The sequence below is a fragment of the Rutilus rutilus genome, assembly GCF_951802725.1.
Source record: "Rutilus rutilus genome assembly, chromosome: 1".
NCBI lineage: Eukaryota > Metazoa > Chordata > Actinopteri > Cypriniformes > Leuciscidae > Rutilus > Rutilus rutilus.
In genome coordinates, this window is record NC_140209.1 from 10,242,661 (window position 1) to 10,386,839 (window position 144,179).

General features: G+C 39.5%; 4 protein-coding genes and 3 long non-coding RNA genes across 10 annotated transcripts; 3 read left to right on the top strand and 4 right to left on the bottom strand.

Moving 5' to 3' along the window:
• The first annotated feature begins 5,129 nt into the window (after positions 1-5,129).
• Positions 5,130-15,911, top strand: LOC311287518 (uncharacterized protein). The gene is made up of 10 exons (XM_084404407.1): positions 5,130-5,365; positions 10,179-10,499; positions 10,589-10,948; positions 11,248-11,334; positions 14,217-14,255; positions 14,344-14,418; positions 14,725-14,753; positions 14,845-14,919; positions 15,072-15,140; positions 15,259-15,911. The coding sequence occupies exons 1-10, from the start codon at positions 5,305-5,307 to the stop codon at positions 15,307-15,309; spliced, it is 1,167 nt and encodes a 388-aa protein (XP_084260533.1). The 5' UTR covers positions 5,130-5,304; the 3' UTR covers positions 15,310-15,911.
• LOC311287664 lies at positions 15,708-80,067 on the bottom strand. The gene is made up of 3 exons (XR_014626770.1): positions 79,194-80,067; positions 16,202-16,367; positions 15,708-15,758 (listed from the first exon to the last, which is right to left on the bottom strand). It is a non-coding gene; the product is annotated as an uncharacterized lncRNA (long non-coding RNA).
• Positions 18,030-51,458, top strand: LOC311297708 (uncharacterized protein; the record flags this gene model as incomplete). The annotated part of the gene is made up of 11 exons (XM_084420124.1): positions 18,030-18,090; positions 24,503-24,826; positions 24,916-25,281; positions 46,790-47,125; positions 47,228-47,569; positions 49,740-49,805; positions 49,894-49,968; positions 50,281-50,309; positions 50,401-50,475; positions 50,625-50,693; positions 50,806-51,458. The coding sequence occupies 11 exons, from the start codon at positions 18,030-18,032 to the stop codon at positions 50,914-50,916; spliced, it is 1,854 nt and encodes a 617-aa protein (XP_084276250.1). The 3' UTR covers positions 50,917-51,458.
• On the bottom strand, positions 58,136-59,613 carry LOC311287676. Its single transcript, XR_014626773.1, has 2 exons — positions 59,479-59,613; positions 58,136-59,394 (listed from the first exon to the last, which is right to left on the bottom strand). It is a non-coding gene; the product is annotated as an uncharacterized lncRNA (long non-coding RNA).
• On the top strand, positions 61,118-98,338 carry LOC311287571 (uncharacterized protein). 4 transcript variants are annotated; one of them, XM_084404472.1, is made up of 8 exons: positions 61,164-61,243; positions 62,327-62,593; positions 65,593-65,907; positions 65,997-66,341; positions 66,648-66,734; positions 72,601-72,669; positions 72,758-72,832; positions 73,144-73,674. In XM_084404472.1, exons 2-8 carry the CDS (start codon positions 62,533-62,535, stop codon positions 73,191-73,193), a joined length of 1,002 nt encoding a protein of 333 aa, XP_084260598.1. In that variant the 5' UTR covers positions 61,164-61,243; positions 62,327-62,532; the 3' UTR covers positions 73,194-73,674. The 4 variants fall into 4 exon arrangements, with proteins under 4 accessions (XP_084260599.1, XP_084260598.1, XP_084260601.1 ...); XM_084404473.1 differs by lacking the exon at positions 62,327-62,593 and having other exon boundaries at positions 61,118-61,243; XM_084404475.1 differs by lacking the exons at positions 62,327-62,593; positions 65,593-65,907; positions 65,997-66,341; ... (2 more) ...; positions 72,758-72,832; positions 73,144-73,674 and adding exons at positions 87,180-87,494; positions 88,408-88,755; positions 89,063-89,149; ... (1 more) ...; positions 97,096-97,176; positions 97,288-98,338 and having other exon boundaries at positions 61,179-61,243.
• On the bottom strand, positions 73,466-78,257 carry LOC311287669. Its single transcript, XR_014626771.1, has 2 exons — positions 78,104-78,257; positions 73,466-77,631 (listed from the first exon to the last, which is right to left on the bottom strand). It is a non-coding gene; the product is annotated as an uncharacterized lncRNA (long non-coding RNA).
• A 28,514-nt stretch (positions 98,339-126,852) lies between the features above and the next one.
• LOC311287412 (uncharacterized protein) lies at positions 126,853-134,822 on the bottom strand. The gene is made up of 17 exons (XM_084404257.1): positions 134,770-134,822; positions 134,300-134,504; positions 134,107-134,211; positions 133,774-133,967; positions 133,525-133,666; positions 132,690-133,442; positions 132,485-132,585; positions 131,089-131,208; positions 130,955-131,002; positions 130,774-130,857; positions 130,625-130,690; positions 128,463-128,520; positions 128,155-128,205; positions 128,035-128,079; positions 127,711-127,775; positions 127,538-127,615; positions 126,853-127,459 (listed from the first exon to the last, which is right to left on the bottom strand). The coding sequence occupies exons 2-12, from the start codon at positions 134,334-134,336 to the stop codon at positions 128,518-128,520; spliced, it is 1,653 nt and encodes a 550-aa protein (XP_084260383.1). The 5' UTR covers positions 134,337-134,504; positions 134,770-134,822; the 3' UTR covers positions 126,853-127,459; positions 127,538-127,615; positions 127,711-127,775; positions 128,035-128,079; positions 128,155-128,205; positions 128,463-128,517.
• Between the last annotated feature and the right edge of the window lie 9,357 nt (positions 134,823-144,179).

A 144,179-nucleotide genomic window follows, 5' to 3' on the forward strand; every position in this document is an offset into this window, starting at 1 on the left:
GTTCACCCAAAGATGAAAATTCTGTCCATATTAATCACTTTCACCCTCTGTTCAACAAAAGCACTGCCCAGTTACAAAATTATGAAACAACAAAACTTCAAAGAACTAATTTATTTATTTATACATGTGTTTATGCATGTATATGTTAATATATCATGAGCCATGTAACACATCTTGGTGCTGTCAAGACTCCTGAGGATTTTTGTTCTGCACAATATTAGCACTGACCAGCAGGTGTCGCTGTGTGCATTCGAAACCTCGAGAAATCAACCACTTTTACACACATCAGGCTGAAGCTTCATCTCACCATAAATACCTTCAGGTTCACTTAGCTCACAGGTGTCAAACTCAGTTCCTGGAGGGCCACAGCCCTACAGAGTTTTGTTCCAACCCTGCTTCAACACACACACACACACACACACACCTGCAGTTTTCAAATAACCCTGAAGGACTTGATTAGCTGTTTAATTAGGGTTGAAGCTAAACTCTGCAGGGCTGTGGCCCTCCAGGAACTGAGTTTGACACCCCTGACTTAGCTCAACAGTTATACGGTATATTCGCATATATATATAATTTACTGTTGTAAATCACTTGCCAAATTTTTTTGAACAATGTTTGAGGTGTGTGTTTGGGCATTAAGCACACTGAGGTAGAGTTCGTGGTTCAGTGATGTTCTCACTGCGGGAAGATGATCATCTCTGTGTTACGGTCGAGACTTCAATACCTCAGGAGTGATCTGAAAAGGAAATAATTGTTTAATCTCTGGTGTTACCCGGACATTTAAATGTCGCGAGTGAGCGAGACGGAGAAAAGAGGACAGATGAGCTGGTGAGATACAGCAGGAAAAATAAAAGGTGACAATGGATGATGAAGCAGCAAGTATGCGGCATCTGATGCCGTCGCTGATCCCCCAGGCAAGTTTGAATTCAGCCATTGATTATTGATTACATATTGATTACAGCCATCTGTGACGAAGCTGAAGATATCCTGAATGTTCTTCCCCAGTCTGAGAAGGAGAAAAAAGTCATATGAGACAGTGGAAATGGCATTCACATGGCATTGTGTAAGCAAACGTAATGTGATTTTTGAACGTGCACGTTTTAACAGACGCAATCAAGAGGCAGGAGAGCGTATCGAAGCTTTCATCACTGCTGTACATGCTCTTGATCAACTTTGCAACTTGATCCTGAGCTCACACTGGAAAAAGCCGTGATTAAAGTGAGGCAAAGTGAGGCCGTGAAGAGACAGCAGCCTATCCTGGGTGGAAGTTCACGTGAGGTGCAAATATCAGGGGACGTTCATTAAGTTCAAAACCAAAATAGTCAAAACAGAAAGTGAACTGGCCAAAACAAAAGAGGCCTAGTAAAGTGGATAAAGACAGTAGATCGGCTGGGTGTGGGAAATGCAGAAATATAAAGAGACACAATTGGAGAGAGTGTCCTGCACGTGAAGGGGAATGCCCTAAATGCCACAAAAAGGGACATTTTGCAAAGCAGTGTTGGTCAGCTGGAACGGTTCATGGCATCACTCAGGATCGAGAAGAGCAGAGCATGAAAGACTTTCCTGGGAGAGGCGAGTTCAATAGAGACAAGTGAGTGGATTGAACTAGTCAGATTGAATGGTCAAAATACTGAGTTCAAGCTGGACACTGGCACAGCAGTTACTGCAATCCCAGAAAGCTTTTCAGCAGCCATTCATGGCAAACTCCAGCCACCCTGCAACAGTGTTGGGAAAGTTCACTTTCTACATGAACTAGTTCAAAGTTCAGTTCACAAATTTTAAAATGAACTAGTTCAGTTCATAGTTCATATACTCAAAATTTTGAACTAAGTTCACAGTTCCAAAAATGAACTAGTTCATAGTTCTTTTTTTCCATGTTGCTGCGAGATATTATTTTTCAAAATGATTACCACAGCCCATATCTAACCACAGACAATTATTTTATCAGTTTTAACACTGAAGATATGCGTCAGATTTTTTCCCATCTTCACCGACCTTATCATAAAACTCGTTTAAATGATCATACGACGCCTCCTTGCTGCTTTTTGTTTTGATTTGTAACGTAAGTGATAAAAAGTCGTTCATGAAAGACTCGAGGTGAAGTAATTATTTATGTTCCCTGTAAACAATTTTTGACTGCATTATAGGCCTAATGATTTCTTAATTCAGAATATGATCAAGATTGCGTAGGTGGATGTGTTCGGGGAATTTGCCAGTTAATAGTAACATTTAAAGCCCCTTAAATGAATGAAATGACTCGAAAAAAGATTTGTTCATTTTGATGAACGAGATCGAACAAGAGGTCGAACACGGGTGGCTGGTGTTGCCAGATTGGGTGTTTTTTTCCGCTACATATTAAGGTTTACGGTGGGTTTTAGGTGGGTTTTCGCCTGGAAGGCTTTATAGAAATCTGGCATCCTACTGAACGAAGTTAAACTGAGAGAGCGTGGCGTTCACAGACACCAGAATGAACGAGTTCACAGTAATGTTCATCAGGCAGTAATACGGTACGTTCAGTTCACGTTCGCCCAAAATATGAACGAGTTCATGAACTATCGTTCAATGAACGCGTTCAGGCACAACACTACCCTGCAAAGTCCTGTATGTGTCCGGTAACCAGGCCCTCGATGTTCAGGGACTATTCACACACAACGTAATGACGAACGCGGTTGCCCAGCCCTGTTTGTTTGAACCGCGAGAGGCGTCAATTGCCGTCATTATGTTGTGCGTTAAGTTCAAGTGTTACTCTTTTGTACAGTTATAACTTGGAAACTAGTTATTTTAGTCGATAAAGATTTAAATATTGATATTTTTCTAACACGAACGCATCGCTTTTTGTTTATTAACCCCCGGAGACGCGTGGAGCTCTTTAATGATGGATGGACACACTGTGTTGGACTTCCAAAAACAAATGGCCATTCACTGCCATTATGAAGCTGGAAGAGCCAGGACATTTTTTAATATAACTCTTATTGTATTCAATGTCATATACACCTAGGATGGCTTCAAGGTGAGTAAATCATGGGCTCAGTTTCATTTTTGGGTGAACTATCCCTTTCAGTTTAGTTTTGCATATCATATTTCTCCATTCCCATCCAGCAAACTGTCAGGAATGCTCAGCAACTTCAAAAGTACGTTTTTAATTAGAGCTACTGGTGGTGGTGTAATACGACATGAAAGTGTTTACGCCTCTAAAAATCAATCACTTTAATTCCCAATGCTACCCCATTCTGTACCTAAGCAACTCTTCTAACTCCATGAGTTAAGGGTCATCATGTACAGTATTAATGCACATCAGACTTACGTGACTCATGATGTTCAGGGACTATTCACACAATGTAATGACAAACGCGGTTGCCCAGCCCTGTTTATTTGAACCGCGAGAGGCGTCAACTGCCGTCATTACGTTGTGCGTCAAGTTCAAGTGTTACTCTTTTGTACACTTATAACTCGGAAACTAGTTATTTTAGTCAATAAAGTTTTAAATATTGATATTTTTCTTACACGAATGCATCGCATTCAGAAGGTGTGAACTATTGAACTCACTCAGCTTTCTCCATTCGGCCTATCGAGGCTAACTCACTAATAACTCACTAACTCAAGCTGTCTTCTCCTCACCACGGCCTAATGTGGCAGTCTTTCACGGCTTACTCGTCATTACTCACAACACTCTAAGGCAACGGTCTAACGGTTATCTCTGTTTAAAGATTATTACACCTATGTCAATGTCTGTATTTTTCAATAATATAATCTGTTTTCTTTGCCTAAACATCTTGGGTTCTTCATTCAGGGAATCCTCCAACTGGTGGGTATCGATTTCCTTTCTCAGTTATTTTGGGGTTAGGCTCCGATCCTGCCTTCATCTTCAGGCGGGATCTGAGAGTGTCTTTACGTTCGGATTACGGATGGAGCCTACGTGTGGTGGGACGTACAGAGTTTTTAATTAATTTAATGCTTTTGGGTAATGTAGTGTCCAATTATATTCCATGAGGGAGTGTATAAAAAGGGATTTGAATGCACCGTTTGTGTGTGTGTGGTCACCGCCTGGGCGTCATTGCCGGGGACTGCCCATTCCGATGTGTTTAATCCCTTCCGCTTGAGGTATGTATTTGGCTAACTAGTTAGCTCATAGATTTGTGACTTTATGTAACAGTCATTTTGTTTATAGCATTATGGCGGACGGTTTGTTGTTGGGGTTGTTGGCGGCGGCTATTCATCTGCCCCTCCCGCATTCCCATGAAAATACCACTACTGCACAACGTTCATTCATAGTTATATTGGGAGTAATTTTCTGTTTAAATTCTAACAGGAATAATCTGTTCTCGGAGACCGCGTGTTCAGTGAGGCCTGCGGGGCAACACTATTTGATGCTGCTGCTTTGTCGATCCTGGTTTCTCCTGGACAACTTGCTCGTCAGCGCGTGTGCGCTCGGTTCATGTGTTTGTGACTCCTGCTTTCCAGCAGATATTGTTTATGTGATCGCTGGGTTGCTGGTGAAGTATGGAAGTGGAGTGAATATCCACCCAGTTTTGGTGGCCAATTCTTAACCTCAGCATGGTTTGATGCATGATTCTCAGGTTTATTAATTAAATGTTTTTCTTCTGTAACTTTTATTTAAGTTTTGGTTGTTGTTTTTATTTGTTTTGTTTATTTGGAGACCATTTTGTTAATTTTGTTTCTCGTTATAGGAGCCGAGGCTTCAGGGCAGGCCGCTCATAGGCCCTCGTGTGCGGTGGTGGTATTCTGTCACGGAGTGCTGTGTGTTCATGCTTGACCTTATTGGTGTGCATGTGTGTGTGTGTGTGTGTTGTGGTGAGACCTGTGCACAGGGTGGTATAGGAGTCTTGCGCTCATTAAACTAGTTTCCCTGCCATTGGTAAGCCTCGGCCTCCTTTTCATGCGTGGTTTCTTTATTGTTTGTATGTGTAACCTGCTCCTTCAGTCTTTTAATGTTTTAAGATTATGGATTTTATTGTATTTTAAAATACAGATTTTAATGTCATGCAGGAAACTGCTAAAATAAAGAAGTGAAACTAACAGTAATTCTCTCGTGTGCAAATGTAGCCAATAAACTCTTCAGAGCAGATGTGTGTGAGACGGTGTGGTTCACAGTTTATGCACTTTCACACACACTTAAAGCAACACTTCAATGTGTCATCGTGTCACTAAACAGCAACTCTAGCAGGATTTAAATACTCATTTGATCAGAATAGAGGAAGTTACAAAACAGAGGAGGAGCTGATGATGTTTAAAGGAAGAGCTGTAACTATATATAATAAAGAGGAAGACTGACAGAAACACAAAATGGCTGATAAGTGTGATCTGTGTGTGCTGGGACTGATCATTCTCTTTTCACTTCTCACAGGTAAAGAAATCTGTATTTTCTCTAAAGACGTTTGCTTTACTGTTTTCCACTCCCTCTGTCTACCACAATGACCATCTGTAGTTCCTAAAGCAGGGCTCTCAAGTTTTGAAGACAGGCAAGTGTGACAAGGGTGCTGGACGGGTCACGGGAATGGGGTGTTTCCTTAATAATATTATTATTAGTGTTTTTGTTGTTGTTATTAATAATTGCTCAAATACCAAATACAAAGTATTTATTCAATTTCCACGCGCGTGTGTGTGTGAGAGAGAGAGAGAGAGAGAGAGAGAGAGAGAGAGAGATTATGACTGGTGTTGTTTATTGAAAGTGTTTGTTGCCTTTTTGGACTTGTTGCCTTCCACCTGCACTGTTTCCTCTAATGAATCTACCCTTTTCGCCACCTTCTCTGGGACAGCATCCTCTAACCTGGCCTTTTTAGGGGACTTTTCCTCTCAGGGCGAATGAGAGGATGCTTAATTGCTTTTTACCTGACATCTTTGAAAGACAGATGCAATGATTAATGCATCCATGGCCAGGATTTAATTATAAAATATGACATGATGTGTGACGCTCTTGTGTTCCTTCCCCCACTCCCCACTGACACCTGCTGATTGTTGACTCTGTCTGGGACCTGATCAAGGTTGACTCCATGGCAACTGCTGTGTATCGCTATGACATCCTGCGGACTGAGGCATCTAGATTAGGATGTCAGGCGTAGCGACTCTCCAGGCCTACACATACACAAACTCTTACATATACACAGATATGCAATCACCCTCCCCATCCCCCCATCCCTCGCCTTCAACGCTTTGTACCCCCAGTCTGACAGGCGGGTCTGACCAGCGCCGTAATGGCTGCAGGACCGGATGGCTGCTTGCCAATGCTGGGTTACCTCCATTCCCCACTCCCCTCCCCTGTTGCAAGTCTTGTGTGTTCATGTTGTAGAGTGTACTGATTATGTGCTAATGTTGCTGAGGTGTTTTTTACTGTTCCCAAACTGTACTCCTTACAGGAGCATAGTCTGGGGGTTGCCTTTTTTCTCCTCACCTCTCCTAATGTTATGCTGTATTTTTCTCCTCAAACGAATTTCCCCATTGTGGGATAAATAAAGGTTTTCTAATTCTAATTCTAATGATTTTAAAAGTGTCCTATAACATCGACTATGCAATACACTTTAATTGATTTAGTGCTAATAAAATGATTAAGCCTATTTGAAGAGAGAGAGATGTTTATAATGTGACAATATATCAGTCATCGTGTGATAACGAAAATATGACTAGGCCTAGACTACTTGTTCTGAGCAGGTGTTTTCAGTGAACAGGCTGTAAAACTGTTGGCTAAGTTACAGACACTCACGAAAAACTGATGCTAATTATCTGGGAAACATTCTCTAACAGCAGTCAAGTTGTCACTGTTTGTGTGTGTCAAACAAGTTGTGAATTTGTTGTAACATTAAAACAGGAGATCATCATGACTTACTCTGTGCTCAAAGTGATGCTCGGAGCTCCAGTGGTTTCCTCTGTGGGTGAACGAAACTTTGAACGAAGACGCTGTAGCAGAATCACGTTAACAATTCCAGGATGTGCTTTTTTTCATTGGTTGTTGCGTTAAATCTTACCCAGATACAATAGTGCTATTTTCTGATTGGCTATTGTGTAGCCCCTTTATTTATTTTTTGATTGGCTGATAAGTGGCAGGCTCGGCTAGGGGAGACGCACTTGATTCCTGGCTGCCGGTGTCGTGCCGAAAAGTGATGGTCCACCGAAAATTTATTGTGCCCAGTCTCTTTACGTCTACAGCTGGATCAAACCATAGACAGTATATAAACTGGACACAGCGACCCCATAGGTTTCAACGGAGAGAAGTGAAGCAGATTAGAAGCCCTCATTTCCTGATTGCCGAGCGTACTGCGCAGACTCAAACTGAGCTTGACGACGTGGATGTGACGTGAGCAGCCTGCCTGACAGTTGTAAGTTTTCTAGTAGCTGTGCCAAACGAAATCTGAACCATTCCCTTCCGAATCTTGCAGAGACGGAAAGCGTGAGTAGGATCTGTCCATGAGCTAGGAGCAGGAGCAACGTCATGACTCTCTATGGGCTTCTCCCTTGACTTTATCGGACTTTATGCCTCCACTTCCCCCCGATTGTCTGTGAGCTTTTCTTCCTGTCTCTACGGTAATTTCCAGAGAGTCGCGTGGTTATGACACAATCGTTAGCCTACTTTTACAAAAACTGCTTCTACGGGGCCATAACGTAAGATACAAGGTAATGGAGCCTTTTATACATTGTCGTGTTTCTTTAGAAATAAACCATGGGCAAATGGAGTCTTTAAACGCCTCAGATGTAAAGTTATTCGCTGTCAAAAGTGGCGCCAAAATGAATGGGAGTCAATGGGATGCTAACAGCAGGTGAAGGCTTGTTAGCCAATGGCGGCTCCCGGGGGTGGTACGGAAATCGAGCGCTCAATTACCCCCCTGGATCAAACAGACATAACGTGCAAATTACCATCAGTTTATGTCCGTGGTAATAGCAAAGGTATGTCTGTGTGATACTTTAACATTTCTTTTAACATAATAATAACAATTGTGGCCAAATAAGTGTTTGCAGTTTATAGCTTAATCAGGTATGACATTTACATGATTATAGGAAATAATAGAAGCCTGTTGTTGCCGATAGAAATGTTTGTATTTGGAAAACGGACTGTAGCCTATAATAACATGACTTACTGCTGAGCTATATATAAAATAAAAGACATGTTCTCTTTTGCAATTATCCTTATGACTCTGCATTATTTTACCTGCTGTGTACCAACCAATCCAGCCCTTTTTACCTGTTAAAATACCTTCAAATGTCGAAAACAACCCATAAGATGCAGTATTATACTTACAACAAAATGTTGAAGCCTCTACTTATTGCAATAAATAATGCAATACATTTTCGGCAGACCATCACTTTTCGGCACGACACCTGTCCCATAGTGAGATCGACACGGCGCTGCGGCATTAATAGTTTCTCCATGTGAGAAATACAATGTATGGTGGGAGTGCGTGACAAAAGACCGAAATGAGTGACTGTCACGCTCAATGCGTGACACTTGAGAGCCCTGCTAAAGGCACAGAGGGGCTGATAGTGATCACTGTAGGCCAAGATGTGTGTACTTCAGGGGTCGATGAATTGTCACACATTTAGTACTGTGGGGGAAGTTGTAATTATCTGATTGGTCAGATTGAACGTCTCACATTTGGGTTTTAGTCACATGGTCAGGGAAAGGATAAAAGAAGATTGTAACTGTTGCTCTGTCTCTTTTATTCTTTCCAAGTCCCTTTCTTGGGTCTCTCTCTCCCTCCCTCTCTCTCTCTCTCTCTCTCTCTCTCTCTGGTAACATTTACATATATGCTGGGTACAATTAATGGTATAAGTTATCATCTCATACATCTATTTTGTAACTATTTTAAGTATAACTATAACCATCTTGTCAATAAACCCTTTCAATTACAAATAATGTGTTAACTAGTTTTGATTTGGACAAGAAATGTACAGTTTTCTACCATCTTGCTGACAATGTTTCTTTAGTCATTCGGCAGTCTCGCAGGAAATCCTCCCTTACAACATTTAGTGGAATTAGTCTGGAAAGAGTTCATTTGAACATGCTCAGTTTATTCTTGCACACATTCACGTTGTGATCTCAGAGTTGTGTATTGATACACACAGATCATACTGTATTATTCCTGATACTGGACATAGTGTCACTCAAACATCTGATGATGAAGAATGATCTTCATATTAAGAGTGTGTCAGTGATTTGAACAGTTCTCTGATAAAGACTAATAGTTTATTCTGGAGATTGTGTTGTTTGCTTTAAGTGAGGGTAATGCTGTTTGTGGAGTTGTTTAATCCTCCTCTGCTGAGATCTTCAGAGATTTAATGTCTTTTATCTTCAGGTGATTTAATCTAATGCTGAGTTCACACTGCACGATTTTAGCCCCGATTTTGTTACTGTCAAAATGTGACAGTTTTTTTACAGCAGTTTTTTACAGTGTGCGCTGTAACAAATGACCACATTTTGACAGTAACATGCTGTTTTCCATTAAAACAGCAATATAACGTAGAAACAAATGCATTCTGGGAGATATTTGTCTTTTTTAAAACACACCCTATACCCTCATTCACTATTCCCTACATTAGTTCACTAATATAGTCCACTTGACTGAGTGAATAAACACAAGTGAGTTAATTCAGACACTGATGAACACCTGCTGTTAACAAGCAGAATCACTGAAGGAAAGAGGAACAAGAAGAACAGAAGAAATATGAAATCAACTGAAGATAATGACATTAAATCTGTGAAGATCTCAGCAGAGGAGGATTAAACAACTCCACAAACAGCATTACCAGCTTCACTTATTACTAACCAGACTGACTTTATTTCTGTCAGACGTCTACAGGTGTTATTATTAAAAGGTGACAGAGGTTTAGATCATTTGATGTCACCATGATGGTGATCAGTGTTTGCTTTAGTTGGGCTCTGGACCCTTGACTTTTGAACATTAGTTTTTCTTTGACTGTGATAGCTTTGTCTTTAAATACATTTGCTATTGCTAAAAATATGAAAGAAAACAGGATCAGATGACAATGGCTGTTTGTTAATGGTCACATTCAGCATTTAGTGGCACGGATCTCATTTATTGTCTAATGTATTTTATCAGCGCAGTGTTTTACAGTGTGTATTTTAGTCTTCTGCTTTTAATGCTGGTATGTTTTATGTTTTCATTTATTAACATATATCACAATGATCACTGAGATAAACTGTGTTTCAGGTATCAGTGGAGTGGAGAAGAATGTGTTCATCAGTTCTGGTGAAAATGTGCGTCTGTCCTGTAATAATGCTCTTTCTGACTGCAAATCAACTACATGGACCTACTATAACAGCTTCAGACATACAGAAGCAGTTGAACTGATTACTTTAGGGATAAAGAAGAACGACACAGAGAGACATGAGAGACTGAGTCTGGTGTCTGACTGCTCTCTGAACATCAAGAACGTCACAGGAGAAGATTATGGATCGTACACCTGCAGACAATATGTGAATGGACAGAAACAAGAAACTGATGATTATGTTTATCTGCATGTTCTTCATGGTAAGTTTATGATTATGTGGTCAATTTAAAATTCTCCCTTTAAACTCTAATGATGATTGAAGAGTCTGTGATTTATGTCTTGTGTTCAGTTTCAGTGTCTCCATCATCATCATCATCATCATCATCATCCTCATCTTCATCCTCACAGACTGAGATCAGTCCAGGCCGCTCTGTGACTCTCTCCTGTCAGTTGTATTTTTATACTTGGCTCTCCTGTGATAATCTGGTCAGTTCTGAGGGAATTGAGCTGTTGTGGGTGAATCAGGCTGGTGTTGATCTGAAGACAGACTCCAGATATCAGATATTATCACCATTAGATCAATTTCACTGTATCATCATCACTCTGACTACAACACTCCTGAATGAAGATGACAACAGAGAGTGGAGATGTCAGCTTACTCTCAGAAATCAACTCCAGACCTCAGTCAGATACACTGTCAAGTATTCAGGTGAGAAAACAGTGTTAGAAGAGCCTCATAATGTCAGTAACACTAAGGTCTATCAGTATCACTGAACCAGAACAAACTGAGGGAACAAAAGCTTCTTTGACTCTCACAGAAGAGTAACTCAAAGCATTGCTTCAAACTAATGAACTGCAGTGAAGTAACAGTCCAAAACTGGAAATAATACAGGAATTGAAACTTGACAGCAAAAATATTAACTTTTTATGTAATATGATGATCAAAGTTAAAATATGATGGTTATATTGTACAGTATTAATGATCTGAACTAACATTCATCTTCACAGCTCAAGCTGATTCAACGACAGCAGTGAATCCAGTCCACATCACACACTCCCAGGATCCCTCAACTAGAAACACACACGTTTCTAAAGGTACCTCATCACTGTCTTTCTCACATCAGTGCTTTTCAGAGCATAATGCTAGAGTTATCTTCAGTGTTAACTCATCAAAATATGACTGTCATATTCTACAGTATGATTGTCACATTGAGTTGTTGTTTTAGTTTCATTTCATGGACTTTTATGGTGTGTCCCGATTAGCGTACTTATGCATATTCTAGGACATGTTTAGTATAAACAGTGAGAGTAGTGTGTTCATATAACACTCCGGTTCTTTCACTCGATTCTCCCAGAAAGCGTCACATGAAGACGATATGTTGAGCTCATCCATGCAGCGCATTCACTGTAGATCCATGAAAAACACCAAACAGACATAAAATACTGCTCATCCACTCACAACATTATCAAAAAACATACATGTAAAAGTAAACAAAACAAATATATAAAAAAAGAGAGAAACACAAAATAAGCCGTACACTCGTAATGCTCAGCAACAAGTTTAACATGTAAAACTTCAGTTATTCATCAAGTCTGGGTGTCTTATGACCTCAATATGAAATAAACTGATTTAAATATCTTTTTTTAAATATATATTTTTTAACCCTAAAGAAAAATAGTTATCTCTGCCTACATTTAGTTTCTGTCTGACTGGAGAAAGTTTGTCCTGCAATTCACCTCAACAGAGAAAATGGCCAACTTCACTTATTTTTTACTTCTAATGATCAATTCACCTTCTTACTGTGCGTTCACACCGGACGCGAAAATGCGTCAAAATTCGCGCCTGCCGCGTCTAGTTATACGCTTGACCACTTTGTGTGCATTCGCGTGTCAAGAGCGAAATTGACGCGCGTAAAATCAAAAGTTTGAATCGAAATTTACGCGCGTCAGAGGCGAAAGTTTCGAAACCTGTTGGCGGCCATCTTTTTTTAGATGTTTATCGTGCATTAGCATTAGCATTAATCGAGAGAGTCACCGCTCGTATATGCTCTGGAGAGCAGAAACAGCAGCGTAGTGGACATCGTCGCTGTTCTCGGGTCCACCAAACCCTCCGGAGGGTTTCAGGGGTTTCACAATTTGCTCCAGGAGGTAGGTTTGGTGGACCTAACGGTGAGGACGCTGACGAGGAAAGCGTAGGCCGTATAAGCCTCGGCCTCGAGTGGTGGTCGCTGCCTGACGAGCCCGCGCTGTACAGCCCGGCGCGAGGTTCACCCTCGCCCGCACCTAATCTGTGATTTATTTTTGTTTTGATAATAAATGGAGCTGCAGCCTTCAAAAATGAAACCTGTCCTGTGATTTTTTTTTTATACACTAAATTGTGTTTGTTGTCTTTACATTAGATTAATAATGTTTCATATAATCTAGAATAGATATGGAATAAATAGCATTCAATACAAAATGAGTATCTCTCATATATTGAAATCGAGTTTTATGTTTTTATTTGCTTTATTGTGCATTTTTAGTCATATTACAAAATAATTTATTGAGGCCAAACATAAAATAACATTATAAACTGTCACTTCACCACGTGACAGCAGCATGCAAGCAGGCTCCTGATTGGTTAACGTGGCGCGAATTGACGCAGAAGTTCAGATTTTTCAACTCGGGCGGCAGACGCGAATTCGCGTCAAACGCGTGAATGCACAAATAGCACTAATAAAATCATTCGCGCGTAACGCGCTTAACGCGCCAGACGCTCAATTCGCGTCATTCGCGCGAACTTGACGCGCGAATGAGGCGAATTCGCGTCTACCGCGCCGCGCTAAACGCCTCATTCGCGCCGCAGGAATTTTTTACGCGCGTAACGCGTCTTTGCATTGACTTAACATTGAAATGACTCGCGCCTGACGCGCTAAACGCGTCCGGTGTGAACGCACCATTATACTACGCCCTAAAAGTGTGTTCTCTTTTTGGGAAGAAAATATGCATACTTTTGAGTGTGTAGCAGAAGAGTAGACAAGCTTTGGGACAAACTATCACGTCATTGCGTCTTTGACAGTTGCTCTCTGTTCATTCTGTCACAGTAAACTGACCTGTCAATCATCTTGTCACAGTTAAAATCCTCCACATTTAATTTCCTACTCTATCAGACAGAAATGAAGAATCATGTTGATCTGCAGTCGCGGGTCTTTCATGACGAGACTCTCCTCATATTAATTAATAACATTGAATAAATGTTTTTATATCAGGATATACTTTGATTCGTCCCTCAAACCTTTATCTAAACCTCTCACCGTCAGTTGCGCATATCCGCCATGTTTTGTAGGTTTTTTTTTAACACTTTTTACTCGTGTTTGTAGTTCCTCCTCCAAAGCGCAATGGGTTGTGGGTAATATTAGCCTTTATAGTGAGCACGGATCCACACTTCAAAAACAACCGGAAATAGTAGACCATCCGGAGACTTCTGACACACTCTTCAACATACTGTGCTTTGGGACACTTATTTTAATCTCACACACTGTTTAGGAAGGATAGTATGGACATTGAGACGCAGGGCAAGGCTGTGTTTACGTCCACTGTTTATGCTCATCCCTCGCTAATGTTGCACGAGTGTCCACTACTGGTGAACTCTTGAAATGAGTTTGAATGAAATGCTATAAGCTCTTGATCACATGGAATCCAATATGGAGCTGATTATAAATTATACACTTGTTTTACACACCATTATATAGGCCTGTGTGTGTGCTTGGGCTGTTGGAGAAAATATATTTAAAAAATAATCTAAATAAAAGCCTAATATCATACTATATAGAGTTGTGTGGCGTGACATACTTCATGCCGCAATGCATGCTGGGAGCCATGAGTTTTATACTATGGGTGGCTCACAGCATGCATTGCGTCATGAAGTATGTCACCATTGTCGATGGCTTTTGTCTTTGTATATAATTGTCCCCATTCATCCTTTTCTACAACACCAGGCACAGACTCTCAGGGTCATCCGACTACAAACACACCAGGTACATAATCCCAGTGTTTTGTCTTTGTCTATAATTGTCCTCAATCTGCCCTGTCCGTCTCTGACTCTGTGCTCGATCTCTTCTTCAGTCATAGTGATTTCTGTCGCTGCAGTCGCTGTTCTCCTTCTTGCTCTTCTCTGGCTGATCTGCAGAAAAAGAGCTGGTGAGTTTTCAGATTTACTCCTTTACAACAATTAAAAACAGTTCAGATGAGCAAACAAACACATCATGTTCAGACTGTAAGTATCATAGAAACATGTGGATTATATGAAATTCTCAAACAGAAGTTTATTCCTGCTGAGAAATCCTGTAATGTCAATATCACAGAGATATCAAGTCAACAATCATTTTTATTATTCATTTTAATGCTGCAACAAAATCTGATTGTTGAAAAATCTCAATGCTTAACATTGTTTTTCATGTGTGTTTGATCATAAATACTCATATTTCATGAGGCACTTGTTTTCAGATAATAAAAGAGGGACTGGCGACTCTGCGGTGAGTTCAGTAATGCAGTGATTTAGATTTGATTACTGTCTTTAAAGCTCAATAAAGTGTCATTCATGCAGTTTAACTGTTTGTTCTGAAGGTCAAAGATGAGAATGATCATAAAGGGACGTATGAGACGATCAACATGTCCATTCCTCCCGCTGCAAGAGCCAATGTGAGTCCACTAAATCATCAAACATTACGTTCACTGTCTGTTCAATAATGTGATTTACTAAAGGCTTTTGTGTTATTCTACATATTATAGTGAGAGATATGTCTGTTCTGTGTGTTAAACTTGACTCTCTGCACGTTTACATTGATGTTTAGGAGCAGACAGATGATGTGACTTATTCTGAGGTCACTTCTTCCAATACAAAGCCAGTAAAATCACTCAATGTGAGTAGATACCAGCACATGAGTTTGACTCTCAGATAAATGAAGCTCATGCTCTAATAATAATAATAATAATAATCTCTGGGGTTCAAACATTGATGGACAGAATCTGTTCTTTCAGGATCATGATGATACAGTGACTTATGCTGCCATCAGAGGAAGAGAAGATTAACCGCAGGATCAACTTTACGCCTCTGTGAACAAGAACAAGACCTTCACAAATAAACATTAATGATCCAGATCATGAGCTCATCATATCAGGAGCAGACGGGAAGATTTCATCTCTCTGGTGTTTGGAGGAATTATATATTTGTGTGTGAATGAGCAGATATTTGTTGAATGTCCTGTGAATATGAATGAGATTTATTGTGAATCATCATCTGGTCAGAGCACAGGATCTCATCTATATCATCACAGCTACAGTTAGAGACTGAAGCCCTGATGTGTTTTCATACAGGCCAGACTCAATCTAGTGTCTCACAAGCCTCTTCCATGACTGGAGTCTGTTTATCCGCTGGATTTCTGTCTGAAAACCTTCATCTTCATGCAGAAGCTCATGCTGAAATGATCCTCTTGCTTCAGCTTGTATATCAGCTGTTTCTTCTACAGAGAGACGTCCGTCTGAGAATTACATCAGTGTCTGCTCACATTATATTGTCATAAAATATCCTAAAATTTGACTTTGCAGTGTGTATATGTCCCAAAATTAAATGTCAGTTATTTCTTTCTTTTTTCATATGTGACAATAAAAGTTTTTGTCTCTTCCATTCCTGTAAAAACAGACGTAACTAAACTTGCTCTTGTTAGAAAGTTTCAAAGTTAGAATTCACGTTTTAAATGAATACTTGTATGAAGGTAAAAGAGTGGCAAAATTCGAGATCTTGTAGATTTGAATTTGAGAACAAAATATTCATATTTATAAGCTGAAATTTACCCTCATAGTTCTGATGTGAAAAGTCTGAATGTTTCGATTCACACAGACAATAAACTAGTCAGACGTTACCAACTAAGTCCAAACGTCGAGCGAAGGGTTCATTATGATGACCATTACACTGACCTCGTACCTTATGCACACCAATGATGTTGAAACGATCTGGTCATCTGCAGCTTTAAGATGGTATGAGCTTCTGGAGTCGGGATTTCATCCCAGTTATAGGAATTTCGATCTCTGTTCTGGTGACTGAGAAGAAGGCCTTAGGTTTCCATGATTTGGTTGGATGTTGCTTCTCTCTGAAAGGTACAGTGCTGGAAGTTAAGAGGGAAAAAGCTGGGATCGTTCCTCATCTCTGACCCCATGCCTAAGTCGGATATAAGCTACAGCAATCAGCTTCACTAAACGACTGAAAGTGCTCTTTTAACACGGACATTTAAAAGGACAGAAGGATGGATTTTCTGCTTCAAGTGATAGGACTAGCTGAGTGAACTTATATTTATACTGTCTTGATGTCTGTGTCGTTTTATATTAATATTCAGATATAAGTGACCAAAAAAGCCATTTTAAGGCAGTTAAAACATCCGACTGGTAAAATTTTGTGTGCTTTCCTCTATTTTAAAACCCACCAGCCGCCATTGGAAAACAGAAGTACAAAGCTATTTGAGGAATTTTTTTTTTACTTATTTTCACCAGGAGCTTCTGAATGATAACAAATATTACTTATTTCTTATTACTTATTTACTTAAAAGAAAGGGGAAAAAAAGACTCACCCAGGGGCTTCTTAATGATAACAGCACTAAACACTAGACAAGAGAGTCCATTACCACCCTCTGAGCTACAAGGAAACGCTGAACATTTCGACACCATGTTTCACAGTCTCTAGACACTTCCTCAATGTGGAATTGACTCTCTTCTGCAGCCTGTCTCTAGTGGCCAGTCGATGAACTGCAGTTTAAGTTACTTCTGTATCGGCTTCACAAGAGAGACCGGAAGGTTGCCGCCTTATACATATCTTTTTTCGGAGAGTGATTTCTATCAGGATGACTCTGAACCAGACAATGTGGAAACAGACGATTCAGAACAGGACTATGTCTTGGTCAATATTACAGAAAACAGGAGTATGTTTGACAGTAACTGCTATTTTAAGAAAAAAATATATATATATTACTGATTTTACATCTTTTTTAAAAAGAAAGAAAAATGAAAAAATAGGGGGGACCTCGGATGATAACAGCACTAAACACTAGACAAGAGAGTCCATTACCACACTCTGAGCTACAAGGAAACGCTGAACATTTGGACACCATGTTTCACTTCCTCAAATCTGCTTCACAGCTTTATCAGCGCTTTAACCTGTTCTGAGAACAGAGCTATTCTCTGAACGTGTTCAAATCATCCTGCAAAATCACCATCATCTGGAAATCACACTGAATGCTGCACTTGAAGTCCATTTCAGAGTCTTGCATATCAGAGCTTTCTCTATTCTCCTGAGTAACTCTCTCAGTTAAATGATCTATAAGAGATCGTTTGAGGTTTTGCATATGTGATAGTCCTATTTCTCTTTATTTTGCAGATTTTAAACACACATTAACACTAACATTTTACATGAAGCATTGCCTTTATCACATTTGCTGTCGATGAATAAGTGATGTTACTGCCATGATGGTGTTGTTCCAGCATCTACCAGCAGAGGGTTGATGAGATTATTCAGTCAATTCCTGACCCAATCCCAGAGGAAAACAGTGAGGATCAGGCACTCTTTAAAAAGACAAATTTCACGTTTCACACACACTTAAAGCAACACTTCACTGTGACATCGTGTCACTAAACAGCAACTCTAGCAGAATTTAAAGACTCATTTGATGAGAGGAAGTGAATAACCACAGGAGGAGCTGATGATGTTTAAAGGAAGAGCTGTAACTATATATAATGAAGAGAAAGACTGACAGAAACACAAAATGGCTGATAAGTGTGATGTGTCTGTGCTGGGACTGATCATTCTCTCTTCACTTCTCACAGGTAAAGAAATCTGTATTTTCTCTAAAGACATTGTAGGATTGAAAATAATCCAAGATATTTGAAATGAACAAAGACGTTTGCTTTACTGTTTTCCACCCCCTCTTTCACCACAATGACCATTTGTAGTTCCTAAAGGCACAGAGGGGCTGATAGTGATCACTGTAGGCCAAGATGTGTGTACTTCAGGGGTCGATGAATTGTCACACACTTAGTACCGTGGGGGAAGTTGTAATTATCTGATTGGTCAGTTTGAATGTCTCACATTTGGGTTTTAGTCACATGGTCAGGGAAAGGATAAAAGAAGATTGTAACTGTTGCTCTGTCTCTTTTATTCTCTCTCTCTCTCTCTCTGGTAACATTTTTCATATACAGTATGCTGGGTACAAATAATGGTATCAGTTATTATCATCTCATACATCTATTTTGTAGCTATTTTAAAGGTATTGTGGAGGATTTTTCCGAATTTTAGAAAAGAACCGCCCTCTCCACTTGCACATGCGCAACACTCGTCTGCTCCCGAGAGGGAACACCTATTAAACGAGCTCAGTTCTCCTCGTGCACGCTCTGTTTACAATTTGCTGTCGGCATCGCTCATACATGCTTACTTTCCAAAAGAAGATTCGCACTTTTTCCACTATGCCATGAGGGAGGAGGGGCAGGGACGCAATGATAAGACGATCGCTCGGATGAATCTCACCCATATTTATGTACAAAAAGTTTCTCCGCAAATAAGACTTCTGGTACATTTAAAAATCTGGCCACCGTAATAACTACTAACGATGCAAATTACAAAATAAATAAACTAATCTTCCCTGGAAAAGTTACAATATAGATGTACATAACTTTTACTAGCAGTGATTTTAAATGGATTTCTCCAAATAGCATGCCAAACTTTACCTGTCGAGTAGAAACTTCGCGACTGAGGCATCAGTGGGAAACCCAACCTGTGCTTTCAGCGCACGCCATCGTGTGAATGAATCTCCCCAAAACACTCTGGTCTTGTTTCTCTCTTCTGCGACCTTTCTCTTCTTGTCATACACCTTGTAGACTTTATTTCTCTTGCGACCCTCAGCCATTTTCAAAGGAATGGCTGAAACCATGCCTCACCACACATACAGCTGAAAGTGCGCATGCGCAGAAAGCGAAAACTACCTATGGATGAGCACGTATGACAGCCTTACGTAAACATCACCAGAATGATTGACAATCAGGAGGACCAATAGTCTTGATGATCCACCCGGAAAAAGAAAATCCTCCACTATACCTTTAAGTATAACTATAACCATGTTGTCAATAAACCCTTTCAATTACAAATGATTTGTTAACTAGTTTTGATTTGGTACACACCTGAACAAGCTAATCAAGGTCCTCAGGATTACTAGAAAATTACAGGCAGGTGATGGGTTGGCCCTCCAGGACCGAAGTTGCCCATCCCTGCTCTATAGCAACGCTCTCCCACATATTAATCTATTGTAACTGCGCTTATTTCCATCGTTGGTATAAGTGGCAGTGGGTGGAATAGACAAGAAATGTACAGTTTTCTACTATCTTGCTGACAATGTTTCTTTAGTCATTCGGCAGTCTTGCAGGAAATCCACCCTTACAACATTTAGTGGAATTAGTCTGGAAAGAGTTCATTTGAACATGCTCAGTTTATTCTTGCACACATTCACGTTGTGATCTCAGAGTTGTGTATTGATACACACAGATCATACTCAGGGTTTTTCCTGGCTCAAAATGAGGCGGAGGTGGTAAAATCCTAATAATGTATTTTAATAATAAGGTAATTAAAATGTATTTTGCGTAGATCATCATATAGCCTAATGTGTTTCCCACATGATTTTTGTGGCTGGAGCCTGGTAGGGTTTAGAGGGGTTTGGGGCATGCCTCTAGAGGGGTTTGGGGCATGCCTCTAGACGGGTTTTCAAATGTTCGTCATTATTTTTGTCAACGACATTTTTTCACAGACGAACACGAGACTATAAAAACAGTTTTAAATTACGACAACTATGACGAAAATGTACTGACAAAAAATAGACGAAAATGTTAGGGAGGGACGATTGGGGAAGAGATCCAGTCAGAACTGATTTGCGTGTGTGGTAGATGCGCACATTTGAATTGTAACGTGCTGATCTACCCAGCGGCACACGAGTTGGAATGCGCTTGATGCTGCATGTCTCACAAATCGTTCAAAAATGTAAACGTCTGGGAGAAAGAGAAGGGCAGACATATGGACAGATCTGAATAAGAGTGACGACGCGAAAGAGAGCTTTATTCGGTATGTTTTTCTGTGCGAACACACACACACACGCTACCCGAAGAGTGCAGCCCTGCACATAGACAGCTAAGCGCGCTGTGCGCAAAGGATTGAATTGAGCTCTCTTTCGCGTCTGAATGGACAAATACACACCATGTTGTCTAAATGTCCGTTTTTGAGAGTATTCACGTAAACACAGTCGGTTATGTCTTTACAGAACATACAGTTGAGAATATCGGATGTGCATTAGCAGTGCAATTGGATCTGCACACTCGGTCTTAAAGTGACAGTGCGTAATAAACCTAATGCCTTCTGTACACTTAAAGTCCCTGTAAAGGCAATTCTAAAAAAAAATTCTAAACACATTATAAATGTTAGAAATGTATTGCTAAAACATATTACAAAGACTGTGAACTGTGAAGTACTGAATTGTGGAGTTAGACCGTTAAACAGTTTTTCACCATTGCTGTGTTCCGGATTTTTTGGGCGGGGCTAAAACGGGGGCTCGATGACGAAGCCCCTGAGCTCCTGGACACGCCCCTACTCGATGACGCACTGGAGCCCCTGACGCTGGCCCCTCCCCTAACAATATAGCACATTCACATCAGTTTGCCGATCGCGAGTTACTATCAGTACTAGTACAGCCTACAGTTTGCTAGCTAACTATGCCTTCGTCACGGAAATGCGTACTACCTGGATGCGATCACGTACAAAACAGATCGGTGTCCTTATTTAAATTTCCGAAAAACAATCACATCAAGAAGAGGTGGATTAATTTTGTGAAGAGCCACCTTGATGGACAGCTGAGGATCACCGCCAAAACCCGCTTCTGTAGTGATCATTTTACACGGGATAGTTTTATAAACTTCCGTCGGAGACAACTGGGATTCACTGATAATCCGCTGTTACTGGTAAATGGGGCCGAACCGACTATCTCCCGTCTCGGCCTTCATCCTCCCGTCGACCACCAATGAGTGTAAGTTGCCTTGTGTGCTTATGTTATAATTATAGTAGGTAGTCCAGGCTCGAACATGTATGGCTTTGTAAGCTGCTAGGAGCATCCATTCCGTCTGTAGCGGTGACAGTTGAGTGTGGCGACAGCAGCTTTCCCGCGAGTGGGCGTGGTTTCAGCGCAGCCAGCGGACACGCCCCCAGCGTTTGAGAGCAGAGACTACTGCTCATTTTATCAAGATTTTGATAGCTTATTTTATGTACTTGCTGGCTTTTTTTATCATTCAAATTTGGCTGGGTGGCTAATAACACATTTTTCTGTGGTGTGACAAACTCAGAACACATACTTAATTTTGACTTTACAGGGACTTTAATATTGTTAAAACAACAAAATAAAAAGAGAAAAGCATTCACTGCTCTTTAATAATAGCTTTAATAAAGATTAATTATATTTAATTCATACAAATAAATATCTGCTTGAAAGAATAAACAATGATGTATGTAAGTAAAGACTGCATAATCATTAATTGAAAAAAAAGACTGTTCTACTTTAGGAGAAGTTTTTCCAGTTGAATTTTCTGATTTCCCATGGGCCCCCCCTCACTTGTTCTTGGTCCCCCCTGTGCCCCCCCCCCCCCCATTTATAAAATCCTGGAATCGCCCCTGATAATATGTTATAGGCTAAATAACAGCGCGAGCTTTGTTACCGTCAGTACGTAGGCATATATCAACTATCAATCGCCACTTACATTAAATGAAATAAAACAGAATCATACTCACATTTTCGGTGATTCCCTAGTTTTTTTTATTTTTAGATTAAAATTGTTTTAATCAGGGCATTTGACCATATGAGCTACAATTCTCTCTCACTTTTCCCTTCAAAAATACACGTGTCCCGGACACGGTCTATGGTCCCAGACAAGCGTTATTGTCGAGTCCTGATATGTTTTCCTTGATTGGTTTTCCCTGAAGAGAATTACGTTGTTGAAAACTAAAGTAGAGTGACGCACGTTCATTGCGTTTACCGTGATGAGCGTTCCGTGTCTTTATTAAACTCAACACAAAATGATTTATCTGTCATCCACCCTCGATTAATTGGAATGGGATGTTTTTATTACGTGGCCCGGCCGACCCGCGGATTATCCGCGATCCGCGCAGCACTATACCAGGGTTTTTCCTGGGTCAAAATTGGTCTTCGGCTGACCGACATGGTCATCCACACACAGCAAAGAGTACCCTAGTACCCACATGATCCGCAAGCCCAATATTGACAATAAATGTTCAATTTAAAATAAATACAAAGAAACAGTTTGTGATTTTTTTTTTTGATGATGATTTGTTATACACCGATTCAGACACTGACGGGCAGGCCAATCGCTTTAACCATATAATGAATCGGCTCAAGGAGTCATTAGGTCGCGAATCGGACTTTAGCGGACGTGTTGTGCGTGATTCCTGGCTGTTAGGACATCACGAAAGATTTGTCAACACACACACACAAAAAACACTTCAAACTGGATTGATTTATTTTTTATTTTATTTTTATTTAAACTTATGTCAGCTGCATGTGCGCAATGCTTGTCACAAGTTGTAAGAGAAGATAAGGCAACTTTTTTTTTACTACAATTCACACCCAGCACTAATTCAGCGAAAATATTCTCCGAATGCACCACGTGAAACTTGGATTCGGTCTTCCGACCTTTAGGATCAGTTGATTTTGATGCGAGGGAGAGAGCAAAGACAGAACTGAAGACGGAGAGTGCTGTGATCGTTCTCCCGTCACTCCGTCAGTAGCCTGCTTCACTCACAAAACCCAATAGGCTAGTTGCACGTGGCCGCCATGTTGGATTTCGGATCAGCGAGTGTGCGGGTAGACACTTCCGGTTTCGCATTACGCCCGGTGCAGGGAGCCGGAGAAAGCCGAAAATGATCTCTTATAGTTGTTTATAGAATCAATTATATCACTTAAAATACTACTAAGATCCATATTACTATCACACAAGACAATGTCAATTAAATGCACGGATGCATAGTCAGATTAATGAATGAAATACAACTGTTCACGAACAGAAGATTGTATTTGACTCATGCTGCATACGCAATGACAATTATGCCTACTGTAAATATAGAGTTACAACTACATTAGAGTTGTTTGCATTAAATGCTCCGTGAACATTCACATGTTTGCCCTGAGATAGGCTACAATTTATCTCCATAAATACTATTTTCTCAATTCTGTGCATATATTTTCACTTACTTGCATCAATTGCTCGATCAATATTATCATCACATATTTTACATTTACATTTTTAACTGTAGGTACCACACACAATTTATTATAGCTAGGTTTGTGTATATTTTACACGTAGTAAAATACTGTATGTGCTGCTTATAAACACCAGACAGATAATGATTTATGAAACGGATGGTCTTTACTCATCTCACTGTGCAGTAATAGAAAGCATAGAAACGCACAGGTGAAATACACTGAAAATTATATGCATTTAAAAATTTGGTCGGGTTGAAGTCATCCCTCCGGATCTTCTGCATCCACTCAGCATCAACGGGGAATGCATGAAAGCGGACTTCTCTGTTGTAACGTGACGAAACGGTACGGTACATAACGGCACACAACAGTGAAGTGCTGAGGCTGTCACACTCTGAAAGGCAAGTCAAGTTCTCATTGTGAAAAATTATAATGGTAATGGAACTCGGTCGCTGTCGTCTCTCGCTGTCAGATCACCGGAAGTTTTCACCGGAAGTACTGGCCCACACACTCAAGTTCGAACGTCAACGGTCGTCATATTGTGCACGGAGCGAATTACAGATCAAATAAGGCTTTGGCGGGACAAAAAATCGTTTTGAAAAACCCTGTATACGGTTTGAGAATGGACACAAGCGGTAACGGCACTAAATTTGACATAATTCTCTATGCAGGAAAAACCCTGATACTGTATTATTCCTGATACTGGACATAGTGTCACTCAAACATCTGATGATGAAGAATTATCTTCATATTAAGAGTGTGTCAGTGATTTGAACAGCTCTCTGATAAAGACTAATAGTTTATTCTGGAGAGTGTGTTGTTTGCTTTAAGAAAGAATAAATACTATGATTTAAAACTTCTGCTTTTTATACTGGTGTGTTTTATGTTTAATTTGTTAATATATATCATAATGATCACTGAGATATACTGTGTTTCAGGAACCAGTGGAGTGATTGAGAATGTGTTCATCAGTTCTGGTGAAAATGTCTCTCTGCCCTGTAATAATGCTCTTTCTGACTGCAAATCTAAAACTACATGGATCTACTCTAACAGCTTCAGACATTCAGCAGCAGTTGAACTGATTACTAAAGGGATAAAGAAGAAAGACACAGAGATACATGAGAGACTGAGTCTGGAGTCTGACTGCTCTCTGAACATCAAGAACGTCACAGAAGAAGATTATGGATTATACAGATGCAGACAATATGTGAATGACAGACAACAAGGATCTGATGCACGTGTTTTTCTGCATGTTCTTCATGGTAAGTTTATGATTATGTGCTCAATTTAAAATTCTCCCTTTAAACTCAGATGATGATTGAAGAGTCTGTGATTTATGTCTTGTGTTCAGTTTCAGTGTCTCCATCATCATCATCTTCATCATCATCATCATCATCATCATCTTCATCCTCACAGACTGAGATCAGTCCAGGCCGCTCTGTGACTCTCTCCTGTCAGTTGTATTTATTTACTTGGCTCTCCTGTGATGATCTGGTTCGTTCTGAGGGAGTTGAGCTGTTGTGGGTGAATCAGGCTGGTGTTGATCTGAAGACAGACTCCAGATATCAGATATCATCATTATCAGATCTATATCGCTGTATCATCATCACTCTGACTACAACACTCCTGAATGAAGATAACAACAGAGAGTGGAGATGTCAGCTTACTCTCAGAAATCAACTCGAGACCTCAGCCAGATACACTGTCAAGTATTCAGGTGAGAAAACAGTGTTAGAAGAGCCTCATAATGTCAGTAACACTAAGGTCTATCAGTATCACTGAACCAGAACAAACTGAGGGAACAAAAGCTTCTTTGACTCTCACAAAGGCGAAGCAACACTATTGTTATTGCTCATACTTATTATTTTGTATACTTTATTATTCCGCCAAAAGTTTGGCGCGTAACTTGTCCCGCACCGTTTGTCACAGACCCACGAATTAGGCGCCAAATCGTTTTTATAAGCGATCGGGGGTGCGGTGTTCGCCCCAGGGGTGAAAAAGCGGCCGAAAAAATCCCATAGACTTAACATTGTGACAAACTTTGATGTGTCATAGCTCAGAGCGAGGATTTCACAGAAATGTGTGATTTGCCACATTTGAAGAGGCTGACAGGCTCTGTAAGAACATACCTCACAATGGGGTAAAAGTTGCACCCCTGGGGGGCAGAAGCTGCCCAAATTTGCCCCATTAAACGTCCTGTGAAACACACATGCTTTTCCTACTATGGTAAATTGCATAAGGATTTTGTATTTAACATAGCTCTGGATCACAGTGTCATAGAGACAAGGGGGCGGGCTCATTTTACTCAGACGACCAATCAGTCTCTCAGGATCATTGTGAAGCTTTTAAACCACGCCCTAGCAACCATTTAGAGCACCTTAGCTACAAGTCCCATAGACTTCCATTTAAAGAGATCAAAGGGATATCTCCGGACTGAATTGTCATAGACACATGAGGGTGGTCTCGTTTGACTCGGGGCAGCAAACAGCCAGTCATGAATTACCTCAACACTTCCTAGCCCCATTGTCAAGCACCTTAGCAACCAAAATCCAAAGAGGGATATCTTTCATTCTGAATGTTACAGAGGCATGGGAGTTGTATTATATCGTTCATACTGACAAGAAGCCTTTGCAGTTCCATCAGTGGCAGCTGCCAAGCAACTCCCTAGCAACCAAATAGAGTACCTTAGCAACCAAAATCCAAAGAGGGATATCTTTCATTCTGAATGTCACAGAGGCATGGGAGTTGGTTTATATCATTCATACTGACAAACAGCCTTTGGAGTTTCATGATTGGCAGCTGCCAAGCCACTCCATAGCAACCAAACAGAGTACCCTAGCAACCATTTAGCAAAACGTATATCTCTGCATCAAAACATCGTATAGGCCTTTTCAGAATGTTTGTAAACAATAGGCGCCGAGTAACTTCCGGGTGGCAGAACGCGAGCGGCTTCCACTGACTAACTGAAGAGATCCAGCCGGCGACTGGAACAGTCACATAGTTAAAAACATTGTTGTTGATCAAAGTTGAAACGATGATGAAAACGTGTTGTGTTTGGGGTTACGCTGCCAGATATACAGCAAAAGGTGTAGGGTTTTATCGATTTCCTGTGGGTGGTTATAGCGACGTTGTGTCGTCAAAAGTAGGAAATCTTAACGATCCCGCTAAATTATGATTCATCCAACGTTTACATATCTGCTGCCAACCCTGCTTGCCCTTCAACTCTGCTTCGTGTGTTCTCAAAACGGTCCATCTACAAAATCACAGCAGAGCATTTATCTTCCGCCGGGGAAATTCAAGACTAATAATAAATTGTCTCTTTTGATGAAGAGACTGCATTGACCGTGAGACTCACGCAATTGTATGAGGCACCACGTAGGATTTAAATCAAACTTCGCTTATCAATACATACATAACACACGTGCATACACCTATACATTACTCGCATGTACATGTATACTATTGGATGTTCAAAATACATATATGAAATACATGTGCACACTAATATGAAATTCATACATATTATGTATAATGAATGCATATGAATATTGCATATAAACTTGACGCACGCATACACCTATACTCGCATACATATAGCCTACACAACTAAAGCATGCATCCGCGTTTTATTTATGCGCGAGTGTTTTATGGATGTGTATGCGCGCATCGAGTTTATATGTAGGCCTATGTGCGAGTGTTTATAGGTGTGTCTGCGTGCTGCGAGTGTATATGTATGTGCGAGACGAGTGTAGGTGTATATGCATGGAAGTTTATAGGTATTTATAGGTGTATGCGTGCGTCAAGTTTATATGTAGCCTATATGCAAGTTATTCACAAGCATTCATTATTATAGTGTGCACGAGTATTTCATATATGTATTTTGAACATCCAAAAAATGTATATGCGAGTAATTTATAATTGTATATGCACGTGTGTTATGTATGTATTGATCAGCGAAGTTTGATTTAAATCCTACGTGGCGCCTCATACAATTGTCACTTTTCACACGCTCTCACTACACATCCATTTTCTCGCGCAACTTACCTAAATATTCCTCAAACATGATATATCGACCAATCAGTGTTTTTCAACCGCGCAAAGGTCGATATAACAGCTGGAGAACCATTGTCACATAACAGTTACCTCAGGAAAGCCATTTAATGACCATGATAGGCTATATAGCACGTTATTTTGGCTGGAAAAAAAGAGCTAGAGAGTATTTTGCTAGTTATGTGTAGGCCTAAGTATATTACATATTTATTATATTTTTTACTTATATCATTAAACACAGTTGTTATTATGATGAAAAAATGCATTATATTTAATTAAATGTTTTATTTTTATTACACTTTTACTGTCAACGGTGGGCCTCCTTTCCAAGCAATTTACTAGCGTTGTCATAGGAACGCTTTTGCTTTTGCCACCCGGAAGAACGTCTGTTACTGTTGTGACGTCATGGTGAATTGTCGTATAGAGATGGGGGTTAGCTCTTTTGTTTCGGTTGGGTAAATATCACCATGGTAACTGTGTATTCACACCCTAGCAACCGTTTAGAGCCGCCCAGCAACCATATTGCAACATATAGAAGCCATATTTCAGCTCCACAACATCGTACAGACATGGTTGTTGGCTCGTATGCAATCATGCACAACACCCTAGCAACCGAGTGGTGAGTTTTGCCACTGCAAGCACCACTTCACATTTTCACATGTACTCTAATGCTCAGTTCACCTTCTTATACTACGCCCTAAAAGTATGTACTCTTTTTTTGTGAGGAAAAAGTAGATACTTTTGAGTGTGTAGCAGAAGAGTAGACAAGCTTTGGGACATACAATCACATCATATCCCAGATAGCAACATTGTTTCGGCCCAGATCCGGCCCACATCTGGCACATGTGGAAAGATGATCTGGCCCTCATGCAGTGTGGAATGATGGCACTTGGGTGGACCGCTCCTGTTTGCCAGATCCGCTCCTGTTTGCAAAATAGTAATAAGTGAAACTAGTAATGCTGTTTGTGGAGTTGTTTAAAGTCGGCATGAAACGGAAGTTGAGATTGTCATTTTTTCCTTGTTGTGACGAATATCCGAGTGAAACGGCTTCTGAAATTAGAAAAAAATGTAGGGCGGGCTTGATTTCGTCCTTCTGGAATTGATTGGATCGTTGGAGGTTGGGCGTTGCAAACAAAATGGAGGCAGATTTGAATGCCAGTTTACATTCAGTTGTGGAGGATTTCTCTCCACCGGACTCCCCACCGTTACCCTCCCATGAAGGATTTTTTATTGAGGAGCCCGGCGACGAGAACGAGGACGAGCAGCTAAATTTTCAGGCAGGAATCAGCCCATATTTATATGAGCCTCCCGCAAACCAAGATGACAGAAACGAGACAGACACCGATAGCCGCACCCTCATCGGCTCTGGCCGCACCCTTTCACCATGGCACGTGACCGAAAGAGAAGAGAGGTGGGAGGGAAGGGTTAATGTCTTCTTTTATTTTCAGTTGATTTCATCTAAGGCTGTGTCTGAAGTCAGTTGTAGTTCTTGTGTTTCTGCTGGTCTCTTTTTCTGTTCTCTTCTTTTCTTCAGTGATTCTGCTTGTTAACAGGCTTATTAAGGCTGAAGTGACTCCATATTTAATATACACAGGTTTTATGGCTCAGATAAGGTCTAGTTGTGGTTTATTTCTTTGCTCTTGGCTGACATGTGGCATTGCTATGGCCTGCTTGTGGCCCAGATCTGTCAAATCTGGCATTCCACGCTGCATGTGGGCCAGATCATCTTTCTACATGTGCCAGACGTGGGCCGGATCTGGGATTTCAAAATGTTGCTATGTGGGTTATAGCTAGCCTAATGGCTAAGATGCTAACAGACTTTTTGGAAGACACTAAACCATTTCTGTAAACGTTAAGAAAGTGTCAGGAACAGTTGTGTGTATTATTTGTGTAACTTTAGGGAATAAACTTGCCTGAAAGCCGTGAAAACAACAGTGAGACAAGAGTTTTTGCAGCTTGTCAGTTGAGTTAACGCCCCGTTTCCATGGTAACTCCTGTTTAACCCTCTGAGGTCTGAGCTGTTTTCTGGCCCTGGAGGTGTTCTGACATGCTCTGACATTTGTGCTTATTTCTGTTTCTTGTGACATTTTCATGGCTAAAGTCTGATTACACTGTATTCAGCACAAACTCTGCTACAATAATATATCAGCAGCATGTGTGTAAAATATTGTAGTTCTGAGATAATGACATTTATGCAATAAAAATAGGTTTGTGAAAATACAAAAAATAATTGTCACTGAAATAAGGTCATGAAACCCATACTGATTATTTCTTCACAAGACTTTTGAAAATTGTATCACGTAGCCTAGAATATTTGCTTCAAAACTATGTGAAAATCATCCTGACTGCTTATTCAGATAAGACAATATATTGATTTTAAATTTGTTAGACGTGTTTTGTGTGAGAAAGTTTTATGCTGGGAGGCGTGAACACATCATGAATATTTATGGCTTTTCACACCTGAGAAAGACAAAGGCCCTCCCATAATGGCCCTATTAGGAGCTATCAGGCCCTGTCATTCAGAGCAACCTTGCACAAAGAATGAGGAGATTTAAAAAATAATGGCTTTTTGATTGTTTGGTTTACTAAAGACACAGACTTGAACAGTCACACACCTTTGTGACATTCCTGAAACATACCTTTAATTTCCAAGGTTTTTGATTTTTCACTTTACCATGTTCATGTACAGAGACTCATGTGAATGTTGAAGTCAGCAGGACTCCTCAGTGGGGCATCTGGGTCCCTTAAAAAAAAAAAAAAAAAACGCTGTGAACATACTGATATCAAGAGAAACTATAGGGCTGCACGATTTGGGGAATACATTTTAGATTTTTCAGGTTAAAATTGCTTTTTAAAATGTACAAAATGCACACACACACACCCAATACTGTAAAACTCGACGTACATTCACATCACATGCAGCGGTAGAGTTATGCTAACAGGACACTGCACTTATTCGCAATCACAAAAGTTCATTATTTGCTCGTGCTTTAAAGCTTTGCCGGGTAAACATTTCATTGGCGTTTTGTTCTGACACTATGCACTTTTTCTGAGTGCGTACTGAAGCGCGCGCGCACTGTCAAACAGCGCCAAACTGGATTTTTTTGGGGTCAGACCCATCTGATAGCAATGGGGGGCCGAGACCGCGAGAGCTACATGGAGCTACATGTAAAAAATATGCACCAAACAAGCCACTTTGAAATGTTGCTGTTTTCATGAATACAAAAGTTGGGTGACCCTCACCCTAGACTAAAAAAAGTTGGATGACCCTCCCCTCAACAAAGAATAAAAAGACATGACCCTCCCCTATTTTCCTCCGGTGGTCCATTCCATAAATACCGAACGGTCCCTTACTTCAACGAAAATAAAAATAGTCATAACGAAAATAAACATTTGGAGAAAAAAAAAGAAGCTATATTGTTTGGAGCGTTTTGCTTGTCAAACGCAAACGCATTACTGAAGCATCAAGCCGCTCCAAACTATTAATTTGTTACCATATTATACATCTACGTTTGAGCAGATATCCACAAACACAGTATTTAACAGTAAACACGGTTCTAAACATTATAATATTCACCATAGTATACACTCATACTAGCCTACTTTTATCATGCTGTGTTTTATTATAGAATATAAAAACATCCTCGTGTCGGACATGTATATACATTTAGCACAGAAAGATTGCCTACCAGTCTAGTTCACATTTCAACATGTTTCTATTTATAGATACATATACATGTACGATATTAGACTTAATACATGTATGATATTAGACTTAATACATGTACGATATTAGACTTAGTTCATGTTTTACTCAAATCTCATTTCATAACATACATTTTAATCTGGCACCACCAGTTTAACATGTCTTACCTTAAAAATCTTCTCATCTTCAAATCGCTTTCTTCTAATTCTTCTGAGGTAAATCCAAGGTAAACGGCACAGCACAAACACAGTCTTCCAAACTCGATGAAAAGCAGAGGAGTAAGTTACTGAAGTTTCTGTTTCTTTGTTTTGAGGTAATGAGGGTGTTTACAGGTCTGCGTTCCTCCGCATGGATCATTTGCATGTCAATCGCTCGTGCGCGCGTGGGCGTGGTCATATTAGTTAATTAGGACGCGTTTGAGAAACAGTACATGCCGCTGCTTTTATACGGATTACTTAAACAGAGAATATTTGTTTTCTATATAATTTACATACTTTAAAAATAGAGACTCCAAACGTTGTATAGACATGCGTTTCAAGTCTGTGTGACAAACATTCACTGATTTACAGGTCATTTTCTGTCGCGTTTCAGAATGAGTTTCACATTGAGAGAGATGGCAGAACGCGCATCATGTTTATTTTACGAAAAACACAATATTTTGTTTTTATTATTAGTGTACACAAATAAAAGAAGACATTTAACAGTTTTGAATGATGTATAACATTTGCCTGTATGACAAAAATCGACAGAGTTATTTGAGTCTCTTTTACACCGATAAGAAAAAAAGCGAGCAGATCACGCCGGCGTGATTGCCGACCCCAGAGGGTTAAATGCTACTCGAATGTTCAGCGCGCACCCATTAAAACACGTCAAATTTATGCCAAATTTACATGAATATACATCTAGAATTAAAATATAAAAAATACTGATGGAGTGAATTATAAGAAAAAAAAGATAAAATGTCCTGAAACTTATTTTTTTAAGTGGATAGTATATAAATGGAATGAGAATATGAAAGCAGTATAGGCCATAATACAATAGGCTAAACATGGTGTAGAAATGAAATGTGGCCAAGTAGTATAAATATACATTGTTTCTATTTTGTATTAAAAATGTTCGTGGCCCCTTTAAGAAATCTCTCTGTTCTCGCGATACTATTCACTGGTTTTGGATGCGTGCGCACGACCAGAGACACATTTTCACAGTACAGAAGAGCTCCACGTTGTTGTGCGTGCATCGATCTGATTCACTGCCTTATTCTATCATCTTTCTTGATGTATTTGGATCACACGTGTGACGACTGAACCTCGTGGTGATTGGTAAAGGTATTCCAATTAGCTGTACCATATTTAGGTTTGTTACATCGATAGTAAAAGAAATGGACACAGCGACCCCATAGATTTCAACGGAGAAAAGTGAAGCAAATTAGAAGCACTTCTTCCTGATGGCTGAGCGTACTGTGCAGACTCAAACTGAGCTTGACGACGTAGATGTGACGTGAGCAACCTGTCTGACCGTTGTAAGTCTTCTAGTAGCTGTGCTAAGAGAAATCTGAATCATTCCTGTTGTGTTTGGAAATGATCACACTGACACAGGGAGTAGCATCAACTTATCGTCACTTTTACTTCCATCTCACTGTCTTTTCAGACCCAAGTAAGTGAACGCATACATTCGTCAGGCATAACAGAATAATTCAGCACAATCAAACTCTATGCATTACTGAACACTAACTCAATGCAGTATTAAACCCCATTGAGAGAACACAACATTTCCCCCCTCCTACAGGTTTTCAAACATGAAATGTTGACACAAAGTCCTGTAAGTGCCCCGGACGAGAACGAGTGCGAACAGGCCGGGGTGAAAGACGAGGATGAGGCTGGGCAGCCTGTGATGGGCAAGCACACATCTCAGCTGGCAGGTTGATAGGGATGTCTGGAGCCTTTGCAGGAGCTATCTGAGGTGTTGGCTGAATCGCTGGGTTGTCCTGCCAAGCTGAGGGTGTGGCTTGAGATGTGACACCTGTTGTATGTGCCGGGGCCGGTACTTTGCGGAGACGGCTTGCATGCCACCGCGTGCCGTCACTTGGGGAAGACCAATACGAAGCGAGTTTGTGGTCTCTGTGGGGCCTGTGAACCCTGACCCAATCTGCAGAATGTATTTCAGGGACCTTTGCGTGTGCTGAGAGATCGAATTTCTGCTTCATCCGCCTCTGCTGGCGTTCAACCAGTGTTAATTTTGGCAGCCATTTTTGATTTAGTCTTAGTCTTCATCTTCAGACGAAAATGCTTATTGGTTTTTTGTCACATTTTAGTCATTTTGTCTTTCATAGTTTTAGTCTAGTCTAGTTTTAGTTGACGAAAAGTCATTGCATTTTTTGTCAAATTTTAGTCAAACTGCAGTTATCGACATTAATTTTGGTAGCTATTTATATGTAGTCTTTAGACAAAAAATGTCCTTATAATTGTTCTCTCTAGTCTAGGCCAATTCAATTAAGCTTATGAGAAATTTAAATGAAGGTAACAGGCTGTATTGACATTGCACTCGTTAGCAGTAGCACTTGTGCAATTCTACATACCCCTTTTCCTTAGTTCAGTGGTTTTTAGACTCTTCCACTTACACTGCAGTCACACCTTTTCCATTAAGGGACAATATTTGCCCCCTTTAATAGATTTTTCCAGTTAATTTTTTTACCTTTATAAGTACCTTTATAAAATAAATAATGCTTTAAATTAAACAATGTTCAATAAATATGCAATGATGGTAAAAACGAAGTGATACTTTTAAATATTAAATTAAAATCTTATAGGTAAGTCACTGTAAGTCACTTATAGGTAAGTCACTGTCTATATGAGTGAGTCATTCATTCATTCAGTAACGAAGCAAGTTGCTATATTTATGAATTGGGTCATAATCTCACCATTCGCTCAAAGCCACACATTCGTTCACGAATCACCGCTGTGTGCTGCAGTCCTGCTATGGCTTTCGTTGCAAAATAGAGCAATAAGCCTACTGACAATACTGTTTTAAACATCACTTAATGTTACCCTTCTGTTTGTTGAACTGTTGTATAAAATCAATGCCACATTTGAAATTGTGTGGATATTCGGCAAACCTTATCTTGTAAAATATATCTTGCTTGTATAATATGATAAACATTAAAAACACTGGATATCAGCCTGCATTTTTATCGCAGATTTAGTCACCCAAACAGCGCAGCTCGTGGCAGAACACAAACCGACTGAATGACACTTTAATTTAAGTCGAAAATCTCAAATGAAGATCGCTCAACTCCAGCTTACTTGTCTGTTTTCAGATCATCCGCGCTTCTTCAGCAGTGTAGAGAGAGCCGCGCGCGCATGGTTGCCAGATACTATTGAAAAGACCGGGTAGAAAACGTGTTCTTTTAACAGTGAAGCTGTGACTGGGGATTTAAATAATTCAAATCTGGCAACCGTAAGCCTGAACGCTCGTAAAAACAGTCAATGTGTTGTTGTCTCCTTTATTTGACAAAAACAAGTGGTTTTGGTCAAGTAAAAAAAAAATGTAAACACATTTATAGTGTTTATAGATATAGTCACAGTTATCGTTTAAAGATGTAGGTGTCCTCTCTCATCGTCTTGTCTTAGTCAGGGAAAAAAAGGTCGTCAACGAACATTTTTCGTCATAGTTTTCGTTAACGAAATTAACACTGCGTTCAACAGAGGCCCTGACCCTTGGTAGTGGTCCCTGAGGCTGTGCTGGGCTGAGCATGTCGAGGGGAAGGTGGAGCTCACGGCCAAGCATGAGGAAAGCTGGAGAGACCTCCGTTGTAGAGTGTTGGGTGGCCCTGTAATGCAGCAGTGTGTGACGGATGGCCTGTGAGAAGGTCCATCCCTGGAACAGGTGTGCTCTGAGACTGTTTTTCAGCGACTGGTGGAAGCGTTCGACGCCACCGTTTGCTTGGGGATGATAGTATGCCATGCGGATGTGGCGAATACCCTTGTTTTTGAGGTATGAGGTGAACTCAGCCGAGATCAGCTGCGGGCCATTGTCAGTAGTGATAGTATTTGGGAGGCCCCAGCGGGAGAACAGAGAGTCCCGAAAGTTGATTATGACCAGAGAGGTCACAGAGCCGGTGGCAATGAGCTCGGGCCATTTCGAGTGCAGGTCATAGACAACCACCAGGAAGCATTGGTGATGAGGAACTCCCTGTATCTCACCACATATGTCAGCTGCAAGTGATCCCAGGGCTGTGATGGCCAAGCAAGAGGTTGTAAGGGTGGGGGGGCCTGGTGACCCGTCTTACCGCTCAAGAGACAGGCGGCACAGTCTTTCACCAGGGCCTCAATGTCTTTATCTATCCCTGGCCACCAAACCCGGTCTCTGCAGCGCTGTTTTAACTTCACAATACCCAGCTGACCCTCATGAGCCATTGCACCTGGTCCGTATCGGTGTGTGTGTGTATAGCAGGGTGGGGTGGAGTAGCGCGGGACAGTAGATCAGCCACAACGTTGTCCCTGCCAGGGGTGAACTTCAGGCCAAAGTTATACTGGCGAAGACGGTCGGACCAGCGGTGTAGCCGCAGTGGTCTGTGGCCTGTCCCAGATGTAGAAAGCAGAGCCGTCAGGGCCTGGTGATCTGTCCTCAGGGTGAAGGAGCGGCCATAGAGATACAAGTGCCACCTCTCGCAGGCCCAGATGCAGGCTAATGCTTCACGTTCACCCACCGAGTACCCCTGCTCTGTCTGATTGAGGGCCCGCGACGCAAAGGCGATGGGCTTCTCCACGCCCCGCTGAGTCTGTGACAATACTGCTCCTATGGCTGTAACCGACGCATCGCATGTCACCAAGGTGGGGCTAGAGATATCGAAATGAGCCAACACCGGAGCAGTGGTTAGCTGTACCTTGAGTGCCCGCACCGCCTCAGAGCATGCCCGTGACCATATCCAAGGCTCATCCTTACGCAGCAGACGCCGTAGTGGGGCAGTGGTAGCAGAATAATGTGGGAGGAACTTCAGATAGTAGCCTGTCATGCCCAAGAAGGAGGCGACCTGTGCAGCCGAGCTGGGTTCGGGAATTGCCAGTAACAATCTTGAATTCGGATGCACTGGGCATTTGCCAAAATTAATATTTAATTACAAAAATCATGAATTATTGATAGGGAAAAATTACTCTAAGACTTGCTTAAAACATTTTACGAATCACCACAACATGATTTCATTTTATTTAAAAAAAGTATATAAACACACAAAAGTCCCAAAAAACCAAACACTCAAGGCTGTTTAAACCAACCCTGTTCTAGACGCCTTCTAACTATGGGCTGTCATTATAGTACAGCCAATTCCCTTATAAGGTCAAACTTTGTACTCATCCTAGTCCTTCATTAACACACGCTTGCAGAAGCACATATTCAAAATACCTATTTTATGCAGCACACACAAAAAAGCTTTATTTGGTAAGTTTTTCTATCACAGCCCTTTTGACCTTTCTCTAGTTTCACACATTTTCTATGTCTGAGGTAGTGTTCGCACGGTACAATATCAATACCAGTGAAAATCCACGGTTCTCAGTACCAATTTCGGTACCAAAGCTTAATTTAGATTAAATTTACATATATTAAAGTGTATATCGTGTTTTGTTTGACTTGACTGTACTTTTATTTAATCCAATACTGCGTTCATATTTAATTCTAAAAGGGCTTTTTAAACGTGCTAAGAGTTATCCAGCCAAGAATAAGCCTAGAACTGCTTTTCTGACGGACTGATATGAATGACATAAATAGGGATGCACCGATACTGATACCAGTATTTGGGTGTCGGTCCGATACTGTGTTCGTAAAACTACCCCGATACAACCACACCCGATACCACTTTAGGGGCCGTTCACATATCGCATTTTTTTTGACCGTGCAAAATCTTTATTTCAAATGTAGGCTATGCCTCAGCGAGATGAAAACGTCTCAACAGGTCATGTGACAAAAACCAACCGATCAGCTTCGGCCTTTCCGTAACAACATCGAAAGCTCGGCCGAACAGCTGATCATAGCTTTACAAGGCGGCTTTTTATTTCTCATCTCCATAAATATATCTAGTAGTAAAGCTAATGCAAGGGCTAGAAATAAATTCATTCTTTGCTGATATTTCCTCGTCATCATGAAGCGCACAAGCGCTTGCTCTCCCGTGGCGTCTGTCGTTGCTGTGCAACCATGAACAAAGGGGCGCCTGGAAAGCGCCTTTATAGCAACGTGACATTAGCCTAATCAAAAATATTTCCATATGTGGCTCTTTCCTCCTTTCTTGTCAAGAGTGGATTCAGAGCCACCGCATCAGTAGCGCCGCCGGTCGCCATGTCTCAGTGTTTTTATGAAGAGGACACAACTGTGTACCTTTTGGACTGCGCATCAAGAACTGGATTAATCCGGTACTTCGTCACCACCGGTACTTAAGTAAAGCTGGTACCATAACGATTTAATCTTTTTAGTACCAACTTGGTACCGAAGTACCGGGTCTTTTGACAACACTACATACACTCATTGGGAGCGGAGCCCCGCTAAAATGAAAATCCTGTGTGAAGCTCAAGTATTATGTGATGATGATGTTGTGTATATGTGGCATTATGTGTTGAACTGAACTAACAGACGTGATCCACAGATCCAGGAGAAACTGAAGTCAGTGTGACTGCTGTATCATTATACAGAGGTACGACACGTTCATTTATACTGACAGCTTTATAACATTAAACTATCAGTCAGTCTGTAAAAGCTTCATCAATAACTGTTGATAGTTGAATACCCTTGACTTCAGTCATGTACAGTTTCTCTTCTTCCTCTCATGTTTCCTGCAGTGATTGTGATTATTGTTGAGATCGCAGTGTTTGCTGCTCCTACTGTGATTCTTCTTCAGATCATCTGTGCAAGAAGAGCTGGTGAGTTTTGAGCCGCACACAATCTGATGATTCACACTCATCTGATCTGGAACAATCTGCAATCATGATAAAAACACATACGAGAGGTCAGTCAATGCTTTTATTTTGCAGGGAGGAAGGACTCGAAGCACCCAGAGGAAATAGAGATGCCTGCAATATTAGAATAAAATACTGATGAGTTTAGAGCCAATCTGCAGCAATATTTACAATAGCAAAAACTTACAGAGGATTGTTCATTGTTTTATTTTCTTCTCAGAAAACAGAGAAAAACTCTGATCACAATGAAGAAATAGTGACACCAAGTTTAGATAAAATGTTCTTGTGCTTCATATGTAAACTGCTTTAAATATAATATTAAATACAGTAATAGACAGACTCTGACTGTATAATCTCTCTCTGTTCTGTGTGATGGAGCTGATTTGGTGATTCTTGTATCTTGTCTGTTCATTCCTGTTTTTAGCATCTTTTTTTTTTTTTTTTTTTAATGATTAAAGACCTAGAACATTTTTGGGGCGCCTGACTCACCTGTACTTTTCTTTGTTTTTCTAACCCATTCTAGCAGCAAGCATCAAGTGCCATATATCATTTTAAACAGGAGAACCTAAAGTTTCCAGCTAGCTCATTTAAAGTCCCAGTTTTACATTTCTTTTGTCAGAGAATTTATGAAATTAACAGGATTTTAAGAAAAACGGCAGCAAAAAATGTGGTGTTTTCAGTGTGAACTCAAACAGAACTTCCTGAAGTTTTGTTTTTTTCTTTTAGAAAGTTAGACTTGGTTGTTTTAGACTTCCAGATGAAATTTTGTCTACATGTAACAATCCCTCAGCAAGTTATAGCCATTTATTATAATATTATTCTAGGCGTTTTTGAGTAAAAACAGGTGTATTACATTCACTGACAATGTAGATGTGTCCAAATAAGTTCAGGAAGTAAAGTAAATAGAAAAGTTGTTATATTACAACAGAACACTGAAGCAAACATTTTTCTTCAGAAAATTATATTATAATTTGAACATGAACAACAAATGCAAACAATATAACAAGTAGTGACAACTGTGCAATATAAATACTAACAATACAATATACATTGTGTAAATGAACAAATGGTTCAAATAATCTTCACAAACTAAATACAAAAAGAAATAAACAGTGCAAATGAAGAAATGGTTCATTGAGGGTAATATACTGAGTGCTAATGAACAAGTAGTGCAAATAATCTTCACAAACTAAATACAAATAGATAAATAAACAGTGCAAATGATTCAAACAATCTTCTGAATCGGAAGGTTCCACCAGGTCTAACGACTCGTTTAAAAAAATCAATTCTAATATATCCTCCGATTTGTACTGCTGTTTTTTTTTACATACTCATGCTCTTTCGTGTTTTATGCTCTTTCATGTTTTGCGCTCTTTCGTGTTTTGCGCTATGGTCAAAAACTTTGCATCCGTTAGTTTTCATGCGTAGTTTTCAATGCATTGCGTTTGTTAAAAATGTATAAAGAAACGTGATTGGTTGTTAAAATCACCAATCACTATGTTTGTTGGTTGAGTTGATGACCATTTGGACGAATCTGGGCATGGGGGTGGGACTAAGCATCAACAATCGTTCCTGTTTGGCTCAGAGAAAGAAACCACATGTGTTTCCTTGACGAATCACTGCTGCAGATTTTGATGACGCAATCACCGGCACTACGCAGCCTATGAATGACCAATAGAGACAACCGTGATAACACGGGAAAGCTGTGAATCTCATCTTTACGGTGCATTTTAAAGCATACAGATTGGATTAGCGACTCAAAAGTTATTAAACATTTTAGAACGATAGTTATTTTATGCCGCAGGCGGCCGTATCGGTCTTTAAGGGTTAATGCTAATTTTCTTAATAAAACCTCTGCAATTGTGTTTAATATGTCTCCTTTCCTGAGATGTTACAAATATGGTGATTTCCCCCTCATGAGCTCGTAATGTATTGTAATATAGAATAGTAAGTGTGAGTATTAATGGGTCAAGTGTTGATGTAAAAGAAGCGTTTCAGTCGTTTCTTTAAAGTGGCTTAAGTCTCTGCAGTTCTGAGAAAATTGGTTTGTTACTGAAATGCTACTCCTGAAATGCACATATCTTCAACAGTCAGACACTAGAAGACTGAAACCAGTATCATCTTGACCTGTTAGATACACTGTTCACAGCAAAGTTTTTGTCTGTCATCCCGAGTCCTCCAGTCGGGAATGTGGAAAATAGGCATTCTTCATGTTTAACCCTCTGGGGTCTGAGCTGTTTTCTGGGCCCTGGAGGTGTTCTGACATGCTCTGACATTTGTGCTTATTTCTGTTACTTGTGACATTTTCATGGCTAAAGTCTGATTACACTGTATTCAGCACAAACTCTGCTACAATAATATATCAGCAGCATGTGTGTAAAAGTTTGTAGTTTTGAGATAATGACATTTATGCGTGGTTTGTGAAAATACAAAAAACAATTGTCACTGAAATAAGGTCATGAAACCCATACTGATTATTTCTTCACAAGACTTTTGAAAATTGTATCACGTAGCCTAGAATATTTGCTTCAAAACTATGTGAAAATCACCCTGACAACTCATTCAGATAAAACAATATATCAATTTTAAATTTGTAGGACATGTACACACTGATCTAAAGACAGAGACTTAACCAGTCACACACCTTTGTGCCATTCATGAAACATATGGCGCTTTTCCACTGCATGGTACGGCTCGGTTCGGCTCGGTACGGTTCGACTCGGCGCGGAACGGTTCGGCTAGCTTCGCTTTTCCACTGCGTGGTACGACTCGACTCGGTACGGCACGGTTCGGTTCGCTTTAGCTCGGTTGCTTTTCCACTGCAGTTAGTACCGCTTCAAAGTGACTGATCGTTATTGCCGTCTCTACTCTACTGCCATGACATCATCATATTAAATGCGAATTTTTCATTCTGTGTTTCCCCATCCACTCCTCGGCAACCAACGAGAGGAACGTCTGCACCTCGTCCACTGACCACGATTCAGCCATTTCTTTTTTTGAAGTCCATCCATCCATCTTCCTCCGCTTATCCGGGGCCGGGTCGCGGAGGCAGCAGTCTAAGCAGAGATGCCCAGACTTCCCTCTCCCTGGACACTTCCTCCAGCTCTTCCGGGGGGACACCGAGGCGTTCCCAGGCCAGCCGGGAGACATAGTCTCTCCAGCGTGACCTAGGTCTTCCCCGGGGTCTCCTCCCAGTGGGACGCGCCCGGAACACCTTCCCGGGAAGGCGTCCAGGAGGCATCCGGAAAAGATGCCCGAGCCACCTCAGCTGACCCCTCTCGATGTGGAGGAGCAGCGGCTCTACTCTGAGCTCCTCCCGAGTGACCGAGCTTCTCACCCTATCTCTAAGGGATCGCCCAGCCACCCTGCGGAGAAAGCTCATTTCGGCCGCCTGTATCCGGGATCTTGTCCTTTCGGTCATGACCCAAAGCTCATGACCATAGGTGAGAGTAGGAACGTAGATTGACTGGTAAATCGAGAGCTTCGCCTTGCGGCTCAGCTCTTTCTTCACCACGACAGACCGGTACATCGACCGCATTACTGCAGAAGCTGCACCGATCCGTCTGTCAATCTCCCGTTCCATCCTTCCCTCACTCGTGAACAAAACCCCAAGATACTTAAACTCCTCCACTTGAGGCAGGAGCTCTCCACCAACCTGAAGTGAGCAAACATTTTCAGGATCATTACTCCAGTCTATCACATGATCCTTTAGAAATCATTATAATATGATGATTCATTATCAAAGTTGGAAACAGTTCTGCTGCTTAATATTTTTTCATAACCTGTGATACTTTTTTAGGATACTTTATGAATTAAAAGTAAAAAAAAAAAAAAAAAAAAGAAGCAACTGTTTTAAAAATAGAAATCTTTTGTAACAACAATATGCAGTAGCCTACTGGTCAGTAATTTGGGGTCAGTAATTTTTTTCTTTCTTTTTTTGAAATAAATCAATACTTTTATTCAGCCAGGATGTGTTAAATTGATAAAAAGTGATAGTAAAGAAGATTTATATTATTAGAATTATTATTATAATTTTTTTTTTTTAATAAATGCAGTTCTTTTTAACCTTTTATTCATCAAATATATTAGGCAGCAGAACTGTTTCCAACACTCATAATAAATCAGAATATTAGAATGATTTCTAAAGGATCATGTGATAGACTGGAGTAATGATCCTTAAAATGTCATTAACAACAACACCTCCAGGGCCAGAAAACACCTCAGACCTCAGAGGGTTAATAAAAATCATCTTATCTCTACAGAAGATCGCCACTCGACCTATAATAAGTTAGAAGCACATACCTTATGAGTGCGATCTCCGGGAACCAAATCAGATTTTAAACCAAACCAAACCGAGGCAGACAACACACATGCTGAAGCTGAGGGCTCGTCCAGTCTATCGGGAGGACAATGTGTGCGCCGGCGGTAGCTAATCGCCTCCGTACTGAAATGCAGAAACCCGTACTGGCCGTGCTTTAATCAGTTTCACCCAAACCTCTGACTCTACACAAACAATCCTGCCTTTACAATACCAGTGGATACTTAGATAAAAAACACAATCATGACTTTCACCAACCAGAAGAGGAACAACCTCAACCCAATGCCAGCCGCAGGACTTCATACACCACCCTGAAAATAGGCTAACGTTAGCTAAGACAACCCAGCCGACATCACCAAACATACCTGGATGGCGACTAAATGACGACACGGGAAGAAAGGGGCGATGACTCGTGACGCCACACACTCTAGCCAGCCAGTTTATATACACTCTACTGCATAGCACTGATAGGACGAAACTCAATGAGGAGAATGACCAACCACATGCAGGCAGGAAGAATTTCATTGGACCTGCCACATAAGGCTGTGTCTGAGGTCAGTTGTAGTTCTTGTGTTTCTCTTTTCTTCAGAAACCCACTTTAAGAAAGAAGAGGAACTGTTTTCTGAATGTGTGAGAATTCACACCGGCCCGCCTAAACTGGGTTCAGAGATGACCACAGTTGTGTGTGGGTTAAACCAGTGTGGTCAAACTAACTGAGTTCTCACGGCCAGCGATGACATGCTTCTGAAAACACTAGAGTAGAAACTCTTCCTGAAGACATTTAATATCTGCTTTACAGACGCTCATGAAGTGTGTGCAAATACTTTCTGTTTCACCAAACTGGAGCTGACGTTAATCAGTTAGTCATGGATTTTATTACTAATAATGTAATTATTTTATTTCTAGATTTTAACGTCATGCTGGAAACTGCTAAAATAAAGAAGTGAGACTAACAGTAATTCTCTCGTGTGCAAAAGTAGCCAATAAACTGTTCAGAGCAGATGTGTGTTAAGACAGTGTGTTCACAGTGTATGCTTCTCACACGTTTCACACACACTTAAAGCAACACTTTAGTGTCACTAAACAGCAACTCTAGCAGGATTTAAACACTCATTTGATCAGATGACAGGAAGTTAAAAACCAGAGGAGGAGCTGATGATGTTTAAAGGAAGAGCTGTAACTATATATAATGAAGAGAAAGACTGACAGAAACACAAAATGGCTGATAAGTGTGATCTGTGTCTGCTGGGACTGATCATTCTCTCTTCACTTCTCACAGGTAAAGAAATCTGTATTTTCTCTAAAGACATTTAGTGGAATTAGTCTGGAAAGAGTTCATTTGAACATGCTCAGTTTATTCTTGCACACATTCACGTTGTGATCTCAGAGTTGTGTATTGATACACACAGATCATACTGTATTATTCCTGATACTGGACATAGTGTCACTCAAACATCTGATGATGAAGAATTATCTTCATATTAAGAGTGTGTCAGTGATTTGAACAGCTCTCTGATAAAGACTAATAGTTTATTCTGGAGAGTGTGTTGTTTGCTTTAAGAAAGAATAAAGACTATGATTTAAAACTTCTGCTTTTTATGCTGGTATGTTTTATGCTTTAAAGGGACATTGTGTAGGAGTGAAAGTGGTGAAATTGTATTTTGCATTCAAACGAATAGTGCTCTCCAGCGCCTCACTTTTTCAAATGCATGTTGCTTCTACGGTAGCCTTTATGTACCAAAAAGCTATGATAAGATGTCTTCTAATAGCACTTATTACTGTTTGTGGAAAACATGAACTATGGCTATAGGCATACATACAGAATTACTGTATGGGTCTGTATTATTCAATGTGAGGTCACAGTATATATGATAAATAACAGAAAATGTCAGATAACATAAAACTTGAAATAGCCTTAGGTGTGCAAACAATGCAAGAACAGTCATATGCTCTATTAAAATAGATTATTATCCAATTTCTAGGTTAGAAAAAGTAAAACTTACAACCTTGTTTTTAGCACCTTCTCTACTTTACTCAATAGCTGCTATTCATCAAAGAGCCTGTTTAACTTTTAACTATAAATGTTCTACTGTCTATATAATAAAGTACACAACCAAGTAATGAAAAATAAGCTTGTAATTAAGATCGTAACATTGACTTACCAGTCGAGAAGAAAGCAGGAAACTTCACCGTCTCTTTTGAAAGCTTTCTCCTGCATTAGATCTTTCCACCTGGAAAAAGCTATCCCGACATTAACCCTTGTTTTTTGTAATCTCCGGTCACGTTTCCTTTTACGGTCTATTTCAGACTTTTTTGACGATGAGGAAAATATCCTGTGACTCAGCATATGTATGGTCCTCCATTATAAATAACTGTGCAGTGCAGCCTTTTAAACTTGCTGGGACAGTGACAAGCTCCTCTCCGCTTCTGCTGGCTTCAGTCACGTGACGCTGACTCTGAATGAAAACGCGTTGGCCTAGTACTTTTCGTCCCTCTCTGCTATTATAGTTTTTCAAGATGGCGGAACTACATGGAAAACCCTAAAACCCGTCCCATGTATATAAAGATAATAAATTCTTCATTTACGAGGATAAGTCAGATCATTGGCAGAGATATTTGTACACCATCGAGGACATATTTATGACTAAAAATATTGATTTTAGATAATAAAATACCCTAAAAAACTACACATTGTCCCTTTAATGTATTACAGTTTTTCTCGATTGCTTAAACACTATAATCAGGCTTTTGAACTAAAATTTCAAAACCATAATGCCATTTATCAAAAAGCACACCCATTTCCCTAAACTATAAACACTATTCCCTGTTTTGACACATGAGTCAAATTTGTTGAACTGTCACTGCAAAACTCTACACACAAATCCCTTCATTTCTCATTGCCTACACCATGTTGTCATGTATAAAGCACTAGCACTCAATATTGTTCACTCAAGTCAGCACAGCTTCAGCTCAGTTAGCACACAATTATCCAGGTGGAAACACTAAGAGTCAAAATTTAACACACATCAATCAGATCCTTCAATAGATAGATAAAAGGGCCCAAATCAGTTTATTGAGTTTTGGAACAATGGATCCAGAAAGACATGAAGGAAGAGATCGAGGAGGGATAAGGAGGAGGAGGAGGAGGAGGGATAAGGAGAAGGAGGAGGAGGAGGAGGAGGAGGAAGGGCAAGAAGACAAGCAGTCTCAGATGAAATTCAAGCCACTCTAGTTGCCCATGTCTTAGGCAATGGTATGACTATGAGGGAGGCTGGGCTACGAGTAAGGCCAAATTTGAGTTTCTTTACCGTCGCCTCGAGAACCTTCAGGGAGGTGTGGTGGCAAACACAATTCTATCACTGAATAAGAGACAAACATTTCCAGTAGTCTTTGATGAGGTTTATTTTCTTGCAAGAAAAGGCCAGCAGTCGTACAGTCACACAGAGTGGCACAGAGTGTAACAGTGAAGGTTGGCCATCCTTCATCCTTCATAGTCTTGACTCCCAGAATGTTATCTTTCTAGGCCAATGATGGTATTTCAACCATACGTAGAACATTCTTAGACTAGTGTTCATCATATTGTCTCCTTGAGTGGAGGCCCTCCTGTCACGACCAACACTCTTTACCATTCCAATACAATTCCATATTAGAATATGGTTTGTGTGTGGTCTTTTACTGTCATATGATGGTCACACACATCTTACTGTAAGTAAGTAAATACTGTAAAAAAAAAATAGAGGAGAGAGTAAATAAAATATATAATTTTTTTGTGTGTGTGTGTGTGTGTGTTGTACTGTGTAGTACATGAATGAATAAAAATGTGCCAGTGTATCCATTGGTTGTGTCTTTTGTGTTCATCATGTGAAAAGGTTTGTGAGGGGGGGAACCACAAGTAACATAACTTACCAGTTTTGGAAATGTTGTTTTGAATTTACTGCACCAGTGTGTTAGACTATGTTGTAGTGTGTGTGATTTTGAGTGCTTGTGTGTCCAGTCTGAGGGCAAAGTTTGGTTTTTCAGCAAGAGTGAATGGTTTTGAGTGTAGAGCTTCATTTTGACCTGAAAATAGGATGTTTGGGGAATTGGGTGAGACGTTATGGATTTGTGTTTACTGTTTTGAGAATATGAGGCATAGTTTTAAGAAATGTGTTTAAGCAATCGAGAAAAACTGTAACATATAACATAATGATCACTCAAATATACTGTGTTTCAGGAACCAGTGGAGCGACTGAGACTGATGTGTTCATCGGTTCTGGTGAAAATGTCTCTCTGTCCTGTAATAAAGGCAAATCTGGCGGCAAATCTAAAACTACATGGATCTATAACAGATTCAGTAATTCAGAAACAGTTAAACTGATTACTTTAGGGATAAAGAAGAAAGACACAGAGAGACATGAGAGACTGAGTCTGGAGTCTGACTGCTCTCTGAACATCAAGAACGTCACAGAAGAAGATTCTGGATCTTACATCTGCCAACAATGGATACATGTGGATGGAAAAGACCAACAACAAGGACCCGATGAACGTGTTTATCTGCATGTTCTTCATGGTAAGTTTATGATTATCTGCTCAATTTAAAAAGGAAATTCTCCCTTTAAACTCAGATGATGATTGAAGAGTCTGTGATTTGTGATTTGTGTCTTGTGTTCAGTTTCAGTGTCTCCATCATCATCATCATCATCATCATCTTCATCCTCACAGACTGAGATCAGTCCAGGCCGCTCTGTGACTCTCTCCTGTCAGTTGTATTCATATACTGGATCTTCCTGTGATAATCAGGTTCGTTCTGGGAGAGTTGACCTGTTGTGGGTGAATCAGGCTGGTGTTGTTATGAAGACAGACTCCAGATATCAGATATTATTATCATCTTATCCCTGTTTCATCACTCTGACTACAACACTCCTGAATGAAGATGACAACAGAGAGTGGAGATGTCAGCTTACTCACAGAAATCAACTCAAGACCTCAGTCAGATACACTGTCAAGTATTCAGGTGAGAAAACAGTGTTAGAAGAGCCTCATAATATCAGTAACACTAAGGTCTATCAGTATCACTGAACCAGAACAAACTGAGGGAACAAAAGCTTCTTTGACTCTCACAGAAGAGTAACTCAAAGCATTGCTTCAAACTAGAGGTCTTCACGGGTCCACTTGGATCCGAAAACCCGAGGTCCGACCTGAGCGGGTTCGGGTCCAAAACTCCAACGAGTATCTCGGACACGGGTCGGGTTCGGTATTAGTGGCCTCGGGTCTCGGGTAATTTAAAATAAATATGCCTTTTCCAAATGGACCCGAGAAGACCCGAATTCTTTTAAACTATGTTGGGCATTTAACAAAATTGCATTATTTAAAACAACTCTGGGCTATAAGCACGGTTGCCTCCGCAACGCATTTATTTACTCAGTTCCACATAAACCAACCCCCCTCCCTTTGCCAAGAACTAGTGCGCCATCATGTGGATGGATGTTTGACTAAATGCAAGTATTTTAATTGTCGTTAAGCCAGGCCTGTCAATCAATTTTAAAAATACGCGACACTGTCAGAAAAGCATGGAGGCGATAACAGACATTGCAAAAAAGGTGAGGGGAAACGAATATGTAGAACAGAAACATCCAGAGTCGTCATCGGTGTGGGCAACTTTTGTGATCATTGTTGATAAGGAAGGAAAAAAGACTGGTGCAGTTAAATGCGTTGACTGCAATACCATATTACGATTTGATTCAGCTAAAACTGGAACGTCCCATTTGCTGAAGCACCAGAGATCATGTTGGCACAAAAAAAACGATGCAAAGCTCCATACATTCGTTTGTGAGGAAGAGCAGTGGGGTATCGCCCAGTATAAAAACACAATACTTGAAAACTGCATTCGAGTCTGTGCCAAAGATCTCAGACCATACCGAATGTTTGAAACAAGCTCATTTTGTCAGTTAGCACAGAGCTTGATCGAGATTGGAGCTACGCACGGCCACTGTGATGTCAAAGAACGTGCGTTGTGTGACTGTTTACAGACACGTTGCTCAAATAAAGAAAAGTTGCGAAAATGAAGACATGCCTACATATAGGCTAAATTTGACCTGCTATGGCGGTTCTAATGCCCTGTTTTTAATCTGGTTTTATCTAAACAACTTTTTAACAACGGGATTGTAGGCTAAATAACACAATTTTAGTAAAAATCAATGACTGGGAGACTTTGTGTATTTTATTGAAAATCTGTTATTCTGTAATCTGAAAAGCTATTTGAGAAACAGCCATCGGTAAATTTTATCCTGTGGTGGTTCTAATGTTAATCATCGTAAGGTCCGGTAAATAACATTATGCCAAATTTTATAGGACGTAATGGGTTACATGTGTGATTGACATTTCAGCACTTCAGCGCGTAGGCCTACTTGCGCGTCTATGTTAAGTCTATGTTAAGTGCATTTTTGAGAAACACAGGAATGCAGGCTGTGCTCAATGTAAATGCCGTTTACGTTCGGGTCCAGTCGGGTTCTAAAGGAAATGCCGTCAGGTCGGACTCGGGTCTAATTTTGTCGGGTCTGTCTCGGGTCGGGTTTTTCTTTAAAAAGAAATCATTATCAACAAACATACATGTAAAAGTAAACAAAACAAATATACAAAAAAAGAGAGAAACACAAAATAAGCCATACACTCGTAATGCTCAGCAACAAGCAAACAATACTTTTGAGTGTGTAGTAGAAGAGTAGACAAGCTTTGGGACAAACTATCACGTCATTGCGTCTTTGACAGTTGCTCTCTGTTCATTCTGTCACAGTAAACTGACCTGTCAATCATCTTGTCACAGTTAAAATCTTCCACATTTAATTTAATTTAATTCAATACTGTATCAGACAGAAATGAAGAATCATGTTGATCTGCCGTCACGGTGCTGATTATAAATTATACATTTGTTTTACACACCATTATATAGGCCTGTGTGTGTGCTTGAGCTGTTGAAATATATTTAAAAAATAATCTAAATAAAAGCCTAATATCAAACTATAGAGAGTTGTGTGGCGTGACATGTTCATGCCGCAATGCATGCTGGGAGCCATGAGTTTTATACTATTGGTGGCTCCCAGCATGCATTGCGTCATGAAGCATGTCACCATTGTCGATGGCTTTTGTCTTTGTATATAATTGTCCCAATTCATTCTTTTCACCAGACACAGACTCTCAGGATGATTCGACTACAAACACACCAGGCACAGATCACTGGAATACAAACACAGGTACATAATCACAGTGTTTTGTCTTTGTCTATAATTGTCCCCAATCTGCCCTGTCCGTCTCTGACTCTGTGCTCGATCTCTTCTTCAGTCATAGTGATTTCTGTCGCTGCAGTCGCTGTTCTCCTTCTTGCTCTTCTCTGGCTGATCTGCAGAAAAAGAGCTGGTGAGTTTTCAGATTTACTCCTTTACAACAATTAAAAACAGTTCAGATGAGCAAACAAACACATCATGTTCAGACTGTAAGTATCATAGAAACATGTGGATTATATGAAATTCTCAAACAGAAGTTTATTCCTGCTGAGAAATCCTATAATGTCAATATCACAGAGTTATCAAGTCAACAATCATTTTTATTATTCATTTTAATGCTTCAACAAAATCTGATTGTGTGAAAATCTTAATGCTTAACATTGTGTATTTTGCACATGTGTGTTTGATCATAAATACTCATATTTCATGAGGCACTTGTTTTCAGATAATAAAAGAGGGACTGGCGACTCTGCGGTGAGTTCAGTAATGCAGTGATTTAGATTTGATTACTGTCTTTAAAGCTCAATAAAGTGTCATTCATGCAGTTTAACTGTTTGTTCTGAAGGTCAAAGATGAGAATGATCATAAAGGGACGTATGAGACGATCAACATGTCCATTCCTCCCGCTGCAAGAGCCAATGTGAGTCCACTAAATCATCAAACATTACGTTCACTGTCTGTTCAATAATGTGATTTAAAAGCTTTTGTGTTATTCTACATATTATAGTGAGAGATATGTCTGTTCTGTGTGTTAAACTTGACTCTCTGCACGTTTGCATTGATGTTTAGGAGCAGACAGATGATGTGACTTATTCTGAGGTCACTTCTTCCAATACAAAGCCTGTAAAATCACTCAATGTGAGTAGATACCAGCACATGAGTTTGACCCTCAGATAAATGAAGCTCATGCTCTAATAATAATAATAATCGCTGGGGTTCAAACATTGATGGACAGAATCTGTTCTTTCAGGATCATGATGATACAGTGACTTATGCTGCCATCAGAGGAAGAGAAGATCAACCGCAGGATCAACTTTACGCCTCTGTGAACAAGAACAAGACCTTCACAAATAAACATTAATGATACAGATCATGAGCTCATCATATCAGGAGCAGACGGGAAGATTTCATCTCTCTGGTGTTTGGAGGAATTATATATTTGTGTGTGAACGAGCAGATATTTGTTGAATGTCCTGTGAATATGAATGAGATTTATTGTGAATCATCATCTGGTCAGAGCACAGGATCTCATCTATATCATCACAGCTACAGTAAAGTTAGAGACTGAAGCCCTGATGTGTTTTCATACAGGCCAGACTCAATCTAGTGTCTCTCAAGCCTCTTCCATGACTGGAGTCTGTTTATCTGCTGGATTTCTGTCTGAAAACCTTCATCTTCATGCAGAAGCTCATGCTGAAATGATCCTCTTGCTTCAGCTTGTATATCAGCTGTTTCTTCTACAGAGAGACGTCCGTCTGAGAATTACATCAGTGTCTGCTCACATTATATTGTCATAAAATATCCTAAAATTTGACTTTGCAGTGTGTATATGTCACGCTATTAAATGTAAGTTATTTCTTTCTTTCACATGTGACAATACAGATCATGAAAAATCATGAGTTTAAAGAAAAGTTTTTGTCTCTTCCATTCCTGTAAAAACAGACGTAACTAAACTTGCTCTTGTTGGAAAGTTTCAAAGTTAGAATTCACGTTTTAAATGAATAAAGTGGCAAAATTCGAGAGCTTGTAGATTTTAATTTTAGAACAAAATATTAATATTTGTAAATTAAAAAAAGACTGACCTAGGACGTTCTTAATGATAACAGCACTAAACACTAGACAAGAGAGTCCATTACCACACTCTGGGCTACAAGGAAACGCTGAACATTTCGACACCATGTTTCACAGTCTCTAGAGCAGGGATGGGCAACTTCGGTCCTGGAGGGCCACTGTCCTACAGAGTTTAGCTTCAACCCTAATCAAACACACCTGAACAAGCTAATCAAGGTCCTCAGGATTACTAGAAAATTACAAGCAGGTGATTTTTTCAGGGTTGGAGCTAAACTCTGTAGGACAGTGGCCCTCCAGGACCGAAGTTGCCCACCCCTGCTCTAGACACTTCCTCGATGTGGAATTGACTCTCTTCTGCAGCCTGTCTCTAGTGGCCAGTCGATGAATTGCAGTTTAAGTTACTTCTGTATCGGCTTCACAAGAGAGACTGGAAGGTTGCCGCCTTAAAGGTACATATCTTTTTTTCGGAGAGTGATTTCTATCAGGATGACTCTGAACCAGACAATGTGGAAACAGACGATTCAGAACAGGACTATGTCTTGGTCAATATTACATAAAACACAAGTATGTTTTGCAGTAACTGCTATTTTAAGAAAAGAAAAAAAAGAATATTACTGATTTAAAAAAATTAAAATAAAAAAATAAATTGAGGGGACCTAGGATGATAACAGCACTAAACACTAGACGAGAGTCCATTACCACACTCTGAGCTACAAGGAAACGCTGAACATTTCGACACCATGTTTCACTTCCTCAAATCTGCTTCACAGCTTTATCAGCGCTTTAACCTGTTCTGAGAACAGAGCTATTCTCTGAACGTGTTCAAATCATCCTGCAAAATCACCATCATCTGGAAATCACACTGAATGCTGCACTTCAAGTCCATTTCAGAGTCTTGCATATCTGAGCTTTCTCTATTCTCCTGAGTAACTCTCTCAGTTAAATGATCTATAAGAGATCGTTTGAGGTTTTGCATATGTGATAGTCCTATTTCTCTTTATTTTGCAGATTTTAAACACACATAAACACTAACATTTTGCATGAAGCATTGGCTTTATCACATGTGCTGTCGATGAATAAGTGATGTTACTGCCATGATGGTGTTGTTCCAGCATCTACCAGCAGAGGGTTGATGAGATTATTCAGTCAATTCCTGACCCAATCCCAGATGAAAACAGTGAGGATCAGGCACTCTTTTAAAAAGACAAATTTCCGGCTATACTTTTGGACTCTGCTCATATATAATATATATATATATATATACACACACACACACACACACACACACACACACACACACACACATATATATATATATCACAGAAAGGTGCTTGACTGTTTAATGTACAAGAGCAGCATGTATAATAAGAATAAGTTTAGTCATGTTTGATTGATTAATCTCTCACTGAACTCTACACATGCTCTGTTCTGCTAGTTTCCCTGTAGCTCTGATTACAAGATCTGCCTTCATACGACTGATTCAGGGTTTAAGGCCACGCCATCCAGTTTGGTTCAGAAACCCTTTAACAATGAAAACAAATGTTTATTAATGCTGTAATATCTGTGTTCCATAGCCTATACAAGGCATCTTAAACAAGGCTCCTGGAACTCACTGTTGGGCCCTGTGTGAATATGAAGGCCCCAAAACCTCTTCTAGAACTATTTTGTCCCATCCTGTTTAAAATTATATTTATTAGAACCACTCTGAGCTTATTTTTGTGTGTGAAAGGTATTGGAAAATTGCCCATTTTCCCTAAGTTGAAGTGAGACTACATTTTTAAACATTGCCTAATTTTTTATTTGCCTCATTTGCATTTTTATAAATGATCCAACAAAATGGGCCTAGAGAGAGCAATAGAGTATGTTTTAGCATAGTTATTATTTACAATTTGAACTGTAAAAAGTAAAAGCGCACACAGTTCACTCTACAGTTGTTTGAACGACTGTAAAAGATGCACCTTCAAATAAAAAAGGCAATTAAGCAGAGAGTGTGTATTAAGTGTGTTTTAATAGCCACAGCACTCGAAACCACTGGTCCGATCAGATTGTAATACCTATCACCACTAGACTAGTGACGTCAAAACCATCCACAGGATTCTGTGAGACTATGAGGGGTGGACCTCAGTTCTTCTAGATCCGGGGGCAAGAAAAGTTTGAGAGTTCAGAAATATAAGAGCTCAATCCCATGTTCATGCGTATGAATACAAATCATTAGTAAGGATTGTAAAAAAAAAGAAAAAAAAAGTGTATTGTGATTATTAAAGCATTTGCTGACCAAACAGAATTTCATAAAGTTTAGTAACAACATGTAACAATGTTTACATCAATTAATTTGGATAAATATCAGGTACTGTATATAGCTACATGTTCATTTCTCTCAAAGTAAAATCTCTCACTAATGCTGTAAACATACATTGGTATTATTATTAAATGTTTTAAATTAACAACAGTAATATAATGCGGTTTTTATAATAATAACATTATAATATTTTTTATGATAGGCCTATGAGTATAATTATAATATTAATATAGTGCATATATTTAGCACAAATACTCCTCTCTAATTTTTCTAGCGAGGCCTATATGCTGTAGTCATTAAATGGCTTTTCTGAGGTAAATATTACGTTACTTGACATATTGTTCTCCAGTTGTTTTATTGACCTATTTCCGCGGTTGAAGCACTGAATGAGTGATTACATGAGACATGATACATTTCAGCAAGTTGTAGGCTACTGTATCTTCCAACATAGTTCATTCGAGTTTATTTACTATTAACTAAAGAAGAGCTTTAGATCAGTTCACGTGCCGCTTGAACCGAGGTGCTACTACGATCTGTCACGTCATATTTAAGAGCGCCAAAACGGTATTTATTGTTTGAATTTCTTAATAAAAATTGGCATAATTTGAAAGCTGAGACTTTATCAAAAGTAACCTGCCTTGTCTTGTCTTGTCTTGTCTTGTCTTGTCTTGTCTTGTCTTGTCGATCATACAAGTCATAATCCGTCCCTTCTTCAGGACCAGATCAGATTTTCTGTCCAATCAAATGCTCTCTAGAATCTGAAGCTCCGCCCCCTACATTATAAATAGACGCTGAAGCTGCGGCTGAAATCGGTCACTTGTTCACACATTTACTATTTTCTACATGGTGAATGGCACATAGTGCACTATATAGGGGACAGGGAACCATTCAGACAGTGTAAATGCTTTCCATTGGGGCGAATGAAGTCTGGTCACCCAGGGAACTGATAAGAATGTAAATGTGTACCTTGAAATGCAATGGAAGTCACTTTGGAAAAAAGACAGAAATGTAAAATGGTTTGGCATTAGTGTCACGAGATCCGACTGTGGTTTAAGTCATAATTGTAAAATGATTAAAATAATAAAATCATTAGAAGTAAAATCATTGAGAATCTGTTCAAACACACACACGTCCTTCCAGCACAAACAGGCTTTAGTAATAGTAGAGGAGAGCGGGACACAACATAACGCTTTTGGACTTTCTCAGTTTGTGTAAATCTACTCAGGGTTCAGAGTATTTATTTTTCCCACATTCATTTCCCACATGTCTACAATTATGTGGTTTTGTTTTATTAATACGGTGTATATTTTTTACTTGATTTACTCTGAAAGAATGGAAGTGAAATGTGACAATATGCCCCATAGGTGGAGTACATTATGACCATATTACAGATTAAAATGCTATCTGATCTAATCAAAAAATATACAAGACAAACTAAAATATTTTCTCAATAAAATACAATTATTCACTTTTTCATATAAAATAATGGCATTTTTTAATAATTAAAAATAAAATATTTTTTGAGTTTGACAATGAACACACCGGCAAACACAGCTCAACATAGTTAAAACATGTTAGAATAATTCCTAATTATTTATTTCACCTTTTTGTCATGTTTTCTCAATAGAATTCATAAAAGTATAGAATAGAATATCATAGTTCTAATAGGGGCTCATTGTAACGTAGTGTGACAACATGCCCCGCCTGAGCAAACCCTGCAAGTGTCTTCTAAAGTATTGTTTCTGTCAAACTGACTCCTCGTGTCCAGACAAAAGAAATAAAGAATCAGCGATCAGTGGAGAATGAAGAAACAAGCTTTCAAGAAGGATTTATGATACGTTTGTTTCTGAACAGAGCAGATCTTAGTGAGATCTAATGAGCAATCCAGACATTATACAGATGAGCGAGAGAGACTCTCCAGTCCTCAGAGCCCAGCAGAACCAGACCCAGGAGAACCAGGAGAACCAGAACCAGCAGACCCAGGAGAACCAGCAGAACCAGGAGCTGGAACACAAGCCGGCAGTGAAGAGAGAGTTTCTGCGCGAGAGTTGCGCTGTGGTTCTGCTGCTCGGGTTCCTGGGTCTGATGTGGGTTCTGGTTCTGATCTCAGTCCAGCAGCTCATCATCAGCAGCAGAAGCACAGGACACTTCAACGCCACCCGGGCCAGGTACACTTTACCATAGTACAGCCAGGCTATCAGGTGCCTTACTATAGTATTGCATGATTACCATATTCATACTTTCGTTTTTGTTTTAAGCATGACTTTAATAAAAACGGTATCGCATTCAATGCCTTGTAAGCTTAAAACAAGAAAAATAAAATTGATTATTTTTATATAAAATATTTACATACCTTATTGTGAGCAACCATTTCAAAATGCTCCCAGACAGGGCAGGATTTCCTCTTTCTTGCTGGCTCCATTACAAGGAAAAAGGTCACAAAAAGCAAACAAATCCAAAAGAGCAATCCAAATCAAAAAGCAGTCCAGTCCTGATCCAAAAATACAAAGCAATCCAAATAATCGTATCTAATTACTATAATACTATAATATAGCTACTATAATTAATAATAACAATATACTATAACTAATCTAACCTGATATAATGTAATAATATACAACCCTAACACATATATCACACAATAACGACGATGACACAACTCTCTAACTCTGACTCTCTGACTCTACTACTGCTTCTGCTACTCCTGCAACACCCACAAGGGGGCGCGAGTTTCAAACCAGTTTAATCCGGAAGCGACACTCAGACCGAACCGATGACGTATCCACACAAACCGAGGCCTCGTTTGTCATTAGTCGTGATTTCCATGTAAACAACACAAGCCTGGAATCGCGGCTTCATCTGGCACACCAATTTTTTCCCGACACAAGCTCTGACGCCTCGGTTCAAATGTCACACCGCCAGGGGCGGATCTAGAAAAATATTTATGGGGTGGCGAGAGGGGGGCAGGAATTTTTGAGGGGTGGCAACATATGGCAGACGTATACTGAATTTAATCACAGTTAAATTGGCCATAACTTGTAATTCATTGCTGCCAATAGGTATGGGTATCGTTAAGGTTTTAACGGTAGGCCTATTACTACTCTTACCGATACTCAGTGGCGCAACCACCCAGTGTCAGAGGGGTATGCAGCAAAAATGAATTGCTCCCCCCACCCAAAAAAACAACAACAACAACAACAACAACAAAAGAAATAAATAACTGTGCCTTGTAATGTGATAGTTAACAGACAGTACAAAATTGTAATTTCATAATATCTGTGAACTATACTTCACAGTGATGAATTCCCTGTTGAGTGTACCTCTGTCCCCTCTAGGGGGGTTCGGGGGCATGCTCCCCCGTAAGAAAATTTTGTGCTTTTTAATGTTGAATTCATCAATCTGGTGCACTTTGAGAGTTCAAAATTAAAAGCTCCAACCCATATTCAGTGTGCAAATTAAACAAAGAAAAATTCAAACCTTTTTTTAGTAACAGTAACAGTCTAGATTACACTACTAGCCTACATAATAATAGTTATAATATTAATCCCATGATAGTAATCGCCATATATTGCAAAACAAATGCACTGAAAAATAAAGGAAACTTTCATAATTAGTTTTGTACTAATTTCTATACTTCACATTAAAGATGTGATTGGGCAAGCCCAGTGTCAATCAATAAAAGAACCAATGGGCCGCTGATCTACGTGTTTAATTAATAATGTCAAAAAAACCTAACGCGGACTTTTTTTTTGGCCAATGCATAACAACGGCACAAACCCAGCGTCGCCAATTAAGCAAAACAAAACAAAACGAATGGGCCACAGATGTACGAGTTTTATGGGCCTTTAAAAAAAAAAAACGTCTATTAGATGTATCGGCCCAAAAAGCACGCGACCCACCGGGAATCTAGCCTACATGCGTGGACGTCACACTTTAAATCCTACCTGTTGCCTTTGACCACCCACTTATTTAGAACACAATTAATATTGCTTTATATTTTGAAATGTAAAATAAATATATATAGCAAAAGAAAAAGCAATGCTTTAACAAAACAAATAAAACATGCATGTTATGCAGAAGGGTGCAGGGTTTTCTGTTTTATATTCAGAAGACATAGGACACCAAAAACAAAGTACAAACATATGGTCAAACAAAAAAAGTATACAATTAAACAAATATACAAATTATATACCCAGTGCTTTAATTTCAGTAATGTCTACTGACATTACTGTTCAGGAGTAATATGGGCTAAAAAGACATCTAATAAAGTCAGATTTAAAATAGCACTGCATTCATAGATAGATTAAAGTTATAAAAGCCAAAATTATTCATTCAAGAGCTGCGACTGATTTTCTCTTTGCCTTTTGTTGTTTGATTCACATTAATGGAGCAATCGTCCGCAGGTTTATTAGACTGCTGCCTCTTTAAGACCAAATGCAGATCTAATCATTATTACGCATCATATTTTCTCCCAACTATTAACGCCCATTTAAGACATAAACTGTATTTAAGTGAATAAACTGTTTAAGTGAATCTCCAAGACAGCCATTTTGACATATTTGATCGTTTAGATGTGCACACGAAGCCCAAAATATACGTTACTTCTCGTTGCGCTGTGTTTTGGAGCGCGCGCCGCATTTGGAACAGCGTCTATTGCGTCAATTTTGGTACTTTTAATAGCCTTTTATTATCAAACGCGTCCCGCAGTTTGGCAACAGTATAGACTACATTTTACAACAATCACCGATCATGCAAATTGTGATGTTATGTTTGGGTTTTAGGGAGATGACAGCGCACCGCTGTGAAGGGAAGGAAGTTGCGCTAGACAGAATGCAGCTATACCACAAATATATTATTTTTTATAATCATTGGAAGCCAAAATCTAAATCTAAAATAAAATTTGTTTAATATCACAGAAAGTGTAACCATTTAAATGTTTAGTTCTGTCCTCAATAACAAATATAAAATCAGACAGATCACATGCACACACCAGTTAGGCTATGTTTAGACTAATCCTATTGTATTTGTTATTTCCGCAGTTGTAACCTGGTTTCATTGCTGTGATATCTGAGAGGAACTGAAATTAATAGGACTGCTTAGCTAATCAAATGATCGATCTCCTAACTGACACGGTGTGTTGTAACGTAACGGCGACCATCAGTAAACACAAACAATATTTTATATATATTTTTTTATTATTATTATCTTACAAATCACGAGGGAGCGATTTGACCGCTGATTTTGGCTAACGTAATAGACTCGCTGTTTTTGCTGATGCTGAATCGTCTTTAGCATACAATACATTCAATACAAAAGTAACTTTAAGTTAAACGTGTGTTTAAACTACACCTGGGGAAACTCACTTCACCTTCAGAGGCTCTGGGGCAGCTCAGTCTCTCCAGTCGGGTTGCAGGGCCACCGCACCGCAGCAGACTCGCTGTGTGTGAGCCAGACTGAGCGAACGCCGCTCTGCACGTTTGAATCAGGGACGTTAAGTATTTTCTACTCAAGTGATGATGCGTTTAGGGGCGCCCAGGAAACAAAGGTTTTTACCGTAAATGCCGTCTTATTTTCAGCCGGCCTGGCTGACATCAATGGGGTGGCAGCTGGGGTGGCAAGACCTTTACTAGGGGTGGCAGCTGCCACCCCGTGCCACCCCAGTAGATCCGCCCCTGCACACCGCTACACTTCCCCTTCACTTCCTTGTCTGGTCTCCTCCTTATGTGGCCTCACACACTCCTACCTAACACTAACCTGTTGCTTCCTACCTGGAAGATTCCTCGTCAGTGCTTTATCTCCGATCATCCGCTTCCTGTCTTCTGTTATCCGTCTTCTGTATCCAGTGTACATGCAGCACCAACGGATGGTATCCACCAAAGGGATAAATGCCCATAGATATATATATATAAACACTAGATGTGTTATGGCGCAGTCACTTCCGGCATCATCGTTCGGCCATCTTGTCACAGTGCTCTGTGCATTAAGGTGAATGATCAGCACGCACACAAATCCTCTTATCTCGCTGAAATCTTGACGGATTTACAAACGGTTTGGTTTCTTACAAACGTTATTAACGTGGCTATAATTCCGAATGCTTGAACATGTATGTTATAATTTTTCATATGTATGCAGTGTATGTATGCAGTGTCATAACTACATCTCTGACGTTTATAACAAACCAAACCGTTTGAAAATCGGTAGAAAAATGAGCAAGTTATGGTTATTTAAAAGTACATGCACCATTGAAGTAGTGAGCGAGTACACTGTAGCAAGCTGGCCGCCACGTGCGGACGTCGACCTCCATTGGCCAACAGCGCGTACGAGGTATCTAGTGTTTATATATATATCTATGTATATGCCTACATGAGCCTTGCCAGTTCACAAGCACTTTCACTATTCCACAATAATTTTCTTTTATTTTGATTATATATGCCTACATGAGCCTTGCCTATGAACTCGTAGGATTAGGACTGAGGCTAAAGTTTATGTGAATAAGGCTGCATTTGTTGATCAAAGCAGATTCATAAGAACTGTTTCTGTACAAGTTAATTAGTCCCATTTATTATTATTTTTTTTTTCATAAATTCATTCATACAGTTGTTTGTTCATACATTGTGTAAGAACTACATCAACACTAACACATGAATTATGAGGATTAATTGTATTGCTTTGTGGTTTACAGAGCACAAAGAGATTTATTAAATGAAACAATAAAAAAAAATGGATGGGTCTTCTGGGACAGAAAGGCAGCTTTTCCACCTTTTGACCACAGGATGTCGTTAGTGTGCAACGTGTTGAAAAGCTGTAGAAACTCTTCCTGAAGACATTTAATATCTGCTTTACAGACGCTCATGAAGTGTGTGCAAATACTTTCTGTTTCACCAAACTGGAGCTGATGTTAATCATTTCAAAATACCTTAAAAACTGCTTTAGAATGAATTTTCTACAAGTTAGTCATGAATAGTGGAAACCTTTTCAGTAACAACACAATTTTTTCACTAATAATGTAATAATCGTATTTCTAGATTTTAACCGCATGTGGGAAACTGCTAAAATAAAGAAGTGAGACTAACAGTAATTCTCTCGTGTTCAAAAGTAGCCAATAAACTGTTCAGAGCAGATGTGTGTTGAGACAGTATCTCACACGTTTCACACACACTTAAAGCAACATGTTAGTGTCACCTGAGGAGGAGCTGATGATGTGTAAAGGAAGAGCTGTAACTATATAATGAAGAGAAAGACTGACAGAAACACAAAATGGCTGATAAGTGTGATCTGTGTCTGCTGGGACTGATCATTCTCTCTTCACTTCTCACAGGTAAAGAAATCTGTATTTTCTCTAAAGACATTTAGTGGAGTTAGTCTGTCACTATAGCAACTCTAGCAGGATTTCAACACTCATTTGATCTGATGAGAGGAAATTACACAACCACAGGAAAAAGTTTATGTGAATAAGGCTGCATTTGTTGATCAAAACAGATTCATAAGAACTGTTTCTGTACAAGTTAATTAGTCCCATTTATTATTATTTTTTTATAAATTCATTCAGTTGTTTGTTCATACATTGTGTAAGAACTACATCAACACTAACACATGAATTATGAGGATTAATTGTATTGCTTTGTGGTTTACAGAGCACAAAGAGATTTATTAAATGAAACAAAAAAAAAATGGATGTGTCTTCTGGGACAGAAAGGCAGCTTTTCCACCTTTTGACCACAAGATGTCGTTAGTGTGCAATGTGTTGAAAAGCTTCGAGTAATGAACCATTTTATGAAACATTCAAGGGGGAAAGCCCCAGTGCTTCACAAAGCATCATTTCACCATCACTACTTAGGGGCAACAATAAATACAGAATGTGGAGGGAAAGTAGCAACAACGATTACCTTCTTTGAAGTCTCAAACAGAAAACAAAGCCAGTTGCCCACGCAAACCACTGCTCTTCCGGTCTTAAACAGCGCACGGAAATCTAATCACACCTCCGCCCACAGAGAAACGCTCTTAAAGTGGCCGTGTCACTTTTACCTTGCGCTAGACAGATAGACAGACAGATAGATAGATAGATAGATAGATAGATAGATAGATAGATAGATAGATAGATAGATAGATAGATAGATAGTGGTGGATCTGATCTATTTTCTCAGGGCTGGAGAGAGTAAAGAAGAACATTATAATCCATGTGTAGAAACTCTTCCTGAAGACATTTAATATCTGCTTTACAGACGCTCATGAAGTGTGTGCAAATACTTTCTGTTTCACCAAACTGGAGCTGATGTTAATCATCTCAAAATGCCTTAAAACTGTTTTAGAATTCATTTTCTACAAGTTAGTCATGGATAGTGGAACATTTTTCAGTAACAAAACAATGTTTTCACTAATAATGTAATGATTTTGTTTCTAGATTTTAACGTCATGTGGGAAACTGCTAAAATAAAGAAGTGAGACTAACAGTAATTCTCTCGTGTGCAAAAGTAGCCAATAAACTGTTCAGAGCAGATGTGTGTGAGACAGTATCTCACACGTTTCACACACACTTAAAGCAACATGTTAGTGTCACTATAGCAACTCTGCGCTATATAACACTATAGCGACTGACAGAAACAGAAAATGGCTGATAAGTGTGATCTGTGTGTGCTGGGACTGATCATTCTCTCTTCACTTCTCACAGGTAAAGAAATCTGTATTTTCTCTAAAGACATTGTAGGATTGAAAATAATCCAAGATATTTGAAATGAACAAAGACGTTTGCTTTACTGTTTTCCACCCCCTCTTTCTACCAAAATGACCATTTGTAGTTCCTAAAGGCACAGAGGGGCTGATAGTGATCACTGTAGGCCAAGATGTGTGTACTTCAGGGGTCGATTAATTGTCACACATTTAGTACCGTGAGGGAAGTTGTAATTATCTGATTGGTCAGTTTGAACGTCTCACATTTGGGTTTTAGTCACATGGTCAGGGAAAGGATAAAAGAAGATTGTAACTGTTGCTCTGTCTCTTTTAATCTCTGCTCTTTTAATCTGTGATCTCAGAGTTGTGTATTGATACACACAGATCATACTGTATTATTCCTGATACTGGACATAGTGTCACTCAAACATCTGATGATGAAGAATTATCTTCATATTAAGCGTGTGTCAGTGATTTGAACAGCTCTCTGATAAAGACTAATAGTTTATTCTGGAGAGTGTGTTGTTTGCTTTAAGTGAGGGTAATGCTGTTTGTGGAGTTGTTTAATCCTCCTCTCCTGAGATCTTCAGAGATTTAATGTCTTTTATCTTCAGTTGATTTAATCTTATGCTGAGTTCACACTGCACAATTTTAGCCCCGATTTTGTTACTGTCAAAATGTGGCAGTTTTTTTACAGCAATTATTTACAGTGTGCACTGTAACAAATGGCCACATTTTGACAGTAACATGCTGTTTTCCATTAAAACAGCAATATAACGTAGAAACAAATGCATTCTGGGAGATATTTGTCTTTTTAAAACACACCCTATACCCTCATTCACTATTCCCTACATTAGTTCACTAATATAGTCCACTTGACTGAGTGAATAAACACAAGTGAGTTAATTCAGACACTGATGAACACCTGCTGTTAACAAACAGAATCACTGAAGGAAAGAGGAACAAGAAGAACAGATAAAATATGAAATCAACTGAAGATAAAGACATTAAATCTGTGAAGATCTCAGCAGAGGAGGATTAAACAACTCCACAAACAGCATTACCAGCTTCATTTACTACTAACCAGACTGACTTTATTTCTGTCAGACGTCTACAGAAGCTCTTATTAAAAGGTGACAGAGGTTTAGATTAGGGATGGCCCGATACCGATACTGGCATTGGGGATCGGGCCGATACTGTCCTCATATACTCGTACTCGTACTCATAAAAATTCGCCGATACCACGCACCGATACCACGTACATTTTGCGAAACGAAACTGGCCGCCGCGAGTGCTTTGTCGAGGTGAACTGAGTCATAGACGCACGAGCTGGTCGAGCACATCCCTTTAAACAGACAACAGTGGAAAGTTTGTTCAGTCCGATGTCAATGGCAACGAAATTAAACGAGGCATGTAGCTTTAGCTTATTATATTAACGTTAACTGACGAGAGAGAGAGAGGCAGAGAGAGAGACAGAGAGCGAGAAGCGCACTTCTGTTGAATGCTCTTGATTGCTGATCGTTCACTCAGCACATGTTATTTGGATGAAAACTAAATCGTATATGTAAGTAAAGTAAAACATGAACTGTTACCTGACTGAAGTATAACGAGTGGTTCCCTACATTATTACAGGACGTGTGCAGAGGTCAAGAAGTTTCATGAATGCAAACATCCGAAGCGCGCACCCCTCAAACCAGCGTCTCAGCGCCTGAATACTGAATTAAATTGTCTTTCACGTCTTGCGCTTGTACGGACGAATTCACACACAACTATGTAATAACGCCCGTCTTGGCGAGTATCCTATAGTAAACAAAGTCGGTTATATCTCAAATGAACATAGCATGTTCAAATGCGGCCCGTGCGCTCGGTCTTAAAGGGGCAGCAGTTTGATAAACCTGCTTCTGTGTTTTAATGTTAATAAAACAAAGGACAAAGAAATTACTCACTGCTCTTGACTAAATAGGCTACCCTTTTCAACTTTAGAAAAATATCCATCTATATATAATTCATACAGTAATGAATATGCTTTTTTTCACATTTGATTACTTTATTCAAATTTCTGTACCTGTTAGATCTACCTGAAAAACTCTAAACACTGTTTATTTCATTTGTAGCCTTTCTTTGTTCTATTGTATATATTTGTCCTATTTGTAATTCAATTGTTTGTTTTTATTTTGTTACTGACTGCTTACTTGTTTTAAATTCACATTAATTAGGCTGCTAGTTTTTGTTGTAGTATCAAAATTGGATTAAATAATTGATATTTCACTGGTTTTGACAAACATTTGAACCGCTGACCCGATCCTCAGCACTGAGCCCTAAATATGTGCTGTGCTATTAAATGAAAGATAAAATATGATAGAGCAATAGAATGAACAGTGACAGTAACAGAAGCTCATATGCATTTTAGCAGGCTTAATTAAGCATTAAAATAACTGAAAGAAATATATATATTTGATGAACAAATTAAGCCAACTAATATGATTTATAATCTTTTGGTTTATCTACTAATACATTTAAAAATTACAAATGCAGTGAAAATTCAGGTATCGGTTACGGTATCGGTATCGGCGAGTACCAAAAATTACAGTATCGGTATCGGACTCGTCCTGCAAAAAGTGGTATCAGGACATCCCTAGTTTAGATGTCATTGTATTTCCATTTGATGTCACCATGATGATGATCAGTGTTTGCTTTAGTTGGGCTCTGGACCCTTGACTTTTGAACATTAGTTTTTCTTTGGCTGTGGTAGCTTTGTCTTTAAATACATTTGCTATTGCAAAAAAGCTGAAAGAAAACAGGATCAGATGACAATGGCTGTTTGTTAATGGTCACATTTATCATCTAGTGGCACGGATCTCATTTATTGTCTAATGTATTTTATCAGCACAGTTTTTTTTTACAGTGTGTATTTTAGATTTCTGCTTTTTATGCTGGTATGTTTTATGTTTCATTTATTAATATATATCATAATGATCACTGAGATCTACTGTGTTTCAGGTATCAGTGGAGTGGATGATGATCATGTGTTCATCAGTTCTGGTGAAAATGTGCGTCTGTCCTGTAATAATGCTCTTTCTGACTGCAAATCAACTATATGGATCTACTTTAACAGTCATTCAGCAGCAGTTGAACTGATTACTTTAGGGATAAAGAATAAAGACACAGAGAGACATGAGAGACTGAGTCTGGAGTCTGACTGCTCTCTGAACATCAAGAACGTCACAGAAGAAGATCATGGATTATACTTATGCAGACAATATGTGAATAACAGACAAGGAACTGATGCTGATGTTTTTCTGCATGTTCTTCATGGTAGGTTTATGATTTTGTGGTCAATTTAAAATTCTCTCTTTAAACTCAGATGATGACTGAAGAGTCTGTGATTTGTGTCTTGTGTTCAGTTTCAGTGTCTCCATCATCATCATCATCATCATCATCATCTTCATCCTCACAGACTGAGATCAGTCCAGGCCGCTCTGTGACTCTCTCCTGTCAGTTGTATTCATTTACTGGATTCTCCTGTGATCATTTTGTCAGTTCTGAGGGAATTGAGCTGTTGTGGGTGAATCAGGCTGGTGTTGATCTGAAGACAGACTCCAGATATCAGATATCATCATTATCAGATCCATGTATCATCACTCTGACTACAACACTCCTGAATGAAGATAACAACAGAGAGTGGAGATGTCAGCTTACTCATAGAAATCAACTCAAGACCTCAGTCAGATACACTGTCAAGTATTCAGGTGAGAAAACAGTGTTAGAAGAGCCTCATAATGTTAGTAACACTAAGGTCTATCAGTATCACTGAACCAGAACAAACTGAGGGAACAAAAGCTTCTTTGACTCTCACAGAAGAGTAACTCAAAGCATTGCTTCAAACTAATGAACTGCAGTGAAGTAACAGTCCAAAACGTGATACTGGAAATAATAAAGGAATTGAAACTTGACAGCAAAAATATTAACTTTTTATGTAATATGATGATCAAAGTTAAAATATGATGGTCGTATTGTACAGTATTAATCATCTGAACTAACATTCATCTTCACAGCTCAAGCTGATTCAACGACAGCAGTGAATCCAGTCCACATCACACACTCCCAGGATCCCTCAACTAGAAACACACACATTTCTAAAGGTACATCATCACTGTCTTTCTCACATCAGTGCTTTTCAGTGCATAATGCTAGAGTTATCTTCAGTGTTAACTCATCAAAGTATGACTGTCATATTCTACATTATGATTGTCACATTGAGTTGTTGTTTTAGTTGTTTAAGCTCAGCTTTAGGAGGTGTTGTATTTTTATCCCGCTGTAACCTCTAGATCCTTCTAAAACATTCCCATAATCTGCTGCAATCAAACATTGCCCTTACCTGTAGATTAAAGATGATGTCATTCATTGCTTCAAACTAATGAACTGCAGTGAAGTAACAGTCCAAAACGTGATGCTGGAAATAATAAAGGAATTGAAACTTGACCGCAAAAATATTAACTTTTTATGTAATATGATGATCAAAGTTAAAATATGGTTATCTTGAGTGTTAACTCATCAAAATATGACTGTCATATTCTACAGTATGATTGTCACATTGAGTTGTTGTTTTAGTTTCATTTCATGGACTTTTAAGGTGTGTCCCAATTAGTGTACTTATGCATATTCTAGGACATGTTTAGTATAAACAGTGAGAGTAGTGTGTTCATATAACACTCCGGTTCTTTCACTCGATTCTCCCAGAAAGCAGAAATTACATCGCTTATAAAAATCTGGTGCGGGATTGTGCACTTCACTTTCACTTTTAAATAAGCGTCAATTCATCCTTCACAGGGAGTTTGATTGACATGCGATCTGAGTCTGACCAATCAAAATCCTCCATTTTTGTCCGACAAAGCAGTCAGGAGAGTTAGATTAACGTCGGTGGATTTGAACTTGGCTTTAACTGAGGCAATCTGTCACGACACATTACAGAGCCAGAAAACGGTAGGCCTATTTATTGTTGAATTTTCTTTGACCAAATTTGAAAATTGAGACTTTGTTTCATATTAAATACCGTAAAACTTAAAATAATAGCCGAGTCCCAAATAGACGCCTGTCTCTTTTACACTCCTGGTGTGGCTACAGGTTTGGATAAATAAAGGCCGGTCTCAAATAGAGGCCCGGTCTGTTTTTTAGTTTCGGGTTGTATTTAATCTTCTAAAACCCGTCAGATCGTCTGTTTAAGCCAGTTCTATGGAGCAGATTGCGCACGCAAGAGAGCCCTGCGCATCTGGGCGGAGCTATTAGCACAAGTTTAAAAAACCCCGACTACGCCACCTAGGTTACTTCTCCACCTAGGAAAGGAAGGACCCTGCTGGTTCGGATTGCATCAAAGACAGAGACGTGACTTTCCAAAAGTATACAAAATTTATTTCGCACAAGGAGAATCATTCATTTAAAACATCCTAAAAATAGATCTCGTACAAATTACCAATTAAATACCCACAGTTAATAAGAGACCATAATAAACCCACTTTAACAGAAAGGGACAAACCACACAGCAAATCAGTGAACAAAAGTTTCTTAAAACAAGTGATAAACAAAATAAAATAAAAAACAATACCAAAAGAAAACAAATACACTCCCCCCTTCTGTTAAGCTTCAATATCACAGTTCAAGTAATCAAATGCGGATAAACACTGGCAATTTGTAATAAGAAAGAAAGAAAACCAAAAGAAGAAAGAAAACCTAAAGGGAAAAAGATTACACAGACAATCAAAATGACATAATATTTAACATCACAACTAATACTAATATTTAAGATTGTTCAAGCTGCTTTAAATGGACCCAGCTACCAGCGTGTTAGTTTGATATAACAGCCCATAGAACACACGTCCAATACTTCAACACAGTTCATAACGAGAAGAGCTCGTTAAAGAGCTCGGTGGATACAGCGGTTCGAAACCGCAACGTCCGCTGCAGTCAGTCGTGCGAACAGGACAATAAAACAGTGACACAAATAGATATAACAAAACAGAACAGCAGCTAGCGATCTTAGGCCGCACCTGCAATAAAAACACGAATAGTACATTAATTGTAATTTCACCCCTCCCAAAAGAGGAAACCCACCATAACGTTTCTTACCTCGTAGGAAAAGTAGGAAATTCTTAAGCTATAGGGAACTTGATGCTACCTGCGCTCGCCACTTCACGCACACACATTCCTGATGACAAACATATATTTAGACCGTAATCTGCGACTGAGAAAAGGGCAATACAACAAACAACTCACCAGAGAGGGCAACGCAAATCGAAATGGGTAGCCTGTTACTACACACAGCACAAAGATGAATGACAATGCCCCACTTAAACAGGCTTTTTACCACGCCACTAGAACCTGACGCACCCCCATGATTGCGCCGCACAGGTGCACTCAATATCAAGCTGCAGTTCAACGCCAGTGGGCGTGTCTTGCCATTTGAAATATACTCAACCATTAAAAGTTACCTACTGCCAATGAGCCAAAACGAACAGTACAGATTCTCAACCTGTCACACAAGCAAGACAGGCAGAGTTAGCGGAGGCCGGAGTGGGGGAAGTGGAGGAGAGCGACGAGGAGCAGGAATTCGCCAATGAACTTGTATTTGAGGATCGCGGCGATGATGATAGTGATGAATAGGGTCCTTTTGTATCACATGATTGCAGTTGTTTTACAGGGTAGCCTTCATTCTTTCTTGTTGATGTGTTTCAGACAAGTAATTCATAGGCTCGATGGATATTATCGGTAACTTGTATTGTTCAGCCCATGGCTGTCACATTGTTTAGTTTTTTATGCCAATAATCAAAAGGGGGTCGCACACCGGACGCACACTTTGTCAGTTTATGGCCAGCAATATAGTTATATTTAAGGATATTATGGAATTAAAATCATGTCTTCACTATGTTATGATTGTACTGTACAATTAAATACAATCGTTGCTTAGTCTGCAGTCTGAATTCACTTTACCTCAGAGCGTCCGTTAACTGAATGAATTGAGAATATCACCTGAAAATCCGATAACATCAGCAATTTTCATTCAAGCAGCTGATTTCTCTTAATGAATGTAAAACTGAATGTATATTGCAGCACAGGGTGAAGTCAGTATATACAGGGTGGGCCATTTATATGGATACACCGTAATAACATGGGAATGGTTGGTGATATTAAAGTCCTGTTTGTGGCACATTAGTATATGTGAGGGGGCAAACTCCTCAAGATGGGTGGTGACCATGGTGGCCACTAATGTGCCACAAACAGGACTTTAATATCACCAACCATTCCCATGTTATTACGGTGTATCCATATAAATGGCCCACCCTGTACATTAACGACGACTTGAGACAATGTACACTCATAGAGAATAATGTTTGGCGCTGCGCTTCTCGTCTGGTGTGTGACCCCCTTTAGACATATGGAAATATAGTAGGCTAATTCTTACATTAACTGATCTGTTAAACACAAACACAGATTTGGTAATCTCCTCCTGTCATGCTCATCTCAACACTAAATTAAAGGCCTGTCTCATATAGGTGCCTGTCTCAAATACAAGCCGGTGCAGTTCGGCGATTTGGGAAAATAAAAGCCCGGGCTATTATTTGAAGTTTTACGGTATTCCCTGCTCGGTCCTGTCTGTCAGCGCGTTGTCAGTGTCCTCTATTTTTCACTGCTTGAGAACACGGGTTGAATCCGAAATCGCCCCCTAAACCCTCATTCACTAAGTTAGGCCTATTCCCTACGTTAGTCCACTAACACGTTCACTTGAAGGAGTGAATGAAAAACAAGTGAACGAATTCGGACAGCCGTTGAGCGTACATAAGCTGTACACTCGTTAATGTGGGATTGAATAAGTGCACTAAATAACGTCCACTATGGTTTCGGGCTAAAAATGGCTGTCTCCTCAAATAACGCCCTATTTGCATGCGCTTAGAGCTCGTGTGAATTGCACGTTTAAAATGAAGTTAACGAACAACCTCGATCCATCAGGAAACGCCACATGGTCGCTGAATTTCACTGCGAAGAGTTGAAGAGTTTTTCTTTTGCGTGAAGAAGCCGTTTGCCGGAGATGTGTTAACAGATAGCGGAGTGCATTCATGATTATTAGGCTACCGGTATAATAGTCCTCCTGGCGCCGGGTCTGAGTGAGTCATTTACTCTCTTACCTTTGCTCCTCGAATAACATTAATGAGACTTTAAGACCAGCCGCTGCTGACAGAGACGCGATCTGACACGCGCCACATTTCATCACAAATCTCTACGTTCATTTAAGACTTTATTTAAATCATTTAAATCATTTAAGACTGCTCTTATGAGGACACTCGACAAAATGGACATTTTGGCATAATTTGTGTGTGTTATGGTTTGTTCAAGCCCGAAAGAGAACTCGATACTGACGCGCGTCTTTTCTGTGGGTCGTTCGTGTGTGTTACAGGCAGGACTTTGCGGTCTCTTTAGTCTTGTCGCGCTTGAATGGTTTAAAAGCATTCACATTAATAAGAGTGTGATCATACAACGCTGGTCAACGGGTGACAGAAAAAAAAGGATATAATTTATTTATTTATTTTATTTAATAAATATTTTTAACACTTTACATTTATTTATTTTTTTCATGCCAATGTTGTTTTCAATAAAAAAACATTTGCACAAAGCAAGCCGATCCACTTTTCCATATTGATAAGAGCATTAAAATGAGAAAAAAATAATGGGACAAAAAGAAATCAAGGGACATTTAGAATAGATAAAAATGTGCGATTAATTGCGATTAACTGCGAGTTAACTATGACATTAATGCGATTAATCGTGATTAAATATTTTAATCGTTTGACAGCACTAATATATATATATATATATATATATATTACAATATATATTATATATTCGCCTACTTATACTACGCCCTAAAATTATGTACTCTTTTTGGGAAGAAAAGGTGCATACTTTTGAGTGTGTAGCAGAAGAGTAGACAAGCTTTGGGACAAACTATCATGTCATACAATTGTCTTTAACAGTTGCTCTCTGTCGATTAGTTACACTCATCCTGACACTCAAACTGACCTGTCAATCATCTTGTCAAAGATAAAATCCTCCACATTTAATTTCATTTCATTTCCTACCGTATCAGAGAGAAATGCAGAAGCACGTTAATCTGCAGTCACGGGTCTTTCATGTGGACTCTCCTCATATTAATGAAATATGATGCATTTAAAAGTTAATGGCCAAACGGATCTTTATAAAAGTCCACATTGTTATTGCAGAAGAAATATAACACATATAACATTAAATAAATATTTTTCTATCAGGTTAAACTTTGATTAGTCACTCAAACCTTTACTCTTTACTAACTTTTTACGAAACTTTTTACTCGTGTTTGTAGTTCCTCCTCCAAAGCGCAATGGGTTGTGGGTAATATTAGCTGTTATAGTGAGCACGAATCCACACTTCGAAAATCCCTCGGAAATAGTAGACCATCCGGAGACTTCTGCCACACTCTTCAACATACTGTGCTTTGGGACACTTATTCTAATCTCACACACTGTTTAGGAAGGATAGTATGGACATTGAGACGCAGGGCAAGGCTGTGTTTACGTCCACTGTTTGTGCTCATCCCTCACTAATGTTGCACGAGTGTCCACTACTGGTGAACTCTTGAAATGAGTTTGAATGAAATGCTCTAAGCTCTTGATCACTTGGAATCCAATATGGAGCTGATTATAAATTATACATTTGTTTTACACACCATTATATAGGCCTGTGTGTGTGCTTGGGCTGTTGGAGAATATATATTTAACATTTTATTTAAAATAAAAGTCTAATATCAAACTATATTGAGTTGTGTGGTGTGACATGCTTAATGCCGCAATGCATGATGGGAGCCATGAGTTTTATACTATGGATGGCTCCCAGCATGCATTGCGGCATGAAGCATGTCACCATTGTCGATGGCTTTTGTCTTTGTATATAATTGTCCCCATTTATCCTTTTCAACAACACCAGGCACAGACTCTCAGGATCATTCGACTACAAACACACCAGGCACAGATCACTGGAATACAAACACACTAGGTACATAATCACAGTGTTTTGTCTTTGTCTATAATTGTCCCCAATCTGCCCTGTCCGTCTCTGACTCTGTGCTCGATCTCTTCTTCAGTCATAGTGATTTCTGTCGCTGCAGTCGCTGTTCTCCTTCTTGCTCTTCTCTGGCTGATCTGCAGAAAAAGAGCTGGTGAGTTTTCAGATTTACTCCTTTACAACAATTAAAAACAGTTCAGATGAGCAAACAAACACATCATGTTCAGGCTGTAAGTATCATAGAAACATGTGGATTATATGAAATTCTCAAACAGAAGTTTATTCCTGCTGAGAAATCCTGTAATGTCAATCTCACAGAGTTATCAAGTCAACGGTCATTTTTATTATTCATTTTAATGCTTCAACAAAATCTGATTGTTGAAAAATCTTAATGCTTAACATCTGTCTTTTGCACATGTGTGTTTTTCCATAAATACTCATATTTCATGAGGCACTTGTTTTCAGATAATAAAAGAGGGACTGGCGACTCTGCGGTGAGTTCAGTAATGCAGTGATTTAGATTTGATTACTGTCTTCAGGATCATGATGATACAGTGACTTATGCTGCCATCAGAGGAAGAGAAGATCAACCGCAGGATGAACTTTACGCCTCTGTGAACAAAAACAAGACCTTCACAAATAAACATTAATGATACAGATCATGAGCTCATCATATCAGGAGCAGACGGGAAGATTTAATCTCTCTGGGGTTTGGAGGAATTATATATGTGTGTGTGTGTGTGTGTGAACGAGCAGATATTTGTTGAATGTCCTGTGAATGAATGAATGAATGAATGAATTTTATTATTGTGTCATGTCCAAATAGGACCCATCCCTTTCGGGATTATAAGACACCACAAACCACTTCAAATTATAACATTCACTTCCTGTAGATGGTAACATACTTCACAGTGTTATACTAACACATGCATTAATAAATAAAGAAGTACATAAAAGTAAAAAAATAAAATAAAGAATTACAGATTTAGTGTTTCACCTAAATGTACTTTTTGTTCTCTTTGCCCAGGCTTTTTCTAGATAATCAGCAAGGGCGAATACCTTATAACCAAAAAACCACTTTAGTCTATCCGCATCATTCAACCACATCAAATCTGTAGTTTTACACTTTTTAAACAGCTTCAGCCGCATCTCATGGTATAAAGGGCAGTAAAACACAAAATGAAACTCATTCTCTATATCAATATTACAATAATTCTTGATAACCTCTGGCACTCCCCTGTAACGTCCTGTCTCCAGGTGCAGGGGCAAAACTCCAGAGCGGAGCTGAGCGCACAATGATCTCTGTTTTTTTGATAGGGGAGCACATACATATTTTTCATTTCCAAAACAACTCTTTATGTTCTTAATTTTGGTTTAAGAAATATATCTTGTGACCATTTACTTTTATGTGTATCTAATAAAACTTACTTTGCAGCAAGTATATGTACTGTGTTTGTATTTTGAAAAAGGTCAGGAGCTCCAATTTGTGTAAATATGTCTTGTACTTCACATGCCCATGCACCCTTTACAGACACATCCCAGTTGAATATTTTCTTAGCAACTCGGTTCTCAGGCATTTTCACCAGTCTATTCCATAAAGCCATCATACAACCTTTCCACCTTACTTCACTTGGTTCCCAACCCATGTCACCCGTTATTGCTAAGTAAATTTGTGGACTCCTAGGAAATAACGTATTGCTCTATTTTGTACCATCTCTCCTCTCACATTTATTTTTGAGCCCCATATTCCTGCCATATAGTCCATGACAGGGCAAACACAGGCCTGGAATAATTTGGAATAGGTAGCATATCCCAGGTTTCCCAACTGTTTCGTTTTTGCTATTACACCCTCAAGCGCTCTACTAGCAGATTCGGCCAATATACATATACCATGCTTGTAATTCAAATACTCATCCAAAATAAAGCCCAGATATTTATAATGTTCAACATAATCCAACTTGTGACCCCAAAAATAAAACTGAAACTTACTTCTTCTATGCCCAGATTTTCTAAAATGCATAATCTGTGTTTTACTATGGATTTTTCGGCACACTTTAACATCTTCTGAAGATGTTCTTCATTTTCCGCCACCAAGATTATGTCATCTGCATAAAGTAATATATCTAGTGTGTTATCCCCATCATAATTTATACCCAATCCAAGATCTTTTATTTCCTGTGCCAAATTATTAATAAATATGGCAAACAGGGTAGGGGAGAGACAGTCCCCCTGTTTAACCCCTTGTGGTGTAGGGAACCACTCTGAATAGTACTCATTGACTTTAACACAAGCTTGAGGATCTTTATACAATGATTGTAAGGCCCAATAAAACCTTCCCTCTAGCCCTTCTCCCGAAAGACAATAAAATAATAAATCTCTGTTTAGAGAGTCAAAAGCTTTTTGAAAATCAATATAACAAACAAATGATGGTTTGTCTTGCATTAATCTATTTCTAACTACAGTAGTGATAGAAAATACATGATCCACACAAGCTCTTGCCTTTCTGAAACCGTTCTGCTCCTCTACTAAACGATCATTTTCTTCCAGGTAGGCCATGAGCCTGTTATTAAGAATAGATGTATATAATTTGTATGTTGTACTCAATAAGCTAATTCCCCGGTAATTAGCTGGTACTCTGGGATAATTTTTTATAGATTTCGGAATTGGACTAATAATCGACTTGTACCACATAGAGGGAATGAGCCCATTTTCAAAACAAAATTTGAATAAAATAGAAAGGAGATCTTTAAATAACGGACATTTCAATATTTCATTTGTCAACATATCAATACCAGAAGCCTTTCCCACTTTCAGGGCATCAATAGCTTTTTGCACCTCCTCCTCATTAATATCTATGTTTAGCACATTTTCATGATCAGAGGAGTGAGATGCTTCTCTTTCTAACTTACAATTAAAAAGACAAATTTCATTTAGAAAAACTGAATCAAAGCAATCCATTTCTTGGTTACCTGAAAACAAATCTGAAAAACACTTTTCCCATTCCTGCAATACCTGTGAGACATCTGAAGCTATTTGACCCTTATTGTCATATATTTCAAATGGTATTTTATTATATCTTTTGGGCCCGAGTTTTCTAATCTGATCCCCAAATCGTTGCGGGTTGGAAGCATGCATATCCTCTAGTTGTAAAATACAACCCTTATTATACTGTCTTTTAAAATATCTTAACCTTTTGTCAAACTGATTTTGTCTCAATTTAAATTGAGCTCTGCATTGTTGTTTTAGTTCTTTTCCACCTTTACATTTCAGATAAATATGCTCTGCTTTACGCATTAACTTCCACAAATTTTTAAGCTCTTCATTCCAGAAAGGTTTATTTAACCTGTGAATTTTGTGAGATGACTTTGGTCTTATTTCTACTCCTCCTAATTCATCATACAACAAATTACATACCCTACTATACCAATTATCTATGACATCTTGTTTGTTTTGTGCTACTTGCAATTTGTCAACTAGTTCCATTATACCTTTAATTAATTTCTCTGAGGGTCGCTTTAGATCATGCCTACCTAACTTGCAGGTAGACCTTTTATAAGCCTCCTGATTGATCTCCTCTATATTAAAACCAGTTTGTTGCCATACACTTAATTCAAGTAATAATAATGAATGGTCTGGAACATGACACCTGTCACTGATCAAGTCATAACATTGACAGTCTGAGATAAGTTGGGATGGAGATATAACTTTAAAATCAAGACAGGTTTCAAGACAATCAAAGGGTATAACTATATAGTCTACAACCGCCTTCCCTTTGGTTGAAATAGAAGTAAAGTTGTCACTAAGGGGGCTTACCCGGCCATTTAAAACACACATTTTAGCGTCTACTAGAAATTCCAAAAAGGCCTCGCCATGACGATTCACATAGTCATCAATTGCAATACGCATAGGGATATTGTCCACCTCTTTCACATAGTCCAACTTGTCACCAATTCGACTATTGAAGTCACCAACAACATAAATTGCATCCAAATTTGAAAATGAATACATCTGACTTGATAAATGAGCAAAAAAAGTGGATGCATCCCTACCCCAAAAAGATGTCTCGGGGGGTAAATAACCATAATCTGAATATCTGTGCGTAAAACAGATCCCTATAATCCCATCAACTGTTTTGTCAACTATTTCTATTTCATATTCTCTAAAAAGACATGATTTAACAAATATACTGTACCTACTCCACCCGAGCCTCTTGGTGCTTTAATGTGTCATCCTATTCTGCCCAAACCATACATAACCCTCTAAATGTATTACTAAATCTCCCATTAAATGCGTTTCATTTAGAGCATTCAAATCAGGTGCAAGTGCTGTTAGAATTGTAGATCGCAAACCTCTATTCAGGTCAGTCCAACCGTTAATGTTCCAATGTGCCAGAGTTAAAGAGTCTGAAGAGGAATGAGCAGCATTTCACGGGGTATCCGTGTGGCGTTTTGCCATGTCCGTCTACTCGCGGCTGTTCTTTCCTCTGTAATCGTCCATTTCCAGCGACATAGAACTCTGATCCCCCTGGGATTTCCTTGAGAAGCGTCTTAAAGTTTGTTTCGATCAGTCTTTCAGTATGAGACTTCGCAGAACGTATACACTCTGCTGAACTCCGGTTGCTCTCGTAGTTGCTGCTTTCTCCGTAGAATAGCAACCTTCTCTTGAACAGATCTGTGAATATGAATGAGATTTATTGTGAATCATCATCTGGTCAGAGCACAGAATCTCATCTATATCATCACAGCTACAGTAAAGTTAGAGACTGAAGCCCTGATGTGTTTTCATACAGGCCAGACTCAATCTAGTGTCTCTCAAGCCTCTTCCATGACTGGAGTCTGTTTATCTGCTGGATTTCTGTCTGAAAACCTTCATCTTCATGCAGAAGCTCATGCTGAAATGATCCTCTTGCTTCAGCTTGTATATCAGCTGTTTCTTCTACAGAGAGACGTCCGTCTGAGAATTACATCAGTGTCTGCTCACATTATATTGTCATAAAATATCCTAAAATTTGACTTTGCAGTGTGTATATGTCACGCAATTAAATGTCAGTTATTTCTTTCTTTTTTTCACATGTGACAATAAAAAGCATGAAAAATCATGAGTTAAAATAAAAGTTTTTGTCTCTTCCATTCCTGTAAAAACAGACGTAACTAAACTTGCTCTTGTTGGAAAGTTTCAAAGTTAGAATTCACGTTTTAAATGAATACTTGTATGAAGGTAAAAGAGTGGCAAAATTCGAGAGCTTGTAGATTTGAATTTGAGAACAAAATATTAATATTTGTAAGCTGAAATTTACCCTCATAGTTCTGATGTGAAAATCTGAATGTTTCGATTCACACAGACAATAAACTAGTCAGACGTTACCAACTAAGTCCAAACGTCGAGCGAAGGGTTCATTATGATGACCATTACACTGACCTCGTACCTTATGCACACCAATGATGTTGAAACGATCTGGTCATCTACAGCTTTAAGATGGTATGAGCTTCTGGAGTCGGGATTTCATCCCAGTTATAGGAATTTCGATCTCTGTTCTGGTGACTGAGAAGAAGGCCTTAGGTTTCCATGATTTGGTTGGATGTTGCTTACTCAACTCTTAAAGGTACAGTGCTGGAAGTTGAGAGGGAAAAAGCTGGGATCGTTCCTGATCTCTGACCCCATGCCTAAGTCAGATATAAGCTACAGCAATCAGCTTCACTAAACGACTGAAAGTGCTCTTTTAACACGGACATTTAAAAGGACAGAAGGATGGATTTTCTGCTTCAAGTGATAGGACTAGCTTTAACTTAACTTATGAGTATATAAGTGACAAAAAAAGCCATTTTAAAGTAGTTAAAACATCCGACTGGTAAAATTGTGTGTGCCTCCTCTATTTTAAAACCCGTATGTTTAGAAGTAACTACAAAGCTATTTGAGGAAAAAAAATATTACTTATTTCTTATTACTTATTTACTTAAAAGAAAGGGGAAAAAAAGACTCACCCAGGAGCTTCTGAATGATAACAGCACTAAACACTAGACAAGAGAGTCCATTACCACCCTCTGAGCTACAAGGAAACGCTGAACATTTCGACACCATGTTTCACAGTCTCTAGACACTTCCTCAATGTGGAATTGACTCTCTTTTGCAGCCTGTGTACTGTGTATAATTATTTTGTATATATAAATACACACATATGCATGTATTTATTTTAGAAATATTTGCATGTATATACTGTATATAAATTTATACATAATTTATATTATATATAAATATAAATAATTTATATATAAATAAATAAACATCTTAAATATATACATGCATATGTGTGTATTTATATATACAAAATAATTATACACAGTACACACACATATAATATGCAAACACAAACTTTTATTTTGGATGCGATTAATCGCGATTAATTTTTTCCCAGCCCTAAATATAACATTACCCTGTTACATGCTGCCTCTTTGGCTAGGCTATATGATCAAATCAAAATACATGGTAATTATTCTTTTATTAAAAAGAATGCTTACCCCTCTTGTGCCTTCACAAAGGACTTCCTAGTCCAGGCAGAAGAAAGTACTCAAATGATCCAAGGTCCAGTCCAGATGATTATAGTAAAAGTTTTAACAATCTTTATTAAAATAATCAAATGAAAAGAATACTTGTTACAGAACATAAATGAGTACTAACTAACAGATGGAAAAAATAGCTAAAGCTGGCATGCTTCTTGCATCTAGTAAAGGCTGGCGTACTAGATTGTTGTTTGCAAGGAAGAGCAATAAATCTTCCTTTGTCTTCTTCTTATATAGTCTTGAATTCAGCCGAATTCAGGTCCTGCAATAAGATCGTTACTCGCATACATATTTTGCAGCATAGCTCCTAAGCAGACTTTCTTTAACAGTCTCTGATGCTAACTCGCTTCACAAGCTCTAGCAGTTCCGCCTCTGACAGTTCGCCGAGGTCAGGGGATTTCCTGTTCTGTTGCGTTGCCCCAGAAATAGTCATTGCATAGGAAATGTCATTCTGACAAAACTGCCTGACATCTTCCGCTTATCCGGGGCCGGGTCGCGGGGGCAGCAGTCTAAGCAAAGATGCCCAGACTTCCCTCTCCCTAGACACTTCCTCCAGCTCTTCCGGGGGGACACCGAGGCGTTCCCAGGCCAGCCGGGAGACATAGTCCCTCCAGCGTGTCCTAGGTCTTCCCCGGGGTCTCCTCCCGGTGGGACGCGCCCGGAACACTTCCCCCGGGAAGGAACAGATGCCCGAGCCACCTCAGCTGACCCCTCTCGATGTGGAGGAGCAGCGGCTCTACTCTGAGCTCCTCCAGAGTGACCGAGCTTCTCACCCTATCTCTAAGGGATCGCCCAGCCACCCTGCGGAGAAAGCTCATTTCGGCCGCCTGTATCCGGGATCTTGTCCTTTCGGTCATGACCCAAAGCTCATTTCACTTCCTCAAATCTGCTTCACAGCTTTATCAGCGCTTTAACCTATTCTGAGAACAGTACTTGTTATTGACGCAGAGCAGAGAAGAGGTAAGCTAGCAGCGATGGGGTTAGGCTATGCTATGTTGAGGTAAAAAAAAATTATCTTCCAAGCCATGGTAAAATAATACAAGAGATTACATTGTAACTTACTAACATGAGGTTTAAAACATCAGTCATATATGTCTGTTTGGGTTTGATTAGACATGGGAAAATATTAAAACATGCTGTAATGTGAAACTATTAACAGTTTATTATCATTAAAATAAGAGGATATTTGCATTATTATTTGTATATATCATACTGGAGATATCACTACTAATGATGCTTAAAGTTAGCAAAAAATGTTTAACTAAATTTTTAAATTAACACAACTCTCTAACTCTGACTCTCTGATGCTACAACTGCTTCTACTACTCCTGCAACACTCACAAGGAGGCGCGAGTTTCGAACCCCTTTTATCTGGAAGCGACACTTCCACGTAATTGCATTTCTCAGATATAACAAAAGTCACAATTTATTAACAGATACAGAAAATGACACCCAATTATAAGCCTTAATTCTTCATCTGGGTAATCACACATTGAGCTGTAATCTTAAAAGAGAGAACACCAACTACAAGAAACAAAACAAACCCCCAAAAATCTAGCGGGCACTCAAGGAGGACTGACCGGCCACTGGTGTGAGCCCACTCTATTTCCCCTGTAAAATTCACCAGAAAACGTGCCCAAAAAAAAGAGGAGACAAACACACACCACACGCACACACACACACACAGATAAAAGATGTGCACACCACAGTGTACATGCAGCACCAACGGAGGGTATCCACCAAAGAGACCACACCCGCCTTCCAACCAGCACCCCTCAGCGATCCGCTAAAACAACAAAACAAGAATAAAACAAATGAGTTGGTTCTCAGAATAAAAGAATGCTCAGGAAACTGACCATTATAGTTTAAGCAGCCCCTATGTAGACTGATAACAGCAGCAATACCCAGCCTTACTAGACGCGTCACAATATTAAATATGAAATTAATAAACAGATCTTAACCAACAAAACCAAAAGAAAGAAAAAGGTTACATATCCCAAAAAGTGAAAAGTGAAAGACAGCGGTGTCAAGTAAACTGGAAATAAAAAAAAAATAAACAAATGTTACATCAGATAAATATAACATCACATAAACATAATAAACTGCACAAATAAATATTGCCACTCCCCCAGCTACATCACTCCAAAAACACATACAACCCTACCAGGTTGAACAGCACCACAGTGCCATTTTCAATGGTCACTAACATACGTCCACCAGCCCCACGACCATCAGGGAGATCTAACCAGCCGAAAACAAATCCCTAAAAATTGTTAAAAGCAAGTCACAAATTTCAAACTAAATGCAAATCATTCTGACCTACCTCTCACTCAATATACAGCACACACACACAAGCGTGGGGGAAACAGCCTACGAACAAAACAAACAGGGATCCCTTAAAAGATAGTACTATCTGAACTTCACTTAGGGGTAGTGATGTGACGTTCGGCACTGAGGCTTCGAAGCTTGTATCAAAAAAAAAAAAACATCTCACATTGAAGCAGTAGGTGTGTTCGACATCGGCTGCGGCTGGATGTAACCGATCGGCGAGAGTAGCTGCGTGCAGGCGGGGAGGAGCTGCAAACGGAGACGTGAAGTCGGACACTTTCTGGTTCCCGTAGTGACCGTTCACGTGGTGTTTGCATACTTTACCACAGCTGAAGTGAAATAAATGCAATATTTGCCTAATAATGCACAGATGTTTCAGATACATTTTCATTCAATACTTTGTACTGCTTCATACAGCGTCTGTTAGAACAAGAATAAAGATCAACATAAGTTACTTTCAATGAAGTGGAGTCTACGTTCTCCCCTACAGAGCCTGCCCACTCCCTATTAAGCTCTATTGTACCGAATTTTGGTTGTAGTACCACCAGAGTTCCACTGGGGGTGATCGCCATGAGTGCAAAATGAATGGGAGTCAATGGGGCTAGACAGCTAAATTTGTCTCTTTCACCCGATTGCCATTGAGAAATCTCAGATCTGATTGTAGATTTTGCAAGTACAACATGGGTTTTAGGTCGAAAGTTGAATGAACGAGTACTTATGTCCTTTTGATTTCTTACAGGTTGAGTTGTTGTTGCCCATAACACGCTAGCATTCTGCTAATGAACGCTGATTGGTCAGTGAAGGACTGATTACGACCAGAGATACCGCTTGATGGCATCGTGGCATCCGCAGCGGGACCAGAAACAAACAAAACAAAAACTCTTCTAGCACGTGTGTTTACCTGTGTCAGCTGTGTTGTCGATGCCTCGAGTGAAAAGAAAGTGCAGAGCGCGAACGCACCAGAGTGAGTGAAGGATTGCCGTAAGCAGTATCTCTGGTCGTACATGTGTATGACGTCATTGACACTTTAAAAGACTTTTTAAAGCAAATAAGTGACTCAAAAAAATCTAACACCCAGCAATGTGTAATTTATTTGCATCTCCTTTCGAATACAACATTCAAATTACTAGACAAAAATTTATATCCTGAGAAAAGTGGATTTTTATTGGTATAGCGCCATAGACCTCCATTCATTCTGCACTCGTCCTGTGAGCGCCCTCATATGGAATCAGAGTGGAACTGCAACCAGTTCAGAAGCCGGAAGTGTACTGAGAGTGAAACTTCTCGCCATATTAGACATTCTCTGATGAAGTCGAACAAGCCTAGTGTATCGGAGCTTGATTCGTTTTGCCATAACCACGTGATCTGTGACGTCCAAAGCTTCGTTTCCACACACAGTCACATGACTGCTTCGTGTTCAGATTCAGAAATAGCGTGAACCCCTTGAGCAGGTTTTGAGTGTCATGCCCTTCAGTAGTAGTAAATAAAAAAAGAAATAGACTCAGCCCTCACACTGTTGAACAAGTCCTGTTCCTTAATAAAAAAAACTTTAATTTATTAAATTACCCACAAAATAAAATGTCAGCTCCCCAGTTCACAAGCACTTCACCATTCCACAATAATTTTATTTTATTTTGATTATATATGCCTACATGAGCCTTGCCTATGAACTCGTAGGATTAGGACTGAGGCTAAAGTTTATGTGAATAAGGCTGCATTTGTTGATCAAAGCAGATTCATAAGAACTGTTTCTGTACAAGTTAATTAGTCCCATTTATTTTTATTTATTTTCATAAATTCATTCATACAGTTGTTTGTTCATACATTGTGTAAGAACTACATCAACACTAACACATGAATTATGAGGATTAATTGTATTGCTTTGTGGTTTACAGAGCACAAAGAGATTTATTAAATGAAACAACTTTCCACCTTTTGACCACAAGATGTCGTTAGTGTGCAACGTGTTGAAAAGCTTCCAGTAATGAACCATTTTACAATACAGTCGAGGGGGAAAGCCCCAGTGCTTCACAAAGCTTCATTTCACCATCACTACTTAGGGGCAACAATAAATACAGAATCAATAACCGGATCTATTTTCTCAGGGCTGGAGAGAGTAAAGCAGAACATTATAATCCATGTGTAGAAACTCTTCCTGAAGACATTTAATATCTGCTTTACAGACGCTCATGAAGTGTGTGCAAATACTTTCTGTTTCACCAAACTGGAGCTGACGTTAATCATTTCAAAATACCTTAAAAACTGGTTTAGAATTAATTTTCTACAAGTTAGTCATGAATAGTGGAAACCTTTTCAGTAACAAAACAATTTTTTCACTAATAATGTAATGATTTTATTTCTAGATTTTAACGGCATGTGGGAAACTGCTAAAATAAAGAAGTGAGACTAACAGTAATTCTCTCGTGTGCAAAAGTAGCCAATAAACTGTTCAGAGCAGATGTGTGTTGAGACAGTGTGGTCACTCATTTGATCAGATGAGAGCAAGTTACCAACCACAGGAGGAGCTGATGATGTTTAAAGGAAGAGCTGTAACTATAATGAAGAGAAAGACTGACAGAAACACAAAATGGCTGATAAGTGTGATCTGTGTGTGCTGGGACTGATCATTCTCTCTTCACTTCTCACAGGTAAAGAAATCTGTATTTTCTCTAAAGACATTGTAGGATTGAAAATAATCCAAGATATTTGAAATGAACAAAGACGTTTGCTTTACTGTTTTTCACCCCCTCTTTCTACCACAATGTCCATCTGTAGTTCCTAAAGGCACAGAGGGGCTGATAGTGATCACTGTAGGCCAAGATGTGTGTACTTCAGGGGTCGATGAATTGTCACACATTTAGTACCGTGGGGGAAGTTGTAATTATCTGATTGGTCAGTTTGAACGTCTCACATTTGGGTTTTAGTCACATGGTCAGGGAAAGGATAAAATTCAAATTCAATTCATTTCAAATTTATTTGTATAGCGCTTTTCCCAATACATATTGTTTCAAAGCAGCTTTACAGAAAGTGCATTTCAGAAATGTACATAGAGAAATACAGTTAGTTAATCATGTATTGATTTAGGGCATAAACATATCGCCAGCGTCGAGTCGTCTCTTCACAGGCGTCGAGTCGTCTCTTCACGGGCTTCGAGTCGTCTCTTCACGGGTGTTGGGGCATCTGTAGTTTCCATGAGAGGCTGGATACAAACTGGAGCTGACGATCTGTATTTACCTCGGGACTAGCGTCCCGAGATAACAACAGAAAAGCAGATGGGAAATAATTAGCGTAGCTGCTGTTCATAATATTAATGCATTCAATCTGATTCAACTGTAGTATAAAAGGTAAGTATTATGTGAATGCTTGGCTAAAAAGATGCGTCTTTAATCTAGTTTTAAACTGTGACAGCGAGTCTGAGCCTCGAACAATATCAGGAAGGCCATTCCAGAGTTTAGGAGCTAAATGTGAAAACGCCCTCCCTCCTTTAGTGGACTTAGATATCCTAGGAATGAACAGAAGCCTTGAATTTAGTGATCTTAAAGAGCGCGATGGATTGTAGGGCGATAGAAGATCCGTTAAATACACTGGAGCTAAGCCGTTTAGGGCTTTATAGGTCAGTAGTAATACTTTGTAATTGATCCGGAACTTTATAGGTAACCAGTGTAGAGATGATAGAATTGGTGTTATATGATCATATTTTCTTGATCTAGTAAGAACTCTAGCAGCTGCATTTTGGACTAACTGTAGCTTGTTTATTGAGGATGCAGGACAATCAGCTAATAAAGCATTACAGTAATCTAGTCTCGAGGTCATGAATGCATGAACTAACTTTTCTGCATCAGAAACAGATAGCATATTACGTAGCTTAGCAATGTTTCTAAGGTGGAAAAAAAAGTGACTAAAAGAACTAAAAGAACTAAAAAACTAAAAGAAGTTTGTAACTAATCTCTGCTCTCTCTCTATCTTTCTCTCTCTTTCTCTCTGGTAACATTTTACAAAAATGCTGGGTACAATTAATGGTATAAGTTATTATCATCTTATACATCTATTTTGAACTATTTTAAGTATAACTATAACCATGTTGTCAATAAACCCTTTCAATTACAACTAATGTGCTAACTAGTTTTGATTTGGTATTGACTTGCTATATAGTATAATAGTGCTATCTATTGCAATACAATATTGTCACTCTCTATAGCAACGCTCTCACACATATTAATCTATTGTAACTGCGCTTATTTCCGTCATTGGTATAAGTGGCAGTGGGTGGAATAGACAAGAAATGTACAGTTTTCTACCATCTTGCTGACAATGTTTCTTTAGTCATTCGTCAGTCTTGCAGGAAATCCACCCTTACAACATTTAGTGGAATTAGTCTGGAAAGAGTTCATTTGAACATGCTCAGTTTATTCTTGCACACATTCACGTTGTGATCTCAGAGTTGTGTATTGATACACACAGATCATACTGTATTATTCTTGATACTGGACATAGTGTCACTCAAACATCTGATGATGAAGAATTATCTTCATATTAAGAGTGTGTCAGTGATTTGAACAGCTCTCTGATGAAGACTAATAGTTTATTCTGGAGAGTGTGTTGTTTGCTTTAAATGAGGAAAAAGACTGATTTAAAACTAATAATTGAAGCTGGTAATGCTGTTTGTGGAGTTGTTTAATCCTCCTCTGCTGAGATCTTCAGAGATTTAATGTCTTTATCTTCAGTTGATTTAATCTAATGCTGAGTTCACACTGCACGATTTTAGCCCCGATTTTGTCACTGTCAAAATGTGGCAGTTTTTTTACAGCAATGTTTTACAGTGTGCACTGTAACAAATTGCCACATTTTGACAGTAACATGCTGTTTTCCATTAAAACAGCAATATAACATTGAAACAAATGCATTCTGGGAGATATTTGTCTTTTTTAAAACACACCCTATACCCTCATTCACTATTCCCTACATTAGTTCACTAATATAGTCCACTTGACAGAGTGAATAAAAACAAGTGAGTTAATTCAGACACTGATGAACACCTGCTGTTAACAAGCAGAATCACTGAAGGAAAGAGGAACAAGAAGAACAGAAAAAATATGAAATCAACTGAAGATAAAGACATTAAATCTGTGAAGATCTCAGCAGAGGAGGATTAAACAACTCCACAAACAGCATTACCAGCTTCACTTATTACTAACCAGACTGACTTTATTTCTGTCAGACGTCTACAGATGTTATTATTAAAAGGTGACAGAGGTTTAGATGGCATTGTATTTTCATTTGATGTCACCATGATGGCGATCAGTGTTTGCTTTAGTTGGGCTCTGGACCCTTGGCTTTTGAACATTAGTTTTTCTTTGACTGCGATAGCTTTGTATTTAAATACATTTGCTATTGCAAAAAAAGCTGAAAGAAAACAGGATCAGATGACAATGGCTGTTTGTTAATGGTCACATTCATCATCTTGTGCCACGGATCTCATTTATTGTCTAATGTATTTTATCAGCGCAGTTTTTTTTTACAGTGTGTATTTTAGTCAACTGCTTTTTATGCTGGTATGTTTTATGTTTCATTTTTTAATATATATCATAATGAGCACTGAGATACACTGTGTTTCAGGTACCAGTGGAGTGGATGATGATCATGTGTTCATCAGTTCTGGTGAAAATGTGCGTCTGTCCTGTAATAATGCTCTTTCTGACTGCAAATCAACTACATGGAACTACTCTAACAGTCATTCAGTAGCAGCAGTTGAACTGATTACTTTAGGGATAAAGAATAAAGACACAGAGAGACATGAGAGACTGAATCTGGAGTCTGACTGCTCTCTGAACATCAAGAACGTCACAGAAGAAGATTATGGATTTTACATCTGCAGACAAAATGACAGACAACCAGGATCTGATGCACGTGTTTTTCTGCATGTTCTTCATGGTAAGTTTATAAGGTAACACTTTACTTGAAGGGGTGTGCATAAGACTGACATGACACCTTCATAATCATGACATGGCAGATGTCATAAATATGAAGGAATTCTTATGCATGTTTATGACAACTGTCATTAAGTGTCATTCGCTCAATTATGACATTTTTAATGCAAATATGACACTGTTTGAGATGTCTTTGTTATGACAACTTGACATAAACCAATACATCATAAGCTGTTAGTGTCTTTGTCATGACAACTTGACATTACCAAGACAACATAAATTGTCATAAATATGTCATAAACATGACATTGCAGATTAACTATCAAACCTAAGAAACCACTTAGCTTTATGGGTTAGCATTTCATTAAACTGTCAGGTGGTTGGTTTTGACATTGGCTGTCATGAGGCCATTATAACTGTGTCATGAATGTTTTTCTTGACCTCAAGTACAGTGGTACAAATTTAATTTGTCATTAAAATGTTATAATGGCTTCATGACAGCCAATGTCAAAACCAACCACATGACAGTTTAATGAAATGTTAACCCCTAAAGCCTAAGTGTTTTCTTAAGTTTGATAATTAATCTGCTATGTCATATTTATGACATATTTATGACAGGTTGTGTTGTCTTAGTAAAGTCAAGTTGCCATAACAAAGACATCTCACACAATGTAATATTTTCATTAAAAATGTCATAATTGAGCGAATGACACTTAATGACAGTTGTCATAAACATGCATAAAACCTCCTTCATATTCATGACATGTGTCATGTCATGATTATGACGGTGTCATGTCAGTCTTATGCACACCCCTTCAAGTAAAGTGTTACCGTTTATAATTTTGTGGTCAATTTAAAATTCTCCCTTTAAACTCAGATGATGACTCAAGAGTCTGTGATTTGTGTCTTGTGTTCAGTTTCAGTGTCTCCATCATCATCATCATCATCATCATCATCATCTTCATCCTCACAGACTGATATCAATCCAGGCCGCTCTGTGACTCTCTCCTGTCAGTTGTATTCATTTACTGGATTCTCCTGTGATCATTTTGTCCGTTCTGAGGGATTTGAGCTGTTGTGGGTGAATCAGGCTGGTGTTGATCTGAGGACAGACTCCACATATCAGATATCATCATTTTCAGATCACTGTATCATCACTCTGACTACAACACTCCTGAATGAAGATGACAACAGAGAGTGGAGATGTCAGCTCACTCACAGAAATCAAGTCAAGACCTCATTCAGATACACTGTCAAGTATTCAGGTGAGAAAACAGTGTTAGAAGACCCTCATAATGTCAGTAACACTAAGGTCTATCAGTATCACTGAACCAGAACAAACTGAGGGAACAAAAGCTTCTTTGACTCTCACAGAAGAGTAACTCAAAGCATTGCTTCAAACTAATGAACTGCAGTGAAGTAACAGTCGAAAACGTGATGCTGGAAATAATAAAGGAATTGAAACTTGACAGCAAAAATATTAACTTTGTATGTAATATGATGATCAAAGTTAAAATATGATTGGTCATATTGTACAGTATTAATCATGTGAACTAACATTCATCTTCACAGCTCAAGCTGATTCAACGACAGCAGTGAATCCAGTCCACATCACACACTCGCAGGATCCCTCAACTATAAACACACACGTTTCTAAAGGTACATCATCACTGTCTTTCTCACATCAGTGCTTTCCAGTGCATAATGCTAGAGTTATCTTCAGTGTTAACTCATCAAAATATGACTGTCATATTCTACATTATGATTGTCACATTGAGTTGTTGTTTAGTTTCATTTCATGGACTTTTATGGTGTGTCCCAATTAGCGTACTTATGCATATTCTAGGACATGTTTAGTATAAACAGTGAGAGTAGTGTGTTCATATAACACTCCGGTTCTTTCACTCGATTCTCCCAGAAAGCGTCACATGAAGACGATATGTTGAGCTCATCCATGCAGCGCATTCACTGTAGATCCATGAAAAACACCAAACAGACATAAAATACTGCTCATCCACTCACAACATTATCAAAAAACATACATGTAAAAGTAAACAAAACAAAATATACAAAAAAGAGAAAGAGAAAGAGAAACACAAAATAAGCCGTACACTCGTAATGCTCAGCAACAAGTTTAACATATAAAACTTCAGTTATTCATCAAGTCTGGGTGTCTTATGACATTTTTGGTTTGTTATGGAGTAGGCTAACAAAAACAGCCTTGGATGAACAAAGTTCGTTCTTTAAGGAAGGAGTGTAGAAGGGCAGAAAGAAAATGGAGGAAGGACAAATTACAAATCTCTTATCAGCTATTGCAACATTCCTTAGTTAAATTTCAAGAGGAGGCCGCTTTGCAAAGGTCTAAATTCCCCCCTTCCATATGTAAAGCGCTTTGAGTAGGCCTACCTAGAAAAGCGCTATATAAATGTAATTAATTATTATTAATTATTATTATTATTAAATATTTTTCTAATTTGATTTCTCAAAATTCCCACTGTCCAAAGTTTTTGTTCGCTACTATAAATTCAGTATTAAATTCTTCTACTGAGATTGGTGTTGCTCAGAGCCCAGAGTTGTGTGAGAAGTTTTGCAGCTTCTTCATTAACAAAATCCTTTGCATCAAATCCCAGATTGTACCGAATCCATCCCAGAAGGTCTGGCGTCTGCCTTTGTCTCACATGTGGAACTATCGAATATAGTGTCCAGTTTAAGATCAACCACTTGTTCATTTGATGTTATACCAACTACATTGTTAAAGGAAGTCCTGGACTCAGTTGCACCAAATATTATTTCTGTCATTAACAGTTCTTTACAGACGAGCTCTGTTCCATCTTGTTTTAAGCATGCAGTAGTTCATCCGCTGCTCAAAAAGGCAAATTTGGATCCATCTGATCTAAATAACTACCTATATAACCTATCTAAATAACCTATTTCAAAACTTCCTTTCTTATCAAAAGTATTGGAGAAAGCTGTTTTAAATCAGTTATCCCCGTACTTAATTGAGAATAATATACTCGATCCGTTTCAGTCTGGTTTTAGATCCAAGCATAGCACTGAATCAGCCTTGTTGAGACTGGTAAACGACCTGTTGTTATTTGTGGATTCCGGAAACTGTGCGGTTCTGGTATTGTTGGATTTAAGTGCAGCTTTTGATACAGTGGATCACTGCATTCTTTTAAACAGGTTAAAAACTGAGGCTGGTATCTGTGATACGGCTGTAGAGTGGTTTGGATCCTATTTCTCAGAGAGGAGTTTCCCTGTGGAGATAGGTCAGTTTCATTCATCAACTGTTCCTGTCACGGGTGGAGTACCGCAAGGCTCCATTTTGGGACCGATTTTGTTTTCTTTATATATGCTCCCCCTTCGTTACATCTTTGAATCTCATCAGATCTCAACAAGGCTGGATTATTGTAACGCCTTGTATGCTGGTATCAACCAGTTTTCATTAATGCGTTTGCAACTGGTTCAGAATGCCGCAGCCCGCTTCTTGATGGGGAAGGGAAAGTTTGAGCATATCACCCCTATTCTATTGCATTTACATTGACTACCGGTCAAATACAGAATTGAGTACAAGGTTTTGACTTTTGTATTTAAAGCCTTGCATGGTCTTGCTCCAGTTTATATTTCAGACCTTCTTTGTCCGTACTCTCCTCGAAGATCTCTTAGATCATCATCTGAGAGATTATTAACTATCCCGCACTCTCGTTTGAAATCTAAAGGTGACAGAGCGTTCTCCTTTCTTGGTCCTAGACTGTGGAATTTGTTACCTCAATCTGTCAGGTTGTCTTCTTCTTTATATGTATTCAAGTCGGCACTGAAAACGCATCTTTTCTCTCAGGCCTATTCATAATTGTGGATATGTAGCCTTAGTGAGTTAAATTTTTTACTATGTAATTTGTACGACTTTTGTTTTTATCGTGTTTTTTTGTGTTTTTATTGTGTTTCTGTGAAGCACCTTGGTCAGCAGAAATGCTGTTTTAAGGTGCTATATAAATAAAAGTGACCTTGACCTTGTAGGCTAATAGATTTAAATCTGACATATTGCGGTGCATTCCACTGTATTTCAGTGTGATTTACACATTTCATTCTGTATGACTTGTATTTTTGTGGATTTGGCATTTATCCACGGTCTAAACTTGTATTTTTGTGACATTTTATTCCACTGCATCTCCAAATTTTCTGTAAATTGTTTTCCACAATTGCTAATTCTTTTATTTGTTTTATTTTAATTGTATGACGAATTACAGAAATAATCAGGCAAACTAATATTTTTTTTGTCTAATTAGGCACAGGGTTAATATGAATGTGTACGTATTAAGAATTAATATAATATTAGTACATTTGTAGCCTTCAGTAAATTAAAAAAGCCCAGCTTTAGGAAGGGAAGAGACAGAGAAAGAAAGAGCGATGGATAAGAGGAGAGAGCAGGTATTGACAAATAATCTAACATGGTTTTAAAGCTATTTCTTATCCTTTTTTGGCCTTCAAAAGTCTTATATTGCACATAGATCAGAGAAAAAAAGAAAAATAAACTATGGCCCTGTATTAGGCAAAAGATCAATAATGAATGTGTACATATTGTGAATGAATTTAATGAACTTAGTTAGTTACCTATCTTTCCTGGTAGCCTTCAGTAAATGAACGTGTCTGAGACCCTGTGTTTACTTTCTTCTCTGACACGGACAAACATGAAAGGCCTTTATCAGTCAAAGCTCAGCTTTAAGAGGTGTTGTATTTGTATCCCGCTGTAACCTCTAGATCCTTCTAAACATTCCCATAATCTGCTGCAATCAAACATTGCCCTGACCTGTAGATTAAAGATGTAAGATGTCGATTCAGATCCCTCGGCGGAGCCTCTAACCAGCTCAATCTTGAATTCGGATGCACTGGGCGTTTGCCAATATTAATATTTAATTACAAAAATCATGAATTATTGATAGGGAAAAATTACTCTTACACTTGCTTAAAACATTTTACGAATCACCACAACATGATGATTTATTTTTATTTAGAAAAGATTCAGAATAATACAAAGACAAAAAATTCCAAAGGCACAAATAACATAAACACTTAAAAGTTCCAAAAAAAAAAAAAAAAACACTCAAGGCTTTTTAAACCAACCCTGTTCTGGGCGGCCTTCTAACTATGGGCTGTCATTATAGTACTGCCACTTCCCTTATAAGGTCAAACTTTGGACTTATCCTAGTCCTTCATTAACATACGCTTGCAGAAGCACATATTCAAAATATCTATTTTCACACATATTTTATGCAGCACAGAGCACACACACAGTCCCTTGTAGTTTTTCTTGTTTATTAGTCTCCCCAGGTGTTTCTGATTAGCCACGCCCCCTTGTTATCTTGTTTAGCTTGTTTGCCTCTGTATTTAAACCCTGTGTCTTGTTTCAGTGTTGGTGGGTTCTTGACTTTGTAATGTTGTTTGTTCTGTTCCTGAGTCCTGTTCCCTAGTCCTGCTTCCTCCTTTGTTTCAACCTGCATCGTTACACAAATGATGTTCACAGTTCCCTTTAAAAATACATGTGGCCCTAACAACCTAAACATGTTGCGACCACACACACACACACACACACACACACACACACACACACACACACATAACACCTCTAACAATAACCCTTAAGTTCGCAGGTCAAGCTCAAATTATGCTTTAAGTAATTTGAGCTCGTCCTGCAAATTCAACACATCCTCTTTTGAGCCATCTATTTCATTTACAGGTTATTTTAAGGAACAGAAGCATCTCTGCATGTTCAGCAACAAGTCTGCTTCTGCTTTCATTCAGAATGTGTGACACGGAGCTAAATAATCTTTCGCTTTCCACGCTACTGCAAGGGGCTTAAAGATATTTTTGTGCCATTTGAGCCAGAGCCGGAAATCGCAGATTATTAACTGCCCAGTACTTGAAGGGTTTGTCTGACCGATGCACAGCGGTCTCTCCAAGGTATGCTTCCAGCTGTATGGTAACAGCTGTTGGAGATCTGCTCGTAGATGTAGATGCATCTGCAATTTCTTCAAAAACACTGTCCAGACTGCTACCTGGCTGGTCACTGTGAGGCCTTTTGACAGCTGGTTCTCTGTGCTCCTCAGCTGTGGCTGTCTCTTCAGCAGATGTTATTTGCAGCTCCAGTACCACCATTTCGTTGACCTGCCTTGCAGTGTCTGTGTTGGAGAAGAATCGATCTTTATACCTTAAAAAAATAAATAAAAATGACAATGACAATGACAATGACAATGACAATATAAGCATTAATTTTATGCAGTATAAGAGAAAAAAAACTCTTGCATTTTAGAATTGAAATTGAATAGATTACCCCAACATTTATTTATTTTTTAATTCTATCATTATGATGAAATTATTTAATATAAAAACTTAATAGTATATAATAATGAATGATATATACATTTAATAAAAAAAAATCAAGTTATTTATTATAATTAAAATTATTATTATTATTTATTTTTTTACCTTGGATCGAGTAACGTTGCGATGCAGTAAAGCGGGTTTTGTTCAATGTTGGAGAAGCGCTTCTGCAAAGCAGCAAGCAAAGTGCTCTTCAACGTTGTACGGACCACAACATGTACAGAACTTTTGGAAATTTTCCAAGTCGCAAGCATTTCCTCAAATATGCTCGCAATAGCCTCGGAGAATTGTTTTGCATGGAGCATGATTTGTTGTAGATTGAAATCGCCATCTATCCATTGTGCTGTTAAGATGATGAGAGACACTGGATTTACACTACAACTCCATATGTCAGTGGTAAAGCTAATCGCTTTTATGTCACGCAACAAGCTGGTGATGTGCTTTTTCACGTCGTTGTGTATCTGTTTTATGATGCCCTCCACCCCGACCCCGAGAAAAAAAAAAACTTTGTTTTTGCCAGTTTAACTTTTTATTACCAAACATAAAACTCAGTACCAATAACACAATAGCAGCATCACAATATAAAACTTAAGAACACTAAAAAGAGAAAGTAAAATCTTGACAGCTTTGCTGACTTTGTAAACATATGTAGAATAGCCAACACACACTACACATATGAAAGTGCAAACTTTTCTTCAGTAACAGAACTGATACCGATACCGATACCGATACTGGTATCAGTAATCTTCTCCAGCGCCTTTCTCTCCTTCTTCTCATCTTGAGAGCTCTCCTTGCGTTGTCCCTCCGGAGGTGTTCAACTATAAGATCGTCCATAAAAATCTCAACCTTGTCTGTTACATTTACATTTCTTATTTCTGGGTCATCTCCATCCGTTACATTCAAAGCATGCAGATAGTGTTTAATATATACCATTTCTGGAGATTTATCAGAAGAATTCATAATCATTTGTTCTCCAGTTCCAACATTTATTACAGAGGGGAAGAGACAGGGCAAGATAAAAATAAAAGAGAAGAAGAGAGTGATGGAGTTGAGGAGAGAAAAATAATCTACTTCACACTGAAATGATTTTAAAGCTATTGTTATCCAATTTTTTGGCCTTCAAAACATCTTAAACTACACATATGTAGATCAGAAAAATCTAAACCGAACCCCCCTAACTGCCTCACATTTGGGACCTCAGTGATTATAAAACTCTGCCTTTATACTAATAAACAGCCGATATCCTAGTAATCCATCCATCCATCCATCTTCTTCCGCTTATCCGGGGCTGGGTCGCGGGGGCAGCAGTCTAAGCAGAGATGCCCAGACCTCCCTCTCCCTGGACACTTCCTCCAGCTCTTCCGGGGGGACACCGAGGCGTTCCCAGGCCAGCTGGGAGACATAGTCTCTCCAGCGTGTCCTAGGTCTTCCCCGGGGTCTCCTCCCAGTGGGACGCGCCCGGAACACCTTCCCGGGAAGGCGTCCAGGAGGCATCCGGAAAAGATGCCCGAGCCACCTCAGCTGACCCCTCTCGATGTGGAGGAGCAGCGGCTCTACTCTGAGCTCCTCCCGAGTGACCGAGCTTCTCACCCTATCTCTAAGGGATCGCCCAGCCACCCTGCGGAGAAAGCTCATTTCGGCCGCCTGTATCCGGGATCTTGTCCTTTCGGTCAGGACCCAAAGCTCATGACCATAGGTGAGAGTAGGAACGTAGATTGACTGGTAAATCGAGAGCTTCGCCTTGCGGCTCAGCTCCTTCTTCACCACGACAGACCGGTACATCAACCGCATTACTGCAGAAGCTGCACCGATCCGTCTGTCAATCTCCCGTTCCATCCTTCCCTCACTCGTGAACAAAACCCCAAAATACTTAAACTCCTCCACTTGAGGCAGGAACTCTCCACCAAATGTAGTAATATGCATGTTAATAAGCAACTAGTTAATAGTGAGAATTAGAACCTAAACTAAAGTGTTACCGTTTTTAAATCATACACTTAGGGTTGTCACGGACACGGTACCAAAATTTCAGTATTCGGTACCAATACCAGTGCAAAACCACGGTTCTCGGTACCAATTTCGGTACCAAAGCTTAATTTAGATTAAATTTACATTATATTAAATTGTATATCGTGTTTTATTCGATTTGACTGTACTTTTATTTAATCCAAAACTGCGTTCATATTTAATTTTAAAAGGGCTTTTTAAACGTGCTAAGAGTTATCCAGCCAAGAATAAGCCTAGAACTGCTTTTCTGACGGACTGATATGAATGACATAAATAGGGATGCACTGATACTGACACCAGTATTTGTGTCGGTGTCGGTCCGATACTGTGTTCATTTTTTTGCGCGTGCAAAATCTTTATTTCAGATGTAGGCTATGCCGCGGCGAGATGAAAACGTCTCAACAGGTCATGTGACAAAAACCTTTCCGTAACAACATCGAAAGCTCGGCCGAACAGCTGATTATAGCTGTACAGGGCGGCAGATATATCTAGTAGTAAAGCTAATGCAAGGGCTAGGAATAAATTCTTTGCTGATACTTCCTCATCATCATGGAGAGCACAGTTCGCACCGCTTTCTCCTTTCCACAAGCACTTGCTCTCCCGCTGTCTGTCGTTGCTGTGCAACCATGAACACGCGCCTGGAAAAAGCGCGTTATGTGGCTCTTTCCTCCTTTCTTGTCAACGAGTGGATTCAGAGCCACCGCATCAGTAGCACCGCCGGTCGCCATGTCTCAGTGTTTTTATGAAGAGGACACAACTGTGTAGCTTTTGGACTGCGCATCAAGAACTGGATTAATCCGGTACTTCGGTACCAACGGTACTTATGAAAAGCTGGTACCATAACGGTTTAATTTTTTTAGTACCAACTTGGTACCGAAGTACCGGGTCTTTTGACAACACTACACACACTTATTGGGAGCTGAGTCCCGCTAAAATGAAAATCCTGTGTGAAGCTCAAGTATTATGTGATGATGATGTTGTGTATATGTGGCATTATGTGTTGAACTGAACTAACAGACGTGATCCACAGATCCAGGAGAAACTGAAGTCAGTGTGACTGCTGGATCATTATACAGAGGTACGACACGTTCATTTATACTGACAGCTTTATAACATTAAACTATCAGTCAGTCTGTAAAAGCTTCATCAATAACTGTTGATAGTTGAATACCCTTGACTTCAGTCATGTACAGTTTCTCTTCTTCCTCTCATGTTTCCTGCAGTGATTGTGATTATTGTTGAGATGGCAGTGTTTGCTGCTCCTACTGTGATTCTTCTTCAGATCATCTGTGCAAGAAGAGCTGGTGAGTTTTGAGCCGCACACAATCTGATGATTCACACTCATCTGATCTGGAACAATCTGCAATCATGATAAAAACACATACGAGAGGTCAGTCAATGCTTTTATTTTGCAGGGAGGAAGGACTCGAAGCACCCAGAGGAAATAGAGATGCCGACAATATTAGAATAAAATACTGATGAGTTTAGAGCCAATCTGCAGCAATATTTACAATAGCAAAAACTTACAGAGGATTGTTCATTGTTTTATTAAAATTAAAATTTAATTAGATTACATTTTCTTGTGCTTGTACATATGTAAACTGCTTTAAATATAATATCAATACAGTAATGGGCAGACTCTGACTGTATAATCTCTCTCTGTTCTGTGTGATGGAGCTGATTTGGTGATTCTGGTATCTTGTCTGTTCATTACTGTTTTTAGCATCTTTTTTTTTATTTTGAATGATTAATGCTAATTTTCTTAATAAAATCTCTGCAATTGTGTTTAATATGTCTCCTTTCCTGAGATGTTTGTTTCAAATATGGTGATTCCCCCACATGAGCTCATAATGTATTGTAATATAGAAAAGTAAGTGTGAGTATTAATGGGTCGAGTGCTACTCCTGAAATGCAAATATCTTCAACAGTCGGACACTAGAAGACTGAAACCAGTATCATCTTGACCTGCTAGATACACTGTTCACAACAAAGTCTTTGTCTGTCATCCCGAGTCCACTAGTCGGGAAAGTAGAAAATAGGCATTCTTCATGTTTAACAGCTGTTTGCAAATCAGAATCATTTTTCATTTTCTAGCAGCTTTTAACCCTCTGGGGACCAAAAACGCGCCCGCGCGTTTTGCTCGTTTTTTTTTTTTAGCAATGAAAAATAAACACTAAATGCTCTGTTCATTTTGATCTTTCATTTTCGTGTAATATATCAATCGATCCTGTTCAGTTTCTATTTTTTTTTCTGTATACTCACAATAAAAATAAAGTGTTTTGCTTTTTGACAAATAAAGAAAAATTAACATGATGCGATTTCTGCCTTCTCTCTGTCAGTAAACTCCCATTTGAAACGCGTTCGAAAATGATCTATAACTCCGCGAAAATTCAGTCAAACAGGCAAACAGACCCACGGGCATAAAGCTTGAGATCGCATCTTTTAAATGAAGTAATTTATATAAAAAACAAATATTCTCAGCTTCTGTAATCTGTATAAAAAGAGAGCGACTCCAGTCGAGCTCATTACAAAATCATTCAAAAGTAATGTGACCACGCCCCGGAGAGCGCGTGCTATTCAAACGCAAATTCTGAGAACTATTTCACACCTGTGAAACGCCCCCACATCAGCTGTAAACAAAGCGCGTCGCGAGTGAAGCATAATATAGCCTACCTTATGGAGAAAAGATTCCTCAGAACAGTGCTGATATGAGGAGCAATATCTCCTGATATGAGGAGCAGATCCCGCTGAGGAGTGAGGTAGGCTGTTTTCTTTTCTCAAGTGTTGATGTGGAATAACGTTATCGAATAACGTTAGTGTAGGCCTATGCAAACCGCAAAAAGATGAATCGCATGTCTATAATATGACTCGCCTTTCTGTGAGATGAATGAAGGGTACATATTTGTAAAGACTGTTTAGCCTAAATATGAATCGCGCGTCTGTGTGTAAAAGAATAAACTGCTTTGCTATAGCCTACTGAGATGAGTAAAAATCGACTGAAATATGTTGAAATAAAATATTTAACGGTATATATATATATATATATATATAATACTATTTTTGTCAAAAATAAAGTCATAGACTAAGATGTTAGATGTTCCAATGTTGGCTATATTAGGGATGTCCCGATCAGGTTTTTTTGCCCTTGAGTCCGAGTCCGAGTCATTTGATTTTGAGTATCTGCCGATACCGAGTCCCGATCCGATACTTCTATAATACATAAAAAAAGAATAAAGAAGAGCGAAAAAACAGATCCAGGATGTTCCTTATTTTTTATTTAATTCACCTTATTTTAACATTCAACAACTCTGTTAACAAACAGAGCACTTCTGTGAGGTAGCTTGAACAATCAAGTAATAAATAAATTCTTCATTTTTGGACTTAAGTGCAACAGTAAATATAAAAAAGTCTAATATATAAACAAATAGCACCTCAACTTAAAATACCCGGTAGGCATGTAAACAAATAAAAAATAAAAGTGCCACAGTGTTTGCAAAGCCAGTAATGTGCTTTTAGGAACTGCACTCCTAACTCTTACGCCGGTTTCACACTGCACTGTTAGCAGAGCGTGCAGCGCGTATTTTTTTCGCCGCCCATGTTAACAGATTAAACTAGTCTTTACCGCACGCAGAGGCGGCGCGGCAGTGCGTATAGCAGAGCAGAGCAGGAGTGCCGCGATCGTTTCGGCGCCGAGTCTAATTTTGCTGCGCCGCTTTTGCTGAATTAAAGTGACAATACATTGATCATGGCCAAAATACACTGCAGTTTTATCCAAAAAGTGCATTGATGATATCTATTGTGTTTTAAACAGTCAATCAAATGACCAACAGCAATGTAAAAAAAAAAAATGTCCAAAAACAAACTTGTTGCCATAACAATAAAAACAAAGATGAACCAAAAGTTATATAAATGAAATTATTAATAAAATAAGCTTCTTGACAAGTCTTTTCTCTTAAATGTATTTGAAAACGAAAAAAAGCAATGCCAACTTATCCATTATAGAGTACTCTGTCTGTAGCCTACAACCCGCGGTTCAGCCGCGCGTGACAAACACTGCCAGTGTGAAAGCAAAACGCGCGTGTCCTGCTCCTGCTCACCATACGCACTGCTCCTGCGCTGCTTACGCGCGTGCAATGTGAAACCGGCATAACTCTGTGCCACCGCATAACTACAGATGTGTTAAAAAATAATGAGAATATATATACATATATATCCGAGTCCTGATCGGGAGGTAACGTCCGATTCCGATCGAGTCTGAAAACACGTGATCGGGCCCGATTTCCGATCATGTGATCGGATCGGGACATCCCTAGGCTATATTCAAACTAATGAATACATATGATAAAATGTAGGTCTATTATTTTTTTATTTTATTTTTTTACAAAGAAAGTACACTTGAAATATTGTTGAAATTGTGATTATTGTTGTAATTGTAACATTTTTAATAAAATTGCAAAACATTTACAAGAGAGATGTAAGCGAAATCTTAAATGGTCAATATAAGTCTAAATACATCTTTTGTCCTTGCATTGTGGCTCAGTCAGTGTCACACCTGAATGAATGGCTAATTATGCAGAGTCATTATGCAGAGTGGGTGGGACATTGTAATCTAAGGTGTAAACTACTCCTCCTTCACGCCCCCTGGCATATTGGCTTTCCAAGCAAAACCTGTTTTACACCATTTAAATCAATGTATTTTTTTTTTGTGAACGATAAAGCAAGACTATTTTCACATCATTTTGAAGCTAGAACTCAAAGGGACAACATCCATTCAAAAGTCTTGTGGACACATATTTAATATGTGTTTTGTGGTCTTAATTCAGCAACTTTCGTTTTTATTTTTTCCAATAACCACGCATAAACATTATTCTCTTAAAAATACAAACATCTACATACATGTTGCTCGCATATTATGGTAGCCCTGTTTGTGCTATATAGAGTGAATTTACACCTTAGCCATTAACATGTTTATAAATAACTGAAAAAAGCACAAATGTCAAGGCATGTCAGAACATCTCAAGGACCCCAAAACAGCTTGGTCCCCAGAGGGTTAAGGCCTTTCTGTACGCAATCGTGCTCTTTCTCCATGAAATGCGAAAAAATAATTTTGCGGACACCACTTGCCATTGAGTGAGGACAATCTACTTAGTATCTCATCACTCCGGTGAACAGGAAGGGGGCCAGATCAATTTACAGTGCCTGACATCGTACTTGCGAGTTCACACAGCTCTTTAACAGTAATTTAAATTTTGTGACTGGTGTCTCTATTTTACATTTACATTTACATTTATTCATTTAGCTGACGCTTTTATCCAAAGCGACTTACAATTGCTATATATATGTCAGAGGTCGCACGCCTCTGGAGCAACTAGGGTTAAGTGTCTTGCTCAGGGACACATTGGTGTCTCACAGTGGATTCGAACCCGGGTCTCTCACACCAAAGGCATGTGTCTTATCCATTGCGCCACACCACCCCCCTTTTGATTTTCACTTTCCCTTTCAGTCGAGAATGTCAGACGTAGTCGACTGAATGGGGACCACACTTAGGGAGCCTGTCTTCTTCGTACTACTATTTAATCAAGCCAATTCAACATTGGCATGCATGATTACACGCTCCGCCCCGCAGCGCGGGCATTAACACGAAATTGGACGCACGCACCAGTTGCCTTTCGCTTCGGACCCGAGCCGATGTCTCTGAAGAGTACTATTGTTTACACAACAAGCGAGTGTGTCGGTGTTCTTGCGGGAAGACCTCCCAGTGTTGGTGTTTCTACAGCGTGAGTGCCGCAGTGATCGCGAACTTCTCAAGCTCTCAACTTCTGTTTTAACAGCATCAAATTTATATTTGTTTGTGTGTTTGATGGTTGGTTAGAGGACGAGAAGTGAGTGCTTCACTGTTTCAGTTCGCTGATTCAGTGTTGCCGCGGTCATTCCCTGTGTGCTCCGGCACTGGTGACGGTCACATTTCCTAAAAGAGCAACACGGGTGTGTTTGCGTCTTAACAAAAAAAAGAAAAAAAAAGAGATGTCATTATGTCAATATGACTCAACTGTGTTATTGACGTCGACTACGTCTGACGTTCTCGACTGAAAGGGAACGTCCTGGTTGTGTATGCAACCCACCGTTCCCTGAAGGAGGGAACAGAGGACGTTGTTCCCTCGCCACTACTGGACCACCGCTGACTCCGGGGGCCACTCGGCTCCTCAGCGGAAAAGCAACTTGTGCGTGTGTCCACTTCCGTGCATCCACTTCTCTTTTTCAGTTTTCGGTACTGATGATGACTGACAGGAATCGTCCCATAGAGGATGTTAAGTGCCACTTCACACAACGTTAAAATGAATTTGTCGGACCCGATTGTAAAATAAGACGACATTGTTTAGGCGTGGCTTTATGTGGCAGTTTTTGACAGAGGAAGATGCTTACAAAGTCTTGTGGACGTGGTGATTTATCCCATTTTTCTTTTTTCTGGAGATAAACCAATTGACGATCGGAAAGCAAACTCATTAAATAACCAAAAGGCTGACTGGTCGCATCGTGATAACACTCCAAAAAGTATAAAAGTATTTTGCATTTCCGGGGTACATTTGTCACCCTTACACTGCCACTTGATTGACATCCCGAGAATTTTTAAAGTCAAACTGAAATCAAAATTGACCCTATTTACTTTGTTAGCGCATATTTCTAGTCTTGTGGTGAACAATTAATCCGTGCAAGTTAATACACAGAAAAAAATTGTTTGCCGTCGTAATCTTTTATCAAAGTCTGAAAAGTTACTTCCGGTCTGGAATGGCGTTCCTTCTCTGATGACGTAGGTTTGACAGCTTGGTTTGGGAAACGCTTAACCACTCCCCTCAAATCGTTAGTCTGTAATGAGCGAGAGATGGAGAGGAGGAGCGCTAGAGTAAAACCCTGCCCTCAGTTCAATATTCCTTTTCACTGGGAAATACGTCACAACACTGGAGAAAAGTCGTTTGCAACTTCCGGTTCACGCGGACTTTAAACAGAATCTAATAATTGGTGTTTAAGCTGATGGTTAGGCTGGATTAACCCTGAACAAATAAATGTTGCATGATATAAATAGCACTGAGATTACGATGGTGCACATACTGCGTAAAGACCCGTTCAATCTCAGCATTCCCGCTAGCTTGACGCATCATGTCGTCCACAATCAGCAAGTTAGCTTTGTTGACGGGTAGTAAATCATCATCATTCAGACTCGGCGGTATTCCTTCCACAAATTTAATTCAATTCAAATTTAATTAAGGAGGTTGCCAGCAATCATATAGAAAAACAATATTTAAATTTTTTGTAGAAATAAAACTCAGACCATTTTCCAACAAAAGTTTTACAAAATAAGACTTTCCAGAATTGGAGGGTCTGCTTAAAGGCACAATATGTAACTTTTTTGCTTTAAAAATAGCAAAAATCACTATATCTATGTTATATATATTTTTTAGTTGTGTACTTACATTATCCCGACTGTTTCCAACAACTTTCAAACCAGGAGAAATTTGTAATTTAATTCGAAGACACGTCCCGTTTCTTTATTTCCGTTTGTCGCCGTCAATGGCATCATATCCGCGTTGTCCCTGGTTTCTGCTCGTGCTGCCATAGCAACCAGAGCTATGAACCAGAGCCGTCTGATAGTAACCAAAGCGACAGACGTGGACAAATGTGTAGTTCGCAATGTCTATTTGCACGCTGTTGTTGTTTCGTTCAAACATTATGGACCATGGCAAGCAGACTTTGGATCTAAAAGGAGAACTAAAAGGAGAATCAATATCAGCGCTGTGTTTTCGAGATGCCGAGAGCTCCCATAGACAGTATATAAACGAGCTCCACGTCCGAGACTTCGACCGCTCCTACATGTACTTTATTAAACAGGTGAGCACATTTACATAAAACTAATCAATGTTATATACACTCACCTAAAGGATTATTAGGAACACCTGTTCAATTTCTCATTAATGCAATTATCTAATCAACCAATCACATGGCAGTTGCTTCAATGCATTTAGGGGTGTGGTCCTGGTCAAGACAATCTCCTGAACTCCAAACTGAATGTCAGAATGGGAAAGAAAGGTGATTTAAGCCATTTTGAGCGTGGCATGGTTGTTGGTGCCAGACGGGCCGGTCTGAGTATTTCACAATCTGCTCAGTTACTGGGATTTTCACGCACAACCATGTCTAGGGTTTACAAAGAATGATGTGAAAAGGGAAAAACATCCAGTATGCGGCAGTCCTGTGGGCGAAAATGCCTTGTTGATGCTAGAGGTCAGAGGAGAATGGGCCGACTGATTCAAGCTGATAGAAGAGCAACTTTGACTGAAATAACCACTCGTTACAACTGAGGTATGCAACAAAGCATTTGTGAAGCCACAACACGCACAGCCTTGAGGCGGATGGGCTACAACAGCAGAAGACCCCACCGGGTACCACTCATCTCCACTACAAATAGGAAAAAGAGGCTACAATTTGCACGAGCTCACCAAAATTGGACAGTTGAAGACTCGAAAAATGTTGCCTGGTCTGATGAGTCTCGATTTCTGTTGAGACATTCAGATGGTAGAGTCAGAATTTGGTGTAAACAGAATGAGAACATGGATCCATCATGCCTTGTTACCACTGTGCAGGCTGGTGGTGGTGGTGTAATGGTGTGTGGGATGTTTTCTTGGCACACTTTAGGCACCTTAGTGCCAATTGGGCATCGTTTAAATGCCACGGCCTACCTGAGCATTGTTTCTGACCATGTCCATCCCTTTATGACCACCATGTACCCATCCTCTGATGGCTACTTCCAGCAGGATAATGCACCATGTCACAAAGCTTGAATCATTTCAAATTGGTTTCTTGAACATGACAATGAGTTCACTGTACTAAAATGGCCCCCACAGTCACCAGATCTCAATCCAATAGAGCATCTTTGGGATGTGGTGGAACGGGAGCTTCGTTCCCTGGATGTGCATCCCACAAATCTCCATCAACTGCAAGATGCTATCCTATCAATATGGGCCAACATTTCTAAAGAATGCTTTCAGCACCTTGTTGAATCAATGCCACGTAGAATTAAGGCCGTTCTGAAGGCGAAAGGGGGTCAAACACAGTATTAGTATGGCGTTCCTAATAATCCATTAGGTGAGTGTAGTTCAACAATGATAAAATGTCAAAACATGATCTGTATGTTATTCTAATGTTGATCTAGCTTACTGCTAGTCTCATACAGACAAACTAACACACATTCAAATGCAGTTTAGTGTGATAGTGTAATGTTAGACCAAGTGAAACAGCGCTGTGTTACCTCACAAGTTTAATTTGTCTAATAAACTGACCTGTGAGTAGTAATTCTGCGTGTAGTCCGGTAGAATGAAATGTCCATATTCCTTTTATATCCGCGGGACTCACGTCGCGTGTGGAGGTGATAGCAGTCTCTTAGCAATCCCGAACTGCTTTATATCACAGTCATAATAAAAACATTGATGTATTCAGTCATCCATAAACATTATTAGATCGGTCGGCTTGATGTTGACGACAAGATCATATAATTCTTGGCAAATGTTGCGTCATCAATCTACGCCTTTGTTATTGTAAATAGGTTAGCAACCCCTAGTGGTGAAAAATTCCATACTGTCCGTTTAATACACAACTAAATGGATGTTGAAGCCTGAAATCAAAATCAGTAGCATCCTGGGACCCTCTATGTAAAATCGGATCAGTAGCCATAAGGGAGGGTGTTGAAATCAGGCAAAAGTCTGCGTTTATTATACACCACCTTAAACCTTTTAACAACTGATTTGTTGTGCAACGTGAGAGTCTTTTTCTTTCTCACAATGTTTTCAGTGCAGGCCATGCATGTCATCGTTCTCCGTCACATAGCTGTCAACCAGACTGTCTAAGCATATAGCTTTGGAATTTTTAGCATTCAACATTATACCCTTAGCCTTCATGCATACTTTGCCTTTAGCAGTGCGATAGCCGTACGATTTAGGACCGCTTGAACAAAACTCTGTGATGTGATCCCCATCGTCTATTTCATTCGTCAGCTCCCCCAAATGATTCCCCAACGCTCCCAGTCACCCACCCTAGACACGAAAATCATGCTATTGATGTCGGAGTAAAGCAATGGGTACACAGTCGCTTTGATAAGACCGCAATCATTTTCAATCGGTTCGAAATCTTTGAAAATTATTTTTGGGGTGTTCGAATGGATAGCTTTTTCTAGCACGATGCAGTCGGTACCTTCCGCTGTAAATTTCTCACCTTTAAAGGTGATTGCACATACAAAATTTGCAACGTGTCGACCATTTTCATAAGTTTCAAAATCGTAGAAAATATAATTCTCGTTAAGTTCCTTGGTGGTTAGGGGAGGTATAAAACACTTTTCACAATTCAGCGTTACTAACCCTAACTTCACCGCAATACGTAAATCGTGTAAAGCATTTGTGAAGTGGTCTCCTTTGCCATACCCTATTACGTCGTATCGTCTGTTACATCATTTGCAATATTTTACAACGTCGCATGGTGGTATTTCATGTCCGGCAGGGATTTTTTTACAGAAACGTAAACAAACGGGGCAATGCACAGTTATTTTAGGTACTCATTCCGCATTGGGGCATACATTACATATGTGCGCTGCGATTTTCATAACCCACATAACAGAATTCGCATACAAAGTGCATCGTGCAAATAGAGACATATCGTTTTTGGATGCGGATCATTGTGATTTGTGTACGTTTCTAGCATGCCACCGCTAGTTCTGTAAAACACAACGATTTTAATACCAAGTAGTTGTTCAAAGCTTCTAAGTCGCCGAGTCCTATCTCGCGGTCAATTGCGAAGCCGGCGTTGTTGCTGATGCTGGTGGCCCGTCTTTCTAGCATGTTCTCAGGTAATTGAGGGTCAAGAAAGTAAGTTTACGACGATGACTGCCTCCACTCCTGTTCATAGCCACATTGGCTTCGATCTCGCTAGATTCATCCGACAATATCTGATCATCGCTCTGTAAAATGTTCTCAATTTGTTTGAGAAGCGTATTAACATTGTAATTATTGCCGTCCGTTAAAACGACATTAAAAGGGGATTTCAGACTGGGGGCAATCATGGCCAAATTGATAGCACTAGAATCACTTCTAAGATCTCTAGAAAACGTTACAATTTCGCCAAGAGCATCATGTAAGATGTTATACGCCACCACATCTGTAGAGTTCATTTCCCTTAGATTCATACTTCTACACAATTTACGATGAATACGAAAAAAGCATCGCTAGATGCTGATTCATGTTCATTTTTTAATGCATAGCCATCTTGTACAATTTGTATATTGCATTTGTTTAATATTTCCTGTAGCCGTTCACACAGATTAATATTGGGGAATTGTTCAATAGCTATTTCTAAATGCTCTAAATTACAAGTCTGTGACAATGGTTCTACATTAAAAGAGGTTGCTACAAATTCCGGATACATATTTATCATTTGTTGTAACCCATCACACAAACTATGGGTACTACACATTTGCATTTCAAACATTTGTTGTAGCTGGTATGAGAGATTTGGGTCTGGATGACAGCATTGTGCATCGGCTGTGGAATTTTTTTCACCAACGTCAATTTAATTTTTTTATTTAGAACAAATAAAGGTTCTGTTGACCTGTGTCAGGGTATTGTATATTATCTATTTAGTTGTGATGTTCTACCCAGCCCACTAGGGGGTACTCAATGAGCACGGAAGGCTTGAGTGACAGGCGAGCGAATAAGCGGGGCTTCCTCATGTAAACAATGCATGTATGCATGTAAAAGCAGTGTGTTCGACAGCTCGTGTTCTTTGTTCAATAAATTGACAGAGACGATTAATGCCTCCTTGTAGATACATTTAAGACATGGTGTCAGAAGTATAAATACAAGAGAAGAGCAAGATGTCGAAATTTAATCCACCAGAAAGTTTTAACTTTGATCGTCCAACGGAGTGGCCAACGTGGCGGCAGAGGTTTGCGCGCTACAGGACAGCTACAAAACTGAGCAAAGAAGATAAAGAGGTACAGATAAGCACTTTAATATACGCCATGGGCATTGAAGCTGAGAACATTTTCAAATCATTCAACTTCGCAGCAGAGGAAAGTGCTGAGGATTATGAAACGGTGCTTGGAAAATTTGATGAGTATTTTTTGCCTAAAAAGAACGTGATACACGAACGGGCATGTTTTCATCAGAGAGTGCAGAGGCCCGGGGAAAAGGCGGAGTGCTACATTAGAGCCCTCTACGAACTCAGTGAGAATTGTGAATTCGGTGCAAGTCGAAATGAACATATAAGAGACAGACTGGTAGTCGGAATTTGGGATAAAGAGCTTTCTAGGAGGATGCAGCTAATGACAGCACTTACACTGGAAACTGCGGTGCAGATGACGAGGCAGGCCGAGGATGTCGCGCAGCAGATCAGCCAGCAGGAGGGTCAGCCAACGAGCAGCGTGCAAGAGGTAGCCTCCAGGCGTTCATTAAAGGCGGGAGATCGGCCATGGACGAGAGAGAAATACAAAAGAGCTGGTGAGAAAAGAAGAGATGATACAGAAAATGTGTGTGGCAGGTGTGGTAAGACAGGACACAAAGACATCAGAAAATGCCCAGCAGCAGATACTGAATGCAGAAAATGCAAAAGAAAAGGACACTGGGCGAAAATGTGCAAATCAAAAACTGTGAGACAAGTGACGGCGAAAGAAGTGAGTGAAGAGAGCTTTTACCTGGGCGCGGTGAGTAATAAAAGTGAGTCAGATGAAGCTAAATGGACTGTGTTGCTTAAGATAGGTGATACTCCAGTTAGTTTTAAGATCGATACGGGAGCGGATGTTACCGTAATGAACACAGTGACTTATGAAAAGCTTCGCTCAAAAGCTCTGCTCCTTCATTCAAACATAGCACTAGACAGCCCAGGCGGATCACTAAATTGCATCGGACAGTTCACTGAAAAAGTGGAGTATAAAGGCAGAAAGTATGCCATTACCGTGTATGTGGTTGCGGGAGGAACTGTCAGTAACCTTCTAAGCCGACAGACAGCTGCTGAGATGGGGCTAGTCAAAAGAATAGAGCAGATAGCCGCAGTCTTTGAAGGAAGCGGTACAATGAAAACAGAGCCGGTAAAAATACACCTGAAAGACGGCGCAGAGCCATACGCAGTACATACTGCGCGGAGGGTACCATTACCACTGCTTCCTAAAGTTACAGCAGAATTACTGAGAATGGAGGAACAAGGGGTTGTGGAAAAAGTCACACAGCCTACAGATTGGTGTGCACCCATGGTACCGGTCATGAAGCCCAATGGCGCCGTCAGAATTTGTGTGGGATTAAATAAACTGAATGACAACATAAAAAGAGAGAGGTACATGCTTCCCACAACAGACGAAATTCTGGCTAAATTAGCAGGAGCAAGCGTCTTCACATCATTAGACGCAGCGTCAGGATTTTGGCAGATTCCGTTATGTAATGAGAGCAGCTTGCTGACAACGTTCATTACTCCGGTGGGACGCTATTGCTTTAAGAGGCTCCCATTTGGAATCAGCATAGCTCCAGAAATCTTCCAAAGAAAAATGAACGAGCTCCTAGTGGACATGGAAGGAGTTGCTGTATATATGGATGATGTGATTGTGTACGGGAAGGACCGGGCAGAGCATGACAAACACTTGGGAAAAGTGCTGAAAAGGATGGAAAGTGTGGGCCTCAAATTGAATAAAGACAAGTGTGTATTCAGAAAAGCAGAGTTGAGCTTCCTGGGTCATGTTGTGGATGCACAGGGTGTCAGGGCAGATCCTGAAAAGGTACGTGCAATAAGTGACTTGCAAGAGCCAGAAAATGTAAACGAGTTGAGGAGGGCGTTAGGCCTCATAAACTACATGCACTGTAAAAAATATTTTTGCAATTTAGTTATTTCAACTTATTTTTGTGAGTAGAGATAACTAGATTGTCCAGACAACAAAAAATTGTAAGTTTTCTTGTCCTCAACTAGACTGAAAGTTGAATGAATGACTTAAATTGTTATTTTAACTCAAAAATGTATGTTTAAACAACTGCACTAGATTTTCTGTTGAATTAACAAGTATAATTGTTATTTTAACTTATAAATGTAAGTTGAAACAACTGCACTAAATTTTCTGCTGGTTTTACTTCAATTATACTCTAATGCTTTATTAGAAGTAAATTTGTAAACTAAACTTAGTAAACTAAACTTAATTTATCTATATATCTTGCTGTCTGGTAGACTGCATAAAAACCTAAACTTCAATTTTATTAGTGTGTACATTAAAAACATTACACTGTAAACCCCAATGTTGTCGTTAATAAAGAAATCAAGTTGTCATAACTTAACATTACTTACAAGTTTTTGCATCAAAAATTAAACATTGGATTTTAATGAACTCATCTGGCAGCAAAAATCTTTCAGATTAAGATTTTAAGTGTTATGCACTCAAAATGTCAAGTAATTTAAATGATTCCCTATGTGTCTGTTTAATATGATTGTGCCTGAAATTCTGCCTTGACAACACGCTGATTGGTCGATGCACAAGGCAGTAGTTTTTTTGTTAATCGTGAATTTGCTGATGCAGGCAGCAGGCCAGAGGCACTGACACTGCATAAAAACAGTAATTTCGGGGTTAAAACGGAGCCGGCCCGTCCATCACGTAGCCGACGGACATTTCAGGCTTCACATATGGAACTGAATCACACAAGACCATAGACAGTATATAAACACAAGACTGACGCAGGCTGTAAATGGAATCTTTTTTTGAACCGACTCGAGCCTCTTCTCCCCCTCCCCCGCTGACTCACTGCAGTTCTTGCGCGCGCAGCCGCAGAGAGCGTCCGGTATTTTCTGAGAAAACGTATGGTAAGTGTGAATTCATAAAACTATTTTAAATAACATGTTTGCCAGAACATAACGTCAACATTTGTTCAATGTTCTAACGTTTTTATTTTTTACTGTATTTTCTAGACCGACATTGTTTTCGAGCCGTTAATTCCCGCTCCTGCTCCATTCAAATCTTGCGCGCTGATAACGTCCGGTATTTTCTGTGAGATTTACATCAGACGAAGGTAAGTTTGAATTCATAAAATCATTGTAAATAACATGTTTACCATAAAACAACGGCAAAGTTTTTCAATGCCATATTTTATCTGAACCGTATTTTATAGCCCACTGCCTTCGTTACTGCGTACGCTGACATCGTCCAGTGTTTTCAGACGTTTAGCCTATATCAGACGAGGGTAAGTGCAAATTCATGAAACCTTTTTAAATAGAGTATTTACCAAAACATAAGATTTGGTGTTGATTTAAATTGAGTGTGTTTATGTTGTAAAATAAGTCTAGCTATCTTAGTCTAACTTAGTTAGGTACGTTAACTGCTAACTGATGTTACTTAACTTAGCATCTGCAACTGTAACTACACACATTTCTAAGTTAGTCATTAGTTAAATATTCACGTTTATTAATTAATTAACTGTTAATTAATTAGCTAGTGTGCTTGAGTTGTTAACGTATTCTCCTTTGACAAATTAGTAGACACTTTCTTCTCAACTGTCCTCAGAGGCTTCAGAAACAACACTGAAGGAAGCTGACTTTTGATTGATGTGAGGCAGACAAGGCCGAAAAGGTTTTAGCTATGTACTTAAAAATATATCATATTTGTTAAAGTGCAGTGTATCACTCCATTTGTTTGTTTTAATGTTCTAGTAAGTGTAGAAATCTACCATGTACTTAGTTTTATTATGATGTAATGTACTGTGCAAGTTATATATATGATTGTTTTCAGGCCAGTTGGTAAATGCTGCCATTCTTCTCAAATACTGCTGCTCTTCAAAGAACAGAGTCATTCATCAGGTAACACACACAAAAATAGTTTTTGTTTGAATACCATTTAGTTTCCCAAGTTATCTTGTATTTTATTTAGTTAATGAAACGGCAAGAAAGCACTTTGACTTGCTTTATTTCCATTCTTGTTGCTGTCCAACTAACAAAATTGCTTTGTATTGTTACATTTTTATTATTATATCACTCTAACCTGTTATTTACAATTATGAGCACAGATTAATTAAATTACACTAAAAAATTGTCTAGCAGTTTTTATTCATGGTCAGATTCAATCCATCATGGATGGATTTGAGCACATAGACGATTCACTGATTTTTTTACTTCCTTGTGTTCAAGCTTCAGTCAAGTCGATTAAAAGCTGCTTGTTCACCAACCGGACCAAACAGGATTTTTTCTTTTACCTCAGTTTCATCTCAGTTGCAGAGCTCTACCAGATATAGGTAAGTCTTCACCACAATCTTTGAATTAAAAAAAAAGTTACTGTCAAATTGAATCGTTATGGGTGATATAAATAGTAGGGCTGTGCCATATCATACCGTCCACGATAATACCAGTATAAATTTTTACATGATAAAAAAGCGTCATATCGCGATATCACTGATATAGCGACGCAATGACGTATGGCACATTACGTTCCCTAGCACGCACAACAACAACACCTGTCTGAGCGTGAGAGCAGCAAGTCAGCCTCCAATGACGATCAAATCAATAATTTTTAAACGTTCTCCAAGACGCAGTATTGGGCAATTCCACGCAAAGGTCATCCTTACCATGAAAAATTAAAGTTTTTACCTAAAGATCAAAACCCCTTTTATGTTGTCCATTTAGGTCTGTAATATACTGTATTAATGTGCTGTATCAGAAATTTTAAGAAAATTGCCTTGTTTTTCCACCACATATGAGGTGAGCAACAATGCTAAAATTTTAATTTCAACCAGCCATATTTCATGCTTTCAAAAGAGGTATCAATGACCCCCCTTTTAAAAACTTAATTTGAACATAAAGCATTTTGCTGAAAGTTGGAGGCATGCCTGAGAAATAAATTTACTAATTTGGTCATAACAGCACTGCCTGTTGAATTTATAAGGGCTTTAATAAAGAGGTCTCGACGCTTCAGTGCTCTGTCACGTCCGTAACGTTTTAAAGATTAAGTTTATATAATATAACAATTATAAATGCAAATAACTTGAAACTTTATATGCAAAGCTAAACTATGTTCATGCTTACTAGGATCGACATTTCATTCCACTACTTTGCTCTGAACAACCATAATAATGCGTTACGGACGTGACCGTTACGGACGCTTCACATCAAATCATATGCACTTGTGATCGGTTTCAGGCTTACCATATATTCAGTGCATATCCAATAATCGCAATAATATTTGTGCTTTGTTAGTTTTAATATGAAAAAATGTCTCAACTTTCAAATTCAGTCTATTTTATAACAAAATGTAAACAATAGAGACCGCTCTTTAATACGGCGTGGCAGAGTTTCCGCTAGAAAAAAATGGTGCGTTTTCCGGTTTCGTTTTCCGGACATTTTGATGATATGCCGGTCAAATATCGCCTCTTAATTAAGGGGGCGGGATTATTACACGATTTATTATTTATAATAATAATAATATTACCATCTTACGTGACAGTTCTCCATTACAGACGCGTCGCGACCGTTCAAAGCGGCACTAAAAGACTGCTTTAAAACTTTCACAGAGACCTCAAACAGAAAGCACAAAGCCTTTCTTTAAAACGAATTTCGTTTTGTATTAATTGTATGTTAATTTTAATCAGTGTTTCATTATCCAATTTTCTCGATAAAGTATAAAATAAAAGTAATTTAAAAGTAAATATAGCAGACAATAAATAATCACGACATGGAGGCGCCAGCGCCTGAACTGGAGCTAATGTTAAGCTATCATCCATGAACCGAAATTTAACGTATAAGATAGCCTACTCGCCTCACACACCTAAAAAAAAAAAAAAGAAATATATCTATTATCTACAGAAATCTTTACTTTTAAACAGAACCATTCAAAACTAAATAAAACGATGTAATCCGTATGAAATGTGTATTTCTCTCCGGCGCGTTCACTAGCCTACTGCGAAGATCGCGAGTCAGACTTCATCTTTGCAGCCGACACAGAAAACACTTGTTTATTAATAGACAATTAAAATGTCTCACTGCAATATTTTACATATTCATAACAACGGAAACCCTGCGGCGTGGTATATTTCTGTATATTGCGCCTCAGTGCGCGGCGGATAAAGTGCACATGAACGGATCTTCTCTTCCTCTGCCAGTTACAGGACGAAATATGAATATCAGAAGGTAGTATATGATACAGTACAACTTAAAGAAGAGCATGTGTCTTATAGCCATAGGACACTTCTTCGGGATGTCGCGTTTTTCCCTCTTGGTTAAAACATAAATATTCATCATAATCCCGCGATCAAGCTGACAAAATAATAGTGATATTGCAATCATTTTGAGTCACGACTTAAAAGTAGTTTAAAAGTAGACATTTCAGACGTCCTATATAGATATATTTCTCAGGTATGTGAGGCAAGTAGCCTACATTATACGCGGAGTTTCGGTTCATTTATGAGGCGCGCTCCACTTCACGCGATGGCGCCTCCGTGTCCTGATTATATTGTCTGCTATAGCCTATTTGCTTCTTATTTAATAAATCCAAGCAATTTGTTGATGAAACATTGATTAAAATTAAGATACAATTTATACAAAACGAAATTCACATTAAAGAAAAGCTTTCTCAAAAAAAAAAAAAAAAAAACTAAAGAATTGGTCAAAATCATGTCTGCCCACTGATATACTGTATCCGATATATTGCGCATCTTATGATCTTACTCATGCTGTTATCCTTTCATATAATCAACATATGAAATAAAAAATACAATTATTTTATTTAAACATTAATATGAGACTAAATGCCTACTCAAATGTAATGTTGGAGCGGGATTTGAGTGAACGCTGTCTTACCGGTGATGTTGGGGGAGAGCGCTACGATTTTCGAACAAACATCGAATATTATTTTTGCTTATAATGCCAATCCTTAATATTTGGTGTTTTAAATGCCTGTTTGAGGTCTCTGTGAACGTTTTAAAGCAGTATTTTAGTGCCGCTTTCAGAGCGGTCACGTCCGTAACGGAGAACTGTCACGTCCATAACATTGTTTTTTCCTCATAAATGCGATAACGAAAAATAACATAAAATGAATATTTTATGTTCTGTGGAGAGCCAACCCTTCTTCATTCGGTGGGTACTATTACTTTTGGTTTGCGCAGTGTAATTCACAGAATTACTAAAAAATATTTTGGCAACAAAAAGTTAGAGATTTTTTTTGTCACGTCCGTAACGCATGTGTATTTCCCTCAAATTAAATATAAAACGCATGCGTAGACTGATATTTTTCTAATGTCTGGACTCCTTTATTAAGGGAGTATGGATATATAAACAGACGTTTACATATATTGGTATTAAATGCATTTTCTGAGAATTTATATTTCAAGTTTTGACTGCAAATGTCACGTCCATAACGCTGGAATTGCCCTATTACCAACCGTGTGAGTTTCTCCAAGATGCAATATTATCAACCAGTGCCGCGTCTTCTCTCTCTCGCTCTCAAAATGGGTTGCACAAGTCAAGCGTCGATACCACACTCGTGTTTAGCAGTCAGGACATGACGGTCACTTGCATCGTAACTAAAGTTTATCATTTTCACTTTTTTTTAAGTCTTATCAGTTTAAACATTTGCGATTTTAAACTATTCAGTACTCTCGCGCGCTCTGTTTACTCTGCGTGCATACATGTATACAGTAAAGCCATCTCACGAATAGCTCGCGAGTAACAAAAGTTCCTTTTCACGGATTATATCGTGAACACGCAAAATTGTGTAAAAATGCCGGTCGTGGTTAGTATATTCATAAACAGTCGGTTATGTCTGGAATTAGCATAAAACGCGTGTGACAATGTGACAGTCAGCAGCATCATGAAAACAGTAATGGATCCGGGCACTAGCTCTAAAAGTGACAGCACAGCAGCCATATGTGTCTGTCATTGTCGTCAAAACAACAAAAGATAGCTTTCATTGTAAGGAATCAGAATTAATATCCTATGCATTTAATTTAGTCAGGACTATCAGTGTTATTTTACATTTGATTACCTTATACAGTTTCTGTAGCATTTCTGAATACTAGTGTTAGACCTACCCAAAAACTTTTCTCTTTATTTGTATCTTTATTATTTTGTATATATTTTTTGCTACTTTTTTTAAAACAATTGTAAAAACACAATGAGTGAGCAAACATTTAGGTGAGATAAATGTAATAAAAAAAATTGTCAACTTTTTTTTTCTATATCGTCATAAATATCATTATCGCAAATATTCTTGAAATATCGTGATATAATTTTGAGGCTATATCGCCCACCCCTAATAAATAGCAAGTAATACGTCTGTGGTTTGAAATGTCACGGTTTTCATTATTACTATTCAGTGTTTGGATTTTGCCTCGCGCCATTTAAATGCGCTTTTGTTCATGTTTTTCATTATTCACAATGTTGTCACAAATTTAAAGGGGTCATATAATGCCATTTTTGCACAAGCTAATATGAGTCTTTTTTTCTTTCTTTTTTACCTCAGTCACTTCAATTCAACTCAGTTGCAGAGCGCCAGATATACGTAAGTTTTGACCACAATCTTTGAATTACAAAAGTAAATGTCATATTGAATCGATATGGGTGATACGTACAATTAATACGTCTGTGGTTTGAATGTTTTCATTATTTCTATTCGTAGTTTGGATCTTGCGCCATGTCATCACGCTTATGTTCATGTTTTAAGAAATCTTGATAATAGGGTGAATTAGTCATGATATTGTCACAAATTTAAGATTATTGAGTGTATTTCAAATCAGAGTGTTTTGCACATAGAAGATTCGCTCATTGTATTTCCTCGTGTTGACTCACAGGTTCCGTCAAGTTGACTAAAAGCTTGTTCACCAACTGGATTTATTACCTCAGTCACTACATAAGTTGCAGAGCACCAGATACAGGTGAGTTTTCACTGCAATCGTTGGCAATCATTAAAATTAACTATCAATTTGAATTGATGTGTGTAAAATAAGTAACTTATTATATCTGTACTTTTAAATGTTACTGTTTTTATTGATATTGGAAATGGTTGTGGCGCTCTCGTGAACTAATTTTGAGGCCCACACAGAAGAAAAAGAATAGTTGAAAAAAGTATTTTTTCTTTTCTTTTTTTTACGAAGTATTCTCGTTGCTTGATAAACTTAAGGTTGAGCCACTGTAGTCACTTGGACTATTGTAACAATGTTTTTACAATTTTTTCTGGGCTGGCAAATATCGATTACCCAGCAGTCTATGAAGGAGTGAGCCAGCTCTCAGATTTCATCAAAAATATCTTAATTTGTGTTCCGAAGATGAACGAAAGTCTTACAGGGTTGGAACAACACCTTTAATGCTTTTCATAGTTTCTTTTTGAAAGGAATGTTGTGAACAGGATGTTTCATGTGTTGGTATGTTGTGGGAGTGGCATTTTAGAGTGTTTAGTTTAATTGATGAATTTGTTGAAGCTTGAGAGCATAAATAATTGGTAACTTAGTTGATATTAAAATGGCATTTAAGCCAATTCATAGGTCTTTAATGTGTTAAACAATGTTTAAACGGTATCTTTTGGAACAAAGGATGTTTCTATATTGAATGCTGTGGGTTGATCTTGTTTAATGTAACAGATTAATCCACAAGACATGCATTGAGACAGGTGTAAAACACCTTTTCACAAGGTTGTTTTCTGCAATTTCATTGCAGTTCATTGCAAAAAAAAATTGAATTGTATATAACACCTGATGTTCTTGTTACATCATAAGAAGAATGGCATCTACGCTAATGTTAGTCTTTTTGTTTATTCCAAGGTTTACTGAAGTCAGCCGGATCCGGGCCGTATCCAGATCAGGTGGTGGACCTGCGCCTGGACACGTCCACAACGCATCCCTGAAGTGCCAGCCTCATCAGCCCTGTGAAGGCCTCATCGACACTACAGCCATCAGCACTGATCCTCAACAAACTCGTCTCCATACCGGCGTGACTCCGACTTCCAGTCAGATGAAACTGGATAATATTCTGAATGTTCTGATCCAATCTGACTTCTGACCTGTAATGCTGCCTGAATCATAATCATACACTGTTCGTTCTTTGCCCAGAGGTGAACTGAGTGACTGAGCCTGGGTTCTCCCAAGGTTTTTTTTCTCCATTCTGTCACCTGATGGAGTTTTGGTTCCTTGCCACTGTTGCCTTGGCTTTTGGCTTGCTTAGTTAGGGACATTTAATATTCAACAATATTATTGATTTGCCTTACTTAAGGTGAAAGATGACGCAATTTTCTCCTAGAAACAAACTTTGTTGTATTATTTTCATGTTATCACTGTGCTGCTTTGATACAATCTGTATTGTAAAAAGTGCTATATAAATAAAGGTGACTTAACTAATTAACTTATTGTAAATTGTATCAGTGATCGTCAATTTTACATATTTTTTTAAATCAAATGTATTTTACAAATTAATGTTCTAGTAGTAATTCATTATTTGGTACTGCTGCAGTTTTTAAAACACCACTTTAGTTGGCTGAACTTATTGGGTGTAGTTTAGAAAACTAATCTTTAGTTTGCTGAACTTATTGGGTGTAGTTTAGAAAACTTAACTTTAGTTGACTGAACTAATTGGGTGTAGTTTAGAAAACTAATCTTTAGTTTGCTGAACTTATTGGATGTAGTTTAGAAAACTTAGCTTTAGTTGACTGAACTTAAATTCGAAGTTTACTTAACTAAATTAAATCAGTTCATTGTACTTTATAACTTGTCAGGTAAACTTACCCAAATTTGTCAGGTACACTTTTATAAATAAGTTAGTAAAACTCAAAAAAATCCATGCAAAAAGATAACAAAAAATAATGAGTTAAGTCAACAAAAGATTTTTTTACAGTGTGGGTAAATACATCCCAGACCTGGCATCGAAGGGAGGTCCTTTGTATGAGCTTCTCAAAAATGGACGTGCATGGACTTGGGATCAAGCGCAGAAAAGTGCATTCAAAACACTTAAAAGCTCACTCACAAAAGCTCCAGTCCTGGCACACTATGATCTGGGAAAGGAAACAGTGGTGTCAGCGGATGCTAGCAGTTACGGTATAGGCAGGGTGTTACTGCAAAAGCATGACGATAGCCGGAAACCGGTCGCGTACTGTTCTAGAAGACTAACTGATTCTGAAACGAGATACGCCCAGATTGAGAAGGAGTGCCTTGCAGGCGTATGGGCGTGTGAAAGGTTCCAGAAATATTTAGTCGGCATGGACACATTTAAATTGATCACTGATCACAAGCCGTTAGTACCACTGATCAATAGTAAAGACTTGGACACTGTGCCAGTGAGATGTCAGAGACTTTTGATGAGACTTATGCGGTTTAACGCAAAAGCGGAGTATGCGCCTGGCAAAAGCCTGGTGGTGGCAGACGCTCTGTCGCGAAGCCCATTGAACACTACAGAAGACTTTATGACAGCAGAGGTGAGTTGTCACGTGAATGCTATCATCAGATGTCTGCCGGTGTCACAGCGCAAGTTGACGGAAATAAAATCGGAGACACAAAAGGATGAGCAGCTACAAACTGTAGAGAGATTTGTAAAGTCAGGATGGCCAGAATATGCTAAAAGTGTTCCTTATAGCGTACAGAGTTTTTACAAATGGAAAGACTCTTTGTCAGTGAGTGAGGGACTGGTTGTGCTGGGGAATCGTATAGTAATTCCTAAAGTGATGAGACACGAGATGCTTAGCAGAATTCATGACGGACACCAAGGGTTGTCAAAATGCAGGGCACGCGCTCAAGAAACTGTGTGGTGGCCCGGAATTTCTGAGGATCTTAGGCGAAAGATAGAGACATGTAAGTTTTGCACAGAGAATAAACGTACGCAGCGCAAAGAACCTCTCCAGTCAACTCCACTGCCGGAACGGCCATGGCAGCGAATAGCCACAGACTTATGTATGCATAAATCAAAACAATATCTGGTTGTATCTGACTACTATTCGCGCTACTTGGAAATTCTTCTGCTTCAAGTCACAACATCTGAACATGTTATTCAGAAACTTAAAGCTTTATTTGCGAGATTCGGCATACCAGAGCAGATTGTTAGCGACAATGGACCGCAGTTCTCCAGTGAAGCCTGGAGAAGCTTTTGTGGTATGTACGATATTCATCACATCACATCGAGTCCGCATAATCCACAAGGTAACGGACACGCAGAACGCGCCGTTCAGACGGCGAAGCGCATTCTGAAACAGGATGACCCGTTGATAGCACTCATGTGTTTCCGAGCCACACCCACCTCCTCTACAGGGGTCAGCCCAGCGGAATTGCTTATGGGACGAAAAATCCGTACGACTCTACCCACCTTAACGAAAAACCTGAGACCAAAGTGGCCAAATAAATCAAGTGTGAGAGAGAAAGACAAAGCAGCAAAAGAAAAGCAAGCATACTACTTTAACAGACGACATGGTGCGAAGGACTTACCTGTTCTCAGAGCAGGGGATTCAGTCTTGTTAAAGCTGGATGAGGAAACCAAATGGAAAGGACCAGCTACAGTGCTGGCGGAGAGCACTACTCCGAGGTCATATGAAGTTTGCAACGGAAAAGGGGGAGAGACACGGAGAAATCGCAGGCATCTTCAGTTGTTGCCTGACGGAGTTCCCAAAACTAATTTAAAGACAGAGGAGAGTTATGAACAGTCACCACAGAAAGTTCAACTTCATAGAGACTCTGATTTATCTGCAGAGACAATTGCAAAGAAACATAATATCACTAGATCAGGCTGAGTGAGTAAGCCTGCTGAGCGTTTGGACTTATGAAAAGAGAGTGATAATACACAGTCGTTAATCAATGTCTTTATTGTGTTATGAACAGGCTTGGTTATTCCTGAACATAATAATTAATATTCTGATGTTTGATGGGGAGAATTGATAAACTGACATGTGATATATCAAAGATAGAGTAATGTTGTGTTAAAGAAAATATGTTCTGGTAAGTAGTTAAATAGTCATCTTTGTTAAGTAAGGTTACTGAAACATGATGTTATAATCATAAGGTAAACAGAATTGTAACCTGAAGTATTTGACTAAAAGGGGGAGGTGTCAGGGTATTGTATATTATTTATTTAGTTGTGATGTTCTACCCAGCCCACTAGGGGGTACTCAATGAGCACGGAAGGCTTGAGTGACAGGCGAGCGAATAAGCGGGGCTTCCTCATGTAAACAATGCATGTATGCATGTAAAAGCAGTGTGTTCGACAGCTCGTGTTCTTTGTTCAATAAATTGACAGAGACGATTAATGCCTCCTTGTAGATACATTTAAGACAACCTGAAATTATAAAATATCACAAACCCTGAGAATTCACAGTTATGACGATAAAAATCCAATCAAACACACACAAAAGTAAAAATCTTAAAAATACAAGTGAAAGCTACTACAATCACACCGCATAATGCTGAAAACAATACTAATAGAATTAAATTAAATTAATACAAAATATCATACACAGATGTAGCCTATACATCGCAGCTCATAACTCCCAGAAGATTGACAATTAATCGCCGTTCCCTAAGTTGATCGTTTAATATGAAAAGCACTCGTTCGTTGTTCTCATCTCCCACTGCTTGCAATCTGTGGATAGAATTTCCGAGTCTCTGATGTTGTTTGTATAAAATAGCCTGTAATTCACGAATCTTGATGTCCTGAGCATCCATACGATCATTTATCGCATTGAACCCCTCGTCTATTCGACGGCATGATGTGTAGTATACCTCTAACTGGGTACGGTACTCTGCGTGTAGTGCGACCGTTCTATGCCGAATCTCATCACCCTGAGCAATAAGTATTTTAATGAACGCTTGTATCAGAGCACTAACACAACAAGGCTGATCATTCGGCACAGTCATAGGGTGAACCACTTCTTCTTCTTCTTCTACTTCTTCAGCAGCCGGCAGATCGTGAAAAGGATACGGTGTTTGTCTAGCTCTCACTGCAGCCTCGTCGTAATCATCATTCGCCCAAGAGATCTGATCCCATCGATCCTGCTGTGTTTCAGTCCACGCTGTCAAATCATCCACATTGTCAACTTGTACATCTGTGCAGAATGAGAAATGGCATAACTCAAAGTAAAAACTAATGCAGAAAGTAAAACACAGCTATATATAAGCAATAGTATTGTAGCAACAATGGGTTGTACATTAATATTAATATTAGCTCAAATTATCTATAGGGAATTTTAATAATCATGAATATGATTAATATTTAGCATATTACAGTTATATTAATTTATCGCAGCTGAACTATTGATATATGAATGATTACCATAACGGGCTATGGTTCGTCATTAATACATCAAGTCTTATTTCAGCTCGAAGTTATGGGATAACTTTAATGGAATTAAATTAATCAAACAATCTGTTTGTCCAGCAAACATTACCTGTAGGATTAACTTAACTCTCAAGGAAAATTATCCTTCTTACAAACACAAGAAAGAGTATCTTTTCCAGGCCTTAAAAAAAAACAACTCTCTGTGTTTGTACAATTAGGTTACTTAAATCGTACCAAGATAAAGCATATAGCTAGATCGACATTTCAGTGACTTCGTTACATGGGCAATTAAAACAGAGTCAGTCAAGGACATATGGAATTTAATAATTGGACTAATACATCGAACTAAGGATTATATCAAACTACACATTACACACGGATTATATGTCTATGTACATAAAATACAGTTAAACAATACAAGACAACGAATAACAGTGAGAGAGAGAATAAAATGATCAGAATTAGAGAAAGATATGAATGACAGAAAAGGATGAGAGAGAGAGAGAGAGAGAGAGAGAGAGAGGATAAGAGATGAGATCGGAAGTGAAAGCAAAAATCTGCGATCAGAGATCGCAGTAGGCTATGGCAAAAATCACAGACAGTGACCCTTAAGAGACAACAAAGACATCACATTTAGAAGTTCAATTCAATAATCGATACTTGCATATGGTTCTCTTTGTATGAGGAAGGAAGGCAGAGTCCTGCGTGTGTCTTTAAAAGCAGCGTGAGTTGTCTGAGGGGAGGCGTGCGCGTGCGCGTGCTGTGTCTTCCATGCGAGCGCTGCCCCGGGAAATTCAAAGAGTCTCTTTCTTTGAGGTGAAGTTGCCAGGAATGATTCAGGCTAAGTTCATTCAGCTCGTGAATGAACAGAGGCGAATAGGAAAACTAAACTAGACTATAAAAAGAAATAAAAGAGAAGAAAAGAGAAGCAGGCCGAAGCCGGTCCGGACTTGGGTTTGGAGGAGGAAGAAGAGGAGGAGGTCAGAGCGATCGATGAGAGCAAGAGAGTTAATGAGAGAAGGTTTTATAAAGATAGCAACATAGAGATACATTATTTTGGTTGAACAAAGGCACTTTAAAATTACCTTACTGTAATCCGAAAACACAACTATTCTAATATCACACTGGTGTACATGCAAATCACCCGGAACACTCTTTAAAAATGAAATTTTACTAGGGGAAGTCCAAATATGGCAAAGTGTGTGTCTGTGTGTATCTGTGAGGTCGCGTTGGTTGCATCTCGTGGTTCATACCACGTGAGGGGTTGGGGGTTTTAATCTGAAGATGGCACTCAGCAAAGACAAAGGTAGTTCTGTGGCATGGTCACTTAACAGCCTGAGGCGTTGTAGAATTGATGCTGAGGGAAGCAGATAGTTCTGGAGAACTGAAAGGAGCCAGTCTTTTAATTTGCCTTCAGTACACAAAGAACAAACGTTAGACATAGCAAAAGGGGTGTTGTCGCAGCACGTGATAGTTTGAGCAACAACAGGGGCCTGTTCGTTGATTTCATTAAGTCGTGGTAAACATTAACCAGCGGTCTGGCTTGCAAACTTGGAGACATGCTACCAAGCCACATTATTCAAAGGTATATGCTCATATGTGTTTTAGCAGGAAAGAAACAATCAGGATTCGCTAATTCAGAACATCTGGCCGGACGGACTGTCAGTGTCGTTACAGTATGATTAGAATAACAAAAACAGAACTCATAATCAAAATTAATAAAACATAATAATAAAATGTATGATTTACCGTTATTTTGCTCAGTAGGTCGCTTGGGTGAAGTCACTAATATAGACTCCGATACATTTCAACGCTTCCGGGGTGGTTCACGAAAACGTCTCGGTTACTGATGTAACCCTCGTTCCCTGAAGGAGGGAACGGGAGACATAACGTCGACGTGACAACGTAATTGGGATCACTTCAGGGAGCCCTATCAACTTCGATTGTCTACAGAACGAGCCAATGAACGTTGGCGTGCGTGAATCGCGTCACGCGCCCCCGCCACGCGGATATAAACAGGAAGCGGGCGCACGCACACATTGTTTTTCGCTAAGGAGCCAAGATTTGTGACTCCTATTTTGTATCTAAGATAGGACTGTCATAAGATAGGACTGTCATAAGATAGGAGTGTCATAAGATAGGACTGTCATAAGATAGGGCTGTCATAAGATAGGAGTGTCATAAGATAGGGCTAGGACTGTCATAAGATAGGCTGCCTGCTGCCTGCTGTGAGTGTGTTTGCTTCGGTGCTGTAAGCTCCGTCTTAGCCTCGTATTTCTTTGTTTTGAACCATCATTTACTACAATTTGTAGTTGTTTATACTAAATACAGCTTACCCAACATCTCAGACTGACATCGCTAGCTTCCGTTACTACTAACACAACACGCTAATTCGCTACTGCTAGCCTGTTAACGCGCCACCCGTGCGCTCAGCTGTTTTATTTATTTATTTTTCTCTCGCGCGCTCGCGCCTTTGAGTTCATAAAAGCTCAGGTAAGTAATAATCAGTCAACATACACGGTGAGTAATGTCTTGTCCTGTTATTGTCACCTGCACTTCATGTCACATGTTTAGCATAGACTTCTCTGTTGGCAATGTAGGATTTATATGTGATAAATGTAAGGAGACAGTTAGGCTGACAGAGAAGATTTCAGAATTAGAGACACGCATCCAAACTTTAATTGAGGATAGTAAGAGTGCTAGAGCTTTAGATACTATTTTGGATGTGCCTAGCATAGTGAACTTACGGTGTACCGCAAGGATCTGTGTTAGGCCCTCTGCTATTCTCAATATATATGCTGCCACTTGGTAATATTATAAGAAAACATGGAATAAATTTCCACTGTTATGCTGATGACACTCAATTATATATTTCATCACGACCAGATGAAAACGCTAAATTATCTAAATTAACAGAGTGTGTTAAAGATATAAAATACTGGATGACATGTAATTTCCTGCTATTAAATTCAGATAAAACGGAGGTATTACTTATTAGTCCAAAAAACTGCCCACAAAACCTCTTACAATACAACTTTAATTTAGAAGGGTGTCCTGTTACTTTATCCTCTACAGTAAAAGACCTGGGTGTTATATTAGACCGCAACTTGTCTTTTGAAAATCATATTTCATATGTTACAAGAACAGCCTTTTTCCACCTTAGAAACATTGCTAAGCTACGTAACATGCTATCTGTTTCTGATGCAGAAAAGTTAGTTCATGCATTCATGACCTCGAGACTAGATTACTGTAATGCTTTATTAGCTGGCTGTCCTGCATCCTCAATAAACAAGCTACAGTTAGTCCAAAATGCCGCCGCTAGAGTTCTTACTAGATCAAGAAAATACGATCATATAACACCAATTCTGTCGTCTCTACATTGGTTACCTATAAAGTTCCGTATCAATTACAAAGTATTGCTACTGACCTATAAAGCCCTAAATGGTTTAGCTCCCGTGTATTTAACGGAACTTCTATCGCCCTACAATCCATCGCGCTCTTTAAGATCACTAAATTCGAGGCTTCTGGTCATTCCTAGGATATCTAAGTCCACTAAAGGAGGGAGAGCTTTTTCACATTTAGCTCCTAAACTCTGGAATGGCCTTCCTGATATTGTTCGAGGCTCAGACTCGCTGTCCCAGTTTAAAACTAGATTAAAGACGCATCTCTTCAGCCAGGCATTCACATAATACTTACATTCTATACTACAGTTGAATCAGATTGAATGCATTAATATTGCGAACAGCAGCTACGCTAATTATTTCCCATATGCTTTTCTGTTGTTATCTCGGGACGCTAGTCCCGAGGTAAATACAGATCGTCAGCTCCAGTTTGTATCCAGCCTCTCATGGAAACTACAGATTCTCCAACACCCGTGCAGAGACGACTCGGCCAATATCATCCAACTGCAGCCACAAATGGGTGTTCTCGTGCTGGTGGGGGTTCCCGTTTTCGCAGACTGAAACGCCCCGTGACTGTCAACATCCGGCCTCATCTTCTTCGCCTCTTCTGCTGAACTGCTAACTGTCAACATCCGGGTTAATATAACAACATTCGCTAGTTAGTTTTTCTCAAACAGAAGTTTCAAAATAAGATCAGTAGTCTGTAACGTTACGGTTAGCATAAAACTAACGTTAGCAAGCTAAGCCATCTACAGAACGTTAACGTTAGTCCAATTACATCTTAATAAAATTACATTTACGTGTAGGACAAGTTACCTCAGTCCTATCTTTAAGCATAGGAAGACGTCAGCTAGCATCGAACTAGATGACTAAGCCAGCTTTCGAGCGGCTTGATTAGGTTTAATTTACTGATATTACAACACAATCATTTTAGGGAGGCTCCATGGTAGCTAAATATAATGAGAATGTTGTGGTTGTGCAGTAACGTTACGTTCATTATATTCTACGAGTTGAGGACACAGCTCTCTCTATGGCCCTGCCCTAGATATAAGTTAGTTGCTTCAAATAAAGGAACCCTTTGAGATCCAGTCCGAAACCAATACAGTCGTCTTAAAATGTCTGAATTGGATAATAAATAGATTAAATTAACACTTAGGACTGCTGTTGCAGTCCAGTTACCAGATGCACTTAATGAAGGCTCAAACAGTAGGATATTTGACTCCAAGGATTCACTTACTCTTCCCACAGGCACTTTTGATGTTTTCAATAAAGACACAAAATACAGTAATTTCTCTTGAACAATTTACTTTTGAACATTGTAGTACATACAGTATAAAACAAACAGATTTATTGGCATGCAAAAATGAAAGGGATGACAAAATAAAACATGTCACAAATAAAAGAGTTGACGTTGTTCTAACCACACAGACTCAGAGAACAACACTATGGTAGGCAGACATCTTCAATCAGATACCTGCCATAAGCCATGTGCCTCAGCCCCAGGCGTGCGCTCGGCCAATTCCTTCTTTTGGAAAAGCCTTTGAGGCGTAGTGCAAGGCCACTGCCACGGCCTGCAGTCTTATAAATTTGTCTAACAGTTATATGCATCAGACTGTCTTTCTTAAGTTTGAGGTCCCTTGCCAAACTATCATTAATATAAACAGAGGGGTGGAATGGCTTTGCGAGTTCCTGGAAAGTTTTCGAAACTCTGTTGAACACGCCAAGCATAGCCATGTCCATACTCAGTGTCTCTTCAATAATACACTGAAGGACTACAGGTGGTAAGAATGGACTGTCCTCTGTTGTAATGCGTGTGCCTGATGGACAGCTTCGAGATTGGAAGGTGTGGCTGAGATGGGGAGATGGAGAAGGTGAGATGGGTGTGTCAGCTAGTCCTGCAGGGCTAGAGAAAGAAAAGAGAGATCAGTATATTGGCTACCAATATAAGTAAATAGCAATATATGAACACAGTATATAATACCTTTCACTGCTTGGAGATTGTAAGGTGTGGCTGAGATGGGGAGAGGGTGAGATGGGTGTGCCAGCTAGTCCTGCAGGGCTAGAGCGAGAGAGAGAGATATCAGTATATTGGCTTCCATCTTCATGAACACCAAATATAATTAAATAGCAAAATATGGACGCAGCATGTAACACCTTTCTAACGTAAAGGTCTCCAGCAGCTGCCCACACCACCACCTCCTGATAGAGGGCATGTCCACCTGAAAATAAAGTTATGCTTTAAATGTCTTCATAGCCTGATACAAATCCATGTTACAGTACCGTTTACTCATTGATGGGAACTATGGCAGTGTAAATTTTTACAGATGTTGCCATCTCCTTCAGCAAGTACAGTACCTGCAGACAAGGTTAAGTGTAAGGTCTATTGGTGCATGTTAACTGTAGCCTCCAGATAGGACAAAATGATTAAAAGCCTTATATTTCACACTACAAATCTGATTGAGATTTGAACGAACTCACCTCACTGAAATCATATGGCTTTTGGAGGGTAGAATACATTGCATACTGAAATAAACATACAAACGTGTTAGTTGTTCTGCAAACTAGTAATTTAGTAACTAGTAAATTATTGCATCTCACCATCAGCATAAACACACCACAGCTGTTGCTCTGATGCTGGGGAGATGCGCCCTGTGGTGGTAAAAGGGGTGTGTGATTTATTATCAATGATTCTTATTATATGATGCCTACTGATATCCACACTCATTTTGTAGCCTTAAATCATACAAAAAGTGCAACACAATGTGCTTTGAACTTGCATTTAGCAGCAACTAGGGTCCATCAGCGTCACTTTATCAAATCATAATAAATAAATAAAAATCAAGAGACCTGCCTATGTGCGGTACTCCACTAAATGCAATGAATCGTGCTACAGCCACACGTTTTACCTCATCAGCCAAGTAAAATGACTTCCATGGTCCATTGGACACCGCATGTGCCAGGTTACTGAAAAGGTTTGAAAGACGTGTTAATTGCAATTCATGCCTTTCAAATTTAACATTGAACCCCTTTAGGAATTGCTGAATCTCTACCATGACTACACATACCCACCTTGAGCCCTAAGAGCATGGTTTAAAAATGGGGTTGAACTACACCTTCCCATGCTAAAAAGTGACCTGGGAGTAGCAGCAATTCCTAGTAGGGACTTAGAACGTATGGAACATATGAACCAAAACCATAAATGGAGAACTAAACAAAAAGGAAGTATAGTCCAAAACAGAACTACCATACTTCCAAAAAAACATAAAACATGATCATATCTAAGTTTTTGGGTTCTCAAAGCAGTATTTGGGTGGTCTAAATAAAAAACAATTAAAGTCAAGATGCAGATGAGGTTTCTAGTGAACCAATGAATAACTACTTTGGGGTGTAAACATGGAAATTGCTTTGAATAGAAAAATACAGTTACTGCTGCAAGACCCAGAGTTAGATATGAACATAGGGAACCAGTATTCAGCTTTCTATGAAAAACCTGAAGATTTCTAGGTAGCGGCCATCTCCAAAGCCACTAGGGTGTCTTGAATCAAAATACTGCATAATCCTCTGTCTTGGTTTGAGAACCTGTTAAGAGTTTTATTTCATGGAATGGCAAGATAAGGGTTGGTTAAAGACCCAAATCTTACTTCAAACAAAATTACAGTTATAGTAAATAGTGCATATATGTATGTACCGTATATGTATATGTGTGTATATATATATATATATATATATATATATATATATATATATATAAATTAAATGAATATAATTTTATACAAAGTGCTTTACAAGTGATTGCTCTCATTCATCCATTCTTTGAGGCTGAAACAAAATATCATTCAAATTTATGTTCAGCATGGCCAAAAACGTTAATTTCATTGGGAGGTGGGAGTGTATGGTAAGAGTCTTCAACACACAATCCAAAATAGGGGGCATAGAGAAGTTGGAATTGATCCAGAAAAGGTCGGGTTAGATTCTTAGACCTGAAATCGTTATGCATATCAAAAATGTTATGTACTAGGGCTGAACGATATTCGATTTTAACATCGCGATGTGCGAGTGAGCGATAGTCACATCGCCGGAACATGCGATGTGAAGGGTAGTAGCACAGTAGCACCAGCGGGAGATATTACGCGCTTCATGAGGCACGCGCGCGGTCTCTTCATAGACAATAAATAAACGCCCGGGTCTCTTGCTCGCTCTCCCTCTCTGCCGTGCACGCGCTGCGCGGTTTGGAGCACAGTCTCTGTCTCGCGGGCACGCTCGCTCTAGATTCCGGAAATTTTAACTAATTCGCGGGCATCAGTGAGCCGCTATCAATATGCGGGAGACTCCCGGAACTTGGGATGTCTGTATCTATAATAATATCGGCATTAGAATTATTGATTTTTCATTAGGCTATTTTTTTGGTGCTCCCTCAGCTCTTGATGCGCATGGTGGGAGCGGCGACGCTGACAGAGGTTTAAAAAGCTGCTGTTTAAATGTGTTCGGCTTTTCTGTTTACAGAAACATGTTCTCTAATCTGTTTAGAAGATTTAATACAAAATATATTAAAGTTTTATATCATTTTGTTTATTTCATATGATTACGAAGACCAACACCAACACTGTTTTACTTCGGCACTTTGGCTAAGAAAAGTTGACTTAAAAGATTGTGAACCAAAATTTATAAAAAATATATTTATTTTAAGTTATATTGTTGTAAACCAATCAGGGGGTTGGTGTAAAGCTGCTGTTTTATTTAAAAATGTGTTCTGCTTTAGTGTTTACAGAAATGTTCTAATTTTGGAATAAAAAATTAAGTGACCTTTTTGTCACTTGTAATGAAGCTTGCTTATTAGTGAAATTATTAATATCATGGAATGGTAATTATTGTCTTTAGCCTGGAGTTATGGCTCTCAATATCGCAATATATATCGTTGGGGAAAAAATATTGCAATGTAATTTTTTTCCAATATCGTGCAGCCCTATTATGTACTGCATGAAATGTACCAACAAAGCATGAATGATGATTCAATAATAACAGCACAGTATTTCAGATAAAAAAGCCACTTCAAAGTGGGTTTACTCACACACAATGTCCAGTGCCCAGGCTGCCAGGCAGGGAGAAGCACCACGTCTTTGGATGCAAAGTCACACTGAGGAAAATAAAAAGAGTTCAAAGAGGAACTTGACCATGAGGTTAAAGCTGAGGTACAAGTTCTGTTACATTACTACTCACAATCATTTTAGCAATGGGAGAAGCCTCATATGGAGGAAGCCAGGTGACCACCACATAGGCATCCACAGTCGCGGTTGCAATGCCCTTTATTTAAAAACAGACGCATAACACACTTTGTGTAGGCAACAAAAGTATACAGTCAGGAAACTTGAATGCACAGATTATGTTAAATGTAACTTACATGTGCAATTGCAGTCTTGACGATAATGTTGAAACAACAATTTGCAATCTAAAAAAAAACAATGATTAATTAGTAAGACAATTAATAAATCTCACACCATAGGAAATACAGTTAAACACTTGGATCAGATTTACCGTTGCTTCAACATCTCGTTCTAGGCCCAGAGTCCAAAAGTCAGACCTTGTGAGGATCGAGTTGTTGGCTTGAACAATTTCCTCCTTAGGGTCACCCTTACTATCCAGTACATAGTCCAGCTATCGGGAAATATACAGAACATTATGAATGCATGTAGGGCTGGGCGATAAAACGATAACGATAATTATCGCGATATAATTTTTCTCGATAAAACGATATCAAGAGTTCGATAAATGTTCGATAATGTTTTTGCGCCAAAAGCGGAACGAATCTCATTTGAACCGCGCGCACCACACGGACCGTTTATCCGCTCGGCTCAAAGTCCAAACGGCAGCGCAGCGCGAGTTCACTAGAGCAGACGCGTTTACTCTGATCGGTCTCAGTCACGATCCAGTGAGAAGCGCTTGAATTCAGCGAAGAACACAAATGTCTCAGTGATTTAAACCAGTTTAAAGGCAGATGAAACAGCGCTAACAAACAGGAGAAACACTGTGCGCAACGATAGTCAGAAGCTTCTCCGTCTGCACATTCCCATCATTTACCACGGATTTAACGTTACTGTAACGTTAGCCTAGTAATATTAACTCCACCATGAAATGTGCGTGGGATATTTATTTATATATATATATATATATATATATATATATATATAACTTATCACTGCATTCAATATATAATAATATATATATAATTCAATATATAATAGAATCACATACATATATATATATATATATATATATATATATATATATATAAGTTATTGAATTGTATAATATTATTAATGTAGACAATGTATTAAAGGACTAATGGAATATAATTACAGTTTTTAATAATGTATTTAGGCTACTGGGTTTCATAAATGCCATAGAAACCATAAACTTACATTTTATCTGTGGTTATCATGATCTAAATGCATGAAGCTGGATGACCAATGGTTAATTTAAATAAAACTAAAGAATATTACATTTTACCAAATAAAAATAATGTTGTTACTTTTTTTTAACAGATGTTACTGTTTTTGTTAATGAACATAAATTGTATATAGCCTAGTTAAATCTGCATCCTAACTCAAGCTAATACTACTGAAATAAAGATATTTATTTTGTTAAGGAAAAATGACAAATGTTTGAATGTTCTACCTCGGATTTGTGTTTGTCATATGTTCTGACAATAAAGAGTAGTTTAAAAACCCAACGCTCTGGTTTCTACAGCTTTCACTTAGGAGTAAAAATCTGTCTTTAAACTTGAAATAAATAAAGATTTGACATTTATCGATAATTATCGATATCGACTGATATAAAAAAAAATAGTGATATTTTTTTTGGCCATATCGCCCAGCCCTAAATGCATGTATATTTAAAATGTCTAATTCACAAAAACTAATCTCAAACTTACTAATTCACAGAGTCTTGCGTTTGGTTCTTGTTTCCAATCAGCAACTGTAAAGTTGGGATTAGTACGGTCAACAGCTGAGGAGAGCGACTGTAACCTTGAACCTAATTCAAAATAAAAAGATGAGACAAAAATGAGAGGAAATGTGTTATTGAATAAATATACACAATCACTAATACAATGCATAAAATATAGAAGATTTCCTTACGTTTAGAGGGTGGTGAAAGATCTGGGTCTGAGCTGAACCCCGTTTCTGCTGGCTGAGAGGAGGCGGCAACAACTGGGTCTGGGCTAAGTCCTGTTGGCTGAGAGGCACAGAATTCTGCCTGACCATGCTCATTGAGACACAGCTGAATTTCAGGAGTCACAAGCTTCTTTAATTCCTCCTTGATCTTCTTGTTCTTCCGCTGATTGTAATTGTGAATAACATTACGCATCATGAAAACATGAGCAGATGGCGAGAGCATGTTCATGTAATAATTGTTTTTTTTCATGGTTGAGAAGAGTTGTTCTGCAACCTGGCTGTTAATTCTCCCTGCCAGTTCAGGCACCATCTTTATCCTCCGGAGGATATCTTTCGGGTCTTTAGTGTTTCCCTCATGGAATCTGTCGTAGAGACAATAGTGGTCTGCTGACCCAGTCAATGGATGGCCACCCGGGTCCGGCACAGTTTTCTTAGTGTTAAGCCATGGTAAATTGACCATACCACCATTGGATGCGTACTGCAAGTTTTCGTGGCTGGGGTCCAACAGCCTACCCTCATGAGGGCTGAAAGGCATCGTCTCGGGCTCTCTAAGGTTAGCATGCACTGCCAGACCTCTTGCAAAATCATATATGCATATGTTGGGCATGTGTTTCCAAGATAACAATAAATCAGTGAAGTCCCTTGGACTTTCTGCCCTAATGTTAAATTTCAGCGAGACAACCTGCCCACAGGGGCACATAACAACAGCCCAGCCACCTGAGGAGAACAAGTGTTCAAGGAAGTCAAACTAAATTACCAGCAGTAGCCCAATGAGAAATGGGACATTTTTTTTACTTACCAGATGCTCCCCAAACCTTTTGAAAAATTTTATCAAATTTGCTTCGGGTTTTCATTTCTTCTCTCAGCCTTAGAACTAATTCCATTTTGGAACCTTGGGAATCAATTCCACACTCCCTGCAGAGCTTTCGGATGGCATGGACCTGTAATAGATTACCAAAATAAAGGTGTACACTGTAAACACATTTATACTAGCTATATTGATTATATAGAATAAACAACAACAAAAAAAACACATAGACCTGTTTACCTTCAAATTGGATACTTCATCCAATAGCCTGTCCTCTGTTACGTCAGTCTCTGTCTGTTCTTTTGGGTGCCTTGTTGTGTGGACCTTTTCATGCTCTGTATTGAGCACCTTGTTGGATTTGCGGGTGTAAGGTCCAATCCACGGGGCCCAGTGGTGGTACGTAGGTTTAACGGCAAAAGGATTTTGTTTATCACCTGAAAGAAAAATAGTCTGCATTGATGGCTCGAAATTAACTTTGTAATTCTTAAAGTGGAGTGAGAAAGACAGGGGGGAAAAAAGGTAACAAAGGAATTATATATCTCTGGGAAACATTATATTTAAAAAGTCACTTACTTGGAACAAAACCACGTGCAATCCTCTCTAAACATAGAGAGTCCCAGAACTCATCAATATCCACCTCCCCATCAAATCCATCTGGTGGATCCTCTAGTTCACTGACTAAAATAAAAAGAAATATCAATATACTGTAGTTAGACCACCTGGAGGGGTGGAGGGGTTCACCATACAAATAAAACCTGTATTGTACCTGCCAAGCTGAAGACACAGCTCTTGTGGAGATCCATGACCACCACAGGAGGGTGATGTCCACAGCGGACACAGGAGAAGTTATAATCATGGTCTGTCAATGCTTCAAAATGTAGGTATCCATGTATTAGGCTATTTTTGTTTGGGTACTGCTGTCCCGACGTCAGCTCCCATGTCTCGATGGCTCGACCCAGAGCTGTGTGAGTCTGGAATAAAACATCAATAATAAATTAGAAAATGTAATTCCATAAAAGTGTGCAACTGGGAAAGTTCCAATTATGTATTTAATGGCCTAATGTCATGACTGTCAGCTAAGAAGCCTCATCCTGCACCTTAGTTCTAATTACTTAATTAATGGCCTACTTTGCATAAAGATATGGAATATGAGATTTACGCATTTAACATGCAGTATGGTCACATCATATTCATAAATCACAAAAATCACACGTATTGAATTTTTGAACATTTGACCTGGAGGCAGTTCCGAAGATACAGGCAAAAATGGAGGGTTAGAATGACTTTGTCATTAAAGTTATGTAAGCCATCCTCCCATTCCTGGTATCGCACCATCATTCCACATCTACTGCATTTTTTCCCATAAGTTGTCACACCTGAAATGAGATCATTGGAGCATTTAGTGGTATATACAACTTGGAAAAGGAAGAATAACTGTCAATTTTAGTTTAAACATGATACAGACCCTCGATGATTCCCTTGACAGTAATGATTTTTGCTGATTTGCTGATGATCAGGGGTTCACCAACGGGAAGATCACCAGGACACTCAGGACAAACACACTCTTTGGGCATCAGATGTTTAGGCACTTCTGTCTCACTTGTCAACCCATACACCTTTGCTGGCAAGTCTGCAGGAAGCCTTTTCTTGTTGTGAATGTACCTAACAATTCTCCCCAAATCCTGACCTCGAGGGGGATACTGAAAATCACTTGAGGTGACAGTTTCCACCTTGTCTTCAGAGCCCTGACTATCTTGAGTATCCTCGCTCTCATCTCCCGTGAAGAGCTCCTTTCTTGTCTGGAAAAAGTGCCATTTTGCAATGGCCTTGTGGACACAGGCCTGTTTGGCTTTAACACAATGGCAATGCCACGTGTTATTTGCTGTGTCAAACATGACCATCACTCTGCCAAACTTGTTATAATAAGACAGATTTGCCTCATAAATGGAAACATATCTTCTTGAGGAAGAGCTTCCCACCACAACATCAACACTGAAGGGGATCCCTTCAGCGTTTGCCGCCGTTTTTTTCAGAAGACATGCCCTCTTCCGCTCCTCGCTGAACCACCTGCTACTGACAATGTCCCTCAGAACATCCTCCCTTAGTTCAATCTGAGGGCTGAGGGGTGGTGGGCAGTATTGCAGGGACTGCAGATGGGCACAATCAAAGGATATAAACCCACTCCTATGCATCACCTCAGTGTTGCGCACACAGGCATCCTGCTCACAACGAATTTGATGGCTTGGCCCCGATGTCCGCTTCTGTACATGGATGGGTGCGCTATTGCTGCTGAAGGACTTTACAACAGCAAATATTCCCCTTTCAATCTCTATTGGCTGACATGCCAGATGATGGTCGGCTGTAATGTCCTCCTTGACAGTTGAGTGGCATCGTCTCATATGCTGCTTTACATTTTTTTTATTTAGCACTAATTCACACTTTGTGCACTTAACCTTTCTGACCCTCGAACGTAAGCCAACAGTTTTTTTTGGTTGATGAAGCTCTACCATAGCCTCCACAGGGTGTAGCCGGGCTTCTACCATGGCCTCCATAGGGTTTAGTGGGCCTTCTAAGGCTTGAGGTGAAAAAGAGTGCAGTGGGCCTTCTGCTGGCTGAGGGTGGGGTTGGCCTTCTGCCGGCTGGCGGTGGGGTTGGCCTTCTGCCGGCTGGCGGTGGGGTTGGCCTTCTGCCGGCTGGCGGTGGGGTTGGCCTTCTGCCGGCTGGCGGTGGGGTTGGCCTTCTGCCGGCTGGCGGTGGGGTTGGCCTTCTGCCGGCTGAGGGTGGGGTTGGCCTTCTGCCGGCTGAGGGTGGGGTTGGCCTTCTGCCGGCTGAGGGTGGGGTTGGCCTTCTGCCGGCTGAGGGTGGGGTTGGCCTTCTGCTGGCTGAGGGTGGGGTTGGCCTTCTGCTGGCTGACGGTGGCATGTGCTGAGGTGTCGAAGCAGTTGTTTTTTTCTTTGAAACATTAGAATACAAGCACAGCAGTGGTAGTGGGACTCCTTTCTGCAGCCCCATTTGCAGGTATACATCACAACCTCTGAAAGGAAGGTAAAAAACAAAGCAGGCTTTAATAACTGGTCCAAACACAAGTGCCTTCTTGACCACGGCTAGTGTCCTCAACTTATTCATATCAACACAAAGGTTATTAATCTAAACCAATGAATCAGCCAAAGAATCCTTAAACATACCTCCATGCTGTACCACTGTTTTCAGATGGGACTGTAAATGTGTTTCCACTTTTGAGTAGTCACCCTTATAAAGTGGGCAAAAGGGGCAGTGGAGAAATTGGCATCCTTGCTCAAAACATCTTGTGGGCTGGGGCTTGTGACCGCTCGGCAAAATTGACAGATGTAGCTGTAGATAAGAGATATATGGAGCACATTAACCAAGCTCAACTTACTTTTCTCCCCCTCCTAGCACTAGCTACTAGTGCTGAGTTGAATCCAAGGAATCTTCAGGTGAGAAAGCTAAAACTCTGTTAAAAAACTAACTACGTGAAAATGAAGTTAGTACCTGTACCTGTAGAAGACTGTTACACAAAGTTACCTACCACCACCAAAATTCTCCCAAAAAGCAATGCGCCCACCAATGTTATCTGTCACCATAAAGAATCAGCGTGGACGCTACATCATGCCTCTTTGCTAACACGTTAACAATATTAAATTCAAGCTTGATAAAAATGATAATTCTAGAAAATAAATTATGATGGCACTTAAAGGCTTTTGCATCTGAATATATATATATATATTCTGTTACTAAAACCAATATCCAGATAAAATATATTCTAGAATCCAGTAACACTTTGAAGTTGAGATGAAAAACTATGATTTTTAAATAAATTTATTATCAGGTTTGAATTTAATTAATTAGCCTTTATCCTGGATTACAAATGAGAAAAATACCTACGTGGAAATCTTTTAGGTCCATGCAACTCAATATTCAGAAAAAAAAAGTTTTTACACAAATGTATTTGCACATCTGAATCAGCATTGTTTTTGCATCACTTTTGACAGTTAAACAAAGCAGTTATTTAGTTATTTTAACAATATAACACACTATTTGAATTTTGGGATCGAAAATAAATGGTGTTCCCCTTCGTTACGGGGAACTCCCGCTGCGTCGAATACAACGCTACGGGGAATGCCTTCGGCATGCGTTATCTGAAGTCACTATACAACTATTCCAATCTGGATTGGTGTGCGTCATCGTGCGTCATGACGTTGCATGTGACGGTGACCCGGACGCTATATAAGGGTCACAGGAACAAGGAAATGACAGCTTCTGTTCTTCAGCAGCGTTCTATGTCAAACTGTACGTCTTATTTGGTGTTGTCTGTCAAATCTACTATGGCGAAGGCAGTGTGCGTCTCCTTGATTTAAGAAAAATTAAAGAAGCAAGGATGGCGCACACTCGCTTTGTGGTGTTGGGTTGTGAGCGGAGCTTGCACGGACAGTTCTCGAGGGCACTGTCTATTTTGTGCAAACTGAAAGGATTCTGTGACTGGGATCTCGCGTTTGCCGAGGCAGCGCGTAGGTTTATGTCTGCATTGCAATACAGAATCTATAGTGGCTCGGATCTCGCGTTTGCCGAGGCAGCGCGTAGATTACGGCTACTCTGCAATAAAGATTCTGTGACTAATCTCGCGTTTGCCGAGGCAGCGCGTAGATTAATGTCTGCATTGCAATACAGAATCTATAGTGGCTTGGATCTCGCGTTTGCCGAGGCAGCGCGTAGATTACAGGTCTGCAGGGTGTAGACTCTGAGTGTACTCTTCCGCTCCCGCCTGAGCCTGTTTAAAAATAATAAAATAGGCTTGCGTTCCTAGTGCATCAGCTCGCGTCTGTCGAGGCAGCGCGTTGTTTGTTTGCATTGGGTTCGCACGTGGAGCAGTGTTTACAGGTCTCGCGCACGGTTCGGAAGCCCGCGTCACTGTGGCTTCTTCCGACCGTGTTAAAGACCCGGTGTTTGATTTATTTGATTCTGAGGAGTCAGATTCTATCAACACTGAATCACGAATATTCACCACATTATGAGGAGTTGCTGGAGAAAGACTGGGGCTGTAATGAAATTAAATGTTTGGTAATTTAATAAGAAGGAAGCGTCTAAAAAGGGTGCTTCCTGCAAACCCAGTCAAAATCCTTGTGTCAGAGTCTTCCTTTTTCAAACGATCTCCATACTGAGGTACTGAGATTGTGGAATAATTGAAGAGGAAAATTAAAGGGGAATTTAATGATGCAGGGGGTAGAAGAATATTTCTCCCAGATATCGTATTACCTCTGATGACTCAGACACGTCCCTCTAAAATTAAAGTGGAGCTAATATAAATATTATCTCGAATTTGGTAGGGAAGGCTTATATGGAGGACAGTCACCAGCTCCTCATATTCTGGGAAGTCACCTCTTCCCCTCCCCTTCCCCCTGTACAGGGCTCGGGGTCAGAGGAGACGTTCTCATAAAAAAAAAAAAAAAAAAAATTATTATTTTCGGTTAGTTCCTGCCGGTCTATCGCTTCAGGTCACCGAATCTCAAAACCTGAGGTCAGTCTCGAGGGACTGATCTCCTTATTAGATTATTCATCGGTTACGTCCTGCCAGTAAACTGCTTCAGACCACCGATAAGCACATTATATCACCTGAGACTAACCCAGAGAAATTGATTCCTCTTGTAGATTGTTTAGACGCCTGGTCAGGCCTTCCGAATATATCTAAATGGACCCTGGGTATAGTTAAAGGATATAAAATCCAGTTTAAAGTAAGACCACCCGATTTTAACGGGGTATTTCACACACTGGTTTTCTCACATCAGCGCCAGGTGATGGAAAATGAAGTTGAATCTCTTTTAGCAAAAGCAATAGAAATTGCCCCTAATCAGGAGAGGGATTCAGGTTTTTACTGCCGTTACTTCATTGTTCCGAAAAAGGATGGTGGACTTCATCCTATTGTAGATCTTAGAGTATTGAATAAATCTTTGAGGAGATTTAGTTTCAATATGCTCACTATACCCAGTATCATTCAGCAAATCAGATCTGAAGACTGGCTTGTGACATAGATCTCATGGATGCTTATTTTCATAACTTCATCATCCATTATCATAGGAAGTTCCTTAGGTTCGCTTTTGGGGGGAAAAGCTTACCAATATAGGGTTCTTCCTTTCGGCCTAACTCTATCCCCTTGCACTTTCTGTATGGATGCTGCCCTTGCTCCACTGAGACTTCAGGGGAACCGCATCCTAAATTATTAGATGACTGGCTTATTCTGGCAGAACCAGAGACGCTAGCAATCCAACATCGAGATGTTGTTTTGCGTCATCTTCAGTGCTTGGGGCTAAGGCTCAATGTCAAGAAAAGTTCTCTGTCTCCTCTTCAAAGAATAACATTTCTTGGAGCTGAGTGGGACTCGCAATCTATGCAAGTTCACTTGACCCAGCCACGTATTTAAAGTATCGTGGCTGCAGTTAGAGCTATCAGGTTAGGCCAGGCCATCACTGTCAAACATTTTCAAAGAATTTTGGGCCTTATGGCAACCGCATCAGTAGTGATTCTACTCGGCTTGCTTCATATGAGGGCCCTACAGTGGTGGCTCAGGACCAGGGGGTTTTCCCCAAGGGGCAACCCCTTCCGTACGATTAGAGTTACGTCCAGATAACCTCGTTCTCTAGTCATATGGAAAGACATACGGTTCCTGTCCCAAGGCCAGGTGCTTGGAGCTTCGTGTCCCAGAAAAATTCTGACCACGGATGCTTCCCGCATGGGCTGGGGTGCGGTCATGGAGGGCCGGTACACCCGCGGGGTCTGGAAGGACCATCACCTCGCATGGCACATCAGTTGCCTGGAGATGCTGGCAGTATTCTTTGCCCTTAGGCATTTCCTTCCAGACCTCAGAGGCCATCAGGTCCTTGTTAGGTCTGATAATATATCGGTGGTCTTCTACATCATCCATCAGGGGGGCTTGAGGTCTCGTCCTCTGTGCAAATTGGCCCATCATATTCTATTATGGTCTAAGGACAAATTTCTCTCTGTGAGGGCCATGTTTATACCTGGGGTTGATAATGTGGGAGCAGATACCCTGTCGAGGCAGGGGCCCAGGCCAGGGGAATGGAGGCTCCACCCCGAGGTGGTGGAGCTTATATCGGAGAAATTCGGCCAGGCGGAGGTAGATTTATTCGCTTCTCATGAGAATTCTCATTGCCCGCTCTGGTTCTCTCTCTCGCATCCAGCCCCGTTGGGTCTGGAGGCCATGGTACAGACGTGGCCGAGGCAACGTCTGTACGCCTTTTCCCCCGGTCGCTCTACTCCCTGGAGTTCTGGAGAGGGTCAGAGGATTTTGAGTAGATCTTATTCTCGAAAAACCACACTGGCCTTCTCGAATAGGGTGATCTGGTGGCCGAGGTCATCAGATCAGCTACCTCCAGAACTCCCCGGCTCAGGAAGTTTTAATTGAGTTAGCTGGACCCAGCCTTTTACTGCCCTATGGCTTCAGTACTGGGATTCTTCTATACTCTAATCGGGACCTCTCGTCCACGCTCAGAGCCGCTATGGCGCCTACGGCCTCCGTATGCTCTCAGGGTGGTCCACCCGGGTCGTCCCATGACCTCCATATTTCCCTGTAGCCTTCTAGGATGAATCCTGTTATCCTTGCAGGCTGACAGGTCTGTGGAAAGAAAAGCCCCTGTCGGTTCTGCGGGATACGTGTATATATGTCAGATTAAAAGAAAATCTACATATTTTGGAAATCTGTTAGCTTTCTAGTAGGAAATTTCCCCGGTCACCAATAAGGGTACCGGAGGCTATCTTATGATTTCCTCTGGCTCTTCATCCTTCGTTGCTATAAGTGTGACAGGAGAGCCTTCTAGGCTTTTAGGGTTATCCATTAATGGTGCCTTGGAGTCAGTGTCCTGCCTTTTTAGGCATATGTATATATTGGACCTCACTTCTGAGGCTGTTAACTCAGCCTTTTTCTTACACCAAAAAAGACAAGAATAAAATTCTTAGTATAGTGGGTTCTATAAATTCTCCCCTGTCCTTAGCAATGATCCTCACCTTCAGAGTGCTTTCTGCCTCTGTATGCTGCGTCAGAATCTGGATGAACCCTGTCTCTGCAGGCTATCATATTAAATTGCTTAGAGCCTTTATTCGGCTCCGCAGAGTATATCTATATAGGGTATTAAATGGGAGTTTGTTAGCTTTCTTTGAGATATTTCTCCCCGGTGACCAAGGTACCGGAGGCTATTCTAAAAATTCCTCAGCTCTTCATCCTTCGTTGCATGTACGGTGTAAGCAAGAGAGCCTCTTAGGCTTCCAGAGATTATCCACTAAAAAGGGTGTTAGGAGTTAAGTGTTCTGCCTGTCATTAATCAGGCCTATCTACTTGGACCTTAATATCGAGGTTGCTGATGCGACCTTCCCTTTGTACACCAAACAAGAAAGAATAAAATTCTTAGCACAGTTGGATCTTTCACTCTCCCTTGCTTTAGTGCTCTTGAGTGTGCCAGATGCTTCACACCCAGGGCGCTTGTTCTCTGTGGGGGCTAGCTGGTACTCGTTCCCCGTAGCGTTGTATTCGACGCAGCGGGAGTTCCCCGTAACGAAGGGGAACGTCTCGGGTTACTGGATGTAACCCTGGTTCCCCGAGAGAGGGGAACGAGACGCTGCGTCCCCTCTCCCCACCTTCGGGGCGCCCTGAGAACAGCTGCTTTGAACCTTTTTCGAAGCTGTCATTTCCTTGTTCCTGTGACCCTTATATAGCGTCCGGGTCACCGTCACATGCAACGTCATGACGCACGATGACGCACACCAATCCAGATTGGAATAGTTGTATAGTGACTTCAGATAACGCATGCCGAAGGCATTCCCCGTAGCGTTGTATTCGACGCAGCGTCTCGTTCCCCTCTCTCGGGGAACCAGGGTTACATCCAGTAACCCGAGACGTTTAGCCGGGTGAGATTGAGATTTTTCCTCTTCGTTTTTTACTTTGTAGACGATCCCTATCTGCTGTTTTACATTACAAAATGTATAGGTTGCGATACAGTAAAGGCGATTAAAACAAACACTGTTATCGTCTATATTTTAAAACAGTTCGAACACAACCTGTTTTTCATTCTTATGCCAAATCGTACTGATGTATTTAAGTGTTTCGGAGCTGAATCTCTGACATGTGAAACTTCCAACGTCAAACCAAATTCTGTAGAAGACTATTTTAGACAAATTTACTAAGTTACCACCAAAACGAGGCAACGCGCCCACCAAAGTTATCTGTGTCACCATATCGAAGCAGCTTGGCCGCTACTTATTGCCTCTTACCATCTAGCTAACACGTTAACATCCAACTTAACAATGTAACGTTATGTTAACTTAGTCTTCGCTACAAACTCTAGCTTCTAGCAACAAACATTCTTATACATTGCTTTTTTCTGGCTATTAGCTATGGCTAAAATGAGATAGCATGACATTAGCGGCTACCGAACCATGCTTGCCGCGATTATTAATATCGGATTCGGATACCATACAAGATTAAGCAGACACGACAGATATATCACTGATATAAAAGAGAATACGTCCCAGTCAATGTTGTAGAAATAAACAATAGCCTACTTACTGACATAATCTCTCATCGAATGACCGCTTGACTTCTTCTCCCGCGAAACTTACGAGGTAAAATTGCAAATATGGAAGGGGAAATGACATCATACCCAGTGTGCCTTGCGAAACGCTTCGCGATTGGTCGATGAAACGCTACCAGGAACGCCCGAAGGGCATTCTTGTGTCATTACGGGAACGCCCAAGCCGCAGCTGGACCCTCCTCGACTCGGCGCCTGTGAAGAGACGACTCGACGCGGGCGATGTTTATGCCCTAAATCAATACATGATTAACTAACTGTATTTCTCTATGTACATTTCTGAAATGCACTTTCTGTAAAGCTGCTTTGAAACAATATGTATTGTGAAAAGCGCTATACAAATAAATTTGAATTGAATTTGAATTGAATTGAACTCTTTACATGATTCGGTTCCAGCTGAAGTAGAGCCTGTGCAGCCGGGCAAATGGGTGACAGTGAGGGATCGCTCTAGTCGCGGATAAAAAAAACACTCTTCCGTTCCGATTACCACAACAAATCGATTTGCCCCGCTCAGTGAAACACCCACTGAGAATTCTGTTGATTGTGCCCTAGTAATTGGTGATTCGATCACACGGAACGTGAAAATAGAGACACCAGCGAACATAGTCACATGTTTGCCGGGAGCCAGAGCGCCTGACATCAAAGCAAATTTAAAAGTGCTGGCTAATGCTAATCGTAAATTCTCTAAGATCGTTATTCATGTCGGCACTAATGATGTTCGACTCCGCCAGTCGGAGATCACCAAAATTAATATTAAAGAGGTGTGTGAACTTGCAAGTACGATGTCAGGCACTGTAATTTGCTCTGGCCCCCTTCCTGTTCGCAGGAGTGATGAGATAGTTAGTAGATTGTGTTCACTGAATCGCTGGCTGTCTGAGTGGTGTCCGTGTAATAATATAGAATTCATAGACAATTGGAAAAGTTTTTGGGGCAAACCTGACCTGTTGAAAAGAGATGGTATTCATCCCTCCTGGGATGGTGCTGCTCTTCTATCTAGTAATATGGCTCATAGTCTTAGAGCTCAAACATGACAAA

Bases quoted from the DNA above. Each gene is read 5' to 3' on its own strand.
- LOC311287571 (XM_084404473.1), top strand. From the start codon at position 61,183: ATGGCTGATAAGTGTGATCTGTGTCTGCTGGGACTGATCATTCTCTCT. The intron at 66,735-72,600 runs GTACATCATCAC...CAACAACACCAG, and splicing joins AAACACACACATTTCTAAAG to GCACAGACTCTCAGGATCAT. The intron at 72,833-73,143 runs GTGAGTTTTCAG...ACTTGTTTTCAG, and splicing joins GATCTGCAGAAAAAGAGCTG to ATAATAAAAGAGGGACTGGC.
- LOC311287412 (XM_084404257.1), bottom strand. From the start codon at position 134,336: ATGGATCTCCACAAGAGCTGTGTCTTCAGCTTGGCAG. The intron at 131,209-132,484 runs GTAAGTTTGAGA...ATTTCCCGATAG, and splicing joins ACGCAAGACTCTGTGAATTA to CTGGACTATGTACTGGATAG. The intron at 130,858-130,954 runs GTAAGTTACATT...TTTTAAATAAAG, and splicing joins TCAAGACTGCAATTGCACAT to GGCATTGCAACCGCGACTGT.
- LOC311287518 (XM_084404407.1), top strand. From the start codon at position 5,305: ATGGCTGATAAGTGTGATCTGTGTGTGCTGGGACTGATCATTCTCTTT. The intron at 10,500-10,588 runs GTAAGTTTATGA...TCTTGTGTTCAG, and splicing joins TTATCTGCATGTTCTTCATG to TTTCAGTGTCTCCATCATCA. The intron at 14,754-14,844 runs GTGAGTTCAGTA...TTTGTTCTGAAG, and splicing joins GAGGGACTGGCGACTCTGCG to GTCAAAGATGAGAATGATCA.